This window comes from Pinus tabuliformis, chromosome X (genome assembly GCF_031772625.1).
Source record: "Pinus tabuliformis cultivar Carrire ecotype Pingquan chromosome X, CPIR1, whole genome shotgun sequence".
Taxonomy (NCBI): Eukaryota; Viridiplantae; Streptophyta; class Pinopsida; order Pinales; family Pinaceae; genus Pinus; species Pinus tabuliformis.
This window is the reverse complement of record NC_142308.1, coordinates 80,432,989-80,577,167: the sequence shown is the minus strand read 5'-3', so window position 1 is coordinate 80,577,167 and position 144,179 is coordinate 80,432,989. Positions and strand designations below refer to the sequence as shown.

Here is a 144,179-nt window from a genome sequence, read left to right as displayed (position 1 = left end):
TTATCCCACATCCAACATTAATAGTCCAAGGAAAATTAGGATCCTAATACTGATGTTTGGAAGTTACAAACGGCTAGGAATAAAAATGAAGAGATGGTTCCATTGGAAATATCATTTCACCTAGCTAATTTTCTGTATATAGCTAGAATAGGAGTAGGAGTAATTTAGCTAGGTTGTTAGGTTTGCTTTTGATAATTGATAGGCAAAATAAGAGAAGGGATTATCCCTATTCTGTACATAACCCTAGAAAATGTCTATCTCTCATAATAGTTAAATATTTGTCTCCATAATAAGGTTTGCTATGGTTAACAGCATTTGACATTTACTAAGGACACCTTTTCTCTGTCAAAAACATCAAACTTCTGCTTCTATGAACAGCAAATCTTTTGAAAGCTTAATCTTTATTATCATTAGAACTTTAACCCAGATATGATGCTAGTTTCAACTCCAAGAAATCTGAAGAAAGCTACCTCGGTAAAGAAATTGTTTTATGTCAGTACAATGAAAGGTATCAATAATGAAATAAAGATTCTCTGTAGAAACAGCCATTTCCAAACAACTCTATCATTGTCGTCCAGAACTTTCTTAAGGAAAGGAAATTTGACTTCCTCCCTGCTAAAGGAGATCGCAGCATTCAGAGGAACAACCCAAAAAGAAACACTATATCTCAAAGAATAAGAGGTCTCATCACGAGCCGGCTTATCATGATCACAAATATTATAACTTGCTGACTTTGCCAATACTGTCTACCAAAACAGGGCAACGACTCGAGATTGTTGCAATCAAAAGACAAGGGGTCTCATCACGAGCCAGCTTGTTCAGCAAAAGTGTAAGTCAAGTGAATGACTATGTCATAATTTGGCCACCAAACCAAGACATTGTTCTTTAGAGAATAAAAAGGAAAGAGTGTCAAAATGGGTTTTTCTCTAAAAAAGTTGTAAATAACCTTAAGCAGGATAAAGGATCATTACTGGGTAATAGGTAACCCTGTCGAGGCTATGGACGCCTGCTGGCAACAGAGGCTCTACCTGCGACAAAGGAGCATATTTAAAAAGGCTTCTACACAGGGGAAACTTTATTTTATGTTTTACAAGACCAAGTAATGGCTGATGTAAATGCAAGGACAAAGCTGAGGATGCAAGTAATCAAAATAGAAAGAGGTTGAAACAAAACATCATTGACAGGTTGAAGTATGATATGTTGTATCTTTTTATAATAAGGTTTAAGTTCTCTGAGAAATTTTTTTCAGGAGTTTGAAAGCGTCAATAGAAGATCAGAGATAACTGGTTCTCCCAAGTGAATCGCCAATTGTTGTGGCCAGCAACAACCTCCCCCCCTTAGTTCATTTAAGTGTTGACCAAAATACTTAAATGAATGGGGACCCTTAGTTAATTTTTAGAAAAAACAAGAGTTTCCTTCCCTCAAGATAAGGTTACCATCATGGGCTTAGGTAAGTCTTTTGAACATTTTAAAACCTAAGTCTATGATAAAGAGAAAATCTTTAAAGTTGCGTTGCAAAGGATAGGAAATACCTCTATTTCTCTTTAAATATCGATATGCGCAAAATCCTCGTGTTAAGAATGACATCATATCGCAGCAAAGCAATCCTCATAAAGAAAAACTTAAAGATTCGCCGATCTGCGATCACGCCGATCGCAAGATCGCATATCGCAGAAATGAACCGACATGATTTGGCAAACATCAAAGTTCTGCGATCTGCGATGTTGCGATCGCTGTGATATTACACCCGTGCGATTTGCGATGGTGCGATTTGCGATGGTGCGATTTGCGATCGCGCACTATGCGAGCTTACGTAAGCAAATCATAAATCACTTCATTACGAATCCTTCGGGCACGCCATTCAAAGAAAATCCACTTACCATAATCTGACTCGAAATCATGCGCTTTTAATGATAGTAAATGAATTAGTTGTCAGTTATTAAGTGAATTAAAGACGCGTGCCTTTGTAAAGATTTACTTCACGTAAGGTGGCATATTCGATACATCTGTTGCATTTAAAACTCTCCCATCACCTTTCTGGATCAGTCATTTCCATTTCACTCGTAATCTGCAGGAACAAAGAGCTAAGATGATTCAAACACAGACGCAGGAAGAAATGGGAAAGAAACACAAAGCTCAAAGCTCCGAACCAAAGGAAAAGACGAAGGAGATGGCGCCTTTGTATACAGACAGAGCCTGTAACAAAGATGCGGGAATATCAACATGGGAAAGCATGTACCGGCTGCTGGAAGAGGAAAATCCTAGAATAATGAAGGTTGCTGCTTCCGCGGGCTCGTACCGCTCTTCTGAGGCGTCCTTAGAGGACCTAGCATGTTCATTTCTTCACAGAATAGCAGCAAGACCCAAAATCCTACCATATACGGATATGATCAAGTGGATACTGGATGATGCAGACATGAACAACAGACAATTCAAAGTTCAAGGACACGGGCTCATCGGATCGTTTGCTGCGCAAGACTTGAAGCTTATGTATCATCTTCCTGAACCACAAATGACCTATAATGCTCAATTAGTTAAGAAGTTCGCGGCAGAGAACCCAGACCTATCAGACACCACCAAAGATTGGTCTAGGAAAGAGGAGCCACTCAAAAAGGACAAAAACGGTATGTACAGCACTAGTTCCCTCACCTCTCCATATTGTTTTGCTGCGGCCATGCTCTGTAGGTTATTTGGGATGCCGGATATCAACAAGTTTTCGTCTGAATGGCTACCATTAATTGATGCTGCCACAAGCGCCGATATTGTAGATTGGGCCAAAATTCTTTCTGATAATCTTTACACGGCTGTTATCAATTACCGGTCTAAAAGATCCTTGTCTCAAAGGGTCTATCCTCCTTTTTATCTGTCTGCATATGTTATGGATTCTGTTTGTCTTGTGTCTAAATTCCCTATTATGGGTTGGAAATGGACTACCCAAGACCCATTGCCTATCCATGTTTATCATAAGGTGTTATGGGATTCTCAGTTTTCCCCTCACTTCTATCAGATTTGCCACGGGCTTATTTTGCCCTTGTATAGAATAATGTATGATAAAGACCCCCCGAGGTGCTCTCCCGAGGCACAAATCGACATCATCCCCATCGCGAGATGGTTCGGGGAAGAATGGTTTACTTATGTTAGAGTTTTTGGAAGCACTGTACCTCCACATGTCCTACCTCTATATATCCCTGATAAACTTTTGGCTCAGGAAATTGCTTATCAAACTTGTTCAGAAGGCTGGCCAGTATTCCGCTAGAGAAGCTGCGACTGCCTGCTAGAGAACCAACTCCGAGCATTAGCCTCAGCGAAAACTCTAACACTTCCAGATCTAAATCCAACACTCAAGTCGCACAGCCAATGGATGACGGTGAAATGCATCACAAACGCGGCCGAAAAAATAGCGCCAGCTCTCGTAGATGTTGTTTTCGCAGCACAGCTCAGCGCCGAAATCAGTCAACCGACTCTTCTTAAGCCTATGCTGGATACTTGCAACTTTAAGGACCAAGTTCAGAAGTAGCCTTACTTAGAATGTTGTTTTTTCTTTTTAACTAGATTAGAAAAAGGACGGTCATTTGAAAACCGCATCCTAAATTTTGTAATAATACTATTATTAGAATTAGGAAGTAGTATTTTAACCCTTCTCATGCATTTAGAGAAGGGTCCAGACATTTGTCAAAAAACTTGTCCTCAGAACATGCACTTCTGCACCCTCAGAGGAGGTTTTGATGAATAGATGGATCGAGATTTATTAATGTTTGCGTTTAATGTCTGCGACTGATGTTGCACTTTTGTACTCTTAGTAGATGTTAGAACAAGTAGAGGTAAATCGTTGTTGCTTGAAGCTTATGAATAGAACTAGTCATAAATGGTACTTTTATCTCTTGACCTGTTTCTGCTTATATTCTTAAAGTGATATGTAGTTTTCAGTTGTTTATATGTTAATGCATGAATGTGTGGGTTACCATTTGGCACTTCTGTACGGTGGAGTCATTTATTTGTGCTTGATATATGAATAACTTATTATGCGATATGCTGTTCACAACTGTTTTGCCTAACTTTTTATGCATAATGGTTTATCTTAATTGATTTCTATTCTTATGATAGCTTAATGATCTTTATTACCAGTTATTGTTCGAGATCTCTTTAGATTGCATAATAGAAGAAATACACCCCAGGTTAGCGTAGATTAGATGTGTTGTTTCTCATTAGATTACAGTAGCATAGAGTTAGTTTAGAAGTTTGATTTAAATTAGATTAAAATGCTCTTAGATCAACAGCATCCAACTCTACACACACACACACACCCCTTAGATTGGGAAACTGGTCCCATCATCCCCAGTCGGACCCGCTATACCAAATGGATAAGGAGCTGCTAACCAAGGTCCGGACCGGGTGGGTATCCCCCTTGTTGTCGACCCGATTTTTGGGGCTTCAACAGAATGCCAAAGGCCGGCTCTTTCAACAGAACCCATCCGCATATATGAGTTCTCTGAATCCTCTTATGCGTCCTTTACTCCTTGCCTGTAGAGATAATAGACATCATTCATGCTTATGAAAATACGACAGAAATGCTTTAAAAACATAATTCTTTCCTTCATTGAATGTTTATTACATCAAATGTGAAATAATCGGCCCCTGATTTTCAATTTATGCATTGATTAAGTCCCATGAGTGCGAATCCGATTTATATTGAAAATCATGGCATAACACATAACCGGATGGTATTTCGGAAAGGGTCTGAGTGGTAACCGGTATTGCGAGGAAGGCCCCCGATTCCACTCTTCAAGTGACACATAGCAGCTAGGAGGAAAGAGGATACCACTTTTCGGGTGGGTATTCCTCGAGCTGCTTGTTCACTTGAAATTGGCGTGGACCGTTGGATCCACGAGGGTAGATCAACGGTGGAGGGACTTGACACAGGAAAACACAGAAACCCCATGGTCGAGCCGTACAACTGGACTTGAAATATTTTAGATGGGAACCTATACCCTATCGGGTCCGTCATATGGGTTTTTCCATTAAAAATCAAGACCAAAGCATTTTATCGAATACACAGGAATATACGTGAAAACCCGTAGCCATGTCGTACAGTCGGACTTAAAAAATTATATACCAGAGCCTATAATCAGCGGCGGGTCCACGGTATAACACTATCCTTTGAAAATCGGGTCTGGAGCGTTTTTAACGAAAATACAAAGGAATACATGGGAAAACCTGCAGTCGGTCCATACAGCTGGACTTCAAAATTTATGCATCTGAATTGATAATTATCGGCGGGTCCGGAAAATTGCAGCGTGCCTTATATAAAGCTCTTGGGTTCTGCCGATTGGGATATGTGATGGGGCTTCTGGACTCGATAATGTATATATTGCGGTTAATAAAGCCATCGGGTCCGATAAACAGTGGCACGCTATATATATAAGCGCTAGACCTGGCCGATAGCGATATGTGATATAGCTCCGGACTTGAAATATATAAATTTGGGTTGATAATGTCGTCGGGTCCAGAAGAGATCAATGCACAGTGTTGATTGCGATAGGCCAAAAAGGGGTGATTTATGCATATTTTTTAGTATTTCTATTATAAAGAGTTATAATGGAGATGAAGGCGCGATGGAAAGTTTTTGAGGGTTGAAAAGGTGTCGATGGAGGATATGAATGAAGGAATAGAAAGGGTTATAAATGGATCATGCGGCAGATGTTTAAAGAGGGGGGCTCAATCATTAGAAATTGGAGATTTGGCTTGGTAAAGAGTTAAAGTCTCTAGAATAAAACAAATCATTCAAGGAGGTGGAAGATCAACTTTAGGGGACCCATTCAAAATTGCTACCAAGGCAGGTTTTGATAGGGTGGTAGTTGTGGCCACAAAACTCTACGAGAACTATACAAAATTAAGAATATTTGGATGTGAACTCCCACCTTACAAGCTACCCAAATTCCTCCCAATGAGGATTTTTGCTCTGGAGTACATAAGGCAGATGATCAATATGGATGAAATCCACTTTGTTGTTGCCAAGAAGAAGTCCCAATTTAAAATCAAAACACAGATTGGCCCCTTCATTTGCAACAGCAGGGTAGCAGGGGAAGAAGCAGATAAGCTCTTGAAGGAAATGCAGTTCAGCCTTAGCTTTACCTGGTCATATGATCCATTAGGGATCATTTCTAAATTAAGAGTAGAAACCAAGTCTACTCCTTACTTTCACACATCCAGGCCAAAGATAGAGAAGTACAAGAATCAGTTAGAATGGGTTGAGAATACCCTACAAGAGGCAGAAGAACAGCAGGTATCATCATCTACAGTGCAGACTCCTACCATGCAGGAGAAAACATCCAAGAGAAGTAGAGAGGAAGAGTCCCCTTTAGGGACTGACATTTTTAGTGAAGGATTTAAGATCATGTATAGAAAGAAGACCAAGCTTAGTTCCAGACTAAGCCTCAGCAAATATTCAGAGCAGCAGACCATTATCACCACTAATGAGCCACTTGTTTCCTCATTAGTGGGTGATTAGACAACACAGTCTCCCACCACCTCCATAACTTCACAAGAGCAGCAAAAAATTATGCAGATAGGAACATCTTGTTCAAGGGAAACATAGAAGATTATAATGGACATCTTCAAGGAGATAAAAGTCAGGAATGAAGCCTTGAAGATTAACACCTACAACCAGTTCTAGATGCAGACTTCTGGTGCTCCAAGCAGGCTGTTGCCAGCCTTTGATTCAGAAAAATGAAAAATGCAAATGGCATTCCTCCAAGCACAAGTTCCCTAGCCCAAGGCAGCATCAGACTACAAGAAGATAGCCTTTGAGTTTGATGTAAAGGATATACATCCCATTAACAAAATGGAGATGCATAAGAAGACTGGGGAAATGATATTTTCAACTGTCACTAACACTGCTATGACTTTATCAAAACTGCAGGTTACCTTAGCAAATGTCCAATCACAACTAAAGATGGAGAAGGTCTCTGTGCTTGCCAAAGACACTAGGATTAAAACCTTGGAGGATTTGGTAATCAAATTGGGTTATGAACCTTCAAGCATCAATGTTGCATAGGAACTTGTGAAGAAAAAGAATTTAGACATAGCAACATTGAAAAAGCAATTAAAATTTCTAGCTATAGAAGATCCTCTAACTAAGGATACTGAAGAGACAGAGACACAAAACGTAGATATGATGAAGCTCATCATAGAGCAAAGTGCACAACTGAAGCAGATGGAGAAAGAGATGGAGAAGATGAATAAAGAAAATGAGAAAGCTGCTAAAAAGATGGTTGCCCATTTGGAAGCACTTCCTATCACAGCCATTCCTACAGCCATATCTGCTACAACAAGTACATGAGATGCTGCAAATTAGTTGGCCAATGCAGTACAAAACATGTCTCTCCACACTGAAGAGATCAAAAAGTTGCAGGACCAAGTGAAACTTCTAGAGGATCATCGCCATAAATTTAAGATTTTTCATGCAGCAGAGCTTCAAAGAGCTCAGAATCTTATAGAGGCATGGAAGAATTCAACAGCTGAGTCTTCTTTTGGCTCTACACTAGGTCACATTAAAGAAATCATATGGAATAATATTATTGAAGAGATAGATGAAATTTGACCATGTATCCAGATTATTTTTTAGCAGAAGGAACTCATGGAGAAAGCAAAGCAGACCATTGCCAATATCAATGCTCAACTGGGAGAAATGCCTGCTACAACCAACAGCATCATAAAGTTCCTCAATTCTAAAAATAGATATGAGCTGGATGATCTAGGAGTGGATGACAGAACAGAAACCATCCTGGAGGTGAAGAAAGTTCTGACAAAGAAGAACTTAGTTGTACAACTGACAGAGAAGTGTCACACTCTAGAGGTAGCAGTCAACAGGTTTTTCACAAGGATTGATGCATTGAACCAGAAGGGTTTGCCTTCACTATTTGTAATCAATGATAAATTAATGACCAGGGAAGACTACATGAAGAAGCTTCAGGACATTGCTAGGGATACAGCTAAGTCCTCCAATATCAAAGGTTCTATGACAGGCAGAGCGTTTTATGAAGCCATCAACAACATAAGTTTTATTCAACATGAGATAAAACATATTTTTCAGTTAAACCCACTTTTGCTCGGTATACTGAGGTAGATGAAATCTACCGCAAGGTAACCAAGATAGTTGTTCTAGATGAAGAAAGGTGGGAAAATTTGTGTGAATTTCAAGATTAAAGGACAGGTCAGCTTCACCAGCGTAGCACTCGAATAGTGGCCACTCAGCAACTACTCTCCTTCATAACAGGGCCAGATGTTTACATTCATTCCTTTTGATCGAATTACTTCTTTTTCTGTTAGTTTTAAGTAATAATATAATGTCGTGTCAATCAGGGATTTATTGTAATATTTTGTAATTTGTTTAAATACTTCATTCGGTCAAAGTATTCAGGTTGAACCCTTGAACCAATTATCACACAGATTTGTACTAAGCTGGAACATTTTTGAGATAATAAAAGATTCTGGATTTGCCTCATATGGTCTGTCTCTTAGTGAGTTGTTTTCATCTAGTTTTTCATTATGTCTTCTTCATATAATTAAATATTTTATAGTTATCCGATTTAAAATTTAATTGAATATCAGTTTCATTTTGAATCCGCTGTGAAGTTGCATTTAAATAAGAGATTAATTTGCAGAACTATCTGTTATTGTAAATTCCTCTTTGAACTTAAATTGCACTAGATTTCTATAATAGTTTAATTATATTCTGTTGATCAAGGAAACACTGTTTTCTTGATTTCTGCTTATAAATGATTAAATACTCAGTTTGAATATTAAATCAGTTATACATCTACACATTCTTCTTATCCATCCACTTAAAATCAAAATAACCATGTGTATGTAAAGAACAACCTTTTGTTTTATTAAGAATCTTTCTAAGTTTAAAGCACTTGTTTATAAACAATTCACTGGTCATCCAAATCATTAAAATCAACAAAACATTATAGATGCTTTGGCATAACCAATTGACCTTTGGTTATCTCAAAGGACAACACTTTACTAACCTTCATTTTTTTGTATTTTGGACTTTAGAGTTAGATTCATGTTCAAGTGGTGACTCCACTCCTTTCATTCTTTACAATAATTTCTACTAGAAGCTCGCTTCCTGTAGAACTCTTATTTTTCTTGAACAAGAATCTCTCTCTGACATCCATTAGCTCCTTTTCCCTTTAAGCAATCCATCATGAATGACTTGTTCACCCCTTGTTTTACTAACATTCCTCATGATATTCCTATATATTGCCATTAATAAATTACCTTCTTTCATGAGTAATAATGCGATCAATGATGAATTTCCACGACACTAGTGTTTGGGATAGAATCTTAAATCACTGACACTAACAAACCAAAGATCACAATGAAACTACTTTTTCACATCGAAATATAAACAACGGTAAATATACTAGTGTAAAAAATATAGACAATTGTTTACAATTTTCAACCCAACTTCATTATATTAATCAAACTGAATAATACAATAGTCTAGGGCTCCCATACTAGGTATAATGGCCCTCAAATATCCACTAGTACAAGAATACAAAACTGGGGCTTAGTGTCAATCCATCAATAACCAATCTACCCTCACCAAGATACTTTGCCCATCTGGTTGTCGCATGCTCTCTCAGCTCCTCTCGGTCATACCCTATACGTGCCTGGTCCTTTGACTCCCGATTTGCAACACTGCCTCTATCAACAATCCAAGTCCATCTGGTCACTGAACCTCGGCTATCTAGTCTAGTCACTAGTTGTGCCTTAGTGCATCAAGGGCACAACACATCGAGACCCCTGTCGAGTTGTTCACAACTTCGTTTGTGAACATATCACAATTGCTCACTGTTGCTCCTCAACTACTCAGGGACTTCATCCCACTATAGTTTTCTTGTGTTTCTTCAATGAAGACCAACATATGGCACAAAGGGCTTCCACCTATCATTGCAAGATGTCCATATCCCAAATGAACATGGGTTAGGAAGACTGCCCATCATCTGTTATAGAAGTCCTTCTCCACGCACAAGTCTAGGGCTGCTCAACTGCTCCTTTGGCTCATCAAACCTTGAGCTCAACTTTTACCACTCTAGCAACCACTAAGTCCATGAATATGGTGCACACCGGGCTCCAACTTGGGCACTATCACATTGTCCTCCAACAGACATAAATTCCCAATCCAATGTCCACACTTGGTCCACTCTCACGCTGCCCTCCAACAAACCACGAGTGTTCAATCCTTGTTGTAGCATCTTCACTCTAGTTACGGCATCCAAACATCTAGGAAACCCCTCCTTTTGGCTACCAACGAACTCCTCAAAATGTCCTGTACTAGGACACCCAACATACCATCATCCAATAGGTCATCTGCAACTCCTTCTATTGTTGCCCTCTTGTCTAGGAATTTGTGCTTCCTACTGTAGCATCTTCCTACTAAGAAACCATTCCTTCTAGCTACCACATTCATACAAAAAGTGTCCAGTACCCCAATAAACAATCATTGTAGAACTTCCACTAGTTAGGGCATCTAACATCCAAGTCTGCCCCTCCTCATTTGGCTACTACAGGCTACAATATCTATCATCCAATTTGGTCAACACTTGAACCAACATAAGGTAAGAATGGAGAAATAACATACCTTTTGATTGTTGTTCATGAACTAAATTATGGTCATTGGTTAGGGCTTCTCCTGTAGCCTATAACAACCCACTAACTATGGCCAGAAGTAATTTCAAACAATGCGACTTCCTTCCACCTAAAAGACTAGGAAGCTCACTGCCTTGTTAGGCTCCTACAAAACCTAGTTTTAGGCTTGGTTCATCCACCAAACTGTCACTACAGGTCTACGGTCCAACAAACATAGAACAATCACCTTTTCATCCTGCTTCAAGGAGGAAATCTCACATTCAACTAGCCCATAACAACTCCTCTCTCCTCGACCTACCTACAGATTGTTATGCTCTTTGAATAGTCACAAGAGAGCCCTAAACAACTCCTCCCTTCTTCATTGAATATGCCTCTACTTTCGGACCAAACAAAGATGTATTTCTCTTAGAGAGAGACCCTTACACACTCCCTCGCTTGCCCAAAATTTCCCTCCATGATCTCGACTTTCTGCATGTAGGTACTCGACTCTCATAAAATCTAGAAGGAGGCATAAACTATGCCTTCCTTCACCTTTGTTGAGCTCCTTTCTACTGCAGCCAAAAAAAAGATATTAAGGAAGTCGAATTCCTTACTTGTGTTGCTCCTTTGGATGATCAAATGACTCCACACATGATCTCTTCTTATACTAACTCATGTGGCTCCAACAAACTAACCATGTGGGCTTGTACAGTTGTGATAAGGTTACTTAACCACTAATCTAACCTTAACTTGGTGCCATAAGTCCACACACAAACATCAAAAATTAATATCTCTCCTTAGACAACTCAGATTTTGATGATTCTCGATGCGTTGGATTCATCTCATCATCTCCATACATCACATGTCCAAAATGTTCCATGGTTTTGGCCCAAACATTGATGGGTGCAAAACCCCAAGCTTGGGTTTCAAGCCCACAAGGCCACTTTTGGAGCTCCTTCCTCCAAACCCTTGATCCTCAAAGCTTGGAGTACCTCCCAAGCTACCAAAAATAACAGTGCCTCTTAGCGAGGGAGGTACTACATCTATCACTACAGCATACTCTTTAGAATGAACCCGACAGTCTCGGTAGTGTCTCTGCCTCATCACATCTGAACTTGAAGATACCAAACCTCCATAGGGTTGCTCCCTCTGAGCCTACACAATCTCCACTTGCTCAGTCTTGTAAGCACTCATCCTCTTGGATCAAATACCACACGTGCAGATCACTCCAATATCGCATATGTAACATCATGATCCAATGAATACTCTAGCCTACTAATTTGTAGTCCATCACATGAAAAATATCGATCATGTTGATCTCATCCATGGAAAATAAGCCCTCGAACTATCTTAACCATCAATGGCAAATCAACAGAAGCCCATGATTGGTATTCTGCCCTACAACAAATTGTTATTTACTAGGCTCTCCACCAATCCACCAGAACTCCCAGCCAATCTCGTTACCAAGATAGTCAAGACCACATCTCCTTTCTTCAGTTGAACCCTCTGCTCCATGATATAGACATCCACAACTCCCTCAGAGTTGCTCCATTGTGCACACTCTGATTCATTATCCCTCAAAGTAGCTCAAACATGCTCTGATACCATGTTGAATTGCCACAACCCTGGCATCTGGGATAGAATCTTAAATCATTGACGCTACCAAACCAAAGATCGCAGCAAAACTACTTTGCACAATGGAATATAAACAACAATAAATCTACTAGTGCACAAAATATAGACAAATTTTTACAATTTTCAACCCAACTTCATTATATTAATCAAATTGAATAATACAACAGTCTAGGACTCTCGTACCAGGGATAATGGCCCTCAAATATCCACTAGTACAAGAATACAAAACTGGGGCTTGGTGTCAATCCATCGACAACCAATCTACCCTCAACAAGATACTCTAACCATCTGGTTGTCGCATGCTCTCTCAGCTCCTCTCGATCGTACCATGTACCTGCCCGGTTCTTCGACTCCCGATCTACAGCATTGCCTCTATCAACGATCCAAGTCCATCTGGTCACTAAACCTTGCCTATCCAATATGATCGCTAGTTGTGCCTTAGTCCATCAAGGGTGTTGGGTGAAACTTTTGTGCATACTTTAGATACCTCTTTCACCCATTTTTTACCATTTTACCTTTGAACCTATGAGTTTTACATCTTAATTATCGTTTTCTAGTTATAAGAAGCAACTCTTGTTGTGACATATTATTTTTCCATTTTTGTTAAATATGAATGAAGTGATATCTTTTTTATGGCTAACCAAGGTAAGTGTGGAAGAAGTTCTCTAGCTCTTTTTCTTTCAGTGTTGCCCATGAATTCAAGGCCAAAGGATGGACAGTTGTGTTGTTAATTCACAAATATGCTTTGAGGATTTGTTGTTACAAACCATTGTTGTTACACCGCAAGTTGTTGTTACACCTCAAGTTGTTGTTACACCACGAGATGTTGTTACACTGCAATTGTCAAAGACTATGGGTACTATTCCACGAGACAACTGTCGTGAAGCATGAATTATCTATGGGCAGTTAAGGAATCTAGGCGGTTATGATTTTAGAAAATGATGTAACTTGAATAGGCCTTGTATTTAGAAACCAATTGTAACAATTTCTATTTTCTTTTAATATTGATCAACATGAGAATCGTGAGATTCTCATGACTGATCTGTTCCCTATTTTGGGCATGTAAACTTTATAAAAGAATTCAGTTCCATGGAAGGGAACAAGAAGGAAACACGAGATAGTATCGTCATTTTGATTCTGTAATTCACAACTATTTTAATACAAGAACATCGTTGGTGATGCTTTTACAGATTCTGCGTTGAATCCTTAACTAGTTCACATTTCATCCCTGCGCCCTGCTAGGGAGGAAGGGCCCTCCTCTTTAGCAGGGATTGTAGTAGTAGTTGTAGCAGTAGATTAATTATTTCTTTCTCGTAAGTGTGAAGTTATTGTTGTCGTTGTATAATTCATAGAGCAGATTTACTTATGTTTTTCATATTTATGATATGTTGTTACACATGATTGATTTAAGTTGTAATATTTGACCAGCTGGCTCAATCATTGATATGGTGTGTGGTGCGCCATTTTCTTGGTAAAACATGAAGTGTGATTTCATTCCTGTAGAATGCTTTTGATTTTTGCATGAGTGTTTAATTTTTGCAATTGGTTCAACGACATTTCTTTCTGTTCTTTATTTCTATCCTTGGTTGTTATGTATCAGCATAGATAGTGTAGACACCTTTGAAATAAACAGACCTACCATGGTTGACAATTAAATGGTTGCAGTTCATTCAATTAAATAGTGATTAAATCGGCACAACATTTTGGTGTCGTTGTCGGGGAAGGTAGTTGACGATACAGTCATCCAAGTGTGTTTCGTTGATATAATGTTTTTAGTGCACAAGTGTTGGGAGGTAAGACGAGAGGTAAGAACCTGCACATCGCTTAAACATACTTGGGGGGGCTCATCACTATGATCAGTAGGACATTTAGGGTGTGTGAAATCTTTGGATTTTCTTTAGACGTATTTTCAACTTTACAAGCGTTGGGCGGTAAGACGAGAGGTAAGAACCTACGCATCACTCTAATATAGTTGAGTGGGCTCACCACTATAGAAGTTGAGACACTTAGGGTGTGAAATAAATACACATAGGGTCCATGTGTAAGGCGTAGGAGTAGCAGAGATACCAAAACACAACCACTCTAATAAATCACAGGAAAAACAGGTCATTAAAGGAACAAGAAGAGCGTAGATTTGGGGAGAAAGACATTTATTCAGGAACTAATCTCAAAAGCAAAGAAAGAACAGTTAAATTCACATAGGGATATAAGGAAAACAGGGCCATAAAAAGTTGTTACCCCCATAACAAGGCCAGGAGCATCTGGTTCCTCTATCTCCGAACCTCATCATCCTCAAACTAGTGTTCCCGCTCCCAAAACCATAGGCTCAATTCAAGAACATCAATGGAGAACTAATGGCTAGGACTTTGGGTTTGAGGACCAAGGGGAAACCACTAGGGAACACCAAGGGCCTGGATCAAAAAAGCATTCATTTACTTATCAATATCGAGATTCGGGTAGCATGGTGAAACATCCAGCCTCGGAGTAGCCTTAGCTATCATCTCACAAATCTTCATCCACGGGACAGTCACCTAAACAATTTGAAGGAGACTCATCACAGCAAGAGTCATGAGGATCAACAATGGAGGAAAACAATAACAATAACAACAACAAAACAAATGCCACCATTACTACCTTTGAGTTCCCAATAAGTGATATAAGGGGTGAAGCTCCCATGAAAAACATTCCTTTGCCAACTCTTCCATATTTTCAAGGAATGACTGTAGAAGACCCTGACACCTTCTTGTTTGAATTTGATGTCTTGTGCAGGAGCTATGATTATACTTCAGATGCTCAAAATCTGAAATTGTTCCCTACTACTCTAAAAGGAGCAGCACTGAGATGGTTTATGGGACTAGGCTCTGCTACTATTTGGACATGGGGCGACATGAAAAAAACATTCTTATCCAAGTATCAAGACTATTGTCAGACCAGGGACTTGAGGGAAGAAATATTTAGGATGACACAGAAGGAGGAAGAAATCTTGGAGGATTATGTGGAACGATTCCATTATAACTTGCAGAGATCTAAACATAGTGATTTAGATCCATAAATCTTGAAGACCATATTCATAAGGGGAATGAGAGATGATTGCCTTGATACCCTGAATCTACTAGGAAAGGGAGACATATCTCAGGAATCATTTGATGATATAATAAATGTTTGCTTAAGATGCTTGAGAGGGTCGTCGAGAGGGAGAAGCATGGTACAGGATGCCTCTGTCAGAATACAAAAATATGCAAACGGAGGTGTGACCAGGGCTGAGATCGGAAATTTGTTCGAGAACCTTAAAACTGATCTCCTCAATACCTTGTCTGCTCAAATAACGATGGCACAAGTAAAGAAAGCACAGGATGAAGCTGATACAAATTTAGTTGTGTTATGCCCAAAATGCAGGGAGAAGCATTCCCTAAAGGAATGAAGAGTAAACAACATTAGCTTGTGCAACATTTGTGATCTAGAGAATTCTACAGGCCATTGCCCAGAGCTTCCCAGACTGAAAGCGATGCTCAAAGAATCAAGCGAGGAAGTTCAGTCTTCCTATTTCATTGGATCCAGGAAACCATGGCAACCATGACCCCCGAGTATGTCTCAAGACTTCTCTTTTTTTAATCCATGGAATAATACATATAATGCTCAACAATTCTCGTGGCAGTATTCTACTCCTTCTCCAACACAGTTTCCTTCACCTTGGAACCAATGGTCTCCCTCTCCACCTTTCCAATACCCTCCATCTCAACCATATCCTTGGACTCAGAATTGGAGAGGAAATTCCCTAGGTCCAACCCCTCTTGCAATGGAAATGAAACAACAGTTACAACTACCACCTCTTCAAACACCTACTGCTACACCTCTTATATGACCCCAATTACCTATGCAACCTAATCCTAACCCAAACAATAAGGCAACCCAGAACATTGAGGCCCCAACTACCTTTTAGACTTATTATATCACTCCTGTCGGATGTAATGAAATTCATATTTGGTTAGGGAAAGTGATTAACCCAAAACACTCTCCTATTATCACTGAAGAAGAGTGTGAGTCACCCAGAGAAGATACCACATATCTTGAAGTTGTTGTCACACTTGTAACATCTAACTCGGGAAGGACTGTTGCGCCTATAACAAACAATTCGAGTAAAGTTGATACACCTATAACAACTAATTCGACTATGATAACTAAGGATACTCTGTATCCCCAAAGATTAGTCGAAGTTGGGATGACTTCAAAACTAGAATCTGATTTCCTTAGGGAGTTGAAAATTTTACACATATGGATTACTCTATTGCAAGCTATTAAAGATGTACATATCTATGCAAAAACAGTAAGAGACCTATGCGTTAAAAAACCTAAGAGGAATCCTAAGGACCTCGCTACTATTCATGTGATGGGAAAGTTGTCTGAATTGATGACTGATCAACCTCTCTTAACCAAACATAACGATCCAGGAAATCCCACGGTCACTATTTACATCGATGACAAACCCACTACCAATACATTGATTGATTTAGGGGCAACCATTAATGTATGACTAAGGATATCTTCACCACCTTGGGGTTGCATGGACTAAGACACACACCTACAATGTTGGAATTAGTAGATAGGTCCCGTTTCAAACCTGAGGGGTGGTTAGAAGACGTAGTGATCACAGTGGATTCTTGGAGATATCCAACTGACTTCCTTATTTTACAAACTAAATCAAACCTGGGGGGCATCCTTTTATTCCAGGAAGGCCTTAGCTAGCCACTACAGATGCATTCATAGGATGCAGGTCTAGGTCTATGATAATTTCAGATGGCTAGGCCACAAAGAACCTTAGTCTTTAACCCCTAGCAAAACCAAGTATGGATTTGGGAAACCCCTTGTGGGATGAATTCGAACCTGAATTAGATTACTCCCAGCCACTTCTCACCCTCGGGAAAGCCCAGTACTTCAAGGATGAGACAAAAGATGATATCATAAATGGTTTTATTAGTAATTCACTTTCTGTTACTTCTATTGAGGACTTGGGGGAGGAAGATGTTGTAGAAGACTTGAGCTTTGAACAGATGAAGACCACTCCAAACATCAACAACAGTCTAGTTGAAATAGAACCAGGTAAATATCTAAATGTCAATCCAAACCTGACTGCTGAGCAAAACAGATTGTTGTTACAGCTATTATAGAAGTACAAAAAGGTGTTTGCATGGGATTATACAGATATGAAAGGGATCCATCCCAACTTGTGCACTCACCACATCTATTTAAAGGATGGTTGCAATCCAGTTAGACAACCGCAACAACACATGAACCCTGCACTAAAGGAGGTAGTGAAAGAAGAACTGTAGAAACTCCTGAATGCCAACTTCATTTATCCAATTTCTAATAGTCAATGGGTATCCCCACTTGTCATCATCCCTAAAAAGAACGACAAGTGGAGATTCTATGTAGATTATAGAGAACTCAACAAAGCCACTCAAAAGGACCATTTCCCTCTGCCATTTATAGACCAGGTCCTTGATACCCTATCCAGGAAGATTTTTTTTCATTTTTAGATGGGTTTAGTGGTTACAATCATATACAAATTGCCATGGAAGACCAGGATAAAACGAATTTTACCTGCCCTTGGAGAACCTTCTTTTGGACTCTGTAATGCGGCAACAACTTTCCAAAGGGAAATACTAGGAATTTTCTCGGATCTATTGAATGATTGTCTAGAAATATTCATGGATGACATTACACCTTACGATGATGCCTTTGAAACAACATTAGTTAATTTAAAAAAAATATTAGAACGATGTGTGCAAACTAATGTTGCTTTGAGCACTGTAAAGTGTCACACGATGATGAATGAAGGGATTGTGCTGGGACATCTTATTTTTGTTGATGGAATTAAATTATAGCCTGCTAAGATAGAGGTAATCTTGAAAATTCCAATTCCCAAGACACAGAAAGAGATACATATATTTTTGAGTCATGCAAGGTACTATAGGAGGTTTATAGAATTTTTTTCAAAGATTTCATCTCCTTTATTCTCCTTAATTACGAAGGATGTGGAATTTGCATGGACAAGGAAGTGCAAGCAGGCCTTTATGGAATTAAAAAACTGTGTATTAGCAGCTCTTGTCTTGCAAGGACCGAACTGGAGTTTGTTGTTTCACATAGCTACAAATGCATCTGATACTGTTGTGGGAGTTGTTTTGGGCCAGCTGGAGGACAAAAAGTCATATGCTATCTATTACATAAGCAAGAACTTGACTCCAGCTGAACTCAATTACACAGTGACAGAAAAAGAGTTCCTTACGATAGTGCATGCCATCAACAAATTTCGACACTACATCACATGATATCAAGTGTTTGTACACACTGACCACTCTACCATTCGCTTTTTAATGAATAAACCAGTCACTAATGGTAGGATTACACGGTGGTTATTGCTGTTACAGGAATTTGATATAACAATCCTAGATAAACCTAGGAAAGATAATGTAGTGGTTGATTTTCTTTCTAGGCTAACTATTGGTGATAAATGCATGCCTATTAAAGATTCTTTTCTTGATGAATACCTTTTCTCTATTTCAACTCACTCACCGTGGTATGCAGACATAACTAATTATCTTGCTGTAGGAAAATTTCCATAATACCTATCCTCCAGAAAAAAGAAGAATTGTCCAACAAAATGTTAGATATTCGTGGATTGAGGGAAATCTCTATCACACTAGGCCAGACCATCAAATCAAGTGTTGTGTGAGGGAGGATGAAATTTTTTGATATCCTTAGAGCTTGTCACAAGGAGCCTTGCAGAGGACACTTTGCAGATAAGAGGACAGGTTACAAGGTGCTCTTAACAGGATATTATTGGCCCACAATATTTCAGGATGCTAAGAAATTCGTGAAGAGATGTGACAACTGCCAAAGAATGGGTCAACCACTCCAATCAGATGAGATGTCGTTATGACCTCAAAAAGTTTTAGAGCCATTTGAGAAATGGGCCCTGGATTTTGTAGGACCAATTAACCCTTCGTTTGAGCAAAAGTCCTACATCCTGGTCTACACAAACTATGTCACAAAATGGGTTGAGGCAAAAGCATTAACCAGAGCCACAAAGCAGGTTGTTTCAAAATTTTTGTTTGAAGACATTTTTGTTCGCTTTGGGGTACCCAAAGAAATAGTGACAGATGGAGGGCCTCAATTCACATCTCATTTGATTTAGAAGCTAGTTGAAATATACATAATCTATCATAGGATTACTTCGCCTTATCATTCACAAGAAAATAGCCAAGTGGAGAGCACCAACAAGGTTATTGAGGAAATTCTTACCAAGATTGTGGCCAACTATCGGAGGAATTGGGCTGATAAACTTCCAAAGGCGTTGTGGGCATATAGGACTACATGGAGGAATACTACAAGATTCTCACCATACGAATTAGTGTATGGTAAAAATCATTTATTTCCCATAGAGTTCGAAATCAAGACATTAAGAACAACGCTACAGGTGAACTTGGATATGGAAACAACACAGGATCAACGATTGAATCATCTCAACGAGCTAGATGAGAAAAGGCTAGTTGTTATTTAGCAAACAAACATCATTCAACTGCAAAGGGCTAAGTGGCACGATAGATTCATTAAAAAGAAGAAATTTCAAAAACGAGATTGGGCTCTACTATATGATTCAAGATTCAAGGACTTCAAGGGGAAGCTCTGCACCAGGTGGCTAGGTCCTTATGAAGTTGACACAGTCTTTGACAATGGGGCTATGAATTTAGTTACCATTGATAGTGTTAGGACACCATTACTCGCTAACGGGCACTATTTTCGGTTATATCACAAACCCGCTTGAAAGAATTCATTCATTAATGTTATGACAAATTCTGACCTTCAGATTACAGGGGAAGGGGAAAATTCTCCTGTGCTGCCAAATTCTTAATTCTATAATAAGTGTAACAGCCGAAAACCAACTTTTTTTGGCATCTATTACACCCATCCAATATATATGTGTGTGTGTGTGTGTGTGTGTGTGTAATAAAAATATGTCAATAAGAATATGATAGTGAAAACCTCTTATAAGGACACAGGCAAACAAATTATGACAGTTGAAAACCAACATGTGACAGTTGTTACACGTTCTTTTCTTTCTGTAACAACATCATTTATCTCATGCACATCTTACAATATGTTGTTAGAAGTTTTTAGTATTTTCTCGTTCTTTTCAAATTTTTGTAAGTACCCATAAAGAGTAGTGTAAATAAGAAATTGTTGTAGAAATAGTGTTAGCAATTATATTTATTGTTACATGTGTAACAGCTGACAACTTGCAGTAGCGACCCAGGCGAAATCATCTACCGCAATAAATAGCATTCATCAGCATCATGCTATAGGAGCAATTGACACAACTAGCACATCACCACTGGAATTAATTATATCGTTGGTACCTTTTCACCAGTCCCTTTTCGCCACATCACCTCAGGTACGTCACGCAAAAGGTATATCGATTTTTCCCTCTATTTAACAATTATGGCAATTAATATGGCACCTTCTTTGATAGTCGAGGATGGCCGTCGCATTAAACTTGGGGGGAGGGTGAATCATTTTGCAATTTGCGATTTCAAACTAAAATTAAAAACGACAATCCTGTAATCATTATTAAACCTTGCCATTATTGTTATCTCTTTATGCCAATCATGCCAAGGACTAAATTGCATTTAAAGCCAGACCTCCATGATCTAGGATCAATAATGAGATCACAACATGTGCAGTATGATCCCCCTGACTTGAAATTCTTGCTTTTATTGCCTACTTCACTACCCTAATATCAACCTCAGTGAAGCATTGCACCCTCATTTCAAAATTCTCAGAGGAAGAACAGAGAGAACACAAAGTGCAGTAACTGAAACAGAAATGGGAGGAGTGTTACAGATCCATTTGGGCACATCACTCCCATCATCCATATCAGTGTTTTAGGGCTCATCAAACCCTAATTTCAGTTGCTACATGCCCTAAACAAGTCACCCTTTTGAATGCCTCCTTCCCAGACAGTTTCATGACATGAAGACATCCGAAAATGACCTCTAAAGGGACCAGTGCAGGTAGGCCCATGTAAGGGTGCGTTGCAGAGCAGTTGAGTCCATGCCAGGGTGCTCTGCAGAGCACTTAGGCCCTCTTTCACTGCGCTGGGCAAGATTGAGTGAAATTCACATAGGGTTTGGGGAATATTCTTATCTCTTAGAGTCATCTGGAAGTTTCCCTCACTTATCAACTCATATGAGCTCGAAAATGGATGAGGAAAGAGTTAAGATGCATCCTATCCTCTCATCCCTTCCTCCATGGAACTAATTCTAAGTATTGAAGGCCATTCAATACCCCCATTTATGACATAACCTCCTTCATCCTCCTATAAATTGAACACTCATATAAGTGATCAAGGGCTGGACTTTGATGATTGTAAGAAGATAATGTTAGTTTGAGAATTGAGACTATTGTAATTGTCATTATGTTGCCAGATTGCCATGCTTATGATGTGATGTGGATGGAACCAAAGCTGGAGGAGTGACTTTGAATCAGGCTTCATGGTTGTAATTCCTTCTTCTATTCAATAAAGTATTTGAACCTTTTTCCCATATGCTTATCTTGTTATATGATGCTTATATGTGTGAATGTATCTGATTTCATTTACTTGTATTCAATAGATATTTTGCTTTGATCGGTTCTTTGTCTTCTGCTGGTGTTTACAGGTACTTCTCAAGCGTGTTAAGCACAGGAAGGAGTGACAGGATCGATACAAAGGAGACAATAGGAAAGCGAAACTACAAGTAGGTCTTCTCATCTTCTTTGTCTTATCTATTGCTTATAGGAAAATGCTAAAGTGCTTTAAATTGTTTTTCTAGATATGGATACTTATCTAGGGAATTAGCATTTATCTGTAGATACCAAATTCTCCAAAACAAATTGGAGACTCCGCTGGAGACAATCATCATTCCAAGTAGCTTATCCACATCCTAGGACACTCTAGCAGACCTTAATTCCTTTCATTGATTGTATTTCAGCCTTGTTGAAGTGTTATTTGGTCAAAAATTGAGGTTCGATGACTCTTGAGTGGCCTCTCAAGAATCAGCGCAGGCTTGGTCAGGGGATAGTTGAGCGAGAGACACTACTCTTTAGCACAGTTAGGCCATCTTTGACCTGCGCTGATCCACCTTAGGGAAAATTTTCACCTTTGGATTGGGTTTTTTCTCCAAATTTCCTTCTATTTATGCTTGCTGAAAGATCAATGATTGTAGTATGTCTCTGAAATCAACTTGTATTTCCTCTTTCTAGCACTACTTTGACATGATTGATTAATGTTTCTTAAATGATTTCTTTGTCATTATCAATTCATCGTCAAATTTAGATTATAGTCGATTAATCTTTGTTCGAAAGAAAGTGTCGTAAAAGTCTTCTTTTCCTTCGAAACTGAACTGTCATAAAGTCTTCGTTCTTATAAAAAAATTGATTGATTGTATGTGCATTAGTTTCCTTTTTGTTGATCATAACATTAAGGGATTCAAAAAGAAAAACTTGCATCATTCATATTGTATTTTGTGAATGCTTGAAAGGAATAGCTAGGGAAATTGCATTAGATGTGCTCTTTGCTCTTTGTCAAAGATCTTCTTGCTCTATCCCTACTAGCTAACATTTTCATTATTCAATTGAATGAAAATAATGCTTATAATATTAGTTGCATTTTAGGAATTTCAAACATACATCACGTGGTGAACCTTGAAAGGAAAATTCTAAAGAAGATCAACTTAAAATTTATCTGAATTTACCTAATGGAGCATTGTCACCTAACGAAAAACATTTAGTGGTTCTAGGCTAGAGACGTGTTCCGGCATCATAAAACAAAGCAACTGTCGCTAACTTGTCTGCAATACATCCCGAGTGTGATATCTCATTCCACGTATGTGAGTATATCGTAGCTCATCCACGTACCTTCGGGTATATAGGGCAGTGTTACAGTACGTAAAGTATATGGGAATGCTCTCACTATGTGATTTTGCATTAGACAACGCTTATACGGATTGGGCCTCCACGTACCTTCGGGTATATATGGGAGGAAAACACTAGGTTGCTATCCATCCTTAGGTAATCGAGTCGGCCGCCTTGTACACTGTGATACACTGAACACAACATTCGGGGAGATTTCCTGCCCGTACTTCTTGGTTCGCCAGGAGGTATTCTGCAGTTCACAGTTGCTTGGTAAACCTTTTGCCTAGATTATACCTCTTTTGTTTTGTTATGTTATTTTGATTAAAATAAAATTAATTGATCGCAGATAACATCCTCCATGCTCGCTCCTTAGTTGATATTAGGTAAAGACATATTGCAACAACTTCGGAGTCTACCAATCAAGGAATTCCTTTTGATAGGAATCTTAGTCCTTTTCCTCCTTTCGGAAATATTGGTGCTCCTTATATGGCTACATTGTCCCTTCCAGGATTTACCATTGGCTTGCCAGTATGGTTGTTTTCAACCTCCTTGGTTCAAAATGTCGTGATTTCTACACAATCGAGTACTCCTCCAAGTGGACAAAATCAACCTCCAATTGATCCTAAACTTGACCCTTTGCCTTCTTCCTTGGTTGTTTCTTCCTCCCCTTCTTCCTCTTCACTTGGTGAAAGTATTGGTACTAGTAACCAGGTGGCTAAGAAGAAGAAGAAAGGGAAGAAGAAGAAGAAGCAAATTCAGCATAGGGGCAACCAAGCAACCATTGCTTTGAATGCAATATCTGATGAGAAACCGTTCGTCAAGCCTCACAAAGTTCGATATCCATGCAAACTTTGTGTGGGAGACCATCTTCTTCGAAATTGTCCTAATATTCCTCAGATCTTAGAAGAATGGTCTTCTCGTTCACACCATCCTGTGTCATCAACTTCTAGAGATCATGCTGGTGACACACCATCAACTAGTGGTAGTAAAGTTCATGGAAATAAGGGTAAAGTTAAACTTCCATGTAGGTTATGTGAAGGGAATCACCCCATTCACTTTTGTCCCTATCTGGATGACGCCAAAAAAGTGTTGGATAACCGTCCTGCTTCTCTGCAGTGACTTCCATCTGGTTACAGGAGACTAGACTATCCCTTAATCCTTCACTAGTTGATAAAGTGACTGACCCAAATCAACCGTTGGTCAAACCCACTCTCTCTGAATGTGAATCCCATGAGTCTATACCTGACCAATCATAGGTCGAGGAAACAGTTGACCCGATTTCACCTTAAGTTAATTGTACCTTTTCCGAAGAGAGTAAATATGATACCACTCAAGTTCTTTTTATTTCTTTAGATTCTAATGAGCTTGGAGACAACCCTCCTGTTGCATCCAGATAGGAGGAAAATCCTCTCGTTCTTGTAACACAAGGGGATAATACTCTCGTTTCTATGGTACCCCCTCCAAGTAGTCTGGTCACTTCCTTTGATTGGAATCGACTGGTAGGATGTTGTCTCCCTTCTTATATGCCTTTCCAGATCTAGTACAGGTTTGGAATATGATTGTATCTAGAACTATTATAGACGAAGGTGCATCTGTGAGTATCCTTTCCTCCACTGCTTGGAAAGCGCTCGATTCGCCACCGCTTGTGCCTGTTACCCACAATATGTTGGCTTTTAATAGAGGAACCAATCAACCATTAGGGATCCTTCCTCAGTTACCTATTACTTTGGGAGGAAAATTTGTTTATCTCAATGTGATGGTAGCCCCACGCCCTTTAGATTATAATTTACTTCTTGGGCATGACTATGTTTATGACATGGGAGCTATTGTTTCAACACTCTTTCGAGTGATTTGTTTTCTGCCTGAAGGCAGAATTGTCACCGTTGACCAGCTTTCATTTCCCGGTCCAAATATGGCTTCCAGTCAGCCATCTTCCCTAAATGGTATTTTTGTACCAATGGTATCATCCCCGACATGGGTTAATTATGTGGCAACCCGTTCCATGGCTACATCAACTGACGATCAATTCAGTGATGTTGTACATTACGTATTGGGGGCATTGGAACTAGATCTCTCTAATGGATTCCTTGCTATGGATCCCTTCCAGAGCATTGTTCTCCCATCTGATGAGAACCTCTTGGAAGTCATGACATCTTATGAGTCGTGAAAAAGGAATATGAGGATAGGTCTTTTACTATGTCAACCTCATTAAAAAATGAAACATCTCCCATGAGGATAGTTCCTTGTCTTGTGTCAACCTCGTTAAAAAATGAAACCAAGGATATGAGGATAGTTCCTTATCTTGTGTCAACCTCGTTAAAAAATGAAACCAAGGATATGAGGATAGTTCTTTTACTGTGTCAACCTCGTTAAAAAATTAAACAGGTTCCAGAGTAGAGTTCCTTGTCTTGTGTCAAGCTCGTTAAAAAATGAAACAAGGAATTTGAGCATAGTTCCTTGTCTTGTGCCAAGCTCATTAAAAAATGAAACAAAGAATCTGAGCAGAGTTCCTTGTATTGTGTCAAGCTCATTAAAAAATGAAACAAGGTCCCCTGGAGCAAAGTTCCAAGTCAAGTCTTTGATTAGATCTCGTAAAATCCCAGTCGAGTCTTTCACCTAATCTCGTAAATGAACCTTCATTCCATCCACCTGATAGCCACGAGTAGTCTACTTAGGCGAATGCAATGAAGCTTGGGGGGCATGCACCTAGAATCGAGTCATCATGTTGGGGGCATGTAAACTGAATCCAAGCATATTTTTTCATTTCAAGCTTGTGTAAACATGAAACTGAATCCAAGCATAGTTCCCTATGGTTCAAGCTTGTGTAAAAATGAACCCATCTCCATTTTAACCCTCGTGATTTCCATTCTATCAGCCTCTTCTGTCAGATGAGCCTTGGTTTTTTTCCTTGCATCGTCACTATCTGCTTGGCCTATCATATGCTTTCGCCTGGTTGTTTTACCCTTTTTGAGGAACAATTGCAATGAGTTGTCTTATTAGCCAACCTCTTCACATAAATCAATATGTTTTGAGAAGTTCCAACATCACCGGAACCAGTTGCTATCTTAGACACCACTCGTTCCTCAAAGTGGAGTTCTCTTTAAGCTCTTTTCAGACTCTCGAAATATGAAAAGATTGTCAAGCGCTTGTCCTTTTTAGCTCGTTAACAAATTGGAAATGACATCTACTTAGTATAAGTTTAACCCTTTTTCGGGCTGAGATATATTATTTATGAAAAAGGAATACGTTGACTGAACATGGTCAATAGGTTCTCTCTTGTATTGTTTTACGCTTTTTCGGACTTGAGAGACAAATCTACGAAAAAGAACTTGTGGAGTTTTATTTTCGTCCCTTTTCAAACTCTCTAAACATGAAAATGACCAAGTTATATTTGTCGTTAAACTCATTAAAACATCAAATAGCGACAAACTTGTCCATCTAGACAAGACCGAGTTTCACCTTCGCTAGACTCGTTAAAACATCACATAGCGATGGATTCACTCGAAGGGTGGAATTATACAACAAGCATATGTTATCCTCCTCAAGCTTGATAAAAAATAAAGAGGTACTGGTCAGCAATGACTGGGGAAAATGGGAAAAAAGGGAAAACCACTTTATGGTAGTAGGTCGCTCTTGAACATGACACTTTCACTTCATCACCGTGACTACTTGGGTTGGGTTATCATACCATTGGTCTATCATACCATCCATCACTTTGTTTTGGGCCAATGCTACCAATTCAATTCAATGTCACCAACATGTTCAAGAGAAGTCATCCAGTTTAAATTCATCCTTTGCAATACCATAAACCTTCATTTTCATGAATACCATTCCTGAACCTTGTGTCATCAGTAAAATTCCGTCTCCAAAATCATTACACTTGTTTCGTGTCATTGATGTGGGATACATAAAGGCCCTCCTGTGACGAGTCTCTTCTTGTCGACATCAGCACATTATCCAAGAAGTTGACTTAGAAACACCCTTCCAGTACCTTGAGGCTTGCATACATCAATGGCAGGTTTCTCGCTTCTGGCGATAGGTTGACATCAATGGCCTTCGACTGAAAGACTTTGTATGGTGTTCAACATCAAATCATCCATTCACACCATGCAGAATGTACTGCAGTACCTTGAGGATCATTATCATTATCAGTGATTTCTCTCGCGTCTGTTAATAGCTTACATCATCAACTGGTAATCAGACGTGTCTTCCCATGTTCGACTTCAGATCACATATTCACATGGTTAGACTCGTACTTGAGCGAATGATTGAACGAGATAGAAGACCCCAGATCTAGTTTCATCCATTCGGGCTGCGATTTCAGGAGTACTAAATCATATGTACAATGGCTTTACATTGATGGTCATTCCGATCATGGATCTATATCTGTAGACAACTGTCTGTGTACATGTAATGAAAGTTTATATGTTGAGCATGGGTATGCCTTCCCTCAACAATTCATGTAAAAAAATCAAAATATCATGATATATGTATTGTAATTGATGCAGGTCACCTTCCACTTCGAAACCTCCTCATCACATCGTAAAGCATTTCATTCGACATTAACATTTTTTCGACTTCATGCTTTAGGGGGCAGCTGTTATAGATCCATTTGGGAACATCACTCCTGTCATCCATATCAGTGTTTTAGGGCTCGTCAAACCCTAATTTCAGTTGCTACATGCCCTAAACAAGTCACCCTTTTGAATGCCTCCTTCCCAGACAGTTTCATGACTTTAAGACATCCGGAAATGACCTCTAAAGGGACCAGTGCAGGTAGTCCCATGTAAGGGTGCGTTGCAGAGCAGTTGAGTCCATGCCAGGGTGCTCTACAGAGCACTTAAGCCCTCTTTCACCTACACTGGGCGAGATTGAGCGAAATTCACATAGGGTTTGGGGAATATTCTTATCTCTTGGAGTCATCTAGAAGTTTCCCTCACTTATCAACTCATATGAGCTCGAAAATGGATGAGGAATGAGTTAAGATGCATCCTATCCTCTCATCCCTTCCTCCATGGAACTAATTCTAAGTATGGAAGGCTATTCAATACCCCATTTATGACATAACCTCCTTCATCCTCCTATAAATTGAACACTCATCTAAGTGATCAGGGGCTGGACTTTGATGATTGTAAGGAGATAACGTTAGTTTGAGAATTGAGACTATTGTAAGTGTCATTATGCTACCGAATTGTCATGCTTATGATGTGATGTGGATGGAACCAAAGTTGGAGGAGTGACTTCGAATCAGGCTTCATGGTTGTAATTCCTTCTTCTATTCAATAAAGTATTTGAACCTTTTTCCCATATGCTTATCTTGTTATACGATGCTTATATGTGTGAATGTATCTGATTCCATTTACTTGCATTTAATAGATCTTTTGCTTTGATCAGTTCTTTGTCTTCTGTTGATGTTTACGGGTACTTCTCAAGCGTGTTAAGTACGGGAAGGAGTGACAGGATCGATACAAAGGAGACAAGAGGAAAGAGGAACTACAAGTAGGTATTCTCATCTTCTTTTTCTTATCTATTACTTATAGGAAAAGGCTAAAGTGCTTTAAACTGTTGTTCTAGATATGGCTACTTATCTAGGGAATTAGTATTTATCCATAGATACCAAATTCTCCAAAACAAGGAGCAGCAGTCTGGAACGAGCCCAATTCGACTAAAGCACTGGAGAATTTCCCTAAGGCATATCGGATCTTTAAGGAAGCAGGATGGTTTGAGTTCTTTGAGCAACTTAAGGGATCAAAGGAGTCGGTTGCCATGGAATTCGCTAAAAATCTGAATAGAAACTAGACAGAGGTTAGGGGGCTAAAGCTAGAAGTTACGGAAGAAGTAATTTCCCGAGTAACATCATTGCAGACTGGGGGGAAAAGGTGGTTTAACTGAAAGATCAATGACCCCTCCCTTAAGGCGGAATTCCTGTAAGGAGAAGAGGAATTAGAGAAAAAGGGCGGGGGGAATTGACAGGTTATCACTCCCTCAACCATGGGGAGACGTTGCCATGTACATTATCAAGTACATTACTTGTGAAGGAAGGGAAACGATCGTGTTCAATTACCATTTCCCGTTGCTAAACCACCTTCGACATAGACAGCTAGTCAATATCCCATAATTCTAGAAAATATAAGGCACATGTCTGTTGCCATGAAAATTGTTGCACACCCAGAGAGTTGCGTTACCAACCACGACCTCATCAAGTTAATTGTGTTGGATGCATTGGAATGCCAAGGCAGGAGTTGGGAGGAGTTTATGAGTAGAAAGACGAGGACTTCCCACCGAAGGCAAGCTGAAATCCCTGATGACGCTCCAAGGGAAGTTAGCGAGACTGAAGAACAAGGGAAATCCTCAAGAGGTAGGATTTAGAACAGATCATTGGAGAAGCCGATAGGCAGCAGAATATCGAAGAAGAGGGTGAAAGTCAGCTCATAGCTAGAACCTTCACCTCCATCCAGAGAAGAGCCAAGCAAGCACAAGGACACAGGGAAATAGAAAGAAGGGGAATAGGCCCATCTGGAAGAGGTCCCTCTACCAGGTAAGGACGAGACCCAACTTTTGCTGCATAAAATTGAAAATTTAGAAAAAGAAAATGAAAAATTAAGGTAGCAATTAGAGGAGAGTAAAGTGGAAGCACGGGTCCTAGGCTTGGACACCTTGGCAAAGGCTGTAGACAAAATGAGGGAAGAAACCACATCGATTTCTGTATGTGCAGCAGTGCTAGGGATTTAGTAGTAGCCGGATATAAAATATGTGCTTCAAACACCATTTCGACGGAAACTCAATCCGAACCCCGAGAAGTTGTTACACAAGAACCTGTTAACGAAGCTACTGTTACACAAGAACCAACAGTCAAAACAGAGCATCCCACGGAAAGCGACCTAGGAGTTAATACACAAGACCCTGCCAACAACACTACTGCTACACAAGAACCAATAGTGGAGGTAGAGGTTACCCAGGAAGAAAAAGAAAGAGCTGAACCACAATAACCTACTTATGAACCAGTGGCTACATAGAAACCGTCAACCGAAGCAGAGCAGCTCAATCCTCAAGATGATGTTACACCCCCAAGTGATATTGCATGTGAAGGAACATAGGGTCCTGAAGCAGGATGGTGTTCAGAGAAAATTTTATTGACATCATAATTGCAGAAATGGAAATAGCAGGCACTCTCTCTATAAGAGGGAGTGATCTCGCTGGAAGCACATCAGAAAGTGGTAGGTTAACTCAAGGAAAAATGGGTTGCGAATAAAATGGCAGAAGAATGGGAAAGATGGGAAAAGAAGGAAGCCATGAAGGAGAAAGAGAAGCAATTGTAGCTGTGACAACAACAAGTTTGGGATTTGACAAATGATAAACACAAGCTGCACGAACTCGCCCTAAAATTGTTAGGGTGTAGAAGGTCCTCTCCATCCTACCTAGTATTTCTATGGGAAATATTTTATTTGTTTCAGTTGAAGGCAGTCTATGAAAATAGACCGTATTTGGGTAATTCTACCCGAACTTTTTTGGAAGTTTTCCGTGCTTGCAATTTTAATGACCAAAGCTTACCATGCACGTTATTTCTTCATAATATAATCTGTGAGCATGCTAGTTTTGGTATGGTTGCGAGGATTTTCTCCTATATGGGGGACTTACAATTGCGTGCTTTTATTTCCTTCATGAGAAATCAGATAGAATGGCACCTGGCCATAAAGTCAGCGAACGCCAACGAAGAGAAGGCAACATTATGGATAAGGGCAGAACCAGGTATGGCTATAGAGTTGAGGCATGATTTGAAGAGATTTCTGAATACCCCGGACGCTAGAGAGCAATCAACTATCTACAAAAGGAGAATCATGGGGTTCTGCCTCAACCTTTTTGTGCAGTTGAAGAGTCGAGCACTAACGGGGTGCGTTAAACGCACAGAGACCAGTAGCACAGGTCTACAGGAGGGTGACCCTTTTGGGTTTCAAAATTTAGTGTTTACTGTTGCACGGGTTCTAGAGTTCACCCAAATTGTGAAATCATTGGGAGCCTTCTGGATAGGGCTCAAATATAAATATCCTTTGATTTGGCTGCCATTGGAAGAGTACCAACCCCTTTATCAGTTGTGTGACTATGAGGAGGAATCATGTTCGCATAAGTTGATGGCCACTCAGGGCTATAGGTCCGTTGATGAGGATACCATTGGTGCTTACAACTTGAAAGATCTACATTGGAAGTACAACAACAATATCTGAGAATTTTGCATTAGGACATGCAATTGCTTTAGTTGGGGGGTCCGATGTTGGGTGCAAACGTGTGAGCTTTACATCCTAATTATCATTTTCTTGGTTATAAAAAGCAACTCTTGTTGTGACATATTATTTTTCCATTTTTGTTAAATATGAATGAAGTGATATCTTTTTGATGGCTAACCAAGGTAAGTGTGGAAGAAGTTCTCTGGTTCTTTTTCTTTCAGGTGTTGCCCATGAATTCAAGGCCAAAGGATGGAAAGTTGTGCTGTTAATTTAAAAATATGCTTTGAGGATTTGCTGTTACAGACCATTGTTGTTACACCGCAACTGTCAAAGATCGTGGGTATTATTCCACGAGACAATTGTCGTGAAGCATGAATTATCTGTGGGTGGTTAAAGAATCTAGGCGGTTATGATTTTAGAAAATGATGTAACTTGAATAGGCCTTGTATTTAGAAACCAGTTGTAACAATTTATATTTTCTTTTAATATTGATCAACATGAGAATCGTGAGATTCTCATGATTGATCTGCTCCCTATTTTGGGCATGTAAACTTTATAAAAGAATTCAGTTCCATGGAAGAGAACAGGAAGGCAACATGAGATAGTATCGTCATTTTGATTCTGTAATTAACAACTATTTCAATATAAGAACATCATTGGTGATGCTTTTATGGATTTTGCGTTGAATCCTTAACTAGTTTGCATTTCATCCCTGTGCCCTGCTAGGGAGTGTTGGATAGGTAAATCCCCTCTGCGGACAGAGGCGATCCCACTAGCCTAAAACAGAACTAGCCACAATCAATTCACGCTGCCACGCAAGTTCCTAGTTGTACATTAAAGGTGAATTAAGAAGACCAACCTGGAATCCAACGCTATAGTTGAAGCAGAGTTGGTATTCCCGCTCCCTCGCTCCGGCAGGTCACAATCCTTGCAATCCTTGCAAACGGACACCTACACATGCAAAGGAAGAAATAGATACAAGCATAAAATCCACCAAGGCACAACTATATTTCAGTCAGAAAGGAAATAAATCAAACATCACTATAATAGACAATGAGATTGGAACTATAATAGCAGTCGTTCATTAATGAATAATAGACAGGAAAAGTTACAACCAAGGTTCTGACGTTGAACCTCTCCTCTGGCTGGGCGAGCAACTATATGTGTCTTGCAATGTACCTCCTCTCCGGCAGCATAACCTCTCTATGCTTCACTATCACTCACTAGCATTCCTTCAAAACTTTAGAACTCAACCACTAGCTCGTCTAATGCATGAGGACAGATATTTATAGATGGTCAAGGGAGAAAGATTCGATGAACCAGGACACTCATTGTGGATTGGCATTATCTCTGAAAAAGCCACTGCGGATAGATGTCAAGGATAGATGATGACTCTCGACCTCTATCAGATGGATTTTAACCTCAAAAGACTTCGTGATCTGAAAGGAAAAAGCAGATGGGCGTGCATTTGTCAAAAATCATTACCAAACTGGGCTGGCGCGGGTGTTGTTCTGTGACAGAGCGCCAATGGTCGCGCCCTCTTTTGAGGATCTCAGTGATTGGCGCGGGTAAGATACTGTGGACCTGCGCCAATGGAAAAAGAGTACTTTCCAGGGATAATTTGCAGAAGGTGTCTTCAAGGAACATGAAGTACATACTCAGGGGAACATAATGCAAGTGTTTTTGGGTTTTGTCACTGCTCACAGGTCCCGGAATGCGTCCTCCAATGTATGGAAACGGGGCGATAGGGACGGTGACCAATGGTGACAAATTACTGTGTAACAGATGCCCCCTAAAGCATGAAGTTCGAGAGAGAGAGAGGGGTGAAATGCTTTACAGGAACACACAAGAACACACATATAGCTGCCGCCGAGGATCTGCATTGAGAGACACGACTGATAGTTCAATTACATGATGTAAGTGGTATGGTCGTAGCCATCCATAAGAGAGTACATAAATAATCGAGATCCATAGTATGGACGCAGCCATCTAGTTAGGATCAATGACTAGACTCAGGTATGGTCGCAGCCATCCAGTGAATGAGTCATGTATCAAGAATCACGCCTGGATTACAACAGACACAATCCAGGGTCTTGCGCTCCATCTCGGCCCGAACAAGAGTACAAGTTCAAGCATGCGAATATATGAGCTGAAGTCGAACATGCATGAACATCGTCTGATTACCAGTCAATAGTGGAAACTATTAACAGACGCAAGAGGTACCACCAATAATGACAATGGCCCTCAAGGTACTATAGGTACAATCTACGGCGTGCGAATTAATGAGTTGGTGTCGAACACCCGTAGAATCATTCGATCGGAGGCCAATGATGAAAACCTCACGTCGAACGCGAAGAACCTGCCATTGAGGCATGCAGGCTCCAAGGCACCGGAAGGGAGTCTCTAGATCAGCTTCCTGGATAATGAGCTGAAGTCGACAGGAAGTGACCTTGATCGAAGGTGGGCCATAATGTTTCCCACATCATCGACACGAGACAGTGAGATAATGTTGTGAATCAAGATTATGTGAACTATCAGATGGAGGTTGTTTCTTTTCAGAGGTCAACTTCTCTTGAACATATCGGCGGCACATTAATGGAATTGGAAGTATTTGACATCAATGTAGCAAAGGTCATGATGACGAGGCAATGAATAGATGAGAGGTCAAATAGGATTACCCAAATCCATGGAGGCCAGTGAAAAATGAGATGAGATATCCCCACCCAGGCACGAAAGCAAAAAAGTGCCATGTTCAAGAGCGACATACTGCCGACACGATAATAATTATGGTTCCAAAATTTTCTTTTCCCCCACCATTTCTGGCGAGTACCCCAGTTATTTTTAACAAGCTTGATGGGGATAACATATGCTTGTGGTGCGTCATTTCGACAAAATCCGATGTCATCAGGTTTTAACGAGTCTGACAAAGGAAGAACTCGGCGTCTTTTCATGTTTAGAGAGTTTGAAAAGACAGCAGAAAAGGAAACTCCAGGGGTGTCCTTTTTCGTAAAGTTGTGTCTCTCGGGCCCGAAAAAGTATAAAATAATGCCCGAAAGAACCGCCCGACCATTACAATCGAGGAGTACTTTTCATAAATAGTAATTTCGACCTGAAAAAGTAAAAAAGCGATCAAAATCACGTCGTTCCGTAACCATTAACGAGTTTGAAACGACAAAAACCCGGTAATCTTTTTATGTTTTAACGGTCGACAAAAAGAACTTAAAACGACCGCCCCTTATTAACGTTTAACGAGTCAAGAGGAGCGACTCGGCAATCTTTTCCTCTTTAAATGGTCAGAAAAGAGCTGAAAGTAGACCTCCATTTTTATTCTCTTTAACGAGTCAAAAAGGGAAAAATACTCGGCAATCTTTTCATATTTTACGAGTCAGAAAAGAGCTTAAAGGAGACTCGTCCTAGAGGAACGAGTGGTATAAAGGGTAGCAACTGGTTCCGGTAATGGTGGAACTGCTCAAAACATGTAATGGTCAAGAGGTTGGCTAATAAAACCACTCATCGTTGCGGTTCCTCAGGAAAGGAAAAACAACCAAGTGAAAGCGTATGATCGGCCAAAGAGATGGTGGCGATGGAATGAAACAACCAAGGCTCATCTAGCAGAATTTAGCAGATAAAAGGCAATCACGGGATGTAAATCAGGTATGGGTTCATTTTTACACAAGCTTGAACCATGGAGAACTCTGCTTGGATTCGGTTTCATGTTTACACAAGCTTGAAACGAAAAAACTATGCTTGTTATAAATTTGCATGCCCCCAGCATGATAATGCAAATCGAGGTACATGCCCCCCAAGCTTCATGGCATGCACGGAGTGGATGGAATGAAGGTTCGCTTGGAAAGACTCGATTTTGAAAAGGAGGATGCATGCCCCCCGGGATTGAGTCACTTGCCCGGGTCAGCTGCCGTCATCCGAATGACGGGCTGGATGTTGAGGCATTTCCTGTGGAAATAAGACCATTTAGGAATGGTGGATGACTATATGTGAAGTGTGAACCGGGGAACGAAAGTTGGTCTACGATCTTGATCGTCCTTCCTTCGTGTGGAAAACACATCACTCTGAAGAGTGAGGACACGATTGCACGTATGCGATAAATATAGTCTCGCCAAAGGAGTAAATTGTAATCTAACGGACCTTGGACTACCATGACGCCCATCTGAACGGTCTTCCCTTCTAATGTGATAGGTACATTGGGAAGAATTCCTAAAGGTCGACTGGTTTCTCGATTAAAACCTGTAAGGTTTCTTACCTCAGGCAGAAGCAGTGGCGAACCAAGTGCTTCCCAAGCTGTTGAAGAAAGGATGCTCACAGGAGATCCCTCATCAATAATGGCACCGGCCATAACCATTCGGTAGACTTGGACTATAATTCGAAATGGTATGGAAGCTGGTAACCGAGGATTGCCTAGTTGATCCCAATTGAAGGAAACAACTAGGTTGCTTGGAGGTGGGACCGGATAAACGGCCGGATATGACTCTGATGAACCTCCTTCCTACTGTGAAGGAATGAGAGGGATGCTCACTTGATCATTAGAGTCTGTGTTTATGAATAGAATTTGGACGGTGTGGTCTTCATTCTTTACAGTGATAATATCATCTGAGGATGGAACTTCTGAAGGCAAAACCGGGTCAACTGTCATCTGGACCTTTTGAAAGACCGGGTCAACTGTCATCTGGACCTTTGGACTTTCGTCTGGTTTGGATTCAGATGGTTCATCCTTGATGATGAATACTCCCGGAACAAAGTGGTGCATAGACGATGAACGTAAGTCAACACTCTTTCCGACCAGGGACTGGTCTGGAACAGGCTGAGCACAGCCAGGTTCGGGAAGAGAAGGCTGGACCAAAGAGGAATCATGCTTGATCTCTTGGTTAGCGGAGAGATGATCTGCATTTGCAAAAAGACGCTGATATCCAGCGGGTAGTTGGGGTAAGGGAGCTGACAGACTTTCCAAAAGACGGGAGGCTTCATCCATAAGTGGACAAAGGCGAAGGAGATGATTACCTCCACAAAGTCGACAAGGGAAACGAACCTTCCCTTTTCCCTTACCAGCTGATAAGGTATCGTCAATCTGCGACGACGAGGGGCAAGTCGGGTCACGGGACCATATATTTAGGACCCTGGGAATACCAGGACAATCAGTAAGAAAATGATCCTTTTTGCATAATCGACAAGGAAACTTAGCCTTCCGCGGAGGAGCAGAAGGTGGCTCTACTTCAGGTATACTCGTGGTAGATGCGACCTTTCCCTTGGGAGACTTCTTCTTTTTGGTCTTCTTCTTCTTCTTCTTAGCCACCTGGTTACTTAAATCCAGAGTTTCACCAGGCGAAGTAGAAGATGAGGACGCAGCAATAGGCGAAGAAGGGGAAGGATCCACCTTGGAATCAACATGATGTTGTTCGGGTGGAGGAGGTGGTGGTGGAACAGGAGTTATCACACTCGAGACCACCGAGTTTGAAAACAACCATACGGGAAAACCGATGGGTAACCCAGGCAAAGACAAAGTTGCGATATACTGAACACCGACATTTCCAACAGAAGGAAATGGACTAGGGTTTCCATCAGGGGGAACACCTTGGCCGGTGGACGCAGGGAAGGATGCCATTGAACGAGAAAGAATCCTACTCAAGCTAACGCAAACAAAATCTAATTGGGTAAATGTTATCGTGGCCAAATAAATTTTAAGACGCAAAGACACAACTTGACCTTTTCATGTTTTAAGAGTCGAGAAAAGGACAAAAGATGACTCTAGTCTCCTTCAAATGTTTAATGAGCACGAAGTGACAAGACGCTCACAGGCACCTTTTCTTTTAGAGAGTCCGAAAAGGATCAAAAGTGACTACTCTGGAGACTCTAGGCAAAAAGGTTTACCAAACAATCCGTAAAACTGCTTATACACCTTGGCAATCAGATGAAAACCAAGGACTTCCCGTACTGCAGTCAATCTTCCCGAATGCTGTGTTCAGTGCATTACGGCTTGTAAGGCGGCAGACTCGGCTTCCTATGGATAAAGGATGATAGCCTAGTGGGGTCTCCCGTATATACGTGACGGTACGTGGGAGCTCAGTCCGTATTGGCACCTATCGTTTCACCGTGGAGGAATCACCCAACCACTCAACGGTAAGCTACCAGGTTTAAAGACGCCAGAACACGTCTCTAACCTAGACCTCTAGAATGTTTGCGTTAGATTCCAATGCGTTGTTAAGTTCATTGAGTTTATTTTAAAGTTTATCTTCAATTATGTTTCAGTTTTTTGGTCCTACCGTATGTGATATCTCAAAAATTTCTTAAATGCGAACTACATGCCAAAACTATATCATTTCATTCAATGAATTCTATCTACAGGAGGGTCGAGATCTTTACACAAACAAAATGATCACTCAGCAAACAACAAAGATCCTAATGCAGCTAATAACAAGAAATGAAAATTTTTCTTTTTCTTTTTAAAAGCAACAAATAACAATAAACGCTAACTAATATGATGCAAAAGATCTTTTGTTTTTCTTTCCTTTAAGATGGTATGATGCATTTAAACAAATTTTAAGAGATATTCACAAGTATAAACAAACCAAGTTCACTCAATGAAATGGAACCAATTCTGAAACACCAAGATGAACTATCCAAGCAAGGAGAAACACAAAGACTTTCTATGAACCATGTAATCTAAGTTCAAATGAAGTCGAGCAAAATCCAAAGAAGCTAGAAGTGAATCACCCAAAGCATAGAAGACCAAGCTTTAACAAACCACTAGATAGGTGCGGAACACAACCAACAAGTTGACTGGAAAATCAAAAGACCGAAACTTCCCACAGAAGGCTAGACATGCGAAGCCACTAGATGCTCTAGGGCTGAGACGAAAATCAATAGAAATAAGCAAACAACTGAAGGATAAAGGCAAAACCAGTCAAACAGAGGTTCAACACACTTCCAGAGGCTGTAAGAGATATAAAAAAGATAAAAATCTGAGTTGAAAGAGCTACCAACCAACACACAGGCAAAATTCACAGGGCTGGCGCGACTGTCAGCCTGCAACTTGCGCTACCAAATTATTGGCGCGAGTTGCTGTTAAGAACCATGTGCCAACTGGCGCGACTGTCAGAGTAAAAACCGCGCCAACTAAGCTTGCCGGCTAAAAAAAAGAAATAACACGACCCCAGGTCGGGCCGACAGTGTTCAGATGGATCAAACAGTAAAGAACAATCTCAAAACTGACCCAGAAAGCTCATTCACTCAAGCAAGCAAGAGAAAATTAACATGCAAGACAAGTTCCAAATAGCTTCTCCCCAGTGGAGTCGCCAAATTGTTGGATAGGTAAATCCCCTCTGCGGACAGAGGCGATCCCACTAGCCTAAAACAGAACTAGCCACAATCAATTCACGCTGCCACGCAAGTTCCTAGTTGTACATTAAAGGTGAATTAAGAAGACCAACCTGGAATCCAACACTATAGTTGAAGCAGAGTTGGTATTCCCGCTCCCTCGCTCCGGCAGGTCACAATCCTTGCAATCCTTGCAAACGGACACCTACACATGCAAAGGAAGAAATAGATACAAGCATAAAATCCACCAAGGCACAACTATATTTCAGTCAGAAAGGAAATAAATCAAACATCACTATAATAGACAATGAGATTGGAACTATAATAACAGTCGTTCATTAATGAATAATAGACAAGAAAAGTTACAACCAAGGTTCTGACGTTGAACCTCTCCTCTGGCTGGGCGAGCAACTATATGTGTCTTGCAATGTACCTCCTCTCCGGCAGCATAACCTCTCTATGCTTCACTATCACTCACTAGCATTCCTTCAAAACTTTAGAACTCAACCACTAGCTCGTCTAATGCATGAGGACAGATATTTATAGATGGTCAAGGGAGAAAGATTCGATGAACCAGGACACTCATTGTGGATTGGCATTATCTCTAAAAAAGCCACTGCGGATAGATGTCAAGGATAGATGATGACTCTCGACCTCTATCAGATGGATTTTACCCTCAAAAGACTTCGTGATCTGAAAGGAAAAAGCAGATGGGCGTGCGTTTGTCAAAAATCATTACCAAACTGGGCTGGCGCGGGTGTTGTTCTGTGACAGAGCGCCAATGGTCGCGCCCTCTTTTGAGGATCTCAGTGATTGGCGCGGGTAAGATACTGTGGACCTGCGCCAATGGAAAAAGAGTACTTTCCAGGGATAATTTGCAGAAGGTGTCTTCAGGGAACATGAAGTACATACTCAGGGGAACATAATGCAAGTGTTTTTGGGTTTTGTCACTGCTCACAGGTCCCGGAATGCATCCTCCAATGTATGGAAACGGGGCGATAGGGACGGTGACCAATGGTGACAAATTACTGTGTAACAGGGAGGAAGGGCCCTCCTCTTTAGCAGGGATTGCAATAGTAGTTGTAGCAGTAGATTAATTATTTATTTCTCGTAAGTGTGAAGTTATTGCTGTCGATGTATAATTCACATAGCATATTTACTTATGTTTTTCATATTTATGATATGTTGTTATATAGGATTGATTTAAGTTGTAATATTTGACTAGCTGGCTCACTCATTGATATGGTGTGTGGCGTGCCCTTTTCTTGGTAAAACATGAAATGTGATTTCATTCCTGTAGAATGCTTTTGATTTCTGCATGAGTGTTTAATTTCTGCAATTGGTTCAACAACATTTCTTTCTGTTCTTTATTTCTATCCTTGGTTGTGTTGTGCTTATCAACAACCCCCCCACGTATTAGTGTTAGTAATAACACTAAAAAATGGGGACCCTTCCAAAAAATCAATCCTAGTATATAGTCATCCCTTTTTATTTTTAGAATAAAATAAGATATCAAAGCGGAACTTGCTAAATCATCAAAAATTAACCTTTTCATACTTTAAGCATTTAAAACTTCATAAACGATGAATTCTTTAAATAAGCGCCATATGATCAAAAAGCTTAAGAATAACTTTATATGTGGAAAGTCTTGAATATTAAAATAAACCTTGAAAAAGATCCGCTTTTAAGACTATTCTCGCATCGCAAAAACGATCGCGACAGACTTTCCTTATAAAAGTTATCTCATATCTGCGAAATGCGAAATCTTAAAAGACTCTTACAATCTTCTCGCATCGCAGTTTCAATCATGCGGCGCTAATCGATAAAACATATGTAGACATTGCAAAATGCGATGGCATCTCTCATATCGCATCAACTCCTATGACGGTAAGTCTTAACGAAAACAAGTTTTTGTGATATAGCGATCTACGATATTGAAAAAGCAAATCGCAAAATCACTTTTATCGCAACTCAAAGGGCTCACGGTTCTAGGAAAGTACTTCCCGGCTTTCGATGTGAAGTTATGAACATTAATTCAAAGCATAACAGTTCATTAGTGAACATTTATTAAAACGATTACGATTAGTTGTGAAAGGCCATTTGATGCAAGTTGATATCTTTTAAAGTGATTTAGAATTAAATATCCTCCGTCACCTTATTTTCGTCCTTCTATTGCTTATTGCTGCATTCACTACCATTTTTATCCTATTCTGTTTTCTGCTTGCAACTTTCAGGAAAAATAAACAGAGCAGAATATCCAAAGAAATGGTGAAGAAAGGAAAGGCACCTGCTTATGAGAAGACAGAAATGACACCCCTGTTTACAAACACCACTTGTAATTGAGATGTCGGGACATCCACATGGGAAACCATGTATCACCTGTTAGAAGAAGAACAATCGATAATTATGGAAGTAACAATTACAGTTGATGGACACGGTTCTTCTGATGCTTCTCTAACTGAACTTGCATGTTCATTCTTGCACGGCATTGCTGCAAGACCAAAGATACTCCCTTATACTTACATGGTTAAGTGGATTATAGATGATGCGGACATATCAGATAGAAAATTCAAGACAGCAAGCGAAGAAGTCATAGGGTCGTTTACTCCAGACAGCCTAAGACTCATGTATCATCTGCCAGAGCCATAGACTGTCTACAACAGAAAGTTTGTTGAGAAGTTCGCCAAGGAAAACGAGGACTTGGCAGAATGCACAAAAAGTTGGTCAAACAATGAAGAAAGAATCAAGAAATATAAAAATGGTATGTACGCCACTAGTTCTCTTAGTTCCCCTTTCTATTATGTTGTCGCTATGTTATGTAGGTTGTTTGGTAAACTAGACATCAACAAATTTTCATCAGAATGGTTACCCCTAGTAGATGCAGCTGTCAATGCTACAATAATGAATTGGGCTCAAATCTTGTCAGATAACTTAGCCACTGCAATTTTAGAATACAGAAGAAAAAGGAGTATTGCTTCGAGGGTTTACCCTCCATTTTTTATGAGTGCTTATGTTATGGACGCTATTTGTTTTGGTTTCAAATTCCCTATTATGGGATGGAAGTGGACTACTCAAAATCCACTTCCCATTCAGATATATCACAAAGTCATGTGGGAATCAAATTTCGTTCCACATTTTTTCAAAATTTGTCACGGAGTTATGCTCCCAATCCACAAGAAAATTTACAACCGAGATGCCCCAAGGTTTTCACAAGAAGCCAAGGTAGATATTCTCCCCGTAGCCAGATGGTTCGGGGAAGAATTATTCACATATATCAGAGTATTTGGCAGTATTGCCTTACCCCATGTTCTACCTTTTTATGTCCTGGACAAACTAATGGCTAGAGAGATAGCCTACCAGACATGCAGTGAAGGAGGGATGAGCAAGATTTTGAAAGACTCCAAGAAGGGCATTTGGCCCCAATTTCCTGTAACATGTGGAGTATTCGCATTGCATGACTTAGGACATGCTTTTAGAGAAGTTGATAATATGTTATCTTTGCAACTACCCAAGTTCCCAGGAAGGAAATATGATCCCTTTGGCATTGTAAAGGATTTTACCACAATGGTTAAAATAAGGGTATTTACCCATGAAAAAGATCCCTTTGATGATGTTTTTCTACAGAAAAACACCTTCAAAGAAGTGCGACACATGGCACAAATGCTTTTTGACCAAGAAGGTCTACAAACTTTTGATAGCTATAGAAGAGAGAGGTTATCTAAGGTCCCATTGGACCAATTAATCATTGAGCCAGAAAGAGAGCCTACACCCAGTGTAAGCATAAGTGGAGATTCAAAAGAAAAATCCAAAACAAGTTCTGAAAATGAATCCGCAGAAAAATCTGGTGATAAATCTAAAAGAACATCAGAAAATGAACCCAGCAAGAGCAAAGAATCAATAAAAGATACAGCCTAGTCCCTAGCAAAGTCTGATCAGCAGAATCCATTTATAAAGCAAGTCGAATTTTCAACTCCCCTTACAAAGCAAACAAAGCCGCCTGTAATTGATTTAGAGGAAGAATGGGAAAATTTCAATAAAATACTCAACACAGAGGAACATAATACAGAACCACCAACAAATCCACAAGAGACGACCACAGAAACAGTAATAGAAAGAGTTGTTAATACTCAGGAAACAGAGCATATTCCCATTGCTCCCACATCCGAGATTGTATTAAGAATAGAGGAAATTCCTCCTCTAGATGTATTTTACAGCCCTCAACATAAAGTCGTCATTAGAAGACAAAGAAATAAAAGAAAGTTGGATTCTGTACTCGCTCCTGAGGATGAACCTCTGGATGTTCTTTGGAAAGACCCATCTACAGATCCTTCAGCAAATCTCACTAGACTCTCGCAGGTCGCAGGCGCGTATGCCTCAGCAACCATTGATAAAGCAGTAGAGGTACAACTGTTGCTTAAAGAAAAAGAAGATAGGATTTTGTTATTAGAACAGCAGTTATAGCAGGTCAGCATCAACCAACAAGCAGAAATGTAGTTGGCTCAGCTTCAGCAAGAATTTCAACAAATGCAGTTGGCACATCAGAGCAGTCTAGCTAATAAAGAAGCACAGTTGCAGAACATAACAGAACTACACAAAGATGATCCCAAAATTGAACAATTTGTCACAGAAGCACTAGGGCTCAAATCCCAGCTTTTACACCAAAAATAATTATTATGCTAGAAGATTTCGCAATGGAATTCTTAATGTGAAATAAGCGATAACATAACAAATTAAGTTGTATAATTATGACTTGAATATGATTCAATTTTTAATAAGGCTTTAGACTTCTTAAACTAGCAGAAATCTGAAGATGGGAAAAGAGCAGATATGCCTAAAATAGATGAATCGCACAAAGAAATTTTATTTGCGAAATGGGATTCTAGAATCAGAGAAGCAGAACAGGCAATGGAGGATGCGGCAGCAGCAGCAAACAGTGTCATTGAATCTGTAAATGAAAATCTACACAATGCTAATTTAGTGGCAGAAACCACCCTTGGCTTTCTTCCAAAAGCACAACAACTTCAAGAGGTATGGAAACAGGCAGCAGAAGAAAGGGCAGAGACAATTAGACAAGTAAACAGGTTGAACTGGGAAGCATACTGGCAATACCTAGTGAAACCACACAGTCAATGGATGAATCTAAAATGCTTAATTATTGCCACCGAGAAAATAGTGCCAACACTCACCAATGTCATTTTCATAGGACAACTGAAAGCTGAAGTCGGCCAACCGACGCTTCTAAAACCGATGCTAGATATTTGCGATCTTAAGGACCAGATGCAGGATTAGTCATATTTTATTTTTGTTTTTGTTTATTTTCGCGAAAATGAGGCAGGTCGTTTAAACCTCCTCATCTATTTTTGTAATTTCTACTTTTAAGTTTCATAGATTAGTATTTAAATCCCTCTCGTGCATTCAGAGAGGGGTCCGGAAATTTGATAAAAAACATTCTTCAGAGCGTGCACTTCTACCCCCCACTGAGGAGGTTTTGGTCAAATTAGTGGAACGAGATTTATTTTCTACTTGAGTTTAGCATCTGCTACTGAAATTGCACTTTTGCACTCTTAGTTGATGTTAAGTGATTTAAAGGTAGATCTATATTGCTAGAGCACATGAGGAGGACGTTTTACAAATGGTACTTCTATCTTTTAATGTTTTTTACTTATGTATCAAGCAATAAATCATTTTCAATTATTTATGTATGAAAGCTTAAACTCTTAGTTATCATTATTGCACTTTTGTATGATGATGATTTATTCTTTATGCTGAATATATGAATGATTCTTTATGCGATATATTTCTCATATCGTTTCGGCTAACTTTTTATACGAAACGATCATTATTGAATGAATTCTTTTCTTATCGTGATTGAATGATCTTTATTATCAATTACTTTCAGAAATCATTTTAGATCGCATATATAAATGTTACTCCCGGGATAGTTTTAAAGTTAGATGTTTTCTTTGATTATAATAGATGCATATGATAGTTAGAAGATAGATTAAGTTTAGAGTAAGTATTCACCCCATAAAACCAGAAAAGAAAAACATCATCCCGTTAGCACAAACATTATAAATAGATTGGGAAATTGGTCCCATCATCCCCAATCAAAGCCACTATTCCAAACGGAAAAGACATTGTTCTAAGGTCCGGACCCGGTGGTTATCCCCCTTGTTGAAGTCCCGATTTTTTGAGCCTTCAACATATTTGGCGCTAGAAGGAGGGCCTGACTGTGAATGGCAAGTAAATCTACATCCTCACACCATTCTAAGAGTAAAACTCCCTCACCATCACCCTCAACTTCTCGTTTGCATACCAAATCTCCTATCTTAGAACCAGAAGTTGAAAAGAAAAATATAGAGCACATTACTGAAATCCCAAACAAGCCAAATCATTCTTCTTCTGATCCCCATGAATTACAAAATTTAATCCATAAGTTATAGGGGATTTCATTATCTCAAGAAGAATCTGAGTTTTCCCAAGGCAGTGTCACTTCTCATCAAACACCATCTCAATGACTGACTAGAGCATAAAGTGAAAAACTATGAATCCCATCAGTTGAGTTTCCTCTACCGAGCCGTAAGAAAGCTAGGAAAACACCCGCATAATCTCAGAGTGAGGTTCTATCATCATTTTCTTCCACCATCCCATCCATATCATCACAAGAACACTCATCCATCCCCCAACTCCAGATCATGGTTCATACAGGTACAGGAGTAACATCCTCCTCTACCCAATCACCTTCATCTACTGCCTCACCTTCTTCTACTCATACCCCAACAATGGTAGGAAATCCACCACCAAGGCCATGGGCCAACCCAAGAGCTGTAAGAATGCCTGCACCTTTATCTCAATTACCAGCGCATCCTAAGAAATGGTTGCCCAAATTCAATCTTGACAATGGCCTATTAGCCGAAGAACGCATAAATAATGTTATGCTATTTGTCAATTTGAATGGGGTAACAGAAGAGGACGGAGTTGTAAGATTATTCCCCTATACTTTACAAGGAGCAGCAGGATCATGGCATTTTTCATTACCATCTGGCTCCATAAATAACTAGGATACCTTTCAAGATCAGTTTTTGACAAAATTTGGGGATGATAGGTCTATAGCAACCTTAATAAATGACCTCTCCAATTTGAAAGCTGAACCAAGGGAGCCAATTAATGACTTCAATTCTCGCTTTAATAAATTATTGAACAAAATACCAGTAGCATCTAAGCCTAGCAATGAAGTCTTAAATGAATGGTACATTTCTGCTTTACCTTCAAATTCAGGCATCTTTGTAGATAGAGCTGCCAAGCTAACCTTAGCAGAAAACATGAGGGAGGCAATAGCTGTCGAGAAGCGTATCCTAGCTGTAGAAAAGAAAAATGTTGTAGAGGAAAGGAAGTCTAAAAAAGTGTCTTTTAGAGATGATTCTAAGAAGAAACAATCGAAGGACCCTTTCGACCTAGAAGGGTTGCAAAAAGTTTTGAAGACCATGTCTAATGAAATGGTAGATATAAAGAAACAAGTAGCAGAAACCTCTTCCAAGAAACCTTTTAGACCCTATAAAAGAAATCCTTCAACTAATCCAAAACCTCCAAATGCTATAACAAACGTTGAATCAGAAGGAGAAGAGGAAGAAGTTTCAAATGAGGAACAAACTAACGATGAAGAAATCATAGAACTACAAGGAATGTGGGACTTCATTCTTCCAAACGAGGAAGATCAAGAAGCATTACCTGTTGCTACTAGAAGTAGAAATCAACTTGACCCTCCACAGTCTAGTACAAAACAAAAGAACCCAATTCCACCTCCCAAGGATAAAATCATAGGTAAAAAATCCTCACCAAAGTCTACTCAGACAAACCCAATTCAATATGATTCGACATCTTTTTCTAAAATGCTTATCGTCTCAGATGAAATGGAATACAACATTGTTGAAGATATGAAGAAAACCAGAGCAAACATTACTCTTCATGAGCTCAGTAAGTTAAAACATCAACATAAATTACTTTTGAAAGAACTCAATGCAGTACCTACTACTCCTCTTCCCGCTGCTGTGATCTCGCAAGCTGCTCATGAAATGGGAAGACCTCCAACTAGCATCTCAAATAAAATCGACCCAACTGATATTGCTTTGATTGGCGGAAGATCCAAATCCCATACTCCGCCATTTCTCCTTACTTTTGAGGTTTTCAATAAAAATTTGCACAACTGTCTAGTTGATTCTGGTGCGTCATCTAATATTTTACCTAAGACAGTTTGCGCTAAGTTAAATGTTCAGCCTCAGAAATCTGCAGTACGAATAGTACAGCTAGATCAGTCTCAAGTCAAAGTAGTCGGAGAACTTAATCAAGTAACCATAAGACTTTCATCGAACCCAAAGGTGTGTCAAGTCATTGATATACTGGTGGCTGACATTCCTGAATTTTATGGCCTAATCCTCAGTAGGATTGGTCAGAAAAGCTTCACGGTTACTTTGCAACCGACTGGTCTCATATGTGGCTCCCCTACAACGGCAAACCAAATCAGATTAAAGTTGAACGAGAGAAACATCAGAAGTATATAGTAACAGAGTTAGAAGGAGAAAATGAGCCTGTAGCGTATAGCAATAACATAATCAGAAATTATTCTATTGAGTCATTCTTAGGAAATTTCAATGCTCATCCTTCACCTTTTTTAGAAAATTTCGTTTTATCTCAGATAGAATTTTTTTCTCAAACTGACACTTCTAGATGCATCAATTATATAGATAAACCTGTAAATAAAACCTTGTTTTGGAAATTATTTTTTGATGGTTCTAAATCCAACGATGGAGCAAGAGCAGGTTGCATATTAGTTAGTTCTAAAGGAGAGAAAACCATGTTAGCATGTAGGCTTGAATTCGATTGCACAAACAACATCGCTGAATATGAAGCATTAGTTCAAGGGTTATACAAAGCAATCAAACTTAATGTCAAATACCTTCAAGTATTTGGAGACTCTGAGATTGTCATTAGACAAATAAGGAATACTATACACTATTTGTCAGGCCATTTGAAACACTATCAATCCTTAGTACAAGACCTGACTTCACACTTTACAGCATTTAATATTTCATCTATTCCAAGACTCCAAAATGCTAGTGCTGATCTTCTTGCTAATGTAGCTTCCAAGCTTATTCCATCAGAGGACTACAGCCCAGATAGATTCTCGATTGAATTAATTTTTAGACCCTCTATTCCTGATAACATTACCAACTGGAGAGTTTTCAACAATGACCCTGATATTGTGAATTTTCTTACTTCAGAAGGTTCTTACGATGGTCAGATAATTGATGAAGATCAACATGACAAACAACTCGAACAAGAAAATAACAAAAACGCTATACCAAAATCCGTAGTCAAATTAGAGGACCTATATGATTTAAAAGATAGATTTAAATGATCTACCAATTCAAAACTCCAGAGTTTGACTCTGAGATACGAATTAATCAATCTTGGGACAGACATGAAACCACAAAACATCAACTTAGGTCTTGGCCTGACATCTGAATAAAAATCAGCTTTTATTCGATTGTTGAAACAATACAAGAGTGTCTTCGCTTGGAAGTATGATGATCTTAAAACCTATGACACTTCAATTATATAGCATACTATTCCTATGATCTCCAATGAAAAACCCGTTCAGCAGAATTAAGGAATATACATCCTAATTTGGAAATCCAGATTAAATCTGAGTTAAATAAATTATTAAGAGCTAAGATTATTTTTCTTGTCAAACACTCCAAATGGGTCTCCAATCTCGTCCTAGTCAGAAAGAAAAATGGTGATATTCGGATTTGTAGAGACTTTCGCAACCTTAATAAGGCGTGCCAAAAGGATAATTTTCCTTTGCCTCCCATGGAACAGATATTACAATCAGTCGCGGGATCCGAGAGACGACTTTTCAGGGTATAATCAAATCTTAGTCTACCCCGATGATCGATTGAAAACTACGTTCAAAACAAAATGGGGCACTTATGCTTATCAAAAGATGCCATTTGGGCTAATCAACGCTGGTGCCACGTTTCAAAGAGCCATGGAAATTGCGTCTAAAGTATTAGTAAACAGGTCAGTGGTAACCTATTTAGATGATATAATGGTATATTCTAAAAAACGTAGTAACCATCTCAAAGACTTGAAACAAATCTTTCAACGATGTCAAAAATATGGAATCTCGCTTAACCCCAAAAAATCTTTTTTTGCATTAAGTGAAGAAAAACTTCTTGGATTCATAGTATCCAAATCAAGAATCCATATTGACCCAGATAGAATCAAGGAAATTTCTGAAATATCCTTACCCCATAATAAGAAAGCAATGCAGTATTTCCTTGGTCAGATCAACTTTGTTAAGAGATTCGTCCCTAATTTCTCAAGAATTGTGTCACCTCTCCAAGCTATGATAAAGAAAAATTCTCTCTTCAAATGGGGTCATTCGGAACATAAAGCATTCAGCTTAATAAAACAAGCAATTATAAATGCCCCATCTTTAGCAACGCCGAATTTTTCCAATCCCTTTACTCTATATACATTCGCCTCCGCGAAATCATATGCTACCATACTTACACAAGCAAATCAAGAGAAAGCTGAAGCTCCAATTGCTTTCTTTAGTTCAAATCTACAAGGAGCTGAATTAAAATACTCTGATGTTGAGAAACAAGCTTATGTTGTTTTCAAAGCAGTTAAATACTTCAGACCTTTCCTTCTCAAGTCTCACACCAAAATAATAGTATCGTTCTCAACAGTAAGAAATCTTTTGGTACAGAAAGACGTGGGTGAAAAGAGAGCAAATTGGGTCACAGCCCTGCAAGAATATGATGCTGAAATTAAACCAGCAAATATTGTAAAAGGTCAAGGTTTTTGCAGGTTGTTGGCAGGAGCATCGAACATATCAGAGTTGCAGTCTCCAGATAGTGAAGTACAACTTTACGAGGTAAGCCTAAACGACTCTGAATCAAGATATGTTGATATCATTTTCTACTTAAAAAATGGATATGCTCCTTCACATTTGAATTACACCAAGAAAAGAGCCCTAAGGCTAAAAGCTAAACAATATCAAATCGTTAATGATGTACTATTTAGAATGAATTACAATTATGTTCTCTTTAGATGCCTCGAGAAATCTGAAGCAGAAAAAGTATTGCAGGAACTCCATGACGGACCAGCAGGCGGACACTATGCAGGAGATGCAACAGCTCACAAAATCCTGTGTGCTGGCTACTACTGGCCGACTCTATTTAAAGATGCACACAGTTACGTAAGAAGATGTAAAATTTGCCAAACTGCTGCTGGAAGACAAAAGAAACCATCTTTTCCATTACAGCCGATCAACATTGATCAACCATTTGAACAATGGGTGTTAGATATAATAGGTGAGATCGTTGCTCACTCTTCTAAGCAGCATAAATACATCCTTACAGCTACTAACTACTTTACAAAATGGGTAGAAGCAGTTCCACTGAAGACAACCAACTCTGAGAATATCATTGAATTTATAGATCAATTTATTATCACCAGGTTTGGCTTACCTTCTGCCTTAATGTTTGATAATGCATCCTATCTCAGGAAATTTGATGACAAAATTCGCTCTCAAAAGATGTTTCAAACTCAAATATTCTGTTAATTATTATCCACAAGGAAATGGATTAGACGAATCAACAAACAAAAACCTTATTAGAATTATTAAACGGACCATTGATCAAAATCAAAGAAATTGGCATAAGTCTTTAATGAACGCTCTTTGGGAAGACATGATAACTCAGAAAACCTCCATTGGAACTTCTCCTTTTAATTTAGTTTGTGGGAAAGAAGTAGTCTTACCAAAAAATCTAGTTATTCCTTCATTGGCCTTAGTTCAATTCATTGAAGAAACGCCTTCCTCATCCATGCAATTAAGACAATTACAAATTCTTAAACTTGAAGAGGAACGAGAAAAGGCAAGAATTACCCACGCGCATCATCAACAATTAGTGAAAGCCTCTTTTGATTCAAACTCAGTGTCTAGAAAAGATTTTCAACTTGGAGACTTAGTATTAAAATGGGATAAAGCCCATGAAGAGAAAGGAAAGCATACTAAATTCCAACAGATGTGGCTTGGACCATTCCAGATTGTCGAACTCATTGGCCCATCAACTTTCATGTTACAAGATTTAGCAGGGAAGAGGGAATCTTTACCTGTTAATGGACAGATCCTAAAGAAATATTTTCCATAGAAGATGATCTCTTCTATTTTTCTGTAAATTATAGTTTTAGTTTAGATTTATTTTGATAATAAAACAAGTTGAGAATGTTCACTTTTGGTTTCACGAAAAGAATAGTTTCTCATTTCAATTTTGTTTTTCGCTTGTATAAGTAGAAGTGGTTATGAAAATCATTCTCCATTTATGAAACATACATTTAAGTGATATTATTTTAAAAAAATTTGCCTGTTCTTCCGTTTCAATTACCTGAGTTTTGGTTAGAATCAACCTTAGGAAGAAATTTTCCTTACATCAGTCACAAAAGGTATCAATAACCAAAACAAAGACTCTCTGCAGAAAAGCTATTTTTAAACTCTACAATTGTCGTCCAGGAAAATTCTTAAGGAACCAATGACTCCCCCCCACTCAAGAAGTTTGCAAGATTCAAGGAGTAATCCAATTATACACTTTAAAACTTAAAGAATAAGAGGTCTCATCAAGAGCCGGCTTATCATGATCATAAAGATTATAACTAACTGACATTGCCATACTGAATATCAAAACAGGGTAATGGCTCGAGATTGTTTCAATCAAAAGACAAGGGGTCTCATCAAGAGCCAGCTTGTTCAGTTAAGTTATAAATCAAGTGAATGGCACTGTCAATTTTGGCCACCAAACCAAGACATTGTTCTTTAAGGAATAAAAGAGAAATAAGAAAAGAAAAAAGTAATAAGTATATATGAGGATTTATCTTTGAAAATTGCATTCTTCTCAAAGTGGGACACTGGATCATTGTTGGGTAACAGGTAACCCTATCGAGGCTATGAATGCCTGCTGGCAGCAGAGGCTCTACCTACGACAAATGAGTACACCAAAACTGATCTAACGAGATTCTTTTGTTTTATCTTTACAACCTAGTAATGACTGATGTGAGTAAAAGGACTAACTCTGAGAAGAAGATAATCAGAATAAAGATAGTTAGAATGAAATATTGTTATTAAGAAATAGCACTATTTACCTTATATATCAGACAATGTAGTTTCATTTTCAAAATCATCTCTATTTTGGAAGTTTTAGAAAATTCAAAAAACCCTCAGAGATAACTGGTTCTTCCAAGTGAATTGCCAATTGTTGTGCTTATCAACAACCCCCCCATGTATTAGTGTTAGTAATAACATTAATAAATGGGGACCCTTCCAAAAAATCAATCCTAGTATATAGTCATCCCTTTTTATTTTTAGAATAAAATAAGATATCAAAGCGGAACTTGCTAAATCATCAAAAATTCACCTTTTCATACTTTAAGCGTTTAAAACTTCATAAACGATGAATTCTTTAAATAAGCGCCATATGATCAAAAAGCTTAAGAATAACTTTATACTTGGAAAGTCTTGAATATTAAAATAAACCTTGAAAAAGACCCGCTTTTAAGACTATTCTCGCATCGCAAAAATGATCGCGACAGACCTTCCTTATAAAAGTTATCTCATATCCGCGAAATGCGAAATCTTAAAAGACTCTTACAATCTTCTCGCATCGCAGTTTCAATCATGTGGCGCTAATCGATAAAACATATGTAGACATTGTGAAATGCGATGGCATCTCGCATATCGCATATCGCATCAACTCCTATGACGGTAAGTCTTAACGAAAACAAGTTTTTGCGATATAGCGATCTGCGATATTGTGAAAGCAAATCGCAAAATCACTTTTATCGCAACTCAAAGGGCTCACAGTTCTAGGAAAGTACTTCCCGGCTTTCGATGTGAAGTTATGAACATTAATTCAAAGCATAATGGTTCATTAGTGAACATTTATTAAAACGATTACGATTAGTTGTGAAAGGCCATTTGATGCAAGTTGATATCTTTTAAAGTGATTTAGAATTAAAGATCCTCCTCACCTTATTTTCGTCCTTCTATTGCTTATTGTTGCATTCACTACCATTTTTATCCTATTCTGTTTTCTACTTGCAACTTTCAGGAAAAATACACAGAGCAGAACATCCGAAGAAATGGTGAAGAAAGGAAAGGCACCCGCTTCTGAGAAGACAGAAATGACACCCCTGTTTACAGACACCACTTGTAATCGAGATGCTAGGACATCCACATGGGAAACCATGTATCACCTATTAGAAGAAGAACAACCGAGAATTATGGAAGTAACAATTACATTTGATGGATGCGGTTCTTCTGATGCTTCTCTAACTGAACTTGCATTTTCATTCTTGCACCACATTGCTGCAAGACCAAAGATACTCCCTTATACTGACATGGTTAAGTGGATTATAGATGATGCGGACATATCAGATAGAGAATTCAAGACAGCAAGCGAAGAAGTCGTAGGTCGTTACTCCAGACAACCTAAGACTCATGTATCATCTGCCAGAGCCACAAGTCGTCTACAACAGACAATTTGTTGAGAAGTTCGCCAAGGAAAACGAGGACTAGGTAGAATGCACAAAAAATTGGTCAACCAATGAAGAAAGAATCAAGAAAGATAAAAACAGTATGTACGCCACTGGTTCTCTTAGTTCCCCTTTCTGTTATGCTGCCGCTATGTTATGTAGGCTGTTTGGTAAACCAATCATCAACAAATTTTCTTCATAATGGTTACCTCTAGTAGATGTAGCTGTTAATGCTACAATAATGAATTGGACTCAAATCTTGTCAGATAACTTAGCCACTGCAATTTTAGAATACATGAGGAAAAGGAGTATTGCTTCGAGGGTTTACCCTCCATTTTTTATGAGTGCTTATGTTATGGACGCTATTTGTTTTAGTTTCAAATTCCCCATTATGGGATGGAAGTGGACTACTCAAAATCCACTTCCCATTCAGATATATCACAAAGTCATGTGGGAATCAAATTTTGTTCCACATTTTTTCAAAATTTGTCACGGAGTTATGCTCCCGATCCACAAGAAAATTTACTACCGAGATGCCCCAAGGTTTTCACAAGTCGAGGTAGATATTCTCCCCATAGCCAGATGGTTCAGGGAAGAATTATTCACATATATAAGAGTATTTGGCAGTATTGCCTCACCCCATGTTCTACCTTTTTATGTCCCAGACAAACTGATGGCTAGAGAGATAGCCTACCAGACATGCAATGAAGGAGGGATGAGCAAGATTCTGAAAGACTACAAGAAGGGCATTTGGCCCCAATTTCCTGTAACATGTAGAGTATTCACATTGCATGACTTAGGACATGCTTTTAGAGAAGTTGATAATATGTTATCTTTGCAACTACCCAAGTTCCCATGTTATGCTCTTAACCTGCAAGACGATACCAGTATACCAAATATGCGAAGGAATATACCTAAAACATAGAACAATGAGCAATAACAACAAGTATTTTATTATTCAGAAAGCAATGTTCACTTGCCTCTTCGAGGGGGCAACCTCTAATAGAGCAGAGCTCGATTACAAAATAAGACACGATGCTCCTCGAGGGGAGTCTCTATCCTTTATATAGGATTCATATATGCAATACCATGGGGCAATACCATAGTTCTTATTAATACCATCTATCTAATACCATGGCCCATTTACAACTAACTGTGGTCCCTTCATTAAATGCGGGTTAACCACTTACAATTATTAATATGGGCTTTATTGACTCTTTACTTAACTATAACTATGACTCAATCCTATTACATAAATGAGGGGATTAGGGTGGGACCCTAACATGCCCTCCCCCATAAGAAGAGCCTTGTCCTCAAGGTTGAAGCTGTGGAAACTACTGAAGAATAGTGGTTGGTTCCTAGGTTGCATCTTCCGGAGAGATGTCTTTCCACTTGACGAGGACTTCCTTGATCATGCGGCCACGTAGATGCCTTTCTCGTGTATCAAGAACCTGTTCAGGTTAGAGCCAGACTGACCCTTCTTCATCTAGTTCAGGTACATTGGTTTGAATTCTGCAATTGTTCCCAATCACTTTCTTGAGGCATGAGACATGGAAAACTAGATGGATTTTTGCAGTGGGTGGCAAAGCTAGCTTGTAGGCAACTTCTCCAATGCGCTGAAGTACTTGATACGGTCCGTAAAATTTTGGAGATAGTTTCTGACAACCCTTATCTTTGAGTGATGTTTGTTTATATGGTTGCAGCCTCAAAAATACCTGATCCCCTTTTGGAAATTGGCATTCTGAGTGATGTTGATCTACCTTTTGCTTCATGCAGTTTTGAGCTTGATGAAGATTCTCTCTAAGGTGAGCCAACATGGTTGTGCAATTTGGTAGGAGTTGATCGACTGCTTTTACCTTCGAGCATCCCTTGATATAAGAAGTAGGGGAAGGAGGGAGTTGACCATAGACTGCTTCATATGGAGTCATTTTTGTGGTGGCGTGATGGTTGGTGTTATACCACCATTCAGCTAGAGGTAACCACTGTACCTAGAGATGTTGCTTTTCTGAAGTGAAACACCTAAGGTATGTTTCCAGACATTTTTTGACTGCTTCAGTTTGACCATCAGTTTGGGGATGATAGGAAGTATTGAGTTGTAGTTGGGTACCTTGTAGACGGAAGAGTTCCTGCCAAAAGTTACTGGTGAAGACTGGGTCACGATCAGACACAATGGAAGTGGGCATGCCATGCAATTTGAAGATCTGATCCATGAAAGATTGAGCGACCAAAGTCGGTGTAAAAGGGTGGGGTAGGGCGCAAAAATGAGCATACTTAGAAAGTCTGTCCACAACCACCATGATGACTGACTTGTTGCCTAACTTTGGAAGACTCGTAATGAAATCCATAGAAACCTCCGTCCAGATTGAGGCCGGGATGGGCAATGGCTGTAATGTGCTTGGGGATTTGACTGTTTCTCCTTTGTGGCGCTGATAAACATCGCATTTAGCTACAAAAGTAAGAATGTCCTTTTTCATGCCTGTCCAAAAAAAAGATCTTCGAATGCGAGCATACATCTTCTGAAAACCTAAATGCCCTGCAGTGGGAGATGAGTGCAACTCCGCCAAAATGCGGCTTTTGAGGGTGGATGTTAGTGATATTATGACTCTGTCCTTGTAGCGAAGAATCTCATCCTACCACGAGTAGCCTGCTGTGGAATTAGGATCCACCTGCAATTGATTAATGAGTTGGGAGAGCCAGGGATGTGAAAACCATTCCTTGCAGGCTTCTTCAATTCATTCTGGAATGAAATTGCAAGCAGGGCACTTTTCTCCTCAAATTGGCGGGATAACGCATCTGCTACAATATTTTCGCGCCCTTTCTTGTAAATTATCTCGTAATCATATCCCAGCATTTTGGCGAGCCATTTATTCTGTTGTGGTGAGGATAGGCGTTGCTCCAAAAAATATTTAAGGCTTTGATGGTCGATGCAGATTTGGAAACGTCGCCCCAATAAGTATGGTCTCCAGGTATCTACTGCATGTAAGATGGCCATCATCTCCTTCTCATAGGTAGATTGTCCCAGATTCTTCCCACTTATTTGTTGGCTCGTGAAGGCCAAGGGTTGACCTTCATGCATTAAGACCACCCCAATACCTGTACCCGAAGCATCACATTCAATCACAAAAGATTTAGTGAAGTCGGGTAGTGCTAATATTGGAGTGGAACACATGGCATGTTTGAGAGCTGTAAAGGCCTGTTGTGCTTCATCATTCCAGAGGAATGAATTTTTTTTGAGGAGTTGAGTGAGGGGCCTAGCAATGCGACCATAATTGTAGACAAATTTGCGATAGTAGCTTGTGAGACCCAAAAATCCTCTCAGGCTCCTCAATGTCTTAGGTTGAGGCCAATCCTGCATTGCCTGGATCTTTTTGGGGTCCACCCTGACACCTTCATGCCCCATAATGTGGCCCAAATACTCAACTTCTTCCATGCCAAAAGAACACTTGGACATCTTAACAAATAATTTATGCTTGCGGAGCAGTTGCAAGAGCAAATCTACATGTTGAAGATGTGCAGCCTAGGTGCGACTGTAGATGAGGATGTCATCAAAGAAAACAAGGACAAATTTTCTGAGATATGGTTTGAGCAGGTGGTTCATAAGGCTCTGAAAAGTGGATGGGGCATTACAAAGACGAACGGCATGACCAGGAACTCATAATGGCCTTCATGAGTTTGGAAAACAGTTTTTGGGATGTCTACTTCTTTCATGCAAATTTGGTGGTAACCTACGCGAAGGTCAAGCTTAGTAAAGAATTGAGCCCCATTTAGTTCATCCAACAAATCATCAACAACTGGGATGAGAAATTTATCTTTGACTGTCAACTTATTAAGGGCCCTAAAGTCTGGACACATACGCCATTCCCCATCTTTCTTGAGCACCATGACCACCGCGATGAATAAGGACTAATGCTAGGATGAATGACGCCTGCTTCCAAGAGTTCCTTGATTATTTTTTCTATTTCATTCTTTTGGGCAAACGGATATCTATATGGGCTTACATTTGGTGGTTGGGCCCCTGGGAACAAAGTAATGTTATGATCATGTTCCCCTCTCGAGGGTGGAAGCTCATGAGGCTTGTCAAAGACTGGTAGATGGTTGTTTAAGATCTGTTGCATCTCAGGATGAATATGAACAGGATTGGGTTCGCAGGCCTGGATGGCATTAAATTGAGCTATAACTCCATGGTGGCCCTTTTTTAACAATTTTTCCATCCGATGTGAGCTGATGATTGAGGGAGCTCCCGCCTGGAGTCTGCAGAGGGTATGTGTGCGGTTGTTATGCTTAAAGCTCATAATAACTCCTGGAAATCCATTGTGATTGGACCAAGTGTGCGAAGCCATTCAGCACCGAGGACAATGTCGCACCCTCCCATGTGTATGGCAAACATGTGGGTCTTTAATTGATAATCCCCCATTTGAAGTTTGACATTTTCACAGTGGCCTTCACATTTCATTGTTCCCCCATCAACAATTTGGACCTAGAAGTTAGAAACTGCTCGGACAAAACAATGCACTGCTTCCGTGACTCTTTGATGGATAAAATTATGTGTACTTCCACTATCAATCAAGACTACTACTGGTCGATGCTTAATAAAACCTATAATTTTGAGAGTTTGAGGCAAAGAAATCCTTGCCAAAGCATGCAGCGAGATAACTGGTTCTTCAGGTACATTGTCCTGCTGGTTGTCCTCTTCTTCCTCCTCTGGTTGCTCAAGTGGTGGGGCTTCCTCCGATGCACTGTGATCAGTAGCATCAATTTGAAAAAATTTGGGCTCCTTGCATTTATGCCCAGGGGAGTATTTCTCATCACAGTAGTAACATAATCCTTGCTTTCTTCTTTCCACCATTTCTGCTGGTGACACCTTTTGAACCTTGAGTGTCTGGGTAGTGCTTTGAGCTTGTGGGGGGTGACCCTTGGTGATGAAATTTGGGCGATTGGATTGGGCCGCCAATGCACGTTCGACTTCACGAGCTATCCTGCAAGCATGCAGCCATGAGCTAGGGTGGTGCAGTCGGACATGGGCTTGTATGGCTTCTTTGAGACCACTGACAAAACATTTCGTGTAGAACTCATCTTGTAGACCTCTAGTGCGGAAAGATAAGGCTTCAAAGGCTAGAATATATTCATTTACTGTTCTTGTCTGTTGGAGCTTAGTGAGACGACCCAAAAAGTCAGATTCCTGATCAAAGCGATCCATAAGAGCTTTTTTGAATGTCTCCCACGTCAAGGGCCTTCCATAGCAACGTTGATGCCATTGCCACCATTGCCATCTTTCATTGTCCAAGTACATGATACCCACACTAAGCTGAGTCGCATTATCCAGGATGTAATTCAGATTGAAATATTGCTCCATTTGTGCTATCCATGCGGCTGGGTGAGAGCCATCAAATTTATGCATGTCCAACTTGGGTGGTCGCGGATGGGATTGTTGGTGGGTGCCAAAGAGGTGAAGAGACTGGCTAGACTCACCCTCACTGTTTTCATTGCCAATATATGCCTCCTTGCGTGCCTCCATCTTGCCCTTAGAGAGTGTTGTAGTTAATTCCTTCAGCTGCAATTGGATGTCTTTCAAGGTTGTCCATCCTCTCATTCGCCATAGCTTGAGCTCTAGTTTGTACCATGCACTGAGCCGATTTAATTGAAATTTGGGACCGCCCAAATTTTTCGACACTAACAATTGAATGGTACCACCTTGCTCAGCTCGTCGTCCTGATTCTTATGGGCTAAGTCACCAATAAGCACCCCAGGGGAGTCTTATAATTTATTTATTTTCTCTAACTCCTAACGGAGTTTTACTCCTTACTTAGGAATACTGCAGTAGCCGAATCTCGGAAATGTCAATGCTGCCAAAAGTCCTGCGAAAATCACGCCCAAGTATAGGAACCCACACAACTACTCAGATCTGGATGGTGGATCTGATGGATCTGAGAGATCTGAATGGTTGATCTGATAGATCTGAACAGCGGAACTGATTGTTGCTGCGGATCTGATGGATCTAATAGATCTGAATGGCTGTTCTGAATGGCGGAACTGATTTCTGCTGCTGCTGCAAAACCCCACTTGCGAGATCTGATCTGGCAGAGATTATGCATGATCCAGAGATAGAGAAGGGAACTATGGTCTCCAGGAGTGTCAGGTGCTACAGATCACAATATACATAAGGGTCTGACAGTAGTACTCGGCCCAATTTTTCAAGGCACTAACCAAGGAGGATCAACCGTACCCTTAGTCATACAACCCGACTACCCTATCGTATGGGTGAGTAATCTCTCCGAGTGTTGTTCTCGGTGTACTATAGCAGCAAGATGGTCGACGGTTTATCTATGTCGAGGTTTCAAGGGAGCTAGAGGGCTTCTGATATACCCAGAGGGTACTTGGAAGACAGTCCGTGCGCGGTTCTGTCTAATGCGCTACTACTCGAAGGGGTACCCACAGGGGTTACAAGGGAGTCCAACAAGAGTGACCACCTCTTATATTTCCTGTGTGCATGCCTCCCCAAATCCGCAGGTTATGCGCTCAATGACAGATCCCGTGGTTTAAAGACGCCGGAACACGTCTCTAGCCAAAAAATTTTTGCTAAAAGATGGAGATCCCACCAGTCCTGGAAAGCGCTCTGATTCCACTTGTTATGCTCTTAACCTACAAGACGATACCAGAATACCAAATATGCGAAGAAATATACCCAGAACATAGAACAGTGAGCAATAACAACAAGTATTTTATTATTTAGAAAGCAATGTTCACTTGCCTCTTCGAGGGGGCAACCTCCAATAGAGTAGAGCTCAATTAAAAAATAAGACACGATGCTCCTCGAGGGGAGTCTCTATCCTTTATATAGGATTCATACATGCAATACCATGGGGCAATACCATAGTTCTTATTAATACCATTTATCTAATACCATGGCCCATTTACAACTAACTATGGTGCCTTCATTAAATGCAGGTTAACCACTTACAATTATTAATATGGGCTTTACTGACTCTTTACTTAACTATAACTATGACTCAATCCTATTACATAAATAAGGGGGTTAGGGTGGGACCCTAACATCCCAGGAAGGCAATATGATCTCTTTGGCATTGTAAAGGATTTTACCACAATGGTTAAAATAAGGGTATTTACCAATGAAAAAGATCCCTTTGATGATGTTTTTCTACAGAAAAGCATCTTCAAAGAAGTGTGGCACATGGCACAAATGCTTTTTGACCAAGAAGGTCTACAAACTTTTGATAGTTATAAAAAGAGAGAGGTTATCTAAGGTCCCATTGGACCAATTAATTATTGAGCCAGAAAGAGAGCCTACACCTAGTGTGAGCATAAGTGGAGATTCAAAAGAAAAATCCAAAACAAATTCTAAAAGTGAATCCATAGAAAAATTTGGTGATAAATCTAAAAGAACATCAGAAAATGAACTCAGCAAGAGCGAAGAATCAATAAAAGATATAGCCCAGTCCCTAGCAAAGTCTGATCAACAGATTCCATTTATAAAGCAAGTCGAATTTTCAACTCCCCTTACAGAGCAAACAAAGCCGCTTGTAATTGATTTAGAGGAAGAATGGGAAAATTTCAATAAAATACTCAACACACAGGAACATAATACAGAACCACCGACAAATCCACAAGAGACGACCACAGAAATGGTCATACTTTGAATGACTTACTTAACGCAGTTGAATCCCAAAAATGATATCTAATATAATGCACTGCGAAAATCCCCCACACTCACTGGGATGGGTGACCTCCTGGGAAGTCCTGGTTACCGGGTGCAAGCCCCGGAAGTGATGATTGATGCTATGTGATTCGTTCTCCACATTTCACTAGTTTCAATCCCACTTCTTCACCCCTGTGAGCATCACCCGATGCAATGAGTACTAAGTGAACTATTCAAAAATCATGAGAAATTAGTCACTTTACGACTACCTCTCATGGAAATGGTCATACTTTGAATGACTTACTTAACGCAGTTGAATCCCAAAAATGATATCTAATAGAAAGAGCTATTAATACTCAGGAAACAGAGCATATTCCCATTGCTCCCACATCCGAAATTGTATTAATAATAGAGGAAATTCCTCCTCTAGATGTATTTTACAGCCCTCAACATATATTCGTTGTTAGAAGACAAAGAAAGAAAAGAAAGTTGGATTTTGTACTCGCTCCTGAGGATGAACCTTTGGATGTTCTTTGGAAAGACCCATCTACAGATCCTTCAGCAAATCTCACCAGACTCTCGCAAGTCGTAGGTGCGTATGCCTCAGCCACCGTTGATAAAGCAACAAAGGTACAACTGCTGCTTAAAGAAAAAGAAGATAGGATTTTGTTATTAGAACAGCAGTTACAACAGGTCAACATCAACCAACAAGCAGAAATGCAGTTGGTTCAACTTCAACAAGAATTTCAACAAATGCAGTTGGCACATCAGAGCAGTCTAGCTAATAAAGAAGCACAGTTGCAAAACATAACAGAACTGCACAAAGATGATCCCAAAATTGAACAATTTGTCACAGAAGCACTAGGGCTCAATTCCCAACTTTTACACCAAAAAGAATTATTATGCCAGAAGATTTCGCAATGGAATTCTCAATGCGAAATAAGCGATAACATAACAAATCAAGTTGTAGAATTACGACTTGAATATGATTCAATTTTTAAGAAGGTTTCAGACTTCTTAAACTGGCAGAAATCTGAAGATGGGAAAAGAGCAGATATGCCTAAAATAGATGAATCGCACAAAGAAATTTTATTTGCGAAATGGGATTCTAGAATCAGAGAAGCAGAACAGGCAATGGAGGATGCGGTAGCAGCAGCAAACAGTGTCATTGAATCTGTAAATGAAAATCTACACAATGCTAATTTAGTGGCAGAAACCACCCCTGGCTTTCTTCCAAAAGCACAACAACTTCAAGCGGTATGGAAACAGGCAGCGGAAGAAAGGGCAGAGGCAATTAGACAAGTAAACAGGTTGAACTGGGAAGCATACTGGCAATACCTAGTGAAACCACATAGTCAATGGATGACTCTGAAATGCTTAATTACTGCCACCGAGAAAATAGTGCCAGCACTCACCAATGCCGTTTTCATAGGACAACTGAAAGTTGAAGTCGGCCAACCGACGCTTCTAAAACCGATGCTGGATATTTGCGATCTTAAGGACCAGATGCAGGATTAGTCATATTTTATTTTTGTTTTTGTTTATTTTTGCTAAAATGAGGCAGGTCGTTTAAACCTCCTCATCTATTTTTGTAATTTCTATTTTTAAGTTTCATAGATTAGTATTTAAACCCCTCTCATGCATTTAGAGAGGGGTCCAGAAATTTTATCAAAAACATTCTTCAAAACGTGCACTTCTGCCCCCCACTGAGGAGGTTTTGGTAAAATTAATGGAACGAGATTTATTTTCTACTTGAGTTTAGCATCTGCTACTGAAATTGCACTTTTGCACTCTTAGTTGATGTTAAGTGATTTGAAGGTAGATCTATATTGCTGGAGCACATGAGTAGGACGTTTTACAAATGGTACTTCTATCTCTTAATGCTTTTTACTTATGTATCAAGCAATAAATCATTTTCAGTTATTTATGTATGAAAGCTTAAATTCTTAGTTATCATTATTGCACTTTTGTATGATGATGATTTATTCTTTATGCTGAATATATGAATGATTCTTTATGCGATATATTTCTCATATCATTTCGACTAACTTTTTATACGAAACGATCATTATTGAATGAATTATTTTCTTATCGTGATTGAATGATCTTTATTATCAATTACTTTCAGAAATCATTTTAGATCGCATATATAAATGTTACTCCCGGGATAGTTTTAAAGTTAGATGTTTTCTTTGATTATAATAGATGCATATGATAGTTAGAAGATAGATTAAGTTTAGAGTGAGTATTCACCCCATAAAACCAGAAAAGAAAAACATCATCCCGTTAGCACAAACATTATAAATAGATTGGGAAACTGGTCCCATCATCCCCAGTTGGAGCCACTATTCCAAACGGAAAAGGAGTTGTTCTAAGGTCCAGACGGGGTGGTTATCCCCCTTGTTGAAGTCCCGATTTTTCGAGCCTTCAACAGGTTGTTATGTATCGACACAGATAGTGTAGACACCTTTGAAATAAACAGACCTACCCTGGTTGACAATTAAATGGTTGTGGTTCAATCAATTAAAAAGTGATTAAACCGGCACAACAAAGGGCACAACACATTGAGACTCCTGTCAAATTGTTCACAACTCCGTTTGTGAACAACTCACAACTGCCCACTGTTGCTCCTCAACTACTTAGGGACTTCAACCCACTATAGTCATCCTACACTGCATCAATGAAAACCAACATAGGGCACAAAGGGCTGCCACCTATCACTGCAAGATGTCCATATCCCACAATGAACATGGGCTAGGAGGACTGCCCATCATATGCTATATAAGTCCTTCTCTACACACAAGTTTAGGGCTACTCAATTTCTCCTTTGGCTCATCAAACCTTGATCTCAACTTCTGCCTCTCTAGCAACCACCTAATTACATGAAGATGGTGCACACTGGGCTCCAACTTGGGCACTATCACGTTGTTCTCCAATAGACCATAAATGCCCAATCTAATGTCTACACTTGGTCCACTCTCATGTTTCCCTCCAACAAACCATGAGTGCTCAATACCTATTGTAGCATCTGCACTCTAGTTAGGGCATCGAAACATCTACAAAACGCCTCCTCTTGGCTGCCAACAAAATCCTCAAATTATCCTCTACTAGGACACCCATCAAACCATCATCTAAGAGGCCATTTGCAACTCCTTCTGTTGTTGCCCTCTTGCTTAGGGATTTGTGCTTCATGCTGTAGCATCTTCCTACTAAGAAAACCCTCCTTTTAGCTATCAGAGTCGTCCAACAAGTGTCCAATACACAAATGAACAATCACTATAGAATTGCCACTAGTTAGGGCATCTAACCTCCAAGTTTGAGCCTCCTCGTCTAGCTACTATAGGCTACAAGATCTGTCATCCAATCTGGTCAACACTTGACCCAACACAAGGCAAGAATGGAGAAATAACATACCTTTTAACTTTTGTTCATGAACAAAATTTTGGCCACTAGTTAGGGCTTCTCCTGTAGCCTACAAAAACCCACTAACTATGGCCATAACTCACTTCAAACAATGCGGCTACCTTCCACCTATAAGACTAGGCAACTCGTTGCCTTGTTAGGCTCCTGCACAACCCTGTTTTAGGCTTTGTTCATCTACCAAATGGTCACTACGGGTCTACGGTCGAACAAACACAAAACAATCACCTTTTTGGCCTACTTCAAGGAGGAAATATCATGTTCAACTAGCCCATAACAACTCCTCTCTCCTCGGCCTACCTACAAATTGTTACGCTCTTCAAACAAGCACAAGACAACCCTAAATGATTCCTCTCATCTTCGCTGAAGATACCTCTACCTCTGGCCCAAAAAAAATATTTATTTCTCCTAGAGCGAGACCCTTACACACTCCTTCGCTTGCCCAGAATTTCCCTTCATGATCTAGGCCTTTTCCCTATAGGTACTCGACTCTCAGACAATCTAGAAGGAGGCATAAACTATGCCTTCCTTCACCTTCATTGAGCTCATTACTATTGCGGCAAAAAAAATATATTAAGGAGGTTGAATTCCTTTCTTGTGTTGCTCCTTTGGATGATCAAATGACTCCACACATGAGCTCTTTTTATACTAACTCGTGTGGCTCCAACAAACTAACCATGTGAGCTTGTACAACTGTCATAAGGTCACTTAATCACTAAGCCGACCTTAACTTTGTGCCATAAACCCACACACAAACTTCAAAAATTCATATCTCTCTTTAGACAACTCGGATTTTGATGATTCTCGATGCATTGGATTCGCCTTGTCGTCCTCTATGATCTCCATCTATCACATGTCCAAAACGATCCATAGTTTTGGCCCGAACATCGATGGGTTCAAAACCCCAAGCTTGGGTTTCAAGCCCACAAGGCCACTTGTGGAGCTCCTTCCTCCAAACCCTCGATCCTCGATGCTTGGAGTACCTCCCAAGCTACCAAAAATCAACAATCATCGCTAAAGATCATCTCATAAATTTTACTCATCATATGCTAAGGTTTTGTGGCTCTGCACGTTATGATCATGAAGACGTCAAGACGCTACTCTTTGTCCTTTCCCTCGAGGGTGATGCTAGGAATTGGTTTTGTGATTTTCTTGACAATTCTTTTGATTCTCTGCAAGCCATCATCAATGCTTTTAAAAATATATATGAAGATCAAATGGATTCACATTGTGCCAAGAAAGATGAAAGTGATCTTGGAAAGGGCCCAACTATCGTAGAAAAGTTTCAAGAGAATGTGTCATTTCAATCTTTGCCACATTGCAGACTTTATGACCATTTTCATGATGAATCCACTTGTGTTGTTGCAAGAAGAATCCTCTATAGTGGAAAGGCAAGAACAAATGATCAAAGGGGTGTGGATGATAAGCATCTTATCAAGGAATTAACTCAAATTCTTAGAGACATGCAATTCAATCAAGTTCAATTGATGAAAACCATGAAACTTGTTGGAGGAATCACCGCACCTCTATGGAATATGTAATTTCCACCCTCGGGATCCTAGTTACTGGTTTGGAAAGTTTACCAACACCTGTGGGTTTTGGTGTAATGGAAAACCTCTTCATGAAATCAGAGCTTGGATAGGAATCACCGCACCTCTATGGAATATGTAATTTCCACCCTCGGGATCCTAATTACCGGTTTGGAAAGTTTACCAACACCTATGGGTTTTGGTGTAATGGAAAACCTCTTCATGGAATCAGGTTCGATTCCCTCGAGTTGCGTTTGAGGGGGGTGTTGGAAGAATCACTATTTTGGAATGTTTACCAACACTTGCGGGTTTTGGTGTATAACTAAAAACATCTTCAAAACTCACCCAAGAGAATCACTTTAAGGAAATGAGATCCATGCACACATTGTTGATAGCTATAGAAGAAAACTATGTTAAGGAGTTGGAAACCATGGAAGCAAATCATGAGAAAGAGATGAGTTCCATTCAAGGAAATCATAACAAAGTAATAAAGACTATGGAATTAAATCATTCTAAGGAAATGAGTGCCATAGAGAACAGGGTATAGAAAATGATATAGACCATGGAGGCTAGTCACATACAACAAATAATAATTATGGAATCAAAGCACGCCAAAGAAATCACTGCCATAAGGGCCGAACAAATCACTCTTCAGAGTAAGCTGCAAATGATGGAAAAATCGCAGGTTTAGGAATTCCAATTTAGACTAGAAGATCTAGGGGACGGGCATAAATAAAATCACAAGCCTCTCAGTCTGCCAAAGCAAGTTCCATCTCGTTGCAAGGAGGCCACTTGTCCCATTGAAAAGAGGCATAGTTGGAAAAGACACTGAGAAAAATCAGGGTATTGAGGTCAACCAAAGTACTTTCGAGACTTATGTGTCACCTTTGACAAAATATACTCAAAATAAGATTGGGCATACCTCAGATTCTTCAAATTTTTCATCTGAGCATTTTCAAGATCAAGACAGAAGATCTACATTGGTCCCATTATTAGCATCACAGTCTGTCGGAAGCAAAAGTAAAAAGCAGATTAGAAGGAAGAAGAGGTTTGATGCATCTGATGATCCAGAACAACCCAATATTCAGATAAGTCAAAGTCCTAGGATTTTCAGAATTCAGCATGGCACACCAGAGAAGCAACCCATGGACCTACCTGAAAGTCGACAGATGCTCAATATGCACTTTGTTGATGGCATCTGATGCCATAGGGCATCATGTGCATTGTATTTCCAACCCTACACTCTTAGTTAGGATTTTATTTATGTCATTAGTTAATTTTCTTTCATACATTTATATTTTATTTTGATATGTTAGAATAGGTTTTATCTATTCCAGCAGATGTTCTATATATACATGATGATTTTGATTTTGAATGGATATCTATTTGATGGACTTTTTTCTTGGATACAAGATTCTGGATTCTCCCATTCCTTCAATGAAGCAACATGTCCCCATATGGAGCCAAATGTTGACCACACTTTGTCAACATCCAAGGAACCACAATATAAAGATGTGAAGAAATTTTGTCAAAGTTCAAAGTCATCAAACAACACCATTGTATCATTGTAAACCCAATTTCTGCAATTTATATTGTAAATGATGCTCGTATGACCGTCTATTTATATAACAACACCTATGCAAGCCTCTAATTTTGGCAACATATTTCATCCTCAGAAGTTTTTTTAATTTCGTCGAATTGTGTGTGTTTCTAAACACAAATAATCGACAAAGTTTTTCTTCTAGCTTAAACCACAAAGCTAAGGTGAGATCTCTTCATAAGGTCTTAGGTGAGTCCTAGTGTTATATCGAGTCTTTTGTAAAAGTGTGTTTGAGAATAATTTAAGCACATTTGGCTAAATTATTTTATTACAAACCACTTGGTCTATACTAGATCATATTGTGTCGCAAAATTGGGTAATGTCACAAGGGTCTGAGCCTAAATGTGTATTCCCCTTTTGAGGGTTGAATTGATTGTAATATCTTATTGTAAAAAAATATTTTAGTGCATGGTCCCTCATACTTAGACACCATGGCTAAAATATTAAGGGTGGAAAAAATATTAACCACCATAGTCTAAATTAATTAATTTTTCTGCCTAAATTAAATAAAAATCCTAAGCGAGAAAATTTATTGATTTTGAGTTAAAAATATTTATAGAGAAATTAATTTCTCTCTAAGTGGGAAATAATGAAAAATTCGTGGGTCAAAGGAAAGTCAAATTTCAGAGGTCCCCTAAGGGAAAAATGGATATTTTAAGAAATTTTGAGCCCTTGAACCTTGGTGGTTAAGTCAAAGTCAAAATTTTGAGGAAATTAATCCAAAATATTAATTTTTGGATTAATTAAAAGTGAGTTTTAAGATAAATTCGAATTTTTCTTTAATATTAAAAATTCGACGATGAAGATTAAAAGATGATAAAACTATTTTCAACGGTCGAGATTATTTTGACAAGGATCAAGCCAACTAGCCATTATTTTCCACTTGTAGGGGTTTCTCTATATAAAAAAGCTATTGAACTTCTATTTGATATCTCTAGATGATGTAAATTCTTAAACACTAGTATTGAGCTGCTGCTCTGCTGGAACATTTTGTATTATAATAGAAAAACTTTGGGGTTTAGTTCATGGTGTTTTTCTTCCGCTGATCTGTGGTATGTGTTAGCTATGTGTGATCCTATTTTGAGTTGAATATTGATTAATAATTGTTATTTCATTTGTCGGTGATAAGAACATTCTATTGATATATTCTATCTTAGGTGATCTGATTCACTATATGATCTAACAATTTTCTTGAGAATATAATAGAGATTTATAGGTACGCTAGCCCTTGGGCTCCAAGTTCACAGATTGTGGGGAAGAACTCACTATGTTTGGGTTCTGAGATTTCTCTATGATATTTAATTTTGCAAGAGGGTTTGGCCAATATCTATTTTCAAAAATATACTCATCCATTGTTATTTGTAAAAAAAAATATTTCTCCAAAAAAAATTAGTTTTGTAAATATTCTATTTGTAAATTATTTCTAATCCATTTGTTTTGTAGCAATTGGGGTTTTAATAGTTTTTTTTGAGGTTTGATATTATATATATGGGGTTTTGACATTTTTTTATTCATTTGTACAAGTGAACGTCAAGCTGATCAAGAGATTTTTGTTGGGTTTTTGAGGCAAATCTAGGCATAGGAAGGAAAGATCTAGCCTTCGTTCATCCTCTCGGCCCAACGTCCAACAATTTGGTAGTATTTTTCTAGCATTTTGGTATTTTTGCAGGTTTCTAGAAATTTTTTGAAGCCCTTAGCCTAGCCATCTAGCCTTTCTGGCCTAGTCGCGAGGCTTAGGAGTCTCCTAAGGCCCTCAACCCCCTTCTCTGGCCTAGCAGCAATCCATTCTTGGTTTATTGTCACCCTCAGGGCCTTTGATCCTCTTCCTTGGCCTAGTCGTAGGCCTCCAAGGGCCTCAACCTCCCTTTAGGGGACCCATCTATCCTTTTAGAAGCCTCAACCCCCCTCTTTCAGCTTGGCCATAGCCTTGGGTTGCCCTTAGGAGCCCTCGACGCCCCTGAAACCCTAGCTGCAGGCCCTCTAGGACCTTTTCTCGCCCAACGTCAGCCTTATTAGGATTGACATTAGTCCTAAGGGGTTTCTCCTCCCATGTCGTGTCCTTCCTTGGGCTCATTTACCTCATTCTTTCCCTTGGTTCCCCTTTCCAGCCTTCCATTTATCATTTTCTAGCCCTAGTCTTGGGGTTTCCTAGCCTTAGCCTAGTTTTCTAGCCCTCATTTAGACATTATTTAGCCGTTGGTTTAAATTTTTTATCTAACATTGTGATTTTGCAACGATATTAGAGCTAACTTGGTGATAGTAGATAGCCAAGTCCATCAGGAACTCCATTAGCCATCTACAAGGCCTCAAGGCCTCTTGGTTCACTCTCTAACCCTCTTGTTTCATTACTGTCCTAAAATTGAATGCTGAAGTATTTTACGAAAACAACATATTCAAGGCCTAAACACTTTAAATAAGCCTAAATTTACTAATTGATCACCTAAGGCATTTATAATTAATTTAAAGTTGAGTTTGAGTGCATGTAAGTGGGTTTTTTGTGGACTGTAGGGTAATCCTTAGATCAAATATTTTTGTTACAACCACATAAAAATACCTACAACAATGATTAAACTTCATAATAGTCGCATACCAACTCACTGATGATCATATTTTGTCATTACATTGTCATTTGCACTATTTAAGCTTATATCTCAATGCATATTTGATAATTTTTTAAGGCTATCATAATAATCTAAGCGCTGATATTTACTGCATAAAGGTATGATAATAATTTTGCAGTGGTGATAAAAGTGATTGAAAGTCATCTAATCCCAGTTAGCTTTTGTTTCTCATAACTCATGCGAAACTTGGATAATTGGATGATTTTCTTATCACTGCAGTCATATGATTATTGGCTGATCCATATTGCATTTCTAAATAATCATCATTTATTTTTACTCATGCATTAACACACATAATTGCTTTATTCAAATTGATAAGTGTTTAATGTGTTGGGTTATTTGCTCTAAGTGACATTGTGGATAAATTCTCTTAGTTTCTCATTGCTATGTTGTCATTGGATAAGTGGATTTATTGCTCATTGTTAAAATTGGATATCTCTTGTAAATCTTCTCTCTTGTATATCTAGTTGACATATTGGTAATTCGTTTATCATTTAAGCTATTGTCTATTGACATCATCTTCTAGCACCGTTAAGTTTTGAGCACTTCTTCTTGTGACTGAGATTGTTATTCATTTATTTGTTTAAGTACCTCATTGTTCATAATTGAGGATCACCATAACTAAGTACTTAAGCAACTTTGATAATCCCACCTTAAGAATACTCATATCTTGCAGTTGCATTTTAGGAGTAGTTTCTTGCATTAATTAATCAACTTTCAAGCATAAGCTTGGTCAATAAAAATATAGGCCCACCTTTCTCATCTAGCTTGAGGAGTTTAACACCTGTTTAGTGGTTAACACGATGACCTTGCAGTTGTCAGAGCTACACTGTCTGTAGTGCCAGAGGCATCGGGTGGCTAGAACCCCACGGGAGGTATTGTTAACCAAGCCTCAGCTTACTCCCCCCTGGTTTATCTCTCACAACTTACTTTAGAGACTAGCTTCAAAACAGTTAAGAGAAAGAATATATTTAGAATAAGCATATAACCTAAAATAAACCAAGATTTTGCATCTCGCCTAGATTGTAGGATTTACATCTTATTTAGGATAGCGAAACATCATCAAGCAACAACTGTTCATCCGGTGACTTGGTAAAAAACTATCTTAAGCAAGTAATTGACTCCATTTAAGGCACTCATCTTCATAGTAAATCTAATCAAATCATTTAACTTGCTAATTCAACCAAGTTGCGAGGCCATTCAGTTGTGTCTCCTAGATTTGTTGGTTGCCAACAATTTTTCCATCTTCACATTTCATAAGGACTACCCCCATAGCTCGCTGTAGGGAGACAACTAGAATGGAGAGGGCGGGGATCAAAGTGACAACTCCCGTCCTGAGCGTTTTCGCATCTTGCCTGTACAGTTTGGGCGACAACACATACCATTCTGTTGCTTGGAAGAGGCAAACCATTGCGAAAACCCCTCAATGCTTAAATTCAAAAGAGTGAAGGGAACTCTACTTGAATGGTTCATGAGGCACACTACTTGCTAAGGTTTTGCAAATGGGGTAGCAAGCTAAGTGGGCTTGATTGTGGGGAAAACTCCAGAGTTAAGCACGTTTGAGCTAAAGGCGATCTGGGATGGGTGATCCTCCGGGAAGTCCTGGTTACCAGGGGCAAGTCCCAACGCTATGTGACTCATTTCACTAGTTTCAATCCCACTTCTTCGCCGCTCTGAGCATCACCCAATGTAATGAGTGCTAAGTGGACTATTCAAAAATCATAAGAAATTAGTCAGTTACGACTACCTCTCATGCTATGTGACTCATTTCACTAGTTTCAGTCCCACTTCTTCACCGCTCTGAGCATCACCCAATGCAATGAGTGCTAAGTGGACGATTAAAAAATCATGAGAAATTAGTCAGTTACGACTACCTCTCATGGAAATGGTCATAGATGAAATGGAAATGGTCATAGATGAATCACTTACTTAACGCACTTGAATCCCAAAAAAATGATATCTAATAAGGAAAGAATCCCTCAAGGAAATTTATAAATTCAAGTGTGTTGAATTCATTTGTATTATCATGGGATTGGGATTACATGAATTATTTCAGTTTTCTTTGAGCAAGTGAGGGTTTTAAGACCTTTTTTTCCTACTAATTTTGGTGGTGAAAGATTCCACCCTAATTGAACCCAGAGGCTCATTCTACAACAGAATGATGTGTAAGATTCTACAACCCAGTATGTTGTGTAAGGCTGTTTTCATCATCAAAATTGAAATTTTGCTATGCGAGCCAATTTTTTTTTTTTTTTAAACTCTTAAAAAACAAATAAAATTAAATATCTATACAAAATATTTAAATAATATTTTCTTATTAAAAAAATGGGCAAGTGAAGAGAGTTTTTCTTCTCCTTAAAACAGTAAATTCACATTTCTTCTCTCAGGCTAGATAATTCCTTCAAAGGCAGTAGAGTTTTAACTCTGGAGCAAGTCGTAGTTCTGAATTTGTGCCTATGACAATTCTCCTCAAACGGTATGTGCTGGAGTATGTCGTAATAACCTCTGAAATTGGATGTCTCCACTGAAACTAGCTTCGCACTATCCTATGGCCATTTGGAAGATTTGTTTAATCTGTCACAGGACCGAAGTCATACTGAAATCGCACAAGTTGACTTGGGTAAATGCTGAAGGTTGCTGAAGGGCTGCTAATGCGAGGGACTGTCTAAAGGCTATAATAGACCGAAATTCTCAGAAGAATTGTAGACACATTGAAGCGGATTGAGGAACGCCTGGAGAGGGTCGAAGTCAGGAACAAATCCAGTTATCAGTCCTAGAAAAATTTCTGTCGGAAGCGACAAGCGATCCTTGCTCTCACCTCCAAGCCATTCGGACACCTAAAGCCAGCTGAAACGGAGGTTTTCCGAGTTCTGGTCCGCGATTATAATCTCGGCAGTTTCTTATCACACGAAGACACGACCGATTAGAGTTGCACACTCGCGACGACAAAAAATAAATAAAAAAGAGACTGCACATATGCGAGTTCTCCAGGAACATTTGCGCAAAAGCATCCTGTGGCTAGGCATTGTGGCCCACCAGAATCCCACAGCTGACTGAAGAGCAACCCTGCAGAGACGAAATAGGTTTCGCGCAACACGAGCAACTGCTATCTTCACAAACAAGATCGCTAGTATCTGGAATAATTCGTGTTCCTGCCCAGTAAAGCTTCGCGCGCGATTGATGGTCACATTAACGTAGCTCATTTCGATAGCGTAATGGTGGCTTATTAAATTTTCTGTAGCCGCAAATTCCATAGACTATATTCTGCGGGACTTGGGATTCACTGTGAGTTATTTGAAGTTCAATACGATTAGATTATGGGTGCAAATGAACAGTGATATCGCTGACTGAATAGTAATATTGTTATTGTAACACACCCCGTATATATATTGGTTGTTCTTCATTTTTAGAGCCATTTTGGATCAATCGCTGCAAGCAGATACGCTCTGACCAGCGATCTGATATACCCAAAGCAAGCTATGAACTCCCTCAAGTGGAAATTACTACAGTATTAGAGCCGTCTTACCGAACATATAGATTATGTTTTAACTCCCCATGTCATTGTCAAGTGGCCTTTAGATCAATGTAGCACAGAGGGTATACACATCCAATCCTGGCTTTGTCTCCAGTTTCAGGTGGTTTTTTGAGTTCTAATATTTACTAAGTTAGACTATTTATGTGAATTTTGGGATGGTTTCAAGTGAAAATCCCACAGGAAAGGGTTTATCATCTCTAACCGAACAGTGTGCCCACCTTTAGTTCAGGCCTTGGAAGTACATCTATGGAAATTCTCTCAGATGTCCCTATGGTAATTAGAGTCATGAGTCTTGACTGAGTTACTGGATCTTTGGTAGACGTTCCTAAGTGATGGTCACAATATTGAGTCAACGCAAGAGGACTGTCAAGAGATGTCAAATGTCTCTCATGTGATATAACTTAATCCGCAATTTTAAATGGATAACCATTACTTTCAACGAACTGAGAATGTGTTATATTTCATTATCCCTGGAAAGGGTTACCAATTTAGGGTCGAGTCTAAGTACAAAATTGAGTTTGCTGAAGACTGCTCCAGAGTAATTATACGCTTTACCTATCAATTTTGGATAGCAGACCTCATATCATGTATAACCAGTCTACAGTTGCTCATATATTCGAAACTGCTTTACTAACCACATTGGAGGAACTGTCTTACTGTCTGAGACACTCAGACCACTTATGTTACTGTATGGAGATGGGGTAATAACATAAAAGATTGGCTATAGCAGGCTATTTTTAATTTGAAGTCCCCATTTAGAAAAATACATTACATATCAGATACGATAAAAGGTAGAGATTTACAGTCATACTATTAGTTGCATCTACTTGTCATTACCAGCCATTGCCCCAAGAAGAATTGCAGTATCCCCAACTGATGAACCAAGGCATCCAAACATCTCCAAGGATGAGGCATATATTATCAGACCAAACCCCGACACATGGATCCATCTACTTGTCATTACCAGCCATTGCCCCAAGAAGAATTGCAGTATCCCCAACTGATGAACCAAGGCATCCAAACATCTCCAAGGATGAGGCATATATTATCAGACCAAACCCCGACACATGGATCAACAATTCTTGATTGTGACCTTGAATGACACACGGGTCTCAACTCAGAGAAGCCTCATTGAATAAGATCTTTTACTTGAAGATGCTATGTTTTAGCGTATGTCTTGTGCATAAGAGTAATGAGATCCCATTGTCCTTGGATTATGTAGTCAACTAGTCACTTGGTCGAATAAGACAAAAGCAATGATTATCCAAGGATGACTCTAAGATGGGAGTAAATAGATTAATCCGTAGATGGGTAATACATGTTATTGCTCATATTAACTATTCAAGATGATGACTGTGTTCACTGTTACTTAACTTGGGCGTGTCTATGCACAAGACAACAAGGCAGACCTCTCTCACAAACCTTCACATGGGTGTGGATACAACAGTGATGCATATGGGTTAATGTTGATAGGAGGGATACAAGTGCATGGGCTTGCCCAAGCAATCATAAGAAGGAGATCTAGGGTCTATTGCTTCTTAGTATAATGGATGAGGGGAGGATGAGTCCTATGAACTTGAAGTAACCTCAGCTGTCTTTTGCCAAGATTAACTTTCAGTGCATGAACATATTGAGGTTTGGGTGGACCATTCTCTTGATTGTTATCTGGCAATAAGTGAGGCATTTGGTTCAGCAAAGAAACCAGGCTACATTTGGTAACCTTCACTCATTCCCCGTGTTAAGGTGAATAGTAACACCGTGTCTAACCGTGAGTGATATCACACCTGGTGTAACAACATATTCTGTCCTGCCCGGTGTATCCTAGTACACCTACATCAGGTCCAGCTATGAATGCACATTTGCAGCCAATCTGAAATACACAAGGATAGCATAATCGGTTTATGGTCCTACTCCTAGATATACATGCTCAAATTTCAGACAGTTACACTTAGGTTTTATCATTGCAAATAGAAACCACTGAAATAATATAGTCATGAATTTCACTAGTGGGTAATTAAAGAAAAGTCCCGTAAAATTACAGCAACTAGTTCAGCATGAGCTTGCTGTGCACGTATGTATGAGAAACTCATAGCCTCACAGTCATTAGCGAGGGAAAATTCAAATAAGTACTAGGAAAGGTGATACTTAGCATCAGAGCTGTTACAGGAGGTGCCAGGGACTGAATTTTTATAAGCATATGCTAACAGAGCATACACAACTACTAGGAAAGGTGATACTTAGCATCAGGGCTGTTACAGGAGGTGCCAGGGACTGAATTATCATAATCATATACTAACAGAGCACACACAAGCTACAGAATTCTAGCAAGCTACAATTAGCATACCTGATTTGTGTATTAAGGAAATATCATCACTCCAAAAGCCCTCGGGACACAACCCTGGCTGTTTTCCTCCCAAGTTATAATGGAGATAATGAAAGATGCTCTACCATGCTTTCATAATGTCTGTTTAAAGTGCCAAATTGTAGTGTCTGTGACCTAGTTTTAACGAGGTTTAGACCTTGCCTCAGGTTTAATGCTCCCTAAGATCCATCTCGGGGAAGCACATTTGACATATGAGGTAACCACAGTGCCTAAATATTCAGCATTGTCCATGACTATAAAGTCAGTCACAGTGTCCAATTGTACAACAATGTCCATGACTGCAATGTGGCTACAAATACCATGCAACTTAGTATGTACCTGATATGTGGTGGACTGTTTATATAATTCTGGGCATCATCATTACTAGAATACCTCACAATGGGCATTGGGATAGTGTTTATAATTTTCCCCCCAACCATTGGCAACTGCCAATAATGCAGTTGCCATCCCCTAGCTTATGAAACCTGTCCCAATGTTCAAACCAGGGATTCCAGAGGGCTGTCCCCCCTCCACCCTGCACATAGGCACTCAGTTACAGGGATTCTAGAGGAAATACCTCCTCCATCCCTCAGCCAATGAGGGACTCCAGAGACGAAAGTCCCCACCCTTGCTTATTCTAGGGATTCCAGGGATCTGCTTCCATCCTGAGATTGCTCAGAAACTCCACCCAATGCTAGGAATCCATAGTATTCTTGTTCTGAGCATTCGGCAAGGAGACTAGCCTTGGGCAGCCAGAGGCCTCCACCCTGTGGCGAATGAGGGACTCCAGAGACGAATCTCCACCCTCGGTTGAATCGAGTACCCCTTAATCAATAATGTCATCAACAGAATTAAGGATTCTATAACTACAAGGTAATAGTATGAGGCATAAGATGACCCAGGTGTTCTCCCACCAATCAGCTAGGAAGCAATTTGGTCAAGCCAATATGGCAGAAGCATTACTATCAGTCTGCATGTAGAAAGGATATAATCACAGGGTTTTCACCCTCCAAAAGTTAAGGACAAATTAGTCAATTGTGGAGTATTCCTAATCCTTCTATGTGCAGTAGGTATTAATGCCCCGTAACCAGGCATATTTGGCAAGGTAAAAATAGTAATTAGGGCTGAACATCACAATAGGGAATTAATTCATATATTTACGTTAATTCAGTATCGACATAGTGCTATCTACGAAAATGCATTCCCTAGCGTTCAGACAGACATCTTAATTGCCTCAGTTTTTAAACAAACATTGTCTGCCCAGCTAAAACAATAGGTACTAAATATGCAAAACCTGCAAAAATCTAACCCTAAACGTCTACAGGTTCAAGGTACTAACCTCTAGCGCTGCAGGCCCCCCTGTCGGCCTTATGATGCCGACCACACTATCATGAACTCATGCCTCCTCTTCCCTTGCAACAAATTCCCTGACTGATGCTCTTATGATGCCTATTCAATATCAACGACTCCTTTCTTCGCTCTTACCACACTTCCACTGTTCGCTTTCTCTGGTTCGCTTTGTGTCCCTTCCTAGTCCCGATTTCCCTCTTTTCTATTGCTCACTCCTTAATTCTGGTTAGTTAGGCCTTGCCCTTCTGGTCCAACCCCAGATGGCCCCCTGTCCCTCCTGACCTGTCACTGGTAATCAGTTTCCTTTGGTCACCCAGTTTCTTGCTATTTGGCCTCCCTTTCTCTCTTTGCCTGCCATTTGCCCTCTCCGCAAGGCTTGTTCTAGAATCGGCAAGGTGTCCAGAGAATTCCTTCCACCATGTGCTAATAACCTGTAAATATCTCCATTTGCGAGTGCTTGGAGAGTCCTTAGTTGTGTACAGATTTCCATGCCATCCGAACCTAAAGCCTCTGTGAAAATTTCGAAAATCGGAACCCTATTGCAGCAACTGATATTATTGCTCTTAATTGTTAATTAATTAACAATTTATCTGCTACAACAAATATTGAAATAAATACACTGCAACCTTCACAAATAAAATACCGCAGAAAAATAATGCGCTGGAAACTGAGAAATGCTAGCACACATAAAAATAACACAATTATTTTTGGACGAAAGTCCTCGGAAAAACCCAACTTGGGAAATTTGGCGCAACAACTGAGGATTTTATTATTATGTAGCAGTGAGAAAATCTGAGTACAATTGCATGCCGAAATATGACAATCCTACAGAGAAAAATACTGGCAAAAATCTAGTGAGGAATTTTCCTCACCCCACAGGCAAACTCCTGGCACGACTTGCCTTCAGAAATTCGGCCCTCTGACCCTTTGCGTCAGCCTCTATGTTGCTCTGTGCAACCTGTTGGACGTCTAGCTTCAGACTAGTCTCTGATGAAGTCATTCTACTTTTTGCTGACTGGAAAGATGCTTCTTTGGCACTCTAGGACTCCTTCCCGGCCTTTGGAACTAAAAACGTCTCTCCCTATCAGCAAATCGTTCTTGCCTCTAGAGGTTGCTATGCTGCCCCAGCGTCAGCGTCTTTGTGGCTCTTCTACCTCTCTGCAAATGCACTCGCTGGATCTGCAATGCTTCCTCCGGCCTCACTGTCTCTGCCCCTCTCACTGCTTCGATCTCTAGCTCTCTCTTCAGCAACTGACTGTCGCTACTCTGGAAATCGATCTGCTCAGAAATCGAATTGTTGAAGTGTCTACTCCATCACCACATCAACCTCCTCTTATAATCCTCTGTTGGAGCACCAATGACCAAGATTAAAACATAATTGATGGCTAGGATCATCTTTGGATCGATTCATGTGAGTTTCTAGATGATTCTCGCCTTGACTTAATTAATACTGATTAATTCACCATGTTCTCTAAGTTTAGACTTAGGAAATATTTAAAAACTGGTTAATAATCTAATTAAGTCATTTCTAGGCGGAATTTCGAGAAACAATTTTTGGGTTTTGGAGATCTCATGTATTATAGCCTCTCCACAAAATTTCAAGGCCAAAACACATCCGATGCTACAAAAACTAACACTCCCTCGTAGCGAGGAATGTGTTCTAGTGTTGTACATCCTGCCACAACACCTTGTCTCTGCATCATCTCTTGTCACGCTGTTGATGTCTGGCTGCTGCTACCCACCAACGACTGTGCAACTCTAATATACGCTGCATCTATGCTGCTGCTGACCCTATTGTACTGCTGCCAACACTGCAATTCCCCGCCATCTGTTACTACTACAATTGCAACATCTGCAACTGAAAAGCATCCAAAATACTAAATCAACTGTGATCAGTATGATACCTCTGTCTCCTGAGTCTCTAACTGCTACTAGCATCTGCACTGTCATTGAAGAATTTGTGTTGCTATTGACTCTGCACTGTGCCAGCTGCACTGCTGCCAGCTCTGCACTGTGCTCTTTAGCATCTGACTGCTACTAGTCTCTGCAACTGTCACTCTGGTACTAACTGCATCGACTGCCACTGATCCATCCTGCTATTGTATACTGTGGGTCCCCGTAGCTAGGTCATGATCCATGAGGTGGACTCCTCAAGGATCCTGCCCATCTTTGTAGCTCTGATTTACTCATACTGTCATTGCTATTGCTCTATTGCTATCTCTGCACTGTGGCTGCAACTGTTGCAATAATGAGTCTGATCTCCCCAGATCCTGAAGTATTAGCTTCCATAGGGATGTTCCCTCTAAAACTAGACTCCCTCTAAGTCTCAATCTCGCTATAGGAAATCTGTCAGCTCCCTCCTAGCAATTTGCACTGCCCTTCTGTATTGGAAACTGGACTCCGTAGCACTGCGTTGGGAATCTTTTGGCAAGAACTACACCTGAATACTGCAACTGGGCAATTCGCACTACTTGTGTCACTGCAACTGTCTCCCCGGTACTGACTGCAACTAGCCTTGCAACTGTCTAATGACAAATTGCATCTGCTGACACTGAACTTGCTACTATGATACTGTGGGCTCCTGTAGCAAAGGTGATGGTCCCGCTGCAACAATCTAGAACTGATCTGACTAATCTCCTTTTTGCAACTGTGCTGGCCTTGCTCATTTGACACACTGGAGTCTCATACTCCTCCTCCACCTGGATCTGGTGCCCCACTGTCTCCTTTCGAGCCTTGTCCCTGGCTGGGACCCTTCTTCGCTTAACAACTAGCACTAAACAACTCGCACCTCCTCCAACACTTGTTTCTGATAACTGGAAGTCGATATGTTGTCCAGATATGCAATCTGACAAACTCGTGCGACCTTCTCTGGCAATCTCGTACGACCATCTTGTTGAAGAAAGTATAACTAGGTTTGGTATTTACAAATGTAACTTTGATCTTTGTACTTGTCAAGTAAAAGAAATATTATTTTTGTAAATGAAATGAATGAGTTTCTTTCTCATTTCATAGGTCTAGAAAAGTCAAAGAGTCAAAGTCATATGTAAGGAGCTCTTCTTGAGCCTTCATGTAATATATATGGGTCAACTTGTTGTCACCTTCTGCATTTAGGGTTCTAGTTGTACAAAGAGGGAAAAAGAACAGAGATGTTTAGAGCTAGCCTCCAATGACAAAGAAGCACTCAAAACTAAATCAGACCCTCTTTATTGGAAAGTGCTTTGAAGCAACTTTCCAACGGAATATAGAAGGCTCTATATGGACCTCAGAATCAAATGTTAGCACAGATCAAGGTTCTCTTTTCAAAGTCAGAAGGCAAAAGAAAATTTCCTAAGTACAAAACCTCAGATCCTGCATATCGGAGTTTTTCAAAGCAACAGTAGTGGAGGTCAGAGCAAACCAATGATCGCTGATATCAACGATCAGAGATCGGAGGTCCAAGGTACAGTGTACTGCATAGTAATCGGAGGTCCTGTAGGGCACATCGGCGGGCTCACACATCGGAGGTCATAGCCATGTCACATATCGACGATTGCACTTTATAACCCATGGCATATTGACGATCGCAACAACACGAACATGTCGCAAATCGGCAATCGACGATATTCAACTGACCACTCTTAAGAAATTGCGGGAAGAATATGCCGATAGTGTAAATCAACGGGAAAGGCCGAAAATGATTTACAAAGGAAATTAGCGAAAAACCAAGGGTAGACGAGCCTTTTTCTCTCTCCTCTAAAAGGGCCATGTGGCAGAATACTATTGGTCCCGATAAAGCCACATGGCGTTTGACGTCATCATGATGTGGCAGTACAGAGGACACATGGCATGCAGATTCGACATTTTGAAGGGGCCTATGGGGGCATATATGGGTGACACGTGTCACCAACCAGGAAGCGACGCGTGGCACTGATGACGTCATCAATCGGAAATCGACAATCGCAGGAAGGCAGGTCGCGTTAGTGGCACAACCTGGGAATCACCAATGTGCCGATTGTGATATCCCAGGTGGGCCCAATTGGCGTTTGGCGGTCGCAAACTATAGAGGGCGTAGACCCTCCCTTATTATTCTTCCAAGTGGGCCAGACTGCATCGCGCATCAGAGATTGCAATGTTGGGGAGGAGGCACCGAAGGCGAGCATTAGAAATCAATGACATGTGGGATTCTGTTTAACAAAGGGACAAGTCTCACAGACACGAGTCCAAAGGTCCTAGCACCCAAGGACTAAGCGCCTGGTCATAGCCCCCGGTCACATGAAGCAAAAGGGGCTAAAGTGGATTAGAATGCCACGTCCCGTAAGGAATTTTAATGGGAAATCCCAATGTGATAACTACGCGACAAGGTAATGCAGAACTTTAAAGGCGTGGTGGGTCGGCAGCTGAGGCATTTAAGAAAGGAGATGGAGCATTCAAAAATCGGCATGGGCTGACCCTGTAAGGCCCCTTGTGACATGAAATCGGGGTCGACACAGACAGAGTAAATGAAGGCATGAAAGCTTGAGAGGACTTGATGATTCAACATGGTGCTCTATGCAGAGGGAAGACGAAGTACCACCCAGGTGACCTCTGCTTCTGTACTATGGCATTAAATTGATAGTTGACCACTCCCAGCTCTGGAGAATGAATGATTCGAGTAGTAAAGGCAGAAGCGACAGTAATCAACTGAGTGGCACAAGAGGCCAGACCGTGGGCAAGCAACAACCTGAGCAAAGGCCATCACAGGGATGGGCATTAAGATATTTTGCGGAAGTTTTCCTCTGTAAATTGACTTGTTTTGTTATCATGTACTTGTCACAATTTAATGAGGCAATTAATTTGATTGTAGTCTTTTTGGGCCGCAGAGCCATCCCGAGCCAAAACAGCTGGTCAATTTGACAACTGAGGATGGGCCAAGATATTGGTTGTAATTATAGTTCAGATCTCCCCTCTTCTTATAAATAGAGGGAAGCCACTCTTAAAAAAGGTTCAGAATCCTAAAGAAAGAACTACATGTTATTTTCGAGACTGTGTGACTTTATGATATGCATCTTTCAAAATATTAAGGAAATGGTGGTGATTCCTCCTTCGAGTACTACAATATGTTACCCCTTTGTTTAAATTCCATTATGTTCATGTTTCCTCTCTGACTTCATGTAATTGTAGCTGCTAGAAATGTTTCATATGTTCTTACAGATTCATTTGTATTGATTCGTTAATGCATGTGCCTGTATGGATCTTTGAGATTATATCTTTAAAATTGCGCTCTATGAATTATCGCACCCAATCCTCATTCATCCATTATGTCTATCTTTAACTCAGATAAGTGTAGAATTCTTGATGCTTCAAGCTCTATGTGATGAGTGTAGAATTCTTGACACTTCAAGCTCTATGTGACGAGTTATTCAATCTCCTTATCTTCTCTCATTGCTCCGTCAAAGCTTATTAAATTGTAGGTCCTTGAACTACTCGGCCTCCACTAGTTTATACATATATTTCTGTGAGTTGTATATGTGAAGAAGTACCATAAATACATGGCTTATGCCTTTAGATGAATGAACCAACCCATGCTGTTTATTATATATATGAATATATATGTACAAAAAAACATATGTGATGTCTCGAGTTTCTTGAGAATCATATGAGACACAAAATCTAGATGTTCCAGGCACTAGTCTTGTAAGCAATCCGAGGCTGTCTCTGGAAGCGACAACATCTTCTGGCGCCGTTGCCGGGGAACATATTGAAGGATTTTCCCCCTGGGATATGACAAGTTAAGCACTCTTTGTGTAGGTGAGCAAAGACGTTCTGATTGCATCCTCATCACCTTGGTGACTCCACAAATCCCATTATCATTTATCATCCTGGCTTTTAGAAAGCCTCACACTCGCTCAGATACCTCTCAGCAGAAAACCCCATCTGTATTTGACCCAGAGAAATTAATTTTCAGGAGAGTCTAGAAGGAGAAAACTCCTACTACCTATGCTACTATCTCATCATTCTTTGAAGCTTCCTCATCCAGCTCCCAACACACTGCCATTCACTGCTCAGACTTTACTCCTAAAATCCTTGCATACCTTGCTCTCAGTCTAGCCATTCCAACCATTGTGGTTTTGGCCCAAGTTCCTCTGGTAAATCTCAATCTCCCTCCATTAATTTAGATGGTTGTTCCAGGTTTTTTACTGAATAAATATGCCCCTCTTGATTTACCTCAACCCCTAAGTGCTATGCCTCAAGACTACCTAAAGCTTTTGCCTAGGTTCAATGGGGAGGATGAAAACACTGCACAGAGACACATTGAAACCTTCTGTGCTTTTGTTGAGAATCTAAATGTAGAACAATTGGATGTGGTCTTGAGACTCTTTGTACAATCCCTTGATGGAGAAGCCAGAAAATGGTTTAAAGCCCTACCTAATGCATCCATCACTACCTGGGAGGAACTCGAAAACTCTTTCACACAAAAGTGGGGTGAAAAGAGAAATCATGAGTATGTCCTCACAGAGTTCAATGCTATAAGGAAGAAGCCAGAAGAGGATATTTCAGAATTCATAAAAAGGTTCAATAAGCAGTATAATAACCTGCCTGTTGAGATAAAGCCTCCTCAAGCTGCTGCTCGCGTAGTATTTGTGGGAGCCTTTGAATCCGAATTTGGTTTTACCCTAAGAGAAAGGAAGTCTCACACTTTAGATCAACTCCAAGTTGATGCTCTTGAGGTAGAAGCAAATTTCGCCTCGGCAGGGAAAGCCAAGAGGACATGATGAACCTACCGAAAAGAAAAGAGGGAAAGAAGAAACATCTTCCTCTAGTCAAGATAAAGAATCACCAGATTTGAAGTGGGAAGAAATGGATAAACTCATTAAGAGTTTATCGCATAAGGTGGTGAAGCTTGAGCTTGAGAACAAGAGTCTCCCGAAACAAAATGCTTAAGGTAACAACCGAGGTTATAACCCACAGTATAGGAGGACACCATTGCAAATACTTCAAAGGGAAAGAAAAGATCAACTCGATCAGATCCTTCCTCCTCTATATTTAGAAGATGATCCCGATGAAAAACCATCAGATACACATGAGATGCAGGGAAACTTGTATTCCTCTTTCTCTGAAGGAGAACAGGAAAACATGGCTCAATCAACTCGATCAGATCCTTCCTCCTCTATATTTAGAAAATGATCCCGATGAAAAACCATCAGATACACATGAGATGCAGGGAAACTTGTATTCCTCTTTCTTTGAAGGAGAACAGGAAAACATGGCTCACCAGGAGACAAGTCATGATAGAGAAGCAACAGTAAATGAGGAGGACATAGGTGATTATTGTAAACAATTTGCGGATTTCATGCAAGCACAGCTACACCGAAGGTATGATCTAAGATCTTCAAGAAAGAGGTTGAGGGAACCGGAACAACAAGAGGGAACTGCTCCCCAAGATATTCCCCCAGTGCCAGATAAAGGGAAAGGTAAGCTGAATCCTGACTCATCCAAGGTAAAAGTCTCCTCAAATAAGGAATGCAATAGCTCCGAGGAACACACAGAAGAGAAGGCACCTGTTTTGATAAAAACTACCAGTGATAAGGAAAGAGAAGCAGAGCTAGGAGGTGTAGAAAAAGGCCAACCTGCATTCAATCTTCAGAAGGAACTCGAAAAGGTAAAGATTCTTGTTCCTCTAATCGAACTTCTAAAGCAACCCACTTATAAATCCCAAATCTCTCAGTTCATGCTTCCATCCACCTCAGCACCAACTCATGACTGTCTAAACCTTCAAGAAGAAAGACCAATGGTCGTCTTTGGGCCTCGTGTTGAAGAACTTGATCCTTCCACTGCACCCTTCTATGTGACCCTGGTAATTCATGACCTCTTATTGCATAACTGTATGTTGGACTTCGGAGCCTCGCATAACCTCATGCCCTTAGCCGTGATGGAACAACTTGGCTTGTAGATCACCAAACCCTACAAGGACCTATACTCCTTTGACTCTAAGAGGGTCAAATGCTTGGGAATGATAAAATATCTGGTGGTAAACCTAGCTCAGATCCCTGTGAAGAGCGTAGTGATGGACATAGTAGTGGCAGATATTCCCCCTCGATTTGGCATGCTCCTATCTAGGTCTTGGGGTTCCAAGGTGGGGGGCTCTATCAAATTAGATCTAACTTATGCCACTATTCCCACTTTTGGAGGCGAAGAAAGGAGGTTGTACAGAGAGTCCAAATTTGTAAAAACTGTGACCCCAGCTGAAGGTTCTAAAAATTCTCCAGTGTATGGAAAAGAAAGCGACCTCTCCTGCCTGTTCCTAGAAGAAGATGAGACCATCTTAGAAGAAACACCAGTACATCTAACGATGCAGTTAGAACACTAGCACACAGATGAAAACAAAGTGTGGAAATTATACTTTGACGGAGCAAATTCCAAAGAGGGAAATGGAGCAGGAGTATTGTTGGTATCTCCTAAGGGCAACTTGATACCCCTCTCATTCAAGCTAGAGTTTGAGGCAACCAACAACATGGCAGAGTATGAAGCATTGCTCCTTGGGCTACAAACAATAAGGAATATGAATATTGAATGCTTAATTGTGCATGGAGACTCCGAGCTGATTGTAAAGTAGATCAGAAATTAGTGCCAGGCTAAACACCCCAGATTGAGGACTTACCAGAATGAAGTATGGGATTTAATTGATAACTTCTTCCTGGCCTTTAATATCCAATTTCTGCCCAGAGAAGGAAACAGAATGGCTGATTCCCTTGTTGTAGCAGCAAGCAATTTCAAACCTCCTCAAAATCTGCTTCTCAAGTACAAGGTGGAGGTCAGATACAGACCCTCTATACCTGATAATGTCAAGCACTGGCAGGTATTCGAGGACGATGAGCAGATCAAACGATTTATAGAAGTAGTTGGGGAGTTCACTAACTCAACTATTGATCAAGGAGAGGAAAAAGAGGCAAATCAAGAACCAACTTCGTGGGAAGACACAGTGGCTGGACATAAAATTCTACAACTGAAAGGGAATACCATTCCTCGTGGGCTAGTCCCATTGGAAAGATTATTTAACAAGGATGATGTAGCCTCCAAACCAATGGCTCCGGAGATGGACGAACAAGTAGAAGATTGCAATATCGGCTCAGAGGATGAACCCCAAATGGTCAGACTATCAAAAGGAATCCCCTCGCAATATAAACAAAGGTATTTAAATCTCTTCAAAATCTATAAGGATGTTTTTGCTTGGTCTTATGAGGATTTAAAAGCATTTGATACTAACATCATACATCATAAGATTCCTTTAAAGAGTGGAATAAAACCATGCAAGCAGAAGCTCAGGTAGATTAATCCACTCTTACTCCCCTCCATTGAAAAAGAAGTGAGGAAACTTCTACAAGCTAAAATCATAGTGCCTTTAAGGTACTCGGAGTGGGTGGCCAACTTAGTCCCAGTCCGAAAAAAGAATGGAGAAATAAGGCTATGTGTAGATTTTCGAAACCTTAACAGGGCATCGTTGAAAGACAACTACCCGTTGCCTAAGATGGATTACATATTGCAGAAGGTGGTTGGGTCAATTAGAATGTCCATGATGGATGGGTTCTCTGGTTACAACCAAGTAGCAGTCCACCCTGATGATCAGAAGAAGACTGCTTTCACCACCCCGTGGAGAACTTTCATGTATCCTTGCATGCCTTTCGGTCTTATTAATGCAGGGGCCACGTTTCAGAGAGCTATGGATATAGCTTTTGTAGGGGAGCAAGACAAGTTCGTAGTGGTATATTTGGACGATATCACAGTCTTCTCTAAGACTGATGAAGAACACATCCTCCACTTGAATCTCACCTTTGAGAAATGCAGGAGGTATGGACTATCTTTGAATCCCAAGAAATCTCAGTTTGCCCTGAGTGAGGGGAAGCTACTAGGACACATAGTAGTGCAAGGAGTGAAAATTGATCCTAAGCGAGTCGAAGCTATCAATCACATTCCTCTACCCAGAAATAAGAAAGAGGTCCAAGCCTTTTTGGGGAGAATCAATTTCTTGAGAAGGTTCATACCCAACTATGTAGAAATAGTGAAGGGTATTATAGATATGCTAAAAAAGGAAAATGAAGTCAAATGGAGCCTTGCCTCTCGAGATTCTTTTACTAGAATTAAAGAAGCTTTGGTTGAAGCACCAGTACTAGTCAACCCTGACTACTCAACACCTTTCTATATCTTTTCTTTTGCTTCTCCGCATACTATTGTTGCAGTTCTGCTGCAGAAGAATAAAGATGGTTATGAACAGCCCATTGCCTTCTTCAGCCAAGTCTTAAGGGATGCTGAGCTGAAATATAACATCTTGGAGAAACAAGCCTATGCACTAGTCAAAGATTTGAAGGCATTTCGAGTGTATGTGCTACAATCAGAAATCACGGCATTTGTCCCAACGACAGCGGTCAAGGACATCCTTGTGCAAGGAGATAGTGAAGGAAAAAGGGGTAGGTGGATAGCAAAGATACAGGAATATGAGTTAGATATAAAGCCTACTAAGCTCATAAAAGGCCAGGGGTTGGCCAAGGTTTTATCATAATCTAATTGCCAAGCTTTGGGAATAAACCTGATAACAGAGGAAGGTAGAATAGTTTTAGCAGAACGGGATTAAAACATTAGAGCAAAAGATCTATGCTAAATATGACGGATCACCCTGGTATAAGAATATCATCCATTATCTCTTATTCCTTAGGCGCCCACTAGGGCTGGATAAATCTAAATACAGGACGTTGAGACCACAAGCTCAAAAGTGCATCATATCCAATGGTCAACTCTATTGGAAGGACCCAGTGGGAGTTTTGCTGTTATGTTTGGTAGCAAGCGAGACTCATAAAGTGATTGAAGACTTTCATGGAGGAGTTTGTGGAGGTCATTACAGCTAGAAGACCACTGTTCACAAAATCCTCAAAACATGATTCTACTAGCCTACACTGTTTGGAAATGTTCATTCCCAAGTCAGGTCATGTTAGAAGTGTCAAGTCTTTGTTGAGAGATAAAAACTTTCTTCTCCCCCTGATCCCGGTGCACGTGGAAGAACCCTTCAGACAGTGGGGACTATATTTCATAGGAGAGATAAACCCACCTTCCAGTGGCCAATATAAATAGATATTAACGGCCATAGATTATTTCACCAAGTGGGTAGAGGTCATCCCAGCCAGAAACACTACAGACTCAGTGGTAATCAAGTTTATGGAGAACATACTATCTCGCTTTGGTTGTCCTATCAAAATTATCACTGACAATGCTCAAGTCTTCAAATCCGCAAAATTCACCAGCTTCTGTCAGAAGTTCAATATCATCATCAGACACTCCACTACCTACTATCCTCAAGGAAACGGTTTAATTGAGTCCTCAAACAAAATTGTGGTGAGAATGTTGAAGAATATCATTGTCGAAAATTAGAGGAATTGGGACACCCAATTGAAGTTTTCCCTCTAGGCTAACCGAGTGACTCCTTAACGTTCAACTGGGAAATCGCCTTTCGAGCTAGTGTATGGTAAGGCTGTAGTCTTCCCAATCTAATTGGCAATGCCAGTGGCAAAGTTACTGCAGGAGGCTGAGGAAGAGCCAAGTGCTTTGACACGAAGGATAAACCAACTGGTTGAACTTCATGAAAATAGAGAACAAGTGGGGGCTAAATTGGCAAATTACCAACAGAAGATGAAATCCCTATTTGACAAGAAGGCCAAGGATCGACCTCTTCAACCAGGAGATTTAGTTCTTTGATGGGACGTCCGACGGGAAGAAAAAGGCAAACATGGAAAATTCGATCCACTTTGGTTCGGCCCTTCAAAAATTTCACAAGAGAAAGGAAATAATACGTACCTACTCGAAAATCTAGACGGTGAATCTTTGGAGCTACCAGTAAATGGTCAGTTCCTCAAACTCTATTTCCAAAATTAAAGGTACTTGTCTTGCACTCATTGTAAATATCGGTGTGTGTATTATAATTATCATATGAAATTTCCAGTTTTCTGTTGAAAATTCCACTTTAGAGAAGTTCACAGATTGCAGGTTCTCGACGCATTGCAATCCAATGCCCCGTCCCCAGGTGGAGCCAAATGCTGTCACCATCTGCATTTAGGGTTCTAGTTGTACAAAGAGGGAAAAAGAATAGAGATGTTTGGAGCTAGCCTCCAATGACACAGAAGCACTCAAAACTAAATCAGACCCTCTCCATTGGAAAGTGCTCTGAAGCAACTTCCCAACAAAATATAGAAGGCTCTATATGGACCTCAGAATCAAAAGTTAGAGCAGATCAAGGTTATCCTTTCAAAGTCAGAAGGCAAAAGAAAAATTCCTAAGTGCAAACCCCGGATCCCACATATCGGAGTTTGTCAAAGCAGCAGTAGTGGAGGTCAGAGCAAACTAGCGATTGCCGATATCAGCGATCAGAGATCAGAGGGCCAAGGTACAATGTATTGCACAGTAATCAGAGGTCCTGTAGGGCGCATCGGCAGGCTCACACATCGGAGGTGATAGCCATGTTGCATATCGACGATCACACTTTATAACCCATGGCATATCGGCGATTGCAACAACACGAACATGTCGCAAATCGGCAATTGGCGATATTCAATTGACCACTCTTAAGAAATTGTGGGAAGAATATGCCGATAGTGTAAATCACTGGGAAAGGCCGAAAACGATTTACAAAGGAAATTAGTGAAAAACCAAGGGCAGGCGAGCCTTTTTCTCTCTCCTCTAAAAGGGCCATGTGGCAGAATACTATTGGTCCCGATAAAGCCACATGGCGTCTGACGTCATCATGATGTGGCAGTATGGAGGACACATGGCATGCAGATTCGACATTTTGAAGGGGCCTATGGGGGCATATATGGGTGACACGTGTCACCAATCAGGAAGCGATGCATGGCACTTATGACGTCATCAATTGGAAATCGACGATTCCAGGAAGGCAGGTCGCACCAGTGGCACGACCTGGGAATCGCTAATGTGCTGATTGTGATATCCCGGGTGGGCCTAATCGGCGTTCGGTGGTCACAAACTATAGAGGGCGCAAACCCTCCCTTATTCTTCTTCTAAGTGGGCCAGACCGTATCGCGCATCAGAGATCGCAGTGTTGGGGAGGAGGCACCGAAGGCGAGCATTAGAAATCATCGATACACAGGATTCTGTTTAACAAAGGGACGAGTCTCACCGACACGAGTCCAAAGGTCCTAACACCCAAGGACTAAGCGCCTGGTCATAGCCCCTGATCACATGAAGCAAAAGGGGCTCACAGCAAAATGATCCGGAATTAAACAGGAACGCAACAAATTACAGAGGTAACCATAAATACAGAGATGCAACAGAAATAATACTTCATTTCATTAATGTAAAATACTGAAATATGCTTACAACAGAAATGTAAATAAACTAGCTTGGGCAATGGTAGCTCATCTTCGAGAAGAGATGTGGCGGCTACATGCCTCTGAATTGTGTTACAATGAGGCTCAAAGGCCTATTTATTGTTGAGAAACAATGGAAAACCCTAAACATCCAAAACCCTAACCTTAGGAGATGAAGCGCCAAACTATGGGCTCCGTTTGGGTAAACTGGTACATCAACTTCCCGGGGTCGTAACTTTGGCATACGATCTCTGTTTGACGCGCACAATACCTCGTTAGAAAGATCTATTCGAGGACTACAAATTTTGAGTGACCAATAGTGGTCAATGACCCATGATGGTCCCAGTTTTCCCCAAAAACGTCGTTTAGGGCTTCAAAATAACTCTGGAAGTTCAATACCCGAAAAACTACCAAAAATAGTGAATTGTGCTACAATTAAGGAAACTAAAAAAACTGAAAGAGACAGTTTTGGGGTTCCAAGTGGGATAGGTGGGTGGCCACCAACATCCATCTAGATCATTCCTCCCCCCCCTTAGGAAGCAATGGTCCCCATTGCGTTGAGTGCTGCCATGAGATGGTGAAACTTCTGCGGAACTTGGTCCTTGGTGAGCTGTTCTGCAATCTCTGATGTGTCTAGTAATGGTGGGAAGCATGGTCGTGGTGGTCCACATTGAACACTCGGTGCAAGCCAAGGAATGGGGGAACTCTGTGCTCCAAAGCATTGTTTCCCATAGCCTTGGTAATGGTGTAAGGACCATATCGGAGTGGTTTGAGCTTCCGATGGGCTCTTGTAAGGCGTTCTTTCTATAGATGAAACCAAACTTTGTCGCCCAATTGAAACTTGTGTGGCACCCGATGTTGATCATGTCGCTGCGTGCACTTGGCATTTTTTAGAATGGAGCAGCAATATATCGGCCCGTTGGGTAGGGGTGCTCCGGGAGTTAGATTGGACAAATGCTTAACCTGACAGTGCAACGGTACCCCTGTGGGTGAGGAGAAGATGTTCCTGTATTCTTTCATGACCATATCCCCCTGCTTCTGCTGCGTGGAGGAACCATTCCTGGGAGCCATGGATGTGGCTACAATCTTCCCCTTACTTTGAGAGCGAACCAGAAAGAAAATGAATTTCCTAGTCTGGGAGATGATCTTACTGCATTTCTTAGCAGAGATCAAAGAGGTGGCGGTAGGTGGGGCTACCTCTGGTATCCTATATAATGAATTATCCAACGAAATAATAACAGTGCGATGCCTTGACTCATACATAGCATGTCGCTTCCACAAGTATGGTTGGCCTAATAATACATCACAAACATCAAGAGGTGCAACATCACACAATACCTCATCTGTGAAGGGCTTGATGCTATAGGGAAGGTAGCATTGCTGGCGGACTTGGAGATCTTGTCCTTGGTGAAGCCACCCGACGCTGTACGGTTGTGGGTGTGGTATGGTCAGTAGGCCCAGCCGCTTCACGACTTCTGCTGAAATGAGGTTCTTTTGGCTCCCACTGTCAACAATGAATTACAACGGCGAACCCTTCGCCCACATCTATGAGTGGAAAAGACGCTCCCCTCCTCTAGATCTTCGGGCTCATTCTTCTGGATCTTGGCGGTGGCAACAGTGGCTTGGGCTTCGCATCAATGATCTACTTCCCTTTGTCATTCCTCTTGTTGGGTTCTGACTCAGGGTTGGAACATGCATCTGATTTTGAAGCCTTCAACTCGGCCACCAACGACTGTTTGGTCAAACACTCACTTATGTTATGAGTGGGGCTCTTATGGAACTCACACCACTTTTCTGTGTCCTTTGACTTTGTGGTGTTGTTCTTTTCTTGCGGCTTCGACGGGTTGTCTTGGGTCACATCATCTTGGCTTTGTCCTTGGTTCTGCGGTTTGGGGAAGCCTTCCCTTTGCTTGGGATTCGCGGATCCAAAGTCTCGCTTCTTCTGTTTAAACTTCTGTTCGATCTTGACAGCATATCAGTATGCCGTGCTGAGCGAGGAGATGTCCAGGAACTCCATCTTGTCCTAGATGTACCTGTGTAGGCAGCCACAGTATTTGAGTACCAAATGCCGCTCAGAATCCTTGATACGCAACTTTGTGCGAAGGGTATGAAAAATGTTGGTAAACTCTGGCACGTCTTGGTCCCTTCCCTGCCGCAGTGTTGTCCACTTTATATATTTATCCTCATAGCTTTCGACAGGGTAGTACTGCTCCTTGATGGCATCCCGGAATGAATTCCAAGTGGGTGCGGCTGAAAACAGTGAGGCTGTACTTTCATCCTTTTGCTCGCAGTAGGTTTCCCACCAGTCCTTGACGTGGGGGGCAGCTTTGAGAAGAGCGGAAGTAATATTTTCTCGTCTGGAAAAATCATGAACAGAAAAATACCCTTCTAGCAAATTTAACCATTTGTCTACGGCATCTGCATCTATCTGACCCTCGAATATGGGGATTTCAAAGTTAACTTGTACCTTAAAGGGTGTGGCATTTCCAAAGTAGCTGCTGGAAGTAGATGCGTCGTCCCTGGGTAGCTGTTGAAGGATCTGGGCAAAGTTGTCCATCATCGCGTTTCTTTGTCGCTCGAGGGCTTCTTCGAGCAAGATTTTGATAGGATCTCCTGCCCCCTCGTCTTTCTTTTCTTCTGCCATGGGAGGCCGTCGGGATTTGCGAGGCTGGTCTTGCAAAGGTTTGACCAGTTCAAGCCCTAACTCCTTATATCCCAACCTCGTTGGGGACATGCAAAGAAAAATAGAGAAAGAGCAGACCGCTCTGATACCACTGATCCAGATTTAAACAGGAACACAACAAATTACAAATATAACCATAAATACAGAGATGCAACAGAAATAATACTTCATTTCATTAATGTAAAATACTAAAATATGCTTACAAATAGAAATAGAAATAAACTAGCTCAGGCAATGGTAGCTTATCTCTGAGAAGAGATGTGGCGGCTACATGCCTCTGAACTGTGTTACAATGAGGCTCAAAGGCCTATTTATTGTTGAGAAACAATGGAAAACCCTAAACATCCAAAACCCTAACCCTAGGAGATGAAGCGCCAAACTATGGGCCCCGTTTGGGTAAATTGGTACATCAACTTTTTCGGGGTTGTAACTTTGGCATACGATCTTCGTTTGACACACACAATACCTCGTTAGAAAGATCTATCTGAGGACTACAACTTTTGAGTGACCAACATCGGTCACTAACCCATGTTGGTCCCAGTTTTCCCAAAAAACGTCATTTAGGGCCTCAAAACGGCTCAGGAAGTTCAGGACCCGAAAAACTGCCAAAAAATAGTAAATTGTGCTATAGTTAAGGAAACTAAAAAAACTGAAAGAGACAGTTGTGGGGGTCCAAATGGGATAGGTGGGTGGCCACCAACATCCACCTGGATCACAAAAGGGGCTAAAGTGGATTGAAATGCCCCGTCCCGTAAGGACTTTTAATGGGAAATCTCAATGTGATAACTACGCGATAAGGTAATGCAGAACTTTAAAGGCATGGTGGGTCGGCAGCTGAGGCATTTAAGAAAGGAGATGGAGCATTCAAAAATCGGCATGGGCTGACCTTGTAAGGCCCCTTGTGACATGAAATCGGGGTCGACACAGATAGAGTAAATGAAGGCATGAAAGCTCGGGAGGACTTGATGATTCAGCATGGTGCTCTATGCAAAGGGAAGACGAAGAACTGCCCAGGTGACCTTTGCTTTTGTACTATGGCATTAAATTGATAGTTGCCCATTCCTAGCTCTGGAGAACGAATGATTTGATCAGTAAAGGCAGAAGCGACGGGAATCAGCTGAGTGGCACAGGAGGCTAGACCATGGGCAAGCAACAACTTGAGCAAAGGCCATCACAGGGATGGGCATTAAGATATTTTGCGGAAGTTTTCCTCTATAAATTGACTTGTTTTGTTATCATGTACTTGTCACAATTTAATGAGGCAATTAATCTGATTGTAGTCTTTTTGGGCCGCAGAGCCATCCTGGGCCGAAACAGCTGGTCAATCTGACAACTGAGGATGGGCCAAGATATTGGTTGTAATTATAGTTCAGAGCTCCCCTCTTCTTATAAATAAAGGGAAGCCACTCTTAAAAAAGGTTCAGAATCCTAAAGAAAGAACTACATGTTATTTTCGAGATTGTATGACTTTATGATATGCATCTTTCAGAATATTAAGGAAATGGTGGTGATTCCTCCTTCGAGTACTATAGTATGTTACCACTCTGTTTAAATTCCATTATGTTCATGTTTCCTCTCTAATTTCATGTAATCGTAGCTGCTAGAAATGTTTCATATGTTCTTACAGATTCATTGTATTGACTCGTTAATGCACGTGTCTGTATAGATCTTTGAGATTATATCTTTAAAATTGCGCTCTATGAATTATCGCACCCAATCCTTTTTCATTCATTATGACTATCTTTAACTTAGATAAGTGTAGAATTCTTGATGCTTCAAGCTCTATGTGATGAGTGTAGAATTCTTTACACTTCAAGCTCTATGTGACGAGTTATTCTATCTCCTTATCTTCTCTCATTGCTCTGCCAAAGCTTATTAAGCTGTAGATCCTTGAACTACTCGACCTCCACTAGTTTATACATATATTTCTGTGAGTTGTATATGTGAAGAAGTACCAGAAATACATGGCTTATGCCTTTAGATGAATGAACTAGCCCATGTTGTTTATTATATATATGAATATATATGTATAAAAAAAACATATGTGATGTCTCTAGTTTCCTGAGAATCATACGAGACACACAAAATCTAGATGTTCTAGGCACTGGTTTTGTAAGCAATCTAAGGTTGGCAACAACACAACCGAATGTCTAAGAACAAACCTCCAAGACCAGCACAATCCTCTTGAAGAAAAGCAAGCAAAACGATGAAAAACACAGTCATGTCGAGCTAGTAAAATGAATTTAAAGTCATGTCGGTTCACTTGGTAATGCTGGCTTATTATGGAGGCACAACACCTATAAATAGGCAGCTAGAATCACCACAGAAAAACAGAACTGCGGATCATAGAATTGCAGATCACAGAATTGCGGATCACAAAACTGCAGATCACAAAACTTCGGATCACAGAGCTTCGGATCACAAGACTTCGGACCACTCTAAAATTTCGGTGACACATAATCTCAGGGAAGCACAATGACAGGATGTTGGTTGCAAGCACAGTGATACATAATCTTGGGTCTCTCTGTGATGTTTTGTGGGAAAAAGGACTTCAGATACCTCTGTTATCCTCGGTGATGATCATAGTAAAGTATATCAGTCTCATGACCATGATCTCTTCTAGTTTTCAATGACTACTGTCTCGAAAGTTACAGTCTCAGCATGCATATAAAGAACCTCAATCATACTCTGTCTCAGCTTGTATATATATGCAGTCACAGTCTTGATGTATCTACAATGGAGAGGATCATACAATCTCGGCATAACATCAAGACACAGTCATGATCTAAGTATAGTCACAACTATGATCTTAGATCTCTGTAGTAGTGCAGCAAGATGATACAGTAATGATGGTGCAGTTGAGACGATGTGAAGATGGAGTAATGGTGTAGAAGCAATGATCTCATTGTCATAATGAGTATCTTAGTAGAAGCACAATAATGTTCTCAGTGATGACAACAGCAAGGAAGATCTCAGTAATGCAGTGATGATGAACTCAACAACGACGAAGAAGAGGATTGGTGTCTTGGTCTTGGAGTGGCATAGTAAGTCAAGGGTCATGGTCTTGGTGTTCATCAATTGGAATCTCTATAAGAAGAATTATGTGCGGGTTTTCCTCTCCAAGAGGGAGAGGTTTTGGCCCTGGCAGAATGCCAACATCCTATGTTCTTGTCTCTTTGTTTTTGGTAGCTATTTGATGAAATAAGAAACACACACTCTAATAATGTCAAAGAGAAGATTGTGCTAAAATAAAATTAAAAATGCCTCACAAATAGTTATAAAGTCAAGAAGAATCTCATTAAGTTCATGTGCCCTAGATTCTTCAACACATCTCTGCAAAGCTGCGAAACTCAAATATCTGGAGAAAATAAACCCGAAAATCTCCCTCTTTCCCGCTACTCGGTTGTTGGATTTGCTACTCACACTCCTTTCTGGAGTGAGAATATCTGCTCACTACTATTGCCAATCTGTAACTGTGAAAATTAGATCTCTAAAACTCGAGATCACCTAAGAATTTTTCCCTCTGCTGTGTGTGCTTTTCTCTTCCACCCAACGTTGATTCTGCTACTGCAAACTATAGCAAAATCCTCTACGTCCAACCAGAAATCTGCTCAGTGAAAATCTGAGCTGCAACTGCTCCCTCTGACTGTTGGAATCCCTTGATCTGGTAGGATCGAATTTTTTTGCCCCACTCAGAAAAATCAAACCTCCACAAGTAACTCATCCTTCTGGCGGAATGATTGCGCTGCCCTTGGGAATTTCGGCCTGCTGCCCACAATGAGCAGTGAAATTCCTTCTCTTTTCGCCTCTAAGCTCTTTGGCTGATCAACTGCGTTTTGATACTATGTGAAAATTTTGAAAACTGGAACCTTATTGCAGCAACTGATATTATTTCTCCTAGTTGTTAATTAATTAACAATTTATCTGCTACGACAAATATCGAAATAAATACACTGCAACCTTCACAAATAAAATATTGCGGAAAAATAATGCGCTAGAAACTGAGAAATGCTAGCACGCACACAAAAAAATAACACAATTATTTTTGGACAAAAGTCCTCAGACAAATCCAACTTGGGAAAACCGGTGCAATAGCTGAGGGTTTTATTATTATGCAGTAGTTAGAAAATCTAAGTACAACTGGATGCCGAAATCTGGCAACCCTATAAAGAAAAATACTGGCAAAAATCTAGTGAGGAATTTTCCTCATCCCATAGGTAAACTCCTGGCATGACTTGCCTTTAGAAATTCGGCTCTCTGACCCTCTGCATTAGCCTTTGTGCTGCTTTGTGCAGCCCACTGGACGTCTAACGTCAGACTGGTCTCTGATGAAGTCGTTCTACCTTCTTCTGACTGGAAAGATGCTTCTCCGACACTTTGGGATTCCTTCTCGACCTCCGGAACTGAAAATGTCTCTCCCTTTCAGAAAATTGATCTTGCCTCTAGAGGCTGCTGCGTTGCCCCAACGTCAACCTCTCTGTGGCTCTTCTGCCTCTTTGTAAATGCACTCACTTGATCTGGAATGCCTCCTCCAGCCTCACTGTCTCTGCCCCTCTCTCACTGCTTTGATCTCTAGCTCTCTCTCCGATAATTGACTGCTGCTACTGTGGAAATCGATCTGCTCAAAAATCGAATTGCTGAAGTGTCTACTCCATCACCACATCAACCTCCTCTTATAATCCACTGTTGGAGCACCAATGACCAATATTAAAACATAATCGATGGCTAGGATCATCTCTGGATTGATCCGTGTGAATTTCTAGATGATTCTCGCCTCGACTTAATTAACACTTATTAATTAACCATATTCCCTAAGTTTAGACTTAGGAAATATTTAAAAACTAGTTAATAATATAATTAAGTCATTTCTATGCGGAGTTTCCAAAAACGATTTTTGAGTTTTGGAGATCTCATGTATTCTAGCCTCTCCACAAAATTTCAAGGCTAGAACACATCCGATGCTACAAAAACTAACAGACTTTAGCTATGCATTCCTCGATTTATTAGGACTTTGATGTTCAATGACATTACTATGACACAAAATTAGTTATAACCAAATAATCGTGCACCATATACCAAGAATTATGTGTCTAAATCTTGAATACTTAGTATGGGTTGAGCTTTATGTTCTTTTTGTTGAGGTCCCACCTAATGTATTTAAAGTTGCCTCTTACAGTTAAGGCTCCATGAGTTAGAAGAATGTGAGATTAATAAATATGAGTGGCCACCTTAAGGAAGGACCACTATGTTAGTGGTTAAGGCCTTATTAATGGAGATTTAATCAATTAGACTCCATTTATTATTTTATTTATAGACATAGTGTATTTATTATCTCCAATATGTATACAAGGATAACTAAGAAGGTGTTTATCATAACCATGCGAATGCAACTTTAACATGTATTCCAGAATACAAGAAAATATTTACAATATCATACCAATGCGAGGTGATCAGGGTAATATTTACATTATATACATGAATGTGCTATGACCGAAACAATTAACACAATATGTACATGTTTACCACATGACTGGGGTCATTACAGTGATATTGTGTTATAGATAGTGATATTATTGTGGACCATGTTATATTGTGCTATTGGATGCTTTCACCATTGAATGAGAAAACTATATATTTTTTGAAGCCCTAGTGTTTTGAAACCCTAAAATTGCCCTAGTACACTATTACCCACCATTTTATGGGTGATATCCCTAGGATAAATTTTTTCTCCATGATGGTCTTCGACCGACAACCAACAACGCCTCGTAGCCACCAACTAGCTCGATGTGCCATTTCTCCGCCACCTGAGCCATCCATGTGGTTCCTCACCCATCTGTCATGATCATATGTTTGAAGGTGGGCCTCCCAAACCTAAAGGTATGCCTTGTTATTTGGTAATTGAGTATTCTAGTTTATTTATCATGGAAACTTTGGGCATGAATTAATGGGGGGATTCAGCAGAAAGAGTCATCTAGGTCTATGCTTTTGTCCCCTAGGTCTCATTTGGGATGTTAACCTTGCACCCTAGTCTCGTGGGATCTCCTTTACTGACCTATTGGTTTTAGGGATGGTACTAGATGGGAAACCCTAATTTTGGTTGCGTGGTCCCGTTCCCCGATTCACATATATTACTCCCCTTCCGCTCATTACACCCCTAATCATCTCTCCTCCCACTTGGGTCCACATTCCTCCATTGGGTCCACATAGGGTCAACCACCCCCTCCCCTTGCCCCACATCTTGGGTCGGGCCTGGAATGATGCTCGGAGGTTGATGCAGCGAAAAGAAAAGAAAAAAACGTAATTGCCCACATTCAATAGGAAATTGTACCACAAAATGCAAAAGATGGCCGAGACAAATGCATTTAGCACATGGGAAAAAACCATGACATGAGCTCTATCCCATTCCATGGCCATCATCCTGGTTCCTACATGGCCCTTGATGAGCCTCCTTTATCATTCAGGAACCCATGATTGTCCCAACCCCCGGTGGGCGATGAACTGCCCCACCTTATAAGGGGGTATCCACTGCTATACTTTATGCATCATGCTCTCATTACCTAGAGCCCCGAGCAGTTAACCAAAGAAAATCACGAAAAGGCAAAAGGCATATGAATAAGGGTCGAAAAATCAAGGTCGGGGTAACTCATGCACCACGATTGCTCTCTTCGGAACACATTATTTACCCGAGTGTCGGCTTCCCTTTTATTAGCTACCCTTGTACCATGGCATGTGATCGAGGTTGCCCCCTTTCATCCCTACTCATGCCACCACCATTTGGAGGATGTACCATAGACATACCACCCCCTTTAGAGGTAGAAACCACCTAATAGGATGCCTAGTTAACCCTATTTGGAGTTGGGAGACATTAGCACATGCCAAAGCCCACTATGGAAGGGCATGCCATTATGAAGTGCTCACTTGTTATCCATGGTTTATAAACTCTTTTACTTGATTTCTTTAATGACTTGGTGTGCTGGAAGGCACGGGGACACATTGGATCTTATGCAGGATTGTAGGTGGTTTCCATTTGGGTTTGGTCTCCCTATACGGGGTCTTGACCCCAAAGGGCTACATTGGCACATGTAGAGTGTGTTTAGAGATCCATGGGCCTCCACAGCAGTAGACAACATTCCATGGATCCCCACATCCATTTAGAGATTGTTCGTGTTTCACTTATTAGACAAGGAAGATGCACCTGATCCATCATGCTTAGTTGGCTCCAGAGTTGCACCGTACACTTGGCAGATGATCCAGGAATTGCACGATGATGTGGCATCACCTATACCATCATCTTAGCCCTTGCAGGCGATCTACAGGCATCTTCGATTTGTTTGGAGACCCATGAGGACACTTGTGTGCCCCCACATGTCATTTGGAGCACCACATGTTTTTACAAGGGGCCACCCCTTGTGCACTACTTTTGGGAGTTCAACTACACATTATGGCACATATGAACTCCATTTGGCCTTTTCCAAGACCCAACGACATGCACTATTCATTATTCAATCTCTTGAGAGGCTTATTCTTTTGTTTATGAGCTAGTTTGGTGGGCTTGTCACCAAAAGTTAGTTATTTTGCACATTATTTATTGTAGGGGCTAATGTAGGCCTAAATAGCTAAATCAATCTCATTAGAAGTGTATAAATACAAGTAATGTGAATTCATTTTAGCATCATCACTTGGTTGGACTTGTATCTCTTTAGAGAACTTCACTATCCTTCTTGGTGGACGAAATTTTGGAGCATGGAATGAATTTTGATGTTTGGATCATTTTCTCGTCTTGGAGCTTCTTGTTTGACAAATTTTTGATGGTTGGATATACTCTAATACATGTAAGTGCAATTTTAATGCTATTCTTTGCTCTATTTTTGTCACATACATTGTTGCTGGGATTTCGCTATTCTAGGGCTAATTTGCTGCATCTATTATTGCGAAGTTGTGGAAATTTTGTTTCTAGATAATGATGCTTCATGTATGATGAGTGAATGTTCCTAGGGATATTTCATGGTTGAAATTTATCTTGATAAGCCATCTATTTTGCAAAACGAAGTATAAAGTCTTTGAAGCTGCTCTCCTTTGCCCTAGTGCTAAGTGAAGCTGCCTTTAAGGCCTCCTTGACCAAGAAAATCAAATCTGAATTCATAATCATTCTTGACTCCAATCTCCCCAAAGGATTAGGCACTGGTCTACCATAGGTGATCACCCTAAAACTTATTTTTCTTCACCTTCTCCTCTTCTTTCTAGGTCTAACCCCATAGGTCACCTAGGGCATCGAATATCTCACAATCTAGCCATCCAAATACTTCGATTTTTGGTCCACAACTGTGTTGGTGTGTCCTCAAGAAGCCCTCCAAATTTCATGAGATTTCGACGGTGGGATCTTGAGATATCACAAGCCCTAGCTCAAAGACCAATTCTTGCCCTTGGTTTTCCTTAAGCTAGTTACCTCATAGGGATGATAATTGTGCCACCTTTCATTGAAAATTTTCTCTTTGATCCCTTTCTCTTCCTTGAATCTTGATTAGGTCAAGCTTATCGTTGGTTGCTAAACCCTCCCTTGCTTGACCTAACGGGGGTCCATTTGGTCTAGTGTGGTCCTGTTTCCTATCAAAGCTAACTTTTCAAGGATCACTTAGGAATCCAAGTTCCATAAGGATTTTGAGGAATAGGAAGCTCCATTGCATGACATACTCCCTAAACCTAACCTTCAAATCCTCATCAACCTTTCCTAGAAAAACCCTACACCTTGCTTACAAAGCAAGCAAGCCCTAATTTTGAGTTTCTCCTTGGAAATGGCGATTCGAATCACTTCTTATCCATTGCATTGATATATTCTTTGTAAGTGAGTCCTCATATCAGGTCTCCTCCCATCGGTGAAAGTTCGTAAAGAGTAGGGAGCCTTAGCTGAGGTGACAGTGGGCTAAGTCTCCATTGTTGCCCTTGTCCTAGCAGTTGCCCCTTTAGGATTCCCTTTAGGACCCTGCTAGTTCGAGCGGTAACACACACCACAATGGTATCAAAGTTGGAATCCTGCCAGCCTGAAGGATGTGTGAAGATGGACCAACTGGAAGCAATATTTGGTAAGGAGTACATTGAATTGTGGGGAAGTTGGAAAAGCAATGAGAGGAAAGTATAAAGAATTTGTTATTTTGGAACAAGGTGGCTCTTACAAAATTGGAGGAGTTGAGCAAGAAAAACAAATCAAATGATTCTAATGATAAGCCCAAGACTGCTAAACAAAGTACAAGGGAAATCGAAGCAAAGACAAAAGCATGGACATGGTTGTATCCTCCTAAAAAGAAGGAAAATCCTAAAAAGCAAACCATAGCTAGTGTTAGCAATGCTGAAAGTAACTGTATTACCAATAAAGGTGAAAGAAGTTGGCTTGATTATAGGGAATAGGGTGGTCTTATCAAGGAAGGGGACACCATAAGGCAATAACTTGTTGTACCAAGCACTGAAAACTCTCTGAAGTTAGCTGGTAAAAATGATGGGCTCGACATCAAACAGTTCTAGCATCCCCATCTCTAATAGTGTTGTCTATGATACTTATGGAAAAGACGATGAACCTATTCCCTTCTCTGGGAAGGTAACAGATGGGCAAATTGATGGAAAATATCTTCCTCTAGATGCAGACAAAAGTGTATGTAAATTGCACATTCTTCATAATGCATTGACCCACAGCAGGGGTATTCTGGATGGGCAATACTATGCTGTTATTAGGCCATCTCTCTCAGATCAGTGGTATAAGGTTGATGATGCAAATGATACAGGGAGCAAGAATTCTGAGAAATGTACTCTGATTTTAACAAAGGGAGAGTCAGCTAAGGCCCTTGCGATGGCAGGGTTGGTTGTTGTTGGTCGAAACCATTATGGTGTATTTCCTCTCAGAGGTAAGTTGCTGAATGTAAGGGAAACTAGCCATAAACAAATCGTGGAAAATGCTGAGATTCAACATATCAAGCAAATCCTTGGTCTGCAGCATGGAAAGGAATATGACAGTGTCAAATCTATGATAAATGGCCATCTTATGATTATGACAGATCAGAATCATGATGGTTCACACATCAAAGGATTGTTGATCAACTTCGTACACACTTTTCGGCCATCCATATTCAAGATTCCCTCATTTCTTGTTGAATGTATTACTCTTATTGTCAAAGCAACCCATAAAGATGGACGAGTATTGTCTTTTTATACCATGCCTGAGTATGAATCACGGAGAAAATCTATGGGTGGATCAGCATCAGGATGGACCATAAAGTACTATAAAGGGGTCGGTACAAGGTACTTGGGAAAGAATATTTTAAAAATTTGGACAAACATAAAAAAGACTTCTTGTGGATTAACGAGGAAGTTGGAGATGCAATTGAATTGGCCTTCAGCAATAAGAAAATAGAGGCCAGAGAGAAGTGGCTAAGACGTTTAGGGTCAGGAACACATTTGGACCAGATTGACAAGCTTATCAAGTACAATGACTTTGTAAACAAGGAACTGTTCCTATTCTCCATGGCTGGTTTGCAAAGATCCATTCCATCCATGGTTAATGGTTTGAAACCAGGACAGAGGAAAATATTGTTTTGTTCTTTCAAAAGAAATCTTGTTACGCAAGCGAAGGTGCCTCAATTCTTGAGTTATGTCTCAGAGCATTCTGCTTACCATCACGATGAGCAGAGTCTTGCTAGCACAATTATTGGAATGGCACAAGGTTTTGTTGGAAGTAACAACATTAACCTTCTTGCTCCACTTGAACAATTAAATAATACAAAATTTAAGGCCCTTTTCCCTCTTCCTGGGCGCTTACTTTTACAAGATATTCTCGACTCTCAATTTGTGATCCTAGGGACAATCAAAGTTTTGCTAGCTTAAGCTTATTCTGCTATTCGGGGCAAATTGATAGAAAATAATGGTGGTGGTTGTGTACCATGGTTGTCATGGGTACTCTTAAATAACCTACTAAATGGAGCTCTCTCTAGCACGGACCAACTTCACACATCCACGTGTTGAAATTTCTAAGTCTGACACGTTAGAAACCCCTACTGCATTATCTGGTTTATATCTCCTACTTGTTTATTCCATTAACAAGTTATTTATAAATATAAACACTGAAATAAACACAAATACGACCTTAACTCATATACAGATCAACAATTGAAATACTGAGACAAACACATAAGGGACACCGTTATTTTTGGACAATCGTCCCTGGAAAAACCCAATGCAGGAAAACCAGTGCAACAATTCTGAGAGTTTTATTATTATGCAGATTCTCGAGTACAACTAGGGTGCCGAAATGGCTACACGGCAGTAATACCTCTTCTTGGAGATAGATATTCAGCCTCTCAGCTCTAGTCTGCCCCACGAAAATCCTTCTGGCGCTTCCTCTTGGCTCTGCGTTAGCCCTGCTAGCCTCAACATGGCTCATGAACCCTCTGCATTAGCCTTTTGACTCTCTGTGTAAGCTCTCTAGCCCTCTGCGTCACCCACACAGGCCCCTCAGCCTCTGCGCAGTCCCCAGCTGCCTCTGCGTAGCTCCTGCTGCCTCTGCGTAGCTCTAGCTGCCTCTGCGTCAGCCTCTTTGGTCACTGCGCTGACCCTCTGGCACTATCTCTGCCTCTCTGCTATGTACTCACTACCCCTCGCTGCAACAAATCACTTGTTCGAATTTTCTCAGCAAGCCCCGCTCCAGAAAATCAAACTGACTGATCAATCTTGGTGTATCTCCAACTGACCCTCAAGCCTCCTCTTATACTTTTCCTGTTGAGTCTTCAACGACCGAGATTAAGTCCCTAATCAACGACTAAGATTAGATTTGACTTGATCCTCGTCATTTAGAACCTTCTCACCCAATTTTATATTAATACCCTTTAATATATTAATTTTCCTAAGTTTAGACTTAGGAACTCCATTAAAAATATTAATTATTTTAATATCTCTCCAATCGAGTGGAATTTCCCCAAACCATTTCTGGGTCTTGGAGATCTTATGTGCCTTAGCCTCTCCACCAATTTTCATGGCAAGAGCACATCCGATGCTACCACAAATCAACACTCCCTCTTAGCAAGGAATGTGCTCTAGTAATGCGCCACCATTGAAACATCACACTGATCCTTCCGCACCGGTACCTATGCTGATGCTTGGCTTGCTACCCAACATCCATTGCACTGCTGCTTCCTGTACTGTTGCCCATGACATTGCAACTTTCACTGCTACATCTGTATTGCAACTCCCTCTCAACATGCTGCCCATGATGCCCATAACACTGCCACTGCTAACTACTGCACTGTGATTCAGTTACCGAGAAGTAACTGATCTACCTAAATTCTGACATCCTTGTCAGTCTGGAAGCCTCCTGATCTTGTGCTCCCTCTGCGCTGCTGCAAACACCTATGTGCCTCTTGCACTACTGCAACCTCCATTGCACTGCTACAAACCCCTGCACTCTAGTACTGCCTTGTTGCTCCATCGCATCTTGCTTCTACTCGACATCCGTCATCCTGCTACTATCATTAAGGGCTCTCGTAGCTGGATGTGATCTAAGAGTTTGGGCACCTCAAGGATCCTGTCCTCCTTTTGTAGTCAACTCGACTACAGCTCTATGTCTCCCCACCTCTTTTCTAGAGGTGCATGAGCACTCATGGCACAGTTGTCATCAGTCTCGACTTCTTTTTCCGCCTTATTTGGAGCAGCCTTGGAGTCAAAAGCCTCTCCCTTGTTCTTCTTCCTGGGACACTAGAATGCATAATGACCCAACTCCCCACAATGGAAGCACTTCACCTTGGAGATATCCTTCTTCTTCCTCTTCCCCCGCTGTCCCGCAAATGCTAGAGCCCCATCCTCCTCTTTCTTGATTCGACTTCCCTTCCGACTACTCCTCGTCTTGGTCAACCATCTGATCTCTTCTTGGCGAAGAGCTGCCCACATCTCTTCCCATCCTGGAAGATTAGCTCTGCCCAAAATGACTTGGACAAATGTCTCCCACTCCTTAGAGACTGCATTCAGTGTGGTCCTCACCATGAACTCCTGATTCGGTGTGGCCCCTATGGAAGTAAGTTGGTCACAAATCTCCTGCAATTTGAGAAGGAATAGATCTATCTGCTCCCCCTTCTGCATCTGATACGTCCACAACTGATTCTCCAATAGCATCTTCTGCTGCACGGAAGTGCCCTGATACAATGTCGTCAAAGTATCCCACATCTCCTTTGCCGTGTTCTTTTCAACAATATGTGGTACGACATGATCCTTGACCTCGTCAAGAATTATGCACTTTTCCCTTGCCATTGCATCCTCATACTTCTCATTATCAACTGGGTCGACTGGGATAGCCACGGTTCTCAAGGCGAAGCCCTTGATGCGATGTCTATCCAGGACTGCCAGGATCCTGGCCTTCTAGATGACAAAGTTGGAAGCCCCGTCCAACTTGTCGTGATCCCTCAATCCGTTCATTTCCATATCTGCTCCTCTTTTGGACTCCCTTTGAGTTTCGACTTCCCTCCTGGAAATCTCCCTCTAAGTCCTGATTTCCTTGCTGGAAATCTTCCCGCCAAATGTCGAACCGCTCCTCTCCAATCCTCTTTGCAACTGCAACTCGGATTTGGATTTCTTGGCTAGAAATCCATCAAGGTAGCGACTCCCTCTACCTTGGTTCTGTCCCGTTAGGTATTGTTCTACTTCGACAGAAACAACACCCTACCAGCTTTCTAATCCACAATCTGCCCACAACTCCCTAGGCCCCGACAATTGAAGAAACTAAGCCTTCCAGCTCTGCGCAATCCCGGGAAAGGCTGAATCACTCCTTTGGCTTACTGCACCAAGCCTACCTGGCTAAGTAGGATGATGTGGCTCTTCGTGAGCCTCTTCTGCCTCTCTCTACCTCTGCGCTAGCCCTCTCTTTGGCTCGGAATGATGACGCAGATCCTCTGCGTCACTTCTTCTCTGCTGCCTTTTGCGTAGGAGCAGCTCTGTCTCTCGAGACAACTGTTACTGCTGCAAATTTTCGATATTGCTGATGCCTTTAGTCCTCCTGTGATCTGCAACGCTCTGATACCATGTTGAAATTTCTAACTTTGACAAGTTAGAAACCCCTACTGCATTATCTGGTTTATTTCTCCTACTTGTTTATTCCATTAACAACTTATTTATAAATATAAACACTAAAATAAACACAAATACAACCTTAACTCATATACAGACCAGCAACTGAAATACTGAGACAAACATACAGGGGACACCGTTATTTTTGTACAATCGTCCTTGGAAAAACCCAATGCGGGAAAACTGGTGCAGCAGTTTTGAGGGTTTTCTTATTATGCAGATTCTTGAGTACAACTAGGGTGCCGAAATGGCTTACGCAACAGAGATTGTTACACGGCAGAAATACCTCTTCTAGGAGACAGATATTCAGCCTCTCAGCTCTAGCCTGCCCCACAAAAATCCTTCCGACGCTTCCTCTTGGCTCTGCATCAGCCCTGCTGGCCTTAGCATGGCTCTTGAACCCTCTGCATCAGCGTTTTGACTCTCTGCGTCAGCTCTTTGGCCCTCTGTGTCAACTCTCTGGCCCTCTGCATCAGCTCTCTAGCCCTCTGCGTCAACTCTATGGCCCTCTGCGTCACCCACGCAGGCCCCTCAGCCTCTGCGCAGTCCCCAACTGCCTCTGCATGGCTCCTGCTGCCTCCACGTAGCTCTCACTGCCTCTGCGTCAAGCCTCTTTGGTCACTACACTGACCCTCTGGCACTATCTCTGCCTCTCTGCTATGTACTCACTACCCCTCACTACAACAGGTCACTTGTTCAAGTTTTCTCAGCAAGCCTTGTTCCAGAAAATCAAACTGACTAATCAATCTTGGTGTATCTCCAGCTGACCCTTAAGCCTCCTCTTATGCTTTTCCTGTTGAGTCTTCAACGACTGAGATTAAGTCTCTAATCAATGGCTAAGATTAGATTTGACTTGATCCTCATCATTTAGAACCTTCTCACCCAATTTTATATTAATACTCATTAATATTTTAATTTTCCTAAGTTTAGACTTAGGAACTCTATTAAAAATATTAATTATTTTAATATCTCTCCAACCGGGTGGAATTTCCCCAAACCATTTCTGGGTCTTGGAGATCTTATGTTTCTTAGCCTCTCCACCAATTCTCATGGCAAGAGCATATCTGATGCTACCACAAATCAACACTCCCTCTTAGCGAGGAATGTGCTCTAGTAATGCTCCACCACTGAAACATCACACTGATCCTTCTACACTGGTACCTGTGCTGATGCTTGGCCCGCTGCCCAACATCCACTGCACTGTTGCTTCCTGTACTGTTGCCCATGACACTGCCACTGCCACTGCTACATCTATACTGCAACTCCCTCTCAACATGCTGTCCATAGCACTACCGCTACTAACTGTTGCACTGGAATTCAGTTACCAAGAAGGAAGTAACTAATCTACCCAAATTCTGACATCCTTGTCAGTTCGGAAGCCTCCTAATCCTGTGCTCCCTCAGCACTACTGCAAACACCTATGTGCCTCTCGCACTACTGCAACCTCCACTGCGCTGCTACAGACCCCTGCACTCTAGTACTGCCTTGTCGCTCCATCGCATCTTGCTTCTACTCGACATTCGTCATCCTGCTACTATCATTAAGGGCTCCTGTAGCTGGATGTGATCCAAGAGTTTGGGCACCTCAAGGATCCTGCCCTCCTTTTGTAGTCAATTTGACTACAGCTCTATGTCTCCCCACCTCTTTTCTAGAGGTGCATGAGCACTCATGGCATAGTGGTCATCAGTCTCGACTTCTTTTTCCGCCTTAGCCGGAGCTGCCTTGGAGTCAGAAGCCTCTCCCTTGTTCTTCTTCCTGGGACACTGGGATGCATAATGACCCAGCTCCCCACAATGGAAGCACTTCACCTTGGAGATATCCTTCTTCTTCCTCTTCCCCTGTTGTCCCGCAGATGCTAGAGCTGCATCCTCCTTCTCTTTCTTGATTCGACTTCCCTTCCCGCTACTTGTCTTGGTCAACCGTCTGGTCTTTTCTTGGCGAAAAGCTACCCACATCTCTTCCCATGTTGGAAGATTAGCTCTGCCCAAAATGCCTTGGACAAATGTCTCCCACTCCTCAGAGACTGCATTCAAGGCGATCCTCACCATGAACTCCTGATTCGGCGTGGCCCCTATGGAAGTAAGTTGGTCATGAATCTCCTGTAATCTGAGGAGGAATAGATCTATCTGCTCCCCCTTCTGCATCTAATATGTCCGCAACTGATTCTCTAATAGCATCTTCTGCTGCACAGAAGTGCCCTGATACAATGTCATCAAAGTATCCCACATCTCCTTTGCCATGTTCTTTTCAGCAATATGTGGTATGGCATGATCCTTGACCCCGTCAAGAATTATGCACTTTGCCCTCGCCATTGCATCCTCATACTTCTCATTATTAGCTAGGTCGACTGGGATAGCCATAGTTCTCAAGGCGAAGCCCTTGATGCGATATTTGTCTAGCGCTGCCAAGATCTTGGCCTTCCAAATGACAAAGTTGGAAGCCTCGTCCAACCTGTCGTGATCCCTCAATCCGTTCACTGCCATTGCCGCTCCTCTTTTGGACTCCCTCTGAGTTTCGACTTCCCTCCTGGAAATCTCCCTCTAAGTCCTGATTTCCCTGCTGGAAATCTTCTCGCCAAATGTCGAATCGCTCCTCTCCAATCCTCTTTGCAACTACAACTCGGATTTGGATTTCTTGGCTAGAAATCCGTCAAGGTAGCAACTCCCTCTACCTTGGTTCTGTTCGGTTAGGTACTGTTCTACTTCGACAGAAACAACACCCCACCAGCTTTCTAATCCACAATCTGCCCACAGCTCCCTAGGCCCTGACCACTGAAGAAACTGAGCCTTCCAGCTCTGTGCAATCCCGAGAAATGCTGAATCACTCCTCTGGCCAACTGCGTCAAGCCTACCTGGCTAAGTAGGAAAACGTGGCTCTTCGTGAGCCTCTTCTACCTCTCTTTGCCTCTGCGTTGGCCCTCTTTTTGGCTCGTAATGATGACGCAGGCCCTCTGCGTCACTTCTTCTCTGCCGCCTTCTGCGTAGGAGCAGTTCTGTCTCTTGGGACAATTGTTACTGCTGCAAATTTCCGATATTGTTGATGCCTTCAGTCCTCTTGTGATCTGCAACGCTCTAATACCATGTTGAAATTTCTAACTCTGACACGTTAGAAACCCCTACTGCATTATCTGGTTTATTTCTCCTACTTGTTTATTCCATTAACAAGTTATTTATAAATATAAACACTGAAATAAACACAAATACAACCTTAACTCATATACAGACCAACAACTGAAAGACTGAGACAAACACACAAGGGACACTGTTATTTTTGTACAATCGTCCCCGGAAAAATCCAATGTGGGAAAAATGGTGCAACAATTATGAGGGTTTTATTATTATGCAGATTCTTGAGTATAACTAGGGTGCCGAAATGGCTTACCCAACAGAGATTGTTACAAGGCAGTGATACCTCTTATTGGAGATAGATATTCAGCCTCTCAGCTCTAGCCTGCCCCACGAAAATCCTTCCGGCGCTTCCTCTTGGCTCTGTGTCAGCCCTGCTAGCCTTAGCGTGGCTCCTAAACCCTCTGCGTCAACTTTCTGACTCTCTGCGTCAGCGCTCTGGCCCTTTGCATCACCCAACAGGTCCCTCAGCCTCTGCGCAGTCCCCAGCTGCCTCTTCGTGGCTCCAACTGCCTCTGTGTAGCTCTAGCTGCCTCTGCGTCAGCCTCTTTGGTCACTGCGCTGACCCTCTAGCACTATTTCTGCCTCTCTCTTATGTATTCACTGCCCTTCGCTGCAACAGATCACTTGTTCGAATTTTGTCAGCAAGCCCTGCTCCAAAAAATCAAACTGACTTATCAATCTTGGTGTATCTCCAACTGACCCTCAAGCCTCCTCTTATACTTTTCCTGTTGAGTCTTCAACGACCGAGATTAAGTCCCTAATCAATGGCTAAGATTACATTTGGCTTGATCCTCATCATTTATAACCTTCTCACCCAATTTTATATTAATACCCATTAATATATTAATTTTCCTAAGTTTAGACTTAGGAACTCCATTAAAAATATTAATTATTTTAATATCTCTCCAACTGAGTCTTGGAGATCTTATGTGCCTTAGCCTCTCCATCAATTTTCATGGTTAGAGCACATCCGATGCTACCACAAATCAACACCACTTGCACTACATTGCTCCATAGATACCAACACTTCCATACCTGGCAGCTCTTCCTTTATTACAATTCAGTCGCACCACTTTCTTCCTGTTACTACAATGGCATCATCAAATAGGTTTCACTGTCCAGATATATGTCCAACTTCCATCTGCATTAGAAACATTCAGAACGGTGTCAAAATTGATGACATAAAGTTGCTTCAAAATTTACTTTACAGGAAGCCCTTGAAGCAAACGATATTCGCTATTGTTGATTATTTCAGGATTGTATCTCTGTTTCATAAGTTGTGCTCTCCAAGTCTGGTTCAAACAATTTTTCAATACAAGAAAACAATCATTGAAGAATTCATATTTTTATGAACTCTGAATTCTCTTGCTGGACTGATGAATCTGCTTTATCTTTTGTGAGTGGTAAAGAGATGATTGAAATTGTAGGAGATTGTTCCCAATCTGGAGTATCAGAATCAAATGGCCACAAAACCATCAGAAATCTGATGCAATGCCCGTCAACAATGCTTGAAGTTTTCATGAACGAATTTACCCTCCATCCAAATCATGGCCAACGCTTGTTGAATGAGAACACCAAACCCACTGGCCTATTTCCAAAACTGAAAATGCCATCAATATGTGGGAAGCATCATGACTGTTTGTTAGAGGCAGCTCCCGAGGAAGAGGAAGTTGCAGAGAAAGGTTCAGACTGTAAGAAGTATTGAAGATCATATTATACTTCACTCAATGATTCTGATGTGGGAGGCTTCTTCCAGAATCACTGTTTTGCAATAGAGAAAGACCTTGCAGACTTGGTGTTGCCATGCCCAGCAGAAGCTCCAATGAAATGTGCAGTACCCTTGCAAGGGATACGGTTAGGCAAATGACTACTCTTGAATAACATATAAATATGCCTACCCGATATTTTTGGGAAGAAAATATCTAGAACTACTATTGTAGCCAAAGACACTGGAAAGAAACATTGGGCAAATTCTGATCACCATGGTTATAAGAAGCATGAATTTCATGAAGCTATCAAAATGACTGAATATCCACCTGATGTGATTTCTAACATCAAAGAAGGAGAACAAAGTCGGTGGCAACAGGATTTGTCATTGCCGGAGGACAAGCAATCTCTGGAAGGGGAGGCTGTAATGTTCCCGAAAAATTAATGGGCTATGAGACGAAGTAGCCTATTGATCCCTGTAGGTTAAAGTCATTGATAAAGGGGAAAACCGCAAAATACTCGATGTATAGGCATATTTTGGGACAGCTTGGCAGAGAAACCCAAAGTTGGGGTTTGTAGTAAATTTTACTCAATTAATTAAGGAAAGAATCCCCTCAATGAAATCTATAAATTCAAGAGGTTTGAATTCATTTGGATCATCATGGGATTGGATCAATTATCTCAGTTTTCTTTGAGCATGAGGCTCTGAGGGTTTTAAAACCCCTTTTACCCTGCTAATTTCGGTGGTTAAAGATTCCACCCTAGTTAGTAAAAAGTCCTCTGGCAAGCAGAAAATCTTCTGTCTGAGATTATCAAGATCTTTCTTTTTGGCAGAAGGTTAAAACAGGAAATTCACATTCTTCTCTCAGGCTAGATAATTCATTCAAGGCAGTAGAGGTTTAACTCTGGAGCAGGTCGAAGTTCTGAATTTGTGCCTATGACAATTCTCCTCAAACGGTATGTGCTGAAGTATGTCGTAATAACCTCTGAAATTGGACGCCTCTTCTGAAACTACCTTCGCGCTATCCTGTGGCCGTTCGGAAGATCTGTTTAATCTGTCACAGGACCGAAATCATACTGAAATCGCACAAGTGACTTGGGTAAATGCAGAAGGTTGCTGAAGGGTTACTATGCATGATCTGAAATGTGGGGGTGAATGCGAGGGACTGTCCAAAGGCTATAACAGGCCGAAATTCTCAGAAGAATTGTAGAGCCATTGAAGCGGATTGAGGAACGCCTGAATAGGGTCGAAGTCAGGAACAAATCCATTTATCAGTCCTAGAACAATTTCTGTCTGATGCGACACGCGATCCTTGTTCTCTACTCCAAGGCATTCGGACACCTGAAGCCAGCTGAAACGGAGGTTTTCTGAGTTCTGGTCCGTGTGTATAATCTCCGCAGTGTCTTAGCACACGAAGACACGACCGATTAGAATTGCACACTCGCGACGACAAAAAATAAGAGACTGCGCGTAAGCGAGTTCTCCAGGAACATTTTCGCGAAGGCATCCTGTGGCTAGGCATCGTGGCCCACTAGAACTCCGCAGCTGACTGAAGAGCAACCCTGCAGCGACGAAATAGGTTTCGCACAACACGAGCAACTGCTATCTTCACAAACAACATCGCAAGTATCTGGAATAATTCGTGTTCCTTCCCAGTAAAGCTTCGTGCACGATAGATGGTCAAATTAACATAGCTCATTTCGATAGCGTAATGGCAGCTTATTAAATTTTCTGTAGCCGCAAATTCCATAGACTATATTCTGCGGGACTTCGGATTCGCCGTGAGTTATTTGAAGTTTAATACGGTTAGATTATACGTGCAACTGAACAGTGATATCGCTGACTGAATAGTAATATTGTTATATTGTGTTATAGACAGTGATATTATTGTGGACCATGTTATATTGTGCTATTGAATGCTTTCACCATTGATTGAGCAAAATAATTTTTTTTTGAAACCCTAGTGTTTTGTAACCCTAAAATTGCCCTAGCAGACCACAGTCTAGGTGACCTTGTTTGACTGCTGGTGTGGGATCTGGAATGGCAACATCACTGGGGTCCCAAGGATGTAGGAATAGGCCTCTGCACCCTCACAGATGTGGGATCTGCAGTAACTCTGCTGTTAGGCTTGAGTTGTCTTGAGGATGTAATGTTTTAGTTTTTATTACAATAGAAAGATTTAGAGTGTAGGTCGATAGTAGCATAAGGCTGTGACCTTTGCTGAGTTATTTGTGTCCGCATGTGTGAGTAGTTTGGGTACAAAGATATGCACTTTCATGTGAGGTTTATTATCCTTTGTAATGTCTGAGTGTTACTGGATCTGTAATTTGTTCTTGTGTTTAGGTACTGCAGATTATAACATGATATAAAACATTATGTTTGAGTGCTGTCTGATTTTGGGCCCATCCCCACTTCCTCTGCATCGGCCTAGTGGTGTCATTAATCAATGTTGTATATTCACTTAGGTGATACTTTGCAATGGAAAAAGCTTTCAAAATCCTTAAATCTTTCCGTATTGCTTTATGGAATGTTGCCAATATGCTACTACTTTGACTACTAGATTAAATTTACCTGTGAAAATACCACTAAAATGGACTTTATTTATACTACTTTTGTCAGTCTAAGAATTTAATATATTGTGTTGGGAATGAGTTTAATAGGTAACCACATTTTCTGCAGGTTTACAATGAGATTAAAGTTGGGGGATGGATTTTCTTGCAATTAAAATGCTCTCGTCCACCAACTTATGTCCAGAAGGTAATGTTTTTTGAGCATTCTGTTGGTGCATATGGTGTATTAAGTTATCCATCCATCCATGCGAAAGCTGAGTCTACAGTATCACATTTGTCTTTTGAGTTTAGCATTTGGCTTTTTGGAATTTTTGTTGGTTATGTAGAAATCCAAACAAGCCCACATCGCTCATTGTTTGCAGGAAATCAATAGCACAGATCCTCAAACAGTAGAGCGGGTTGAAGGTGGGAATGGGGATGTCTGCTAAAAGTATGTGCAGATTATGTGTTGTGCCTTCTTTCTTACTAATCCAGTATTGGTGTCTCCTCCTGTTGTGCCTTCATGGATGTTTTACTTTTGCACGTGCTACATTGGTCCTGGATACCTTAGACCTGTAAGTTGTGATTCATTCCAAACATTCTTCTTTCTTATGTCCTATTTATATATGCTTGTACGTATGCTTCATTTTTGTGTACATACTACAGATTTAATTATATTAGAGTAGATATGATAAAACAGAACCAACGGGATGGACTTTGAGAACTTTCAAATCTTGGATACCTTGTGAGTTGGTTAATCAAGACAACGGCAACCTTGAGTCGATCCACTGAAACATTTAACCAAATTCCATTTTAATATTATGCAATGCATAGTGCAAACTGTAACAGAAAGATGATTGGGTAATAGTTATTGAAATTTCAGTTTTTAAACCCTAGAACTAGCAAAAATCCCGAAGCTCTTGATATTACTTTCGGACTCACAAAAGAGGCATCACAAAAATTGACACCCTTTTACATTATTTATCAAAACCCCGTACAGCAGGATTGATATGGCTATTGCTTTTGGTGCTAGGAATAGCTTTCATTGCAAACTGTAGAAACGAACATGCATCCATTGGTTCCAATATATTTTCGGGTTAGGCAGGTTATTGCATTCTGAATTAGCGACAAAACATGCAACGATTTTATTAAGAAAACTATGCGATGGTTCCATCTGTATGTAGTTAATTGTTGATGCTGCTAGATGGCTTAGCAGTTAGCATTTATAATTTTTGGGGGCAAAACAAGAAGGATAATTGGACAAAAAAGGTGGAGAGAAAACAGCTGGCAAAATAGAAGTGAGAAGACAGTGCAGTCTTGACATGGTAAAGTTCGGGGAAAAATATCTTCCGGATTCATCTCATAGTTAGTTTGTAGATCAATGTTCAGAACCATTAAATGCAGTCCATCGAAATCAAGAATGGTGAAAAACTGACCTGCTCTGAAGGAAAAAATAGGAAACAAGTCAAAATAGACAAGAAAAACCTGAAAAGGTATCAAGGATAAGATTAATAGAATAGGAAAAATAACATAAAACTATATTAATAGTACAGGAATATTTTACTAAAAAGGAAAACCTAATTAGTATGGGAATATATTACTAAAAAGGAAAAACTAAAACCTAAAGAGGTGAAAAAGATATTAATAATATAAATGGTATCGTGACTAGAGAAGTCATTAATGAAGGGGGGGCATGAAAAGGGGGTCAATGGGACATTAGGTCTCCGCCCTTGATCAAGGAGAGCTGAGATCTAATCTCAGCCCTTGCTCATAGGGTTAGGGCTTTACTTCATTAAGAGAGGCTAAAAAGGGAGAAAAGACAAAGGAGAGCATTCATTCGTCAAGTGTAGAGTTGGAGAAGAGGAGAGGAGAGCAAGGAGGTTGAGATAGCTTCTAGAGGAGGCTGAGATGAAGAGGAGGCTGAGATAGCTGAGAAGAAGGAAGAAGGCTGTGATAGCTGAAAAAAAGGAAAAGGCTGTGATAGCTGAGGAGGAATGAGTTGCAGCATTGCTTAAGGAGAGAAATCTACAGCTATGAAAGATTAGCAGGCCGAGTTTGAAGGTTGGAATAGAGGCCCAAAATTCTATGATTCTGGCATGCATTTCCAGACAAAGATATCAGCATGCAGTTCAAGGTTCATGCCAAATTTCCAGCTCTGAGGTTGAGGCTAATTCTGCATATTTTTCAGAGGTTTGATAGGCTGAAAATAAGGGGCTCAACACTGCTTTCAAGGCAAGAAAAGGCCCGAAAAACAAGGAGAACAGAGGTCTGTTCAGCATGCAGTTCGATGAGCAATTGCAGAGGGTTCCAGCACAGTTCGAGAGGTATTAAATGCTAAGTTCAGACATGAATTTCAGAGGCAGTGTGCTGACTGAGGCACAAGTTCGAAGGTCTGAAAGTCTAGGTAGTGGCACACATTCCTAGGGGCAGAGATTGTTGAACTGTGCACAATATTCGACACAGTGGCACAAATCTCAAGGAGCTGGGCAGAGTTCCAACAAGGGAGGTAAGTACCCGTGTAATTAATGTTGTATAATAATTTCTCTGAGATAAGCAATAAAATCCTCCTTCCAGACTGGTTGTCCCCTTGTGGTTTTTTCTAAAGACAAAGATTGACCAAAAATCAAGTGTTCAATTGTGTGCATGTTTGTGTGAAATTTATTTTATCAGCTGAAAGTTAAAGTCAAAGATCGGAGGTAGCCTAGTGTTATCTCTCCAATATTTCTGTAGAGTGTTGGAGAAAGAAATGATTAGAGGTAACCACAAACCAACTTTGGAGATTAGGATCTAGCCTTCCTAATTCTCAGAGAGGGCCCTTTATTTTTGATTTAATTTTGTTTAGTTATTTGATTTTAGGCTAGTTATGATTGTACTTGGGTTTAGATTTGGATTTGGTGGTGTGATCACTTAGATGAAAAGAGGTGTGTCTTTTACCATTAGGCTATGGGGTCAAATGTCAGGCAAACAGGACTGGATCAAGTTCTAAAAACAATGTCTACAGGGCAAGATAGCAGAGTTACTTCAGATCTCAAGGCTGGATGGTGAAGTGGTTTACAATTGGATCCAAAGAGCAATTAAGGGTTCCTTAGGCCGGATTATGAAGAAAGTGAAATAGGTTAACCGGGATGGGAGAGCAATTAAGGATTCTCAGATCCGGATATCAGAAGAAAACATGTAAATGATTAACTGTTGAAAACAGAGTGTACTTAAACAAATTCTGAGATAAACTTCCAGTTAATTCATTCAACTTTAGATAACATTTAAGTTTGTGAAAAACATAAGAAAATAACAAATTGACAAGGAAAATACTTCACTGTAGTAGCTCTACACATGAATCCTGTAATGCAATCTCTTTATTACTTGGTCCAGTCTGCTGACTTGAAAAATTGGTACAATAACTCTCAGGTTTATGATCAAAATAACTTTACAAATGTATATCAATCCACCCTCAATACTTCGAATTATGAAGTATTTATACAAAAATAGTTTACAAAATATCCCAAACTGTCTTGGAAACTAATCTAGGAGAAAGAAAAATCTTCATGCAAGAAGATAGAGACAACTATTGAACCGCTATTTGCTGTCCCTGTTTATTAGGTTGTGCTGTCTTTAATCTTTGATATTTTGCCTTTTAATCTTTGCTTCTCTGTTTGGTCTTCATGCTAGATGTTCTATTTACTTTGACCTTTCCACTGATACACTTTCATCTGATACACTTTGACCTGGTTGACATGTCATTATCCTTTTACTGTGCCTTTTTACTCTTACTGTACATTTTTACCTTTTGACTGTGTATTTCCACTATAAGTCATTTAGTTTCTCCCATGTTTTAGCATCTGGTAATTGGATATTTAGCATCTTCCTGTAAATCTCATCTGCCTTTGTATACTTGGTAAAAGTAGGCTTATTCACGAAAAGGTGTTTTACCTCATGCTGGAGGTAAAACAAATTCTCAAAAGTTTGGTACAATACCTTGCCAGTAGGTATGCCCTTCATGGATGAAGTATTCACTTGATCTCTGGCCACTTCTCTGATTTTTCTATTGTAGTCCTCCTGTGTTAGCGACTTATCGTTTATTACCAAGGGATTTGGTAAACCCTTTTGCCTCAAAATTTCAAATTTAACCATGAATCTGTCAATGGCTAGTTGCATGGTTTGGCACTTATCTTCCAGGTTTAACATTAAATTCCTCTTGGTGAGGACCCTTTTCACTTCCAAAATTGTACCTATTCTGTCAGGTATCTCTAATTCCTGCAACTCATACTTGTTTTTGGAGTTGAGGAAGTGAATGATCCTTGTAGCTTCCTTTGGCATGTCTCCAAGTTCTGCTTTTACTCTCTGTATGGCTTCTGTAGCCTGTTTTATCAAATCAATTTGCTCAAAAATTACTTGGATGGATGGCAAAATATCATTGACAGAGTCAATGATATTGGCCCATAGTTGTTCTTTAGCCTATCCAAGGGGTTCCTTCAATGTCAGTTCCTTCTCCAGGCTTTTTATTCTTTCATTCATCTTGGTGGCTTTTTGCACTTCTTCCTTGTGCATAATCTGGGCAAGCTTGTAATCAGTCTCCAGACTGGTCACCTTCTCCTTGAGCTTGTTCATTTCATTGGTCTGAATGGACATGTCTTCCATTGCCTTGACCAATCTGCTTGCCTCATCACCTGTAGACCCTATTGCTAATGTAGACGGTGTAGAAGCTGGCAGTGCTGTAGCCATTGGAGCTGTAGGAGCTAAGGATGCTGCCAAAGTGGAAGGTATTGCAGTAGTTACTGTTGGGATAACAATGGCAGGGGCATTCTCTAGACTAGCTTGTTTTACCTGTATCAAGCTATCCAATTCCTTTTCCATCTCCTTTAACTGATCATTCAACTGAAGCACCAGGTCCATCATCTCCTCATGATTTGTTTGGCTCTCCAGGACCTCTTTTGTTTGTGTGTGTTTTGAATGAAACAGCTTTAGTTGTTTCTTGAGAGCCGCTATATCCTCATTCTCCTTTTTGATCAACTTTTCAGCAGCTTTAATGTCACTTGGATCATGGCCCAGTGCAATGACCAAATCCTGCAATGACTTGACCCTGTTGTCTTTGGCTTGTGAGGAGGCCTTTTCCAATTTATATTGGGTTGTGATGTTGTCCAGTGAACCCTGCAGCCTGTGTGCAACCATGGCCTTTCCTGTAAGGGTGGAGTAGATCATTTCTCCAGCCTGCTTGTGAAATTCTATCTGGTCAATGGGATGAACATCCCTGGCCAATACCTCAAAATTGGTTTTTTTGTAATCAGCTGAGGTCTTTGGCTGCTGGACAGTTGGCTGCATGAATGAGACCTGCATCTTTCCTGCTTTGATGTCAAAAGCTGACATCAACCTGCTCTGGTTGGCTGGTGTGTGCTTGAAGTATTGGGCATATGTCTCAGCCTTAACTTCTCATTCCTCATCTTTATCTCCTTGTACCTGTCTTTAATGTCTCTTTCTTTATCAGTTGGCCTAGTGAAGGAGGAAACCTCAACACTTAGCTGTCTCTCAATCATTTGAGTGTTGGAGGTTGATGGTTGTTGTGTCTCTCCTGAAGCAGCTGTGTCTTTGCTTCTTTGCCCCATTGTTTCAGTGTCAGTGATTTCCACTGATTCAATGTTTTCTTCCTGTTCAGACACAGGATTCAGCTTGGGCCTTTTTCTGAGTTCAAAATACTCATCTGTAGTCTCCATGGCAGAACTGGAACCCTCCTCCCTGTTTCTCTTTGGATTCCTCTCCTCATTGGCTGGGGTCTGTAAGACAGGAGGATTATTCATTGGTTCCCCTAGTTCTGGAACTTGCAGGAAAGAACTCTGGTCAATTTGCTTTTCAACATCAATGAGTGTGTTCTCTACATCCACTACTGTGCTATCCATGTCAATCAATGTGTTTTCCAACCATTCTGATTGGTTGGCAAACTGCCTAATATTAGGTCTAGAATGGTGGATGAAAGGTCCCAATTTGACCTTGATTCTCAATTTATTTATGACCCCATGAGGGTCACACTGCCACATGAAGCTGTTCCTGAATTTCATGTCCTGCAACATTTTGTCAGCCTTAGGTCTAGCTTCTCTGTTATTACATATGAAGGGGCCCAATTGGTTTTTCATTTTAAATTGGGTCTTCTTCCTAGCTGCTAGGAAGTTTACTTCATCTGAATTGATGATTTGCCTAAAATACTCAAGTGCAAATATCCTCATAGGGAGGTATTTGGGCAGTTTATAAGGGGCAAGTTGGCATCCATAAACTCTGATTTCAGTGTGGTTCTGGTACAGATACCAGTCTCCCACCTTGCTGTTCTTAGCCAACTGTAACACCCTTTTTATTTCTTGGCTGATTCTGGGTTGAGGGGTACTGGTCAGCATGTTCATGACTGGATGGACAAATGAGTCGATGAAGTCCTTATATGTGAATGCTGTGGAGTATTTCTGGATCAAAGGTGTCCAATAAATAATTGACCTCTCTTTCCCCTTGGTATCCAACTTCTGGATGCTAATAGGGAATTTATCTACTTGATAATACAAAAACATGTGAAATAACACTGAAGAGTACTTGAAAACTCTTTCAGTTGGCAGTCTGGTAAACTGTTCATGCATCCTGTCTGCAATGAACTGAGCATAGTTGTACATGATAACAGGAGGCTTGCCTGGGGTGAAGATGGAGAGAAAGGCCAGGATAACCTCATCCACATGCTCATCTAAGGTATATCCTAGGATGCAAGAGAGCATGGTAATTATCTGTCTGCCTCTCTTTGAAAAAATGGTGGCAGCATAAGGTGGACTATCTGTGGGAGTATGACGGTCTTCTATGATGAAGGTTTGGAAAATTTGTGCTATTTTAGCCAGGTCTAATTTTACATAAAGGTCTAGCAAGTCACCAATAGACAGTGGGGTTTCATTTGGGCTGGGTTGGACCTGCAACATTTGGTTGATGGATTCTGCAGTGATGGTGAATAACAACTGTTGGTTAGGCCCTTTGGCTAGGGATATAGCAGGCATGACAAAAATGTATGATATCAGGGGAATGGATGCACTTCTGAGAATAAATACTTGGGTAAATTGGATTCCCAAAGGTGGATGTCATCATTTTGGTTTAGGAATCATCCTTACTCCAGCAGTGGAGCTTCAGGAGGTAGGTTGGTGAAGCAGTGTCCTTTATTTGAAAATCACTGTCTGCTAATGCCAAATGGTCGATGTCCAGGTGAGGGGTTGACAGGGGTCTCACGTCCAGAGAGGTTTGGGAAGCCATATTTAGAAATAGAGGTATGAATTAGGCCTGTAATTGCTGCAGAAGTAAGGTTTGGAAGCTCTGGTTCAGTGAGAGGGTAATTACAGTTTGCAAAAGAGGGGTTTTGGGTATATAATTGAATTACTCTTCAATTTAAACAAATATTAATTAATTTTAATTAATTAATCTTTTAATTGGACTGATACGCTTTCAAATTAAAGAGTCGTTCTGGTTTTCCCAAGAATACCTAGAATTTGGTGGTATGGGCTGCAAACTGGTTTCAATGGTGAATGTAGAGGGTACGGTTGCTTTAGTTGTGCACTGGATGCTCGAATTGGGTGTCTGGAGCTTCTTCGGGTGGCAGAAGGTGGTCAATTTTGGTTGCAGAGGTTTAGGGTGTCGCAAAATGGCTTGAGCGGCATTCACAGTGAAAACGAGCGAAAAGGGTGAAATGGGGCTTCTCTGGCCTTTTAACCGGCAACGGTTACATTTTGGCGCGGAATTTACAAATGAACAGTGGACGGTTTTGGTCTTGGCGGGGAGGCAGTTTTTTGGGCCATCGCACCGCTTTTGGAGGGCAGGCGATATTTCCTTGTGAGCACGCGATCTAGCCTGGGGTTGCCATGTAGCAGAACAGTGCCTAGGCAAAACCGTGAATCTTGCATGCTCTCAGGTTGCTAACAGTCGGACGGTGAATGTGCGCGATATGGATGTGCACCGTCGGATCTGGGGGTGGGAGATCGAACGACAGTCGCATGGTTAAGATGCACGAAGGGAATCGGGACTGGGATTTGCGGGGCTCGGGGGTTTAATTACAAATAATTGTAATTAATTAATACATAAAGTCGGGATTAAATATAAGCGCGGGTTTATTAAAGTGGGACCAGGGGTTATTGTGGCGAGGTCTTTTAACTGCACCAAGGGTTGGTGGGTTAAAAGGGGTTTTATCGGGGAAATATGAAACGGGGAGTTAATTAAATTATGCGGGGGGATAAAAACTTAGGATAAGGGGGTTTTTATGGGTTTTGAAGGGAAATAGGAAAATTAAAAGGGGAGAAGTTCATTTTTTGCAATGGGGAATGGGTTTCACACTAGGAAAAGGGGTTTTGGGTAGGGAGATGATTTTTGGAAGGTAATTTTGTAGGGAAATGTGTGAAACGAAAGGGCAAGGGTCAAAATGAGGGGAAAAAGGGTATTTTATAAGGAATGAGGGGATAATGGGGAAATTAACAAGTAAGTATGTGAGGGTGAAATGAAATGAGGGGAAATTAGTCAAACAAGCTTATGAATACCTTTTCACTCTCATAAATGCTCCTGCACATGGAACATAAGATTAAGCATGATAAATATGCTTTTCACTGAGCAACCTTGTACATTTGCAACTTTTCTTCTACCTACCCTTTATTTATCCTAACATTTTTTTTTCACTTTATTGGGTGCATTTGAGCTTGTAGACCCTTCATTTCCTTTTCTTTTGACAAACAAACTATCTAATTCTAACCTTATAATTTCCAATGGCTCAGATTAAGCTTGTGAGCACATTTTTATTCTCTACCTAACCACTGATTTGCCAAGGTTAAATAGTTTGGCTAGATCTTTGTTCTCTATATATCAACATAAAATTTAAAACATGAATGAGTCAAGATTAAATTGTTTGACCATCATGGATTGTGGCATTTCTAACAAGCTGCACACAACCTTATTTTGCGTAGTAAAGTAAAAAGTAGTGGCATTTGAATTTGCACACTTTCATGATCTATTTTATTTATTTTTTTGGGGTTCATATTTTTCACTTTTTTGATATTTTTCTCTTTCTTTTTGTCCTTTGATTATTCTTTTAGGACATACCCTTTTTACATTTTTTTATTTTTTAATATGGAAAACATTTTGCAGAAAGCAAAAGTATGTACAATATTACAAGACTAACCATAGCCAATTCAAAATTATGAATCCTATTATTATAGGACGCTAACACCTAGTAGTGTTTTTATTTGAATGCTTATTCATGTTTATATATCAGCTACAATGAAATAGGTTGTGGGCATTAAATAATGATGTGAAAAACAAACTAAAACCAGAGGGGCTACAGGGACCCTATAAATTTTATACACCTTGGTGCTTCTTGTATCTGTTATTGTGCTGAGAGGTGCTCTATAGCTCAGTGTAGGGGAGATGTTGTAATGGAGCGTTAGATCTAATAGGTGTTAAATGTAAAATTAAATTAGGGGAAAAAATTAATGTTAGCTTCATTCACATTATATCCATTATGGGGGAGATGTTGTGAAGCATTATATCAAAAAATAATAATAAAAAATAATGTCACCTTAATTAAAAAAGTAATAAAAACTAAAAAGTAATAAAAATAATAAATCTACGCAATTCAATTTAGTTTGTTTTTTTTTTGAAGTTAGGCACTTTGCATTAAGTCAAATGAGGATTACATAAACCAAAACTTTTCTGCTACTGGTCTACCTAAAGGGAAACCAAACTAGTAACATAAGTTCAGAGTCCTAAGGTTGCTAGGACCTTGACTAGCTAGAGCATCTTGTAAATAGAAGCTTATAAAAACAGGTTGGCTGTGCCAGACCTTGATATACATTGACATGAGAAGAGAAAAAAGGCTGCTAGTGTTGCAATCGAAAAACCAGTGAGTCATAACAACTATTGGGCAAAATCTCCAGGCATCCGCGCTAGTTGGTCATTACTCTCATCCGAGAAGGAAACGTTGGCTGATCTCTTGGCTAGAATGGTCAGCTTGTAGTCTATACTGTCAATTTTTTCCTCTAGCTCTGCCAATCTGATAGAATTCTCTTGCCGAGTCCTCATGTACCTTTCTATGCCACCAACAATTTTCACATGATGTTTAACCTTGTGCCAATTTTGTACCATGATCGATGAAGTGATGGGAAACATGCAATGTGTCAAGTATAGTGGAAGCTGCAACCCCCTTTCGTGTGAGTTGACAACATATCAAAGTGGGGGGGGAGGTGGGACAGGACCCGCTCCTGGGCACCCTCCTTGGGGGAATTCAATTCAATTTGTTATATTGTAATTTTGTTTTAATTTAAACAATTATAGACCAACATATATCCATCTTAACTATGTTATGTATCTACCAAGCGTTGAGAAGGATCAAATCTTTCAAGATGCAAACCTCTTTTTGAGTATGAAACTTGAGGAAAGGTTTGCACCTCGAGAGATTTGATTCTTCTCGGCGCTTAGTACATTTGGAGTTAAGATGAATATATACTGGTTCTTAAATTCTCAAGAAAATAGGCTTTCTTTATTATCATGTTACAATTATATGATAACCATTAATTTTTCTTGATACTCCTTATAATATAACCATATTATTCAATATTCTTATATGATAATATTAATATATTACTTATACTATTGATTCTTTTAAAATTCCCTTGAAACCTTTATTTTTAGGTTTTCTTATCTATATCTCAGTGTTACTTGGGAGTGGGAGCGAAAACGGGTGCGGGAGTGACATTTTCAGAAGCTCCCGGTTTGGGAGTGAATCTCGGAGCATTTTTCATATAATATATATTTTTTATATTTTGATACATATATGTCAACAAAAACATGTAGAATGATGAATTAGATACAAAAAACATAAAAAACATAGATTGAACCATATAACAACAATCATCTAGAAGTTATAATCTTCATCAACCACGTCCACAAGTTAGTAACATAGTAACATACAACATATTGAGTTTCATGATTCATCAATCTTAAAGTTTCAAGCTTTCAAAAGTCAATATATAACATTTATCATCATTGATCAACAAAGTTGTACTTGTAAGCTAAGTGTAACCATTACAACAAATAATATTTAACATGAAATGAAATGTTATAAAATGAAATGAAATGAAACAACTTTCAACTTTCATGAAGCATCATATTCATAATTCATTACTAATGAGTTATAATTGCCAACTTCAAACTTAAATTGTCATATATTGTTTAAAAAAATATCATAATAAATATGAAAGAGTCAGTGGTTATAAAAACTACTAGAAACTAGAAAGACGAGTAAATCTATTATCTATTGCTTATGCTTGGGCCTCTTTCCACCACGAGAAATGTCTAATTTTTTAGTCTTGTTGGAAAATTAGGATCTTTGTCATTAATATCACCCTCTAAGCATTAATATCCAGAGGTATCTTTGTCATTACCTCTGTATCTGTATAGGGATCTTTGTCATTAATATCACCCTCTAAGCATTAACATAAGATAGAAAAAGCATAGCATGCCAAGTCAAGATTTTGTTTGAGTGATGCGTACGTTTTTAGGAGGGTCATGATAGAGGAGTTTGACAATCAATGTCACTAACATCAAGGTACATAGAGGGATTGGTTCTCTTGATTAAATATGAGTTCCATACCCTAATACATGACAAAATTCAATGGAAACATTGCAATCCCGAAATCCGGAAAAACTGATAAGTCTGCTAGATTTTGAATGAAATCTAAAATTCTACTTTCTCCATATGAAATCCAATGAGGTCGGAACCACTCTCAAACATCCTGAGTCATTTCATGGTAATGTTAAAAATTTAAGTAAAAAGATGAAAATGAAGATCAAGGAGAATGTCACTTTTACTTTAAGAATTTAACATTACCATGAATCACATATCAATACTAGGGCCATAGGCTTGATCATTAAGCTGCCCCACTCAAAACTTATTTTAACATTACCATGAATCACATATCAATACTAGGGCCATAGGCTTGATCATTAAGCTGCCCCACTCAAAACTTATTTGTTTCTTTGAAAAAAATTGCATTTGGAACATTATTGCAATTTTTTTTTGCAAAAAAGGCTAAATGCTCTCGAAAAGGTAGGGAGCGTTTTTTTTTAGGGAGAGCGCTCCTGCTTGGAGCGCGAATTGGGAGCGGGAGTGAGAGGGGGGAGGGGTGCTCCCTCGCAACCCTGCTATATCTCTTCCGATGATAGTATTATTTCTCCTATACTATTAAAATCATTATTATAATATTATTAATATAATACTATCATGGTATACTATTTTTTTTCAAAGAAACAAGTAATTTTTTTTTTTAAAGAAACATGTAGCGATTTTATATATTTCAAAACAGGAAACAGGCCAGGTCCCCTACATTCACATACTACGCTATTTCAAATTTTTCTAGAGTTGACTTAGAGAAGTATATATCGCTACCTTAGTTATTTACGACTATTCTTCTTACAACATTTAAAAATTAACACCTCCAAAAAACCTTGCAGAGTTTGACAAAACGACATGACATAACGTCTACATATAAAATGAAACTAACTACCGCTGTTGTCCAACTTCTCCGATAGATCTTCCTCCTAAGCCACGTGTTCGTTGTGACCAACTGTAATGTTCATTCTAGACCCACAATGCTCTTGTCCTTCCTCCTCAACTGCCTGAGATCCGGGTGGGGGCAATTCACCAAGCTTGAAGACTTCCTTTAGCACACCAACTGTCGCTACTTCAACCTTGACTTCCATGCTATCAACCTTGAAATTTAAGTTGAGCATTTTCGTGTTCAGGTGATCCACAGACTTCTGCAATAGCTCCAAATCCTTCCCAATTCCAGAGATGAGACAGTACCACCGTAAACTGGTCACGAACCAACTGTGCTACGTGCACCCTGATTTTTTCCACCATTGCCGCTATGTCTTCTGTGGACGATGTCCCCTACTCCTCCATGCTGTCCCTGCTTCCATTGATTATGGAGGAAGCCATATTTAGTGCTACCGTTCCTTTACGTGTATAACCCTCAAATTTAACTACTTCATCCAACTCCTTAAAATACTACTATGTTCCTTGTCTAATGAAGCGCACGTCCTTTCACATTGAATGGTATTCCCAAACTGCTGATCATTCTCGGCACGAACCTCCATCCCTGCAACCTCCAAATTGATTTTAGATTGTATTGTTAATGCTCAATGCAACTGAAGTGGTGTACTGATCTTTCGTTCCCTCGTTTCGACATTTAATATTATTCCTTTCATTTTCCACTTGGCCATCATCATGACGCTTAATCCTTTATGCCTCCATCTAGAATCATAATATCCCAGTTGCCTGCCTTGACTCCCAGGAGAGTCCTGCCAGATCTCGAAGCGAGTGATGGGAGATATTGGTCTGATAACTTTAATGCTCGAATTATTCCAATCATCACCCAAGGTCATATTTCGAGAGTCTTCAGTCATGGGACATGGCATATTTGGGGGTCCATTTGGTCTATTATCAAAATCCCTTGATCCAGGGCAATGCCTCTATTGGGTTGATAATCTACCCCCCGATTGTTCTCTCGTTTTACATGGAAAAAATTATAATTTGTGATGTTCTTTTTTCTAGTGTTCCTTATGGCATGGTTAGGATGGACTTTCAGGGTTGGAGGTAGATAGGTCATAGGTGTAGGTTTACTTCATTAGCGGGCCCAGGGGCTTTTGGAGATGTTTCATGGGGTTTGAGGAGTTTCTATGGGATCCAATGGCATTCACTTGGCATATTCCATCATCTGCACAACTTGCCTTTCGTTCCGTTGCATTCCGACAACTTTCGAAAAACAGGGTTATTATTGGGCCTAACTCAATTAATTACGCTTAAGGTGGCATTCCGAGAGGAATACTTGATGGAACACCTTAGTGTAATAGCTCGTTGGAACCGGAATGAGAAGATCTACTGGATGTGATAATTAGAAGTGATTTTCGGTAACCTGAGGAGGCATGGTGGCCAATTTACCATTTTCCCACATTAAAAAGAATATTTTAATTGAAATAAAAGAGGGAAATGTGCTCAATGATTATAATAATAATAAAATAGGAGTTTCTAGAGGGGTCCATCAGATTTATAAAAGAAGAGCGGGAGGCCATTAGGGGACATCTTGGATTGTCGATATTTTCTATTGGTGAGGTTTGGAGAACCTAGTTCCCAACTTCTCTTGGACCAGGACGGAAACCCTTGGGTATGTTGTTGAGTGTTGGACTAAAACCCAACTCTCCTTGAGGAGACTTCATCCAAGAGTTTCATAGAGCTTCAGGGATATTGGAGTGAGGATCATTCAGGTCCTCAATTGGTGCTTCATTGTCTTTCAATTGATTTAGTGGCAGTTGTTGTTGGAGGGAGAGTGCAACCGTTGTGGAGTTTTGAGAGTTCATGATCAACATAGCAGCAAAATATTTGGAGGTCCACTCAACTATCATCTTTCCTATTTTGTCTCAGATATTTCCAGTTGTACTCTGCATGCTATATTATAATAAATAAAGTTGAGTCATTCCTTGTGCTGCATTTTCTGATGTTATTTGAGTTTCTGGGTTTACTTTTGCAAATTGTCAATGTATTTGTCATGCTTGTATAATTTCTGGGTTCCTATTTACTAGTGCATTTTGGTGTAATTTCGTGGGTTTTTGGCGAAAATGTCGGCATAAAATTTTATAAAGAAAATTCTTAGAAAAACACTACAAAATTTCTAAAAGGGATATTACATAATCTTCTAATTTATTTAGAAGAGTCCCTATCCTCAGGAGAGTATGAGAAAGTTTGGAGTCTTTTTGATGCCTAATCTTGGCACACCTTTGAATAATGGTCATTGAATCTCCAACTATACTTATTTTCCACAGACCTTTGGATATAAAAATCTTTAATCCTTGCCAGAGAGATAAGGCTTCAGCTTGATTATTCGTAGCATTCCCTAATCCCCATGCATACCTTGTTTCTATTTTTCCGTCGGGGTTGAAAAGTACCCCTCCTGCTCCTACCTCCCCTAGATTGCCTTTTGATGCACCATTGAAAAAGGGTTGTGATTTGCCCAGGTTTCGTTGCCATTCATCAAATCTTTCCCTAGACAACCTAATACAAAAGGAAGGAATTTTATAGGACATGTAGCTAACAGCATGATCTGGCAGTTTGTTTATCTTGAGCCCCTCTTTTTCCTCTGCCTTGAGATTGACCAATTCAGATTCTTCAAATCCCTTAGCAGGGATCACCTCGAAAAGCAGTTGCATCCTTTTGTAACTATTGATTATGGGGAGATTCTACTATCTTTGAATATTTCTTGGTTTCAACATAACCATATCGACCAACATAAGTATTTGGGGATTGCCATCCAACATCTCATAATTAAAGAATCTTTGCTTCTATTGAAGGGATACTGGGATTGCCATTGGTATGTTGTGAATTTGAGCTAGCGGTTGCAGGGTGATTTTCCAAGTTTCCAACGTGAAGGGGCACTGGCAGAAGAGATGCTTGATATTTTCCTCCACCTTGCCATAGAGGACACAACGAGAAGGACCATGGATGTTCCTCTTTCTAAGGTTTTCTGTTGTTAGAATTTTCCCATGCACCATTTCCCAACATAATGTATTGACCTTTGGAAGCGCATCCTTGTTCCAGATCTTCTCCCAAATCCGTGAAGGAGGTGGGGAAGTGAGATTTTTTTTCTAATATATATAATTTTTTCTTATAATATTTTTTTAATATCCTTTTTTTATATAATTTTTTATTTTTGTTTTTTTTCCTTTTTCAATATATAATTTATTTATTTTAATTTTATTTCTTTTATGGCCAAGGGCCACTTGGCGAAAATGGAGAAACTCAAACTTGTGTAGTGAAACGCTTAAGTTGCGATGACAATAAGGTTGACGGAGGATTGATGGTCAAAGGCCAGATCAAACTAGTTCTCTAAAGCAGTTAAATGGCCAGAGAATCGAACAACTTCGATACCAATGTCACAAACAAAGTTCGTATATGCAGCAATAATCTTCAGAATACTTCAAAGACAAGAACATCCATTGTAGGGCAAGTGATTGTATACTAAATATTATATAAAAATAATTGATGAGATGATGTGAATCTTACAAATGAGGCCTGCTTATATACCTAGGCAAGTGCCTCTTCAATGAATGGTCATGCCTTTTCATTACTGATGACTATTTAGTTAGCCTTATTATGCTTATTATTGTTTACATTAATTTATTATTTTTATATGAATTATATTCATAACAGTGTTGTTGAATATTCCAACAATGCATTGGTACCTTTTAGTTTTTACTTTGGCACAGTCACTAGATGTTTGTTATGGCAATAGTTTAGTTCCAATTTCATGAGAGGGGTCTCGCATGAGGAACATTCAGTATTGGTTGCACAAGAAAAGTCTAGTGCGTTAAGTACTACTAAAAGCTACGCATGGAAATGCTCAAGCGTGACAAGGACTTGTGAAGATCTGATGGAGACTAAAACAATGTGGGTACATAGAACAACAAAATCCATAAAGCTTCATTATTGGGACCTATATTATTTTCCTTCTCGATAGTGCATTGTTAGTTTTTTCCATATCTATCAAATATTAAATTACCAACTATGATTTGGGCTTAAGATTCGTGAATTTATTACTACAATATGTCTATTGATATTATCTTTAGACTTTTACACATTGCCTCCTCTTTCTTGTTAAAGCAAAAGGCATTACCTAGAGGAAAATCTCTGGTCAATGTGAACTGATTACTGATATTGATCATTACTACAAGATTTAACCTTTTATTCTGGGTCATCCGAGAGGTCTCTATCATGATCCAGGGTGCAATAAAGTTTTTCCAATAGAAATTGTAACACCCCCATTAACTGCATAGGAATTTGTTGGGTTACCTACTACTGACCATGACTTTAACAGGATGATTCTTGTGTGGCAGCACAACACATATTTATACAACTAGCAATCATGCAAAGATCATCGGTACAGGAAAATGGATAGAAGTATGTAGGGCCTAATTAAGCCATTCATTCCATCTACTCTGCAAACAGAAGTCCCTGGTCCAGTTGGCTTGCTGGGGAGCATTTCAAAACATATATTTTAAAATGTAAATTTTTACAAGATGCAATTTTATAATTCAGTGAATTCCTTCGTATGATCCTTTTCTTTTCTTTGACATCATTCATGTAGCTGGTATAGAATGCCTCTTCAGATAATACTGCATAAACTCTCGTCCTGAACCGATACAATTATAATCAGGCATGCTATGTTGTGTTTACCTTTTTGTTGCTCAATGCATTTTCATAATTCAGTGGTTTCCTTTGTATGATCCTTTTCTTTTCTTTGACATCATTCATGTATCTGGTATAGAATCCCTCTTCAGATAACTACTGCGCAAATTCTCATCCTAAACCAATAACAATTATAATCAGGCATGCTATGCAGTGTTTACCTTTTCATTGCTCTCTCTGTCCTTCGTCCTACTCTTTTCTTCATCTCCTACCATGTGCATTGTAAAGCAACCACTGAGTTCTACTTCTCTTGATATAGGCTTCCAGACAATTAATGTGATGTGAAAAAATCTTATCTGAAAATGATCTATTGCGAAAGAAAACACGAGGACTCATTTGATTCAATATAAAGTTTAAAATATAGCATTAGTAAATGATAAAAATGCATGCCTTCAACTTTGTGTTTTACGATCCCTTTTAAGAATAAGAGTATAATAAATGGAAGCATCCTTCTAACAATGTCTCCTCTCTACGGTGCTACCTACGCTTTTATCAAATACTAGAGTAAAATTCCTCAGAAAATGCTATAAAATCTATTGATTTAAAGATTACAGCCAGCAGGACTTATTACCAGTTTATCCTATTTAATTTCAGAGTAAACAAATTCACGTGATCACTGTCAGTGCAAAAAACCAGAGTGGATTTTCAATCATATGTGGTAAGTAATTTCAGCTAGGAGACGAAATTTGATATTATGAGTACATGGCAACTAGTACAGGACGACTGTAAAGATCATCAATAATTGTAGGACAAATTTCCCTTAATCAGCTATTCTTGTAGACCATATTGTAAATGGCCTGGATGGTTGAAACTTGAGACATTAAAGCAGAATATCTCTATCGACTCCAAAGTTTTCAGTTGACTGTTGAAATATTGTATTCATTATCTCTCACTGAAATCAACTTCAGAGATCAGATACCTCACCTAGTATATTTGGGATAAGTTCGTCAAAATTTAATATACTGACTGATCGAGCATAAACTGAGCTTCACTTCTATATATTTGGCTGCTAAAAATTGCATACTTATGTTTGTCTGAGGGTTACAGTTTATTTGCTATATTTTATCACTGAATTAGTTTTTCCAATGACAGGATTTATATTATAAAGCACTAGCCTGCTAAACATAGCTTTTGGTTTTTGAAACTTCGGTGTTCTCTGAATATGGGATAAGTACTCTCAACTCTATAATTGAGGGATGGTCAGGGGCAATCAAACCAATCTTTCCAGGAACAAGTGTCTGAATCCAATACCTCTACCCTGAAGAAGATACCTCTCAAGCTCAAACTGCTGGACTGATAATGAGGCATTTTTGCAACACAATAACCATGAGTCCTCCAGCTCCAGATAACAAGCTAGATGAGTGAGTGAGCCTGGAACCTGAAATACATGAGGTGAGAAGATAATAAACTGAAGGCCCCTTGGATTCTACCTGTATGTTAAGAAGACATCACCCAATGCAGTAACAAGAGCTGGCAAGGGGCTGAACCCTTGAGACACCTCATCACACACTTGGGAAAGAATACTGCCCTAAGTGGCAACTTCAGTTAAACCAAGGTCGTCCTTGTCCTTGGGCATGGTATAAACTTCCCATGGAACCAAAGGAAGGCCCCTCTCTCCACCATACTTGACCACAAGTATGACTGCAGAATCTGCTCAAGCCGATGAAACTAATCCCTGCTAGGGAACCTGCATGAGACATAATACTATAATAGACATGAGAAGCCTGAAGAAGACATCAATCCCACATAGATACTAGTGACCCCACTGCAAAGGGGATACCCAGATGCCTCACAGTGACACTGGATCGAAGATATGTCTGGGCTGCTAGAATCCAATCCAGCGGTGAATCTATCCCAACCAACCAGAAATCTGTCTTGTGGTCAGTGACCAAAGCACCTGAATTAGAGGAAAATGTATCCAAGCATTCAAGGGCCCCTTCAAATGAATATTTGGATGCTTAAGCTATTTTGGAGAGATTGGGAGTGGAGCTTTGGCGGAGTGCTGCATAGGTATGATTCTCATCATATGTATTCAGTGCTTCACTAGAGACATCTGTTATCCTTGATCCTCGACCCTCAATGCAAGGTGGGTATCCATTGATTAGGAGGATAGATCGGTACACAAGCTTCACATTGTTTGGTTGGTTTGACTTTCTTATAAGCTAAGAGTTCTGCTTGGTAGTGATCTATCAAGGGATCCCATCCCAGGCTTAGTTGGCCAAGAGTGGGCTTTCTGATAGTCTCTGTCCTATTTGTTCTCGCTTGCAGACTGTGAAGCACATATTTTGGGTGTCAGTTTGCCAAACACTACCGGAGATATGTCAAGGATCAGTACACAGTTCTGCTTCAAGGTATGGTTCATTGGCATTCTGCATTATTTGGAGATTGCTGTTCTCTAATTTGTACTGCCTTCTCTGGGATATGCAAGTGTGTATGGATTTTGGCATGATTCATTCTATGGAAGAGTAGGTGTAAGTCTGTTTTTGAACAGGACGTTAGCTCTTTGTCTGCTTTTTGTTCTATATAGCAGGATGAGGTACACCATCCGCTCCTAGTTAAGGGTGCTCTGTTGATCAAAGATGCCCAGTCTTTAGATCCCATAGCTTATTTTGATGTCTTCTTAGTATTAGTAGCATTATGGAAGAGGTTATGATGCCCATTGTATTTACCCTTCCCACTTATTGCTCTGCTGTTTGTAAATATTTTTCTGTAAATATAAGGCACATTTTTCAAATAACAACAAAAGCAGTGTCCTGAAATTTTTTGTTGTACTTCAAATGTTTCAGTTTAAAGTTTTCATTCTGTTAATAATGTTATCAGTCTATCTACTAGCCACTTGGTTTTCTGCAGTCATTTTGATTACTACAGGGCTGAAAATTTGTGATGTTAAAAAAGGTTTCTTTGTTTCAATATTGAGAGAACTCTTTGTTAGCATGCATTTACTAAATAGAGATTATATTTAGAATCCCGAATCAAAGATATAGATTCTCCCTCCAATTCATCCCTCCTGGACAAAGGGCATGCACTAATAAATGACAAAATTTGCTAACAAAGCCCTTCATTCTATCTTATAAACAAGGGAAAAGTGGTGGTGATGGAATTCAATTTAAGGTGAATGATAGGCTCATATGGACATTTTGGCCAGGCATCTGGGTTTTCATTAAGTTATATTTACAGGCTTGCCTTTTGTATACTTGAAAGCAGATTTTTCAGCTGAGGGAATAATATGTGATTCTGCTCAGCTTTGGACATGTGGTCACTACCAACCTGTTGTACACGAATAGTCAGTGTTTTCATGAATTGAAGTTCTCTGTGCCATAAATATGTTTCTTTCCTTACAGAATACCAGCTTTTGTCAGACACAATTATATCTTTTGTCCAGGGAATCTTCTCTACCATTAGAGTAATTTTTGGTAAAATGATTTTAAGTTCTAGGCAGCTTCAATGAAGAGTTGTAAACTAAAGCCCAAAATGAGCTTTCCAGTTGTACAATTTTAAATTTGCCTGATTCAGAAATTTACTGTGTGATACTGTGAACCTTTGTTAATTTTTTAATATAAGGTGATACTTTCTATGGTACTGTCACAAGTAATCTTGACTTCTCTCGGCTCTGAGGCTGGTACATGAGAAATTGATATTTTTTGGTATTAAATAGTATTTTATTGCTGCATCAATCATTCCTTGGGAGAGTGAAAAGTAGGAGGGACTGCAGTATAAATCCTTATTTGTCTGATGCCATAGACTTCTTTGGCGTGCAAGGTTTCTGTGTGCATGCGCATATGATCCTTTTTCTTTGGCATAGGAGATGAATCTTTATTAGTTTTCAATTCTAAAGCATCCAGTGAAGATTGACAAAGGGTTATGCCTTCTTATCTGATGGGAAACTGATACTTACTGGTTGTACACATTTTTTGATGCTACGTCAATCTTTCCTTGGGTAAGTTAATAAAAGGAGGAAGCATAGTATATACTGCAAACCTTAAGTTGTCTGATGCTATATACTTATCTGGGTGTGTGGGGTGTTTGTGTTTGTGTGCATATGATCCTTCTTTTTTGGCACAGTACATTCAAATCTTTAGTAGTTCTCATTTCTAAAACTTCCAATAAAAATAGACAAAAAATAATTCCTCCTTATCTGATATCGTCTTTCCTCATGCGCCTTTTCATTATTAGGTACGCATAGATTTGGTATTATTTTATCCAGTTTTGTAAGATAATCACTTTAAGTCCACTGGTTCCCTTTTGGGACCTTGCAGATCAAGAACACGAATATTAAATGTTGGGGAAGAGCTGACACAGGAAGTTCTCCCATTAAACATGGGACAGAGCATATATGAACTACATGGCCTAAAAGCATTGAGGTGGTACGAAGTGAAGATTTCTTATCCAGCCACCGTATGTTTAGTGGGCTTCCTTCTCCCTGGGAATTTAACAAAAGTCCATATTTCTTTTTAAAGAGAGACGAGGATAAATAGAAATTTACATTGGTTTTGACTGTAGCAATTTTCTTTCAAGTTCCAACATGGTCATTTAGTCTTTCTATTGGACTTGGCAAAGACAGATACCGGCTAGCTTTTCTATTGCAATTGTAAAGGATAATTCTACTGAAGTGTCCAACTTGGGAAGAAGATTGTTGAACACAGAGAAGCTCATATTCAAGGCTGAAAATATTTTGACGGTAAATACAGACGCTCAGACATAGTTTTATAGGAAATGGTTTATATTTGGGGTTTACTTAGACGCTGAACGTTTTCTTGTTTTGTTTCTTTGCAGGATATTTCGGGACATGGTAGGATTTATGCTTTTGTCTCAGTACAACCTGCCGGTGTTGTTGCAAAATCCCATCTGAAGGAGCAAGAATTTGTTATATTTAACATAGGTAAGTGAAACTGGTTTTGTTGCTAGTGTTTTCCAGAAAAGTTTACTTTCTAATCTCCAATATTAAAGAAAATTTAGTAAATTCTTGCTCGCATTATATCATAGATAAATTTCGTGTGTTAGTTGCATTTATAAAGATAAAAAATTCTTTCAAAATTTTGAAATGGATACTAGCTTGCAAATATAGATGCATGAGACTGCCTATTCCTTTGGTTTTCAAGTTCATTCTCTTTATTGTTGTTTTGGGGAATTAATTTGAATGTTTTTTCAATATTGGATGCAGTTTGTGATGAACTAATATATGGAATACCGATTCATGCCTGGTGGGTAGGGTTTCTTGTGCTCTTTGTTATCATAATTTCTTGCTGTATACCAACTCTTCTACCTCCTGAGTTACTTCCAAGGAAAAGTAATGCGGACCCTATGAAAAGAGTCTCCTAAATTGTTCATATTTTGAAATGATTACAGTTTAATATTATATAACAATCTTTCACGATAACTGAAATATTATTAACTGTCCTGTTTTCGAAATGTTCTCACATTTCAGATAATTTTTGGTCACATACAAACATAGGGCGACTTTTCAATATAAATGCTTTATGAGGAACTTTTTGTTAATCCTTGAAGCAGCAGCAGTGATTTATCATTTAGTATATATGAATTGGAAAAAGTGGCATTAACTTGTTATTTTTTACCATATGCCGTTAAACTAATTTGCAGTCCAGTCATCACAGGCACAAAAAAAGTTTTTTTTTTATATCATTAATTCAACATTAGATCTTTGAGGGCCCTTCCCTGTTTTACTGGTATGCTATCTCCTTCCATCAAAACTTCATTTAGCATTCAGTGGTGTAGAATATGTAGAAAATAGTTTGTTGTTCGGCAACATATATCTGTCTCCATCTACAAGGACCATGAACGTTTTTGATCTTGGAAATGAGATGATCATGATTTTTGCTGGCTCTTATGTTGGTAAAGTTTGTATTTTGACCAATGTTATGAGAACCAGACCCGTCATTGAACCGGTAAACACCCCTGACCGGGAACCGGTCTGAACCGGACTGGAACCAGTAAAAAAAATGGATCAATGGCTGTCAACCAGAAACACAAAATATTCAAATTTTAAAGAAAACCACATATATTCATGTGCATCCATCTGAATCCAAACCATTTATACACAAATAAGAAAAAGTTCTCATTTATAGAGCATGTAAGGGTGCACATAACCAAAATAACACCGAGTGCAATCCATTTTTGAACCAAAAATACATCAAAAAACAAGACCTAGATGGCCTCTAGCATCCAAAGAAAATGATGTTACAACAAATACCTACATATCATCAAAATCTTTGCTTATATTGGGATCTTCGTCATCAATATCGCCCTATAAGCATTAAAATAAGATTAAAAAAGCTTAGCATGTCAATTCAATATTTTGTTCGAGTGATGGGTATTTTTTTAGTAGGATCATGATAGAGGAGTTCAATAATCAATGCCACTAACATCAAGGTACATAGAGGGATTGGTGCTCTTGATTAAATTCTAGTTCGATACCCTCATACATGATAAAATCCAATGGAAACATTACAATCCCCCAAATCTTGAAATTCTGAAAAATTATTAGTCTGCTGGATTTTGAATGAGATCTAAAATTCTACTTTCTTCATATGAAATCCAATGAGGGCAGAACTATTCTCAAACATCCAAAGCCATTTCACAGTAATGTTAAAAATTTAAGTAAAAGTCCTTTTACTTTAAGAATTTAACATTATCATGAATTGCATAGCAATAGCAGGGCTCTTGATTAAATACTAGTTCAATACCCTCATAGATGATAAAATCCAATGGAAACATTACAATCCCCCCAATCTTAAAATTCTGAAAATTTATTAGTGTACTAGATTTTGAGTGAGATCTAAAATTCTACTTTCTTCATATGAAATCCAATGAGGTTGGAACCACTCTCAAACATCTATAGTCATTTCATGGTAATGTTAAAAATTTAAGTAAAAGTCCTTTTACTTTAAGAATTTAACATTATCATGAATTGCATAGCAACAATAGGGCCATAGGCTTTAATATTGGGCACCTATTCTAGGCTAGTGCCCAACTAAGACAAAAATTAAAAGAAAAAAAAAAGTAAAACAAAGCCCACTTGTTGTGTTCTATGTGGCCTTACCATACCAAACCACCAAAAATGGTTCAAGTCACTGGTCTGAACCGGTTTTTGGCTCGAAACAGTTGGACAGACCGGTTTAATCTGGTCTTGATAACATTGATATTGACAAAATCTTTTATAGCAAATTCTATATTGCCCTAGGAGGAATTGGGTATATCTCAGTAAGTTGCTATACAATGGCGTTTGATGATTTTATTGTATTTGTGATCTGTGGAAACAGTGTGCTTTGAACACAGTGTACAGGTTTGGTTCTCCTTTGCTCTCTCTAATGCCAAATCAATTTATAATTTCAACAACTAACGTCATTTACCAATGTTTTTCCGTTTTGCTAATATGTTGTTTGATTGGAGATGAAACTCATATGTGGACAGTCATCAACTTTCACCTACCTTTTTTCATGAATTTTATCTCACATGCTTTATTGTTATCATTGAATCATCACTCACTGTGTTTGTAATATCACATTGTAATGAAAGACTATTTAGTATGCTACTATGAATTACCTTGCATAGATTTGAGAGTTCAACTAATATGGTCATGGAAGGGTGGAAGGGTTTAATATGTTGGAATTCAAAAGGAAAAGGCTTGTATTCAGTGAAAGAAGGTATGTAATGTTCCTTATGGCATGGTTAGGATGCACTTTCAGAGTAGGGGGTAGACAAGTCACAGGTGCAGGTTGGCGTCATTAGCGGGCCCAGGGGCTTTTGGAGGAGTTTTTATGAGGTCTGATGGCATTTGCTTGGTATATTCCATCATCTGTACAGTTAGACTTTTTTGTTCCATTGCCTTTTGACAACTTTCAAAAAACAAGGTTATTAATGGGCCTGACTCAATTAGTTACGCTTAAGGTGGTATTTCGGGGGAGGGGGGGTGAGAGGGGATACTTGACAGAACACCTTAGTGTAATAGCTCGTTGGAACTGGAATGAGAAGATATACAAGATGGGATGGTTAGAAGGGATTTGTAGTGGCCTGAGGAGGCATAGTGGCCAATTTACCATTTTCCCACATTAAAAAGATATTTTAATTGAGGGAAATGTGCTCAATGATTATAATAATAATAAAATAGGAGCTTCTAGAGGGGTCCATCAGATCTATAAAATAGGAGGCGGGGCCATTAGAGGACATCTTGGATTTGTGTTTTCTTCTTGTGGAGAGGTTTGAGAACCCGGTTCTCTACTTCATTTGTAGCCCCAGTGTGGAAACCCTCAGGTGATTCAGTGAGATTGGGCGAGAACCCATCTCCCCTTGGTGAATTCATCTAAAATTCACAGGAGAGCTTAACAGCGCAGTTTGTGTCAGTGTGGTGGAGGGCCTGTGCAACATTGGAGCAAATTATCTTGGAGGCCAGCTTCTCATCTCAGCTATTTTGGTTGTATATGCATGTAACCCCAGTTTATCTATGGTAATAAAAGTTAAGATAATTTTCTGCTTGTCATGTTGTTGTGTTGCATTTGGATCATTATAGTGGTATTTTAGCTGGTTTTACTGCTAGCCTGACGGTTTGATTGTCAAAATTCTCAGATTAGATTGTTGTAGGGAAAATTTTCTGAAGCAAGGTGCTGAAGGAGTTATATTTGCTAAAGCATTTTGAAATGCCTTAGAGCCACAATTGTCTGCTAATTGCCAAGTTCGGATTTGTATTGCACAAAATTCTTTCCTAGTGATTAGACCGAGGTCCCTTTATCACAGGATCAATTTCCCTTTTATTTGCCAGGCCAAATTGCTCTATCTTTGAAGATGACGAATTATTGGAGAGAAATCACGGAGGTTTAGAAAAGCCAAATTGTACCTAATTCCTAAGGCAATCTTTGCCGAAGCTGGCAAAGAGACAGGAGTCATGGATGGATTGCGATTTGGTATTTTGGCATGATCTGAGATACAGTGTGTGATCCAGATAGCCAGACCGATGCTTATAGACAGAGAAGTCGTGTAGAAATCAATTTGACATATATCCGCATGCAATCTCGTGCACTCTTGAATAATATGTTTGAGTATGCTTATGAGAAAATAGATGATCAAGAAGATTGTGTGTGCTGAAGAGATTCATGATGGCTTGATAAACTCTGAGCTGACATTCAAACTTCAGGTGCCGATCAAAATCGAAGCATCTTTGTTGGTTTGATTAAATTCTGCTAGGTAAAGGAAAAAAAATCAAGTTGGCAGTCCAAGGTTGTGCATACCATCGTCCCACAATGGGAAGACGTTAGATATAGGATGAGTTACATTGCAGCATAGTCGATCAGTCAACATATATACGTGCACCAGATCAAAGTGGGCAATAAAATGGTGTTAATCGACCCTGTATTGATTGAATTCGATAATTGAATTGATTTAAAGATAATTGGTGGTGGTTACCGCCACAGTGGGGGGTGGGGCGAGGGAATTCTAACGAGGCATCATTTAAGTAGAGAATGACATGGCGGATCCCGAGCCACTGAAATCACAAGAACGATGAGACGGCGGTGCATGGGACAACTAATTTGTGCCACCATGGATGATTTGACGCGACGGAGATCCTGACTAGGCCGAATACATATTCTGACAAAGTTTCATGACAAATGAGAAAGGTGAAATTCGTCGGCCATTGGGATTGATTGAATATACAAGCTGAGTTGGACTGTTGACGATGATGCATTGACAAAAAGGGGGTCATCCACTGGATCATGCTACTGGTCGAATTCTGTAATTGTGGGTGACTGCTTTGTCAAAAGACCGGACCACACAAGAAAGAGCCGCAAAGATTCACTAACCGAGGGTCGAGTCCTTCTCATCAAAATTAAATAACCGATCCATCGCATCAAGCCGAATTGTCTATCTTTGTTGAGGCAGAGCGCAATGCCAGTACATTGGAGCAAGTTTGAATTGTGTAGGAATTTTATCAGAGTGTAAGTGTATAGACAGTGGTGCCTATAGTGTGTAGCTGTGCGTTTTGGTTGATCAATGGATCCCTATGCGAGCGAGTTGAATTTTCATGGTAGAATCGACATACAATTGGAGCGTAGAAAATCAGTGACAAAGGAGTTTATTGGCTGAACTGATCGTTGTGCCAGAGTGTTGGAAGTTTGACAATGAATTATGTAATTTTGGGTAAAATGTAACTAGTTAGTTCTATACCGAAATAGCAGTTATGTAACGGAGGAGGCTGGTATAAACCTAGTGAATGCTCGAGAAATGTAATCGTGGAGAATCATTGTTGGATTAATAGAGATTCCAATCCCTTGCCCCGTGGATGTTTCCTTGACACCCTGTCAAGGTTTTACCACGTAAATCTTGTGTGTCTATTTGTGTGTTTGGTTTCAGTTTTTCAATCAGTTATGTTCTTTTCTTGGTTAATGTATAACTGAATATTTATTTTCTTTCCTAATTTCCCCTATCCGAACAACAATTGGTATCAGAGCGATTAGTTGAATCGGGGCTTGTGAGAGATCAGAAATTTGCTGCGTGGAGAGCAGAAGCTTTGCGTGTGGAGTTCTTTGCTGCGTGAAGGAGCCTGTCTCTGTGTGAAGGGCGTGTGGAGTTCTTTGTTGCGTGAAGGCTGGCAGAGCCTGTCTCTGTGTGAAGGCAAGCGCTAAACCAATGTACTCTGCGTGAAGAGCTGTTTTGCGTGCAAGGGACGCTGCCTGCGTGGAAGGGCTATAGAACCAGGCAGAGCCTGCGTGAAAGTTTTGCCTGCGGTGCTGCCTGCGTGGAAGATTTCTCTGTGTGAAGAGGCCAACGTACTCTGCGTGAAGAGCTGTTTTGCGTGCAAGGGATGCTGCCTGAATTGTGGCTGCAACCTGCGTGCTGGCCGGTGGAGTTGAAACCGAAGACTGCTTGCTGGCCGGTGGTGTTGTTGCTGGCGTGAGGAGCGTTGAGGGTGGCTGCGTGTCTGCAAAAGGTGCGTGAAGGGCGGTGTGGAGTCTGCAAGAGGAAGCTGCGTGGCTGAGGGTGGCCGCTGCTCTATGCGTGTGAATGGAGGCTACTGCTCCATCTGAGTAGATCTTTGTGTGAGTTTGTCTGCAAAACCCGTCGAAGAACTGCACCTGGTGAAGGGCAACACTGCTGCGGCCATAAACCTGCGTTCTGCATGGAAGAGAACCAGAGCTGAGCGTGTGTGGGGTCTGCGCTGCCAAACCAGAATCCATCAAGGCAACACTGCTGCGGTCTGAGTGCTGCCAGAGCAGAGCTTGCATGCTGCCAGAGGCCTGGCTTGCTTGTCGCCAGAGGAATTCTTCAGATCAGCAGATATGGATCCGGGTAATCTTTCTTAAATTTGAGTGAAATTTTTTCAGAAATTTGAATTTGGAGGGAAGAAAATCAAAGAAATCCAAGAAATTTCTTTTTCCAGAAATTTGTGAAAGACAGAGGGGTAAAAATCAAAGGGTTTTTTCATTAATTTGAAAGTAAAGTCTGTTGAAGGGTTTAAGAAACTTCTTTTTCCAGAAATTTGTGAAAGACAGAGGGGTAAAAATCAAAGGGTTTTTTCATTAATTTGAAAGTAAAGTCTGTTGAAGGGTTGTTGTTTTTAAAAAAAAAGGGAATTATTTTTTGAGTACAAAGAGTTTGTTTGAAAAAAAATAAACCCTAGTTGAAAGACTAAAGATTGAAACCCTAGACTGAAAGAGTGAAACCCTAGGAGGAAAAATAGAAAAATGGCCAAGATGTCGAATGCAAAATTCGAGGTGGAGAAATTCACTGGAAAGAGCAATTTTGCTCTTTGGAAACTGAATGTTAGGGATCTACTTGTGCAACAAGGGTTGCACAAGGCATTGGATGGGGCAACTAAGAAATCTGCAACCATGACTACTTCAGACTGGGAGGACTTGGATGCTCGAGCTCTCAGTACCATCCGGTTATGCCTGGCGGATGAAGTTCTCTTCAATATTGTTGAAGAGACTACAGCTTCAGGATTGTGGGGAAAACTGGAAAAACTCTA

At 40.1% G+C, this 144,179-nt stretch overlaps 1 protein-coding gene and 1 pseudogene across 5 annotated transcripts; both read left to right on the top strand.

Moving 5' to 3' along the window:
- Nucleotides 1-72,559: 72,559 nt before the first annotated feature.
- On the top strand, nt 72,560-137,690 carry LOC149138465 (uncharacterized). Of its 5 annotated transcripts, none has more exons than XM_089447955.1 (7): nt 72,560-73,475; nt 115,055-115,132; nt 115,308-115,499; nt 136,462-136,600; nt 136,767-136,883; nt 136,979-137,084; nt 137,367-137,690. In XM_089447955.1, exons 3-7 carry the CDS (start codon nt 115,357-115,359, stop codon nt 137,522-137,524), a joined length of 663 nt encoding a protein of 220 aa, XP_089304081.1. In that variant the 5' UTR covers nt 72,560-73,475; nt 115,055-115,132; nt 115,308-115,356; the 3' UTR covers nt 137,525-137,690. The 5 variants fall into 5 exon arrangements, with proteins under 5 accessions (XP_089304081.1, XP_089304084.1, XP_089304082.1 ...); XM_089447958.1 differs by lacking the exon at nt 72,560-73,475 and adding an exon at nt 113,030-113,331; XM_089447956.1 differs by lacking the exon at nt 72,560-73,475 and adding an exon at nt 113,833-113,997.
- Nucleotides 102,933-104,314, top strand: LOC149138466 (DNA topoisomerase 2 pseudogene; annotated as a pseudogene).
- Nucleotides 137,691-144,179: the final 6,489 nt, after the last annotated feature.

What these genes read in the sequence shown, in the direction of transcription:
- LOC149138465 (XM_089447955.1), top strand. Translation starts at nt 115,357, where the DNA reads ATGGGGATGTCTGCTAAAAGTATGTGCAGATTATGTGTTGTGCCTTCT. An exon ending in AGGCTGAAAATATTTTGACG is followed by an intron (nt 136,884 to 136,978) that starts GTAAATACAGAC and finishes GTTTCTTTGCAG; the next exon opens with GATATTTCGGGACATGGTAG. An exon ending in ATTTGTTATATTTAACATAG is followed by an intron (nt 137,085 to 137,366) that starts GTAAGTGAAACT and finishes TATTGGATGCAG; the next exon opens with TTTGTGATGAACTAATATAT.